The sequence below is a fragment of the Xenopus laevis genome, chromosome 5L (assembly GCF_017654675.1).
Source record: "Xenopus laevis strain J_2021 chromosome 5L, Xenopus_laevis_v10.1, whole genome shotgun sequence".
Lineage (NCBI taxonomy): Eukaryota > Metazoa > Chordata > Amphibia > Anura > Pipidae > Xenopus > Xenopus laevis.
This window is the reverse complement of record NC_054379.1, coordinates 130451086-130595264: the sequence shown is the minus strand read 5'-3', so window position 1 is coordinate 130595264 and position 144179 is coordinate 130451086. Positions and strand designations below refer to the sequence as shown.

General features: G+C 37.8%; 1 protein-coding gene across 3 annotated transcripts; it reads right to left on the bottom strand.

Annotated features, from left to right (window-relative positions):
• Positions 1 to 25544: 25544 nt before the first annotated feature.
• On the bottom strand, positions 25545 to 93091 carry agtr1.L (angiotensin II receptor type 1 L homeolog). Of its 3 annotated transcripts, XM_018261751.2 has the most exons (3): positions 62328 to 62438; positions 27325 to 28482; positions 25545 to 25999 (listed from the first exon to the last, which is right to left on the bottom strand). In XM_018261751.2, the coding sequence occupies exon 2, from the start codon at positions 28419 to 28421 to the stop codon at positions 27333 to 27335; it is 1089 nt and encodes a 362-aa protein (XP_018117240.1). In that variant the 5' UTR covers positions 28422 to 28482; positions 62328 to 62438; the 3' UTR covers positions 25545 to 25999; positions 27325 to 27332.
• Between the last annotated feature and the right edge of the window lie 51088 nt (positions 93092 to 144179).

The following is a 144179-nucleotide window of genomic DNA, read 5'->3' as shown; positions in this document are numbered from 1 at the left end:
TGCTTCTATAGTGAGAGCTGTGACATTATTTGTGGGTTCAGGTCAGCCTGGATGCTAATTTGGGAATATGGAAATTGGGGTTGATTGTTGGACCAGCTCCTCTTGACCCTGGGCAAGATACTTTACTTTCTAGTGAAAAGAAAGTTAGCCTCCTGCCTGAATGATTCAGTATTTATGTGCAGTGCTTTAGTTAATTACACACATTAATATGTGCCATATCCCAATCAATTCCCTCTTTATATTGCTGAAACCAGTTATAAACATATTAGCATGTTTGTAATTACAATGACATAAAACAATTAAGAATCATTGTTTATAGGGGTATTTGTATTGACTCTTTTTTTAAATAAAACATGTAAATATGAAATTTAGTACTTATTATCAAGAATTCCATGAAATTCAACATGTCGTTGTTTAGTCTAACTGCTCATCTAAGCTAATACATTTTCTTTGTTTTTGCTCGATTCCATTGCCTATTCTGTTTCTTTCAAAGAATACAAGTTTTATCGATGGGAAAAAAACAAGGTAGTTGTATGTCAATAGAATTTCTGTTTCTAGGCTCTTTGACCATTATACTAACTGAGCTGTTTGACTTGATGTTTTGGGTGGGGAATGTTGCAGTCAGCCAATAAAACTACTACAGGTATAATATCCATTATCCAGAAACATGTTATCCAAAAGGTTCCGGATTACAGGAAGGCTACCTCACATAGAGTCCATTTAAATCAAATAATTCTAATTTTAAAAATGTTTTTCTTTTTCTTTGTAATAAAAAAAACAGTACCTTGTACTTAATGGTAACTAAGCTGCATGCATCAAAATTGGTGTCATTACACTTCTATTGAGTTTATTTAATGTTTTTTTTTTTTTTAAAGGTATTTATTTATCAACTTTCATGAGGTTACAAGACATAGTGCATATACAAAGAGATTGTTACAGGCATATTGCATTTTGCACCTCTGAAAGCAATTTTCAGACCTTGGGATCCCCAACATGAAGGTAAGTGGTAAGAGTGAAGAAAGAAGGAAGATAGGTAGGAAGGAAAGAGCAGTATGAAGAGAGGGGGGGGGAGATTTATGGCTATTGCCCCTTTTACATGGAACAGGAGAAAGGTGAGCAAAGTCCTTTCTGTTCTTGAAGTTGTTGTATCCTGCAGATAGTTTAGCAGTAGCACCTTAGAGTGGAATTCCACTGGCATTGCCATGAGTTGAGTTAGATAATCAGCTATTTCTGTCTAGAAATGTTGGATTTGGGCGCAGTCCCAGACCATGTGATAAAAATCTGCATTAGGGCTTTTGCATCTGTTGCACTTGTTCGGGAAAACTGGGTAGAGTAGGGGGAGTATAGTAGGCACGATGTAAGTACTTGCATTGGATGAGTCGGTCTCTGGATCTAATTAAAGGAGTAAGAGAGTTAGCTAGTATATATTTCCATTGCTCCATTGTAAGATCCGGAATGTTAACAAATCATTTCTGCAGCATTTCCTGCTTAGTGGTTTGGCAACTGGTGCTTAATAAAGTGTATATTGCTGATAATGGTTTTGTAAGGTGTTCCTTACGTAATAGATTCTCTAGAAGACTCAATCCTAGGGGTGTTGGACTGAAATTGTTGAGTAAGGGCATGTCTCAGCTGTAAGTAACGAAAGAGCATTCCATTTGGCATTCCAAATTTGTCCTTAAGTTGTTGAAAGGAAAAAAGAGTATTAGCCGAATACAAGTCCCCTATATATTTCACATTATATTGCGCCCAGAGGTGTGGATCTGGTACAGTAAAAAGCTGTGACAGATTTACATTAAACCATAATGGGGTATAGGGAGATAGGACCTGTGTACCATTTCCCACTCTCTTACAGCTTAGCTGCCAAGCTTTAACCACATTTTTCATCATTTGGGTGTGATTGGTAGCAAATGAAGCTTTCCTATAAATCAGACTGCACAAACCTTCCTGCGACCCCGTTATTTGAGCTTCTAAAAGAGTTATCGGGTCTTCGGGCATTGGGGTTTGCCACCACCTCAAAGGTGTTAATTGAGCTGCTATAAAGTATTCCAACATGTCAGGGGCTGCTAGTCCACCTTCTTGCAGCAAGGATGTCAGGGCAGTGTATTTAACCCTAGTAGCCCCTGGAGACCAGTAGAGTTTGTTTAGTTGCATTTTAAGTAATTTAAAAAAGAAGCTGGAAGCCATATTGGCGACTGTCTGAATATGTATAAGAACTTGCAATTGAGAGTACAAGTGAAGCTCACCTAATCTCTTGGTCGGATTTTCCCACGGGGTATCCTGTGCGTGATATCCCAATTTGGTCAATCTGTAGAAATATGTGGAGGTGTGGGACAAGTGTGACTTGACAAAGGGCGCTGCCCGAAACTTGTTGTGTACCTCTATCTCCAATAAAGAAGTTTTGCAGTCCAGTTGCTGCCTTGAATTTGTCCCACACCTCCACATATTTCTACAGAATGTATAAGAACTTAGGGAGGTATTTCATTTTAAACAAGTTTATCCTGCCAATTAATGATAGAGGGAGCTTGAGCCATTTTTCAATTGTCTTTTGGAGTGAATCCATTAGGGGGTCAATATTTAGTGATTTAAATTTATCCAGGTTTGGATGTATATTTATTCCCAAGTATTTCAGCGTATCTACCTTTGTTAGTGGGAGGGTGGGGTCAATTACCTCAGAAGCTCCTGGATCTAATGGCAATAAAGAGGATTTAGTCCAGTTAATTTTGAGGCCTGAGAAGAGAGTATGATTGTCAATGAGGGTCAGGGCCTGTTTCAGTGAAGGACCCGGATCATTTAGATAAAGTAAGGTGTCGTCGGCAAATAGGGATATTTTTTCCCGGAGATTGCCCAATTCAAACCCCCTGACTTCTTTACTATCTCTAATAAGGCATGCTAGAGGTTCCATGGTTAGTGCAAATAGGCCTGGTGATAAAGGGCAACCCTGTCTGGTTCCTCTAGTTAAAGGGATACTGTCATGGGAAAAAAACATTTTTTCAAAATGAATCAGTTAATAGTGCTGCTCCAGCAGAATTCTGCACTGAAATCCATTTCTCAAAAGAGCAAACAGATTTTTTTATATTCAATTTTGAAATCTGACATGGGGCTAGACTTATTGTCAATTTCCCAGCTGCCCCAAGTCATGTGACTTGTGCTCTGATAAACTTCAATTACTCTTTACTGCTGTATTGCAAGTTTGAGTGATATCACCCCCCTCCCATTTCCCACACAGCAGCCAAACAAAAGAACAATGGGAAGGTAACCAGATAACAGCTCCCTAACACAGGATAACAGCTGCCTGGCAGATCTAAGAACAGCACTCAATAGTAAAAACCCATGTCTCACTGAGACACATTCAGTTACATTGAGAAGGAAAAACAGCAGCCTGCCAGAAAGCATTTCTCTCCTAAAGTGCAGGCACAAGTCACATGACCAGGGGCAGCTGGGAAATTGACAAAATGCCTAGCCCCATGTCAGATTTCAAAATTGACTATAAAAAAATCTGTTTGCTCTTTTGAGAAATGGATTCCAGTGCAGAATTCTGCTGGAGCAGCACTATTAACTGATTCATTTTGAATTTTTTTTTTTCCTCATGACAGTATCCCTTTAATGTTATTGGGTTAGAGAGTTCGGGATTTGACAGTATTCTAGCACTAGGATTATTATATATTGCTTGCAACCATGTTAGAAAGTTTTTGCGAAAGCCAAACATTTTCAGAATCTCCCATAAGTAAACCCACTCAACCGAGTCGAATGCCTTCTCGTTGTCGAGGGAGGCAATGACTCTGGTGCCTGGATTATCATGTGTCACAACCATGTTAGTGTACAGCCTTCTAATATTAAGTTCGGCCGCTTTGTGTGGTATAAAACCCACTTGATCTGGAGCAACTAGGGATTTTATGACAAGGTTGAGACGTCTGGCTAACACCTTTGCAAAGATTTTAGAATCTGAATTAATAAGCGATATGGGACGTTAGGAAGAGTGAGACAGTGGGTTTTTGCCAGGTTTTAGAATTAGAACTATTGTGGCTTCTGCAAAAGAGGGTGGAAGTGTTCTTGAAATCAGAGAGTGATTAAATAACTGTGTGAGATAAGGAGCTAGAGTGGCAGCATATGATGCATACCAGGTGTTGGGTAATCCATCGGGGCATGGGGTTTTGCCAGATGGGAGTGTAGCAATGGACTCTTGTTCTTGTATTGGAAGATCCAGGAACTCCCTATATTCTAGAGGAAGATTGGGAAGATCTAGCTGTTGAAGATAATTTATGACTTCTGTGGGGTGTTTATTAATTCTAGACGTATATAAGGCTTGGTAGTAATCTGCTAAGCTTTGGTTGATTTGAGTTGGGATAGTGATAATTGTGTCATCGTCTTGTTGTATTGCATGGATAGCTGTCCTAGTTTAGTCTTCTCTTGCTAACAGTGCTAACATTTTACAATTTTTTTCACCTTTTTCATAAAGAGAAAATCTATAGTGTAGGTGTTTTTTATGTGCGCTTTTCCATTGTGCTTGAGCATATAACCTCTAGGCCACAACATATTGACCCTTGTTTTGCTCAATAGGGTTTTGAATGTATCTCGCCTCTGCCTCCCGCAGTCATCACTCCACTTCAGTCAATTCATGAGCTGATTTCTTTCTTGTAAAAGCTATGGCTGATATATACTCCTCCCTAATAAAGGCTTTCATAGCATCCCAGACCAGAGGCAGGGAGGCTGTGTTAATATTTTCTTGAAAGTAGTTAGTGAGTGAATTTTATTGTTTTTTGTATATCTGGATGGGTAATCCAGTGCGGACTAAGCCGCCACATTTTGTAAAGTCCAAGAGACTAGCCACATTTTGTAAAGTCCAAGAGACTAGCAGTGGAGCATGATCAGAGATCCCCCTTGGAAGCAACTCTGCTTTGGTAATTTTGGAAGATAAGGAGAGAGCAATTCTTGACATTGCTCCTCTAGAGTAGTATGAAAACATTTTTTTGGTGGGATTGCACTCCCTCCATATATCTAGAAACCCTGAGGTTTGTGCCCAGCTTCTCAAGCCACCAGGATCAGCCCTGCCTAAATTAGATAGGGATAGGCGGTCCTGTTCCCCATTCATTACTGCATTGAAATCCCCCAGTATCAGAGTTGGGCCAGGGGGCAGATCTGCAATGTGTTGGAGTAGATCGTATAGAAGCATATCTTGGAAAGGAGGAGGGATATATATACTAACCAGAATGTATGGTATACCAGCTAAGGAGGCTTGTATAAGAGTAAATCTTCCCTCCGAGTCATTTTTAACATGTAGGAGTTGGAAGGGGAGTGACTTATTTATCAGTATGGAAGTACCTCTGGAGTAGTTAGAATATGCAGTGTTATAGGCTTGTGCGATCCAGGGTTTTCTGAGAAAGTTAGGATTAGTGGTTTGAGATATGTGAGTCTCCTGGAGACATATAATATGGGGGTTGTGTTTACGTAAAAAGCTGAATACCAAGGATCGTTTTAATGGAGAGCTTAACCCCCTAACATTCCAAGATATAGCAGTAATCTCCGTCATTGTGATAACATATACCAATATACCATCTCCCCCCCAAAGAGAGATGTAGATCATGAAAGAAGTAGTAAGAAAAAAGGAAGAGGAGAAAAGAGATAGTGAGAAGGGACAGCATAGACATAATATAGCCAACATAACCCACCCTACTTCTCCTGGAAGTGGAGAAGTTTTGTACCCTTAACATATTGTAAGCAAGGAGGGTGTACCGAAATCATACAACAAGTTAGATTAACCAGCAAATCAACAGTGAGTAGTATAAGTAAGCATCAATGCATTTAAACTTGTTAAACAGCAAAAGTTATGCTATAGCACTGTGTATTTAGCTGGGATTTTATTCCTTTATAGCTCCTTGGGCCCACTTAAGTCAGGAGTTTTTGAGTGGCAGTCCATGTGGGTTTTTTCGTAAAATTTGTGTGAAAAATGAAACAAATACGTTACCAAACCAAAACTTTTTGCAGGGCTGCAATATTATTTGAACATGAGGGCTTTAAGGCTGTCTGTGAGACTGTGGTTGTTGATCCAGCCATTTGGATACTTCTGTGGGAGAAGTGAAGAAGTGGCTGCGCCCACCTGCTGAGATGAGTTTGGCTGGGTACAGCATACCATACTGAAGGCCTGATTCTCTGAGGCGCCTGTTAACGGCTGTGAATTGTTGCCGTTGCTTGCGTAGGTCATTACAGAAATCAGGGTACAAGGAAATAATTGCATTCTCAAACCTTAGTTCCCCTTTGTGACGGGCAGCTGCAAGCGCGACATCCCTGTCTCTGAAATTCAGGAACCGTGCAATGATAGGCCGTGGAGGGGCCCCCAGGAGGTGGTGGTTTACCTGGGATGCGTTATGCCCGTTCTATAATGAAGGCATTGGAGAAGGCCTCCGGGCCAAACTCCTCTTTGAGCCATGTTTCCAAAAACATAGTAGCGTCCGGGCCTTCAGCCCTTTCTGCAAAGCCCACTATCCTGATATTGTTCCTCCGGAGTCGATTCTCCAGATCATCAGATTTGGCTTCCGCAGTGTCGAGCCTGTGACGCAGTTGTTCAATGTGATCAGGCATAGGGATGTAGCGAACGTCGGAAAAAATGTTCGCGAACATGTTCGCGAACTTCCGGACAAAAATTCGAACGGTTCGCGAACGTCGCGAACCCCATAGACTTCAATGGGAAGGCGAATTTTAAAAGCTAGAAAAGACATTTCTGGCCAGAAAAATGATTTTAAAGTTGTTTAAAGGGTGCAACGACCTGGACAGTGGCATGCCAGAGGGGGATCAAGGGCAAAAATGTTTCTGAAAAATACATTGTTGACACAGCGCTGCGTTTTGTGCTGTAAAGGGCAGAAATCACACTACGTCACTCAGGTGATGTTTCTGGACACGGAATGTGAAAAAGCTCACACAGCTAGGTGGCACTTGGTTAAAGACTGGGCAAACAATGCCTGCAAGGTCAACGTATACACTACAGCAGTGGATACGGAATATATTATTGCTGCTTGAAAAACGTCACTCAGGTGGTGTTTCTGGAGACGGTATTATTATTGATATTTAGACAGAATGTGAACAAGCTCACACAGCTAGCTGGCAGTTGTTTGAAGAACACTGGGCAAATAATGCCTGCAAGTGCACTACTATTGGTGCACTACTATGAAGAACAGCAAACAGCACTGGACACGTTAAAGAACAGTGAGATAAGTAAAATAAAAAAATATATATATATATTAAAAAAAAAAATTACTCTTGTTGGTGCTGAACTACTAGGAGCAGCACACCAGTCCCACTCCCCAACACAGCTAGACTCATAGCACTGGGCTCTTATAGTAGCAAAGTAAAAAAACAAAAAAGAAAATAAAAGCAGTCCTTACAAGGACTATTGGGTTACAGGCAGCAGTCAGCAGATGAGAGATCAGCAGCAGTGCCCACAGCAGCTACATACAGAGCACTGCAGTAGAAGGTAGATTACTAGCCAGCAAAGCTACCTAACCTAAAATGTCCCTCAAATCCCTGCAGAGTTCTGTCCCTACAATACAGAGCAGTATCAAGTAGATTACTAGCCAGCAAAGTTACTATCAACTGTCCCTCAAATCACTAACAGCTCTCTCCCTACACTAGCTCTTCCAAGCACACACAGGCAGAATGAAAAAACGCTGCAGGGCTTCAGTTTATATATGGAAGGGGAGTGGTCCAGGGGGTGTGGGGGTGGTCCAGGAGGGAGAGCTTCCTGATTGGCTGCCATGTATCTGCTGGTCTGGGGTGAGAGGGCAAAAATAAGCGCCAGCTAAGGCGAACCCAAATTGGCGAACGTCGCGCGACGTTCGCGAACATTCGGCGGAAGCGAACACCCGATGTTCGCGCGAACTAGTTCGCGGGCAAACAGTCCGCGACATCCCTAATCAGGCATAGGGTTACAGAGATCCTCTAATTCGCTTATCCTCCTCTATCACTTTTTGTACATCTTGTCGAAGTATCGCAAAGTCCACTCTCAATTCCTCAACCTTTGCCATTGTGGCCATATGGCAGGTTTGTATAATAGTTTTGAGGACTGTAACTACCTCCGCCAGGGTTAGATCGTCAGGTTGAGGTAGTTCTGCTGCATTCAGGGGATCAGCTACTTGCGACGAATTGAAGTTTGAGGATGATGTTGCCCCCAACTCCGTTTCATCAGCAGTCAAGTGTCCCCTTGAAGCACCAATAGGTAGCTGAGAGGAGGTAGCATGTAGTTCCTTCACTGTGTAGTTCCGCCATCTTGGCGGGCCTCGCGGCGGTGCGGTGATGTGCTCTGATATCTGAAGATTCAGCGGCTAATTGCTTTTTCTTGCCCATCTGCTGAGTTCTGTAGAGGTAGGTGAGTCAAACGGTGGGTTGCATGCCACCCAAGTCAGGATATCTTGCCGGATTTAGTGGGCTGTTTGCGGAGCTAAGCAAAAAGACGTCTGCTCACATTGCTAGTTAACCACGCCCCCCGTTTATTTAATGTTTAAATGTTTTTTAACAGACTTAAGATGCGGCTAACCAAATTACGCAAAGACCCAATGGCCACACTGGTGATTGGAAGGACTTCATGTTGCTCAGGAGTCCCTTTTGGGGAAATGTTTAGATGGAAAGCGTTATTTAAAAGATGACTACCACTGAAGCGTCAGCCAAACAATGCTTTTTCTATGGCAAATGTATCAGTAATGCTGTAAGCATCAGCAAGTTTGCTGTACCAAAGAAACATTGTTTGATGGGAATTTGGGTCCTTCAGCTATTTCTCTTGATTAAAAAACACGAACCTGAACATTTGGCACATCCAAACCTCACCCATGTCCTTGATCTACTAAAACAGATTATTGGAGCCCCCTAATAGAACATTACTGTAAATACCTATTGCAACTTTATAAGAAAAATAATTAATTTTATTTCTTTTTTTTTTTTTTGTATTTATTATAATTATTTTAGGGCTTTAATCAGTTCTCCAGTAAGATTTAGCTAATTAAGTTTTTTAATCGGTTCTCCATTAAGAACTCCCCCAAGTTCTGTATTCTGTCATACCATTATGGAGAATGATGCAGGCTAAAGGGCACATTTACTAATGACAGAATGTTGAATTTTGGCATATTTTCTCAAAGAATGATAATTCGCTACAACATAAGCAATTTACTAAAAGACAAATAAGACACATTTTGGTGAATGAACTTTGCATTGGTGAACGTTTTATTTGCATTAGCAAAAATTCACAAAAATTCATTTATTTTTCCTACTACAATTGTATAGGGAAAAATCACTGATTAATTATCACAGATAATTTATGGCAGGCGAAAATAAATATATAAATATGTTATACATGCATTAGCTACAGCAACAATGTACAGAGTAAGGGGTACAGATACTGTATAGGGGTACAGGTATATGATGCAAGCTTTTAATGCAATCTGCACCAGATACCCAAAAACGGGGAAAAACAAATTGCCATGACTGTGAAAGAAGTTCATTACAGCTGGTTTCCTTACAGTTCATGAGTATAAAATGATACCCAGTAATTAAACCGTATGATAAAAACATTTTCCATGCTGGGATCTGTACAAACATGTATAGTGGGTTTATTTGCCATTATTTCATCATACATGAACATTTACATCATTGTGCAACCAATTATTGAGTTGGGAAATTGAGTGATTTATTGAGATGGGAAAAACATCTGCTGTTTCTAACATTTTACTCTTAACCCTGGTGGCATAACTACTGTATTTGCATTATTAACAGAAATTTTGGGGCCCCTGTACAAGTTATTTTATGCCCCCCATGAACACAAGCTCACAACTCCTAAACCTACCCACCTATGTGCCCCTGTCATGCTGCTCTGTGTTGTCATTACTTGATATGTAAGTTACATGAGTTTCTCACGTAAAGTACATTTCTGCATATGTAAGGTAAGTCTTTGCATAAGTTAAGTAAATTGTGGAAATCTACGGGGCCGGATGATATTGCTGTGGGGCCCAACAACTAGTACTTCTGCTTAAAAGCTGATATTGTGCATAAGCAGTGTATATATAAATAGTATAATAAATATTAACAATTTATAAAAATATAAAATCATGATATAAAATACTGAATTAATTTGCTGGTAAGTCAATCAGTTCATTGTAGGTTATGGAAGCTTTTATGTAAGTTACATTAAAGGGAATGTCAAGCCAAAAAATGTATATATATATATATATATATATATATATATATATATATATATATATATATATATATATATATATATATATATATTTGTTTAATAAAAGAAAACATAATTCTAAGCTACTTTGCAATATACATGCATTAAAATTTTTCTATGGATTATAAGTGTCTCAGACTGTTTATACCATGTAAAACAAGGCAGCTGATTAACAGACCTGTCTTTGCTGGGGAACTAAGACTTTGTTTAAACAGTAACAACCAGGAGTTTTACATTTTAAAAGCACTGACATTTTTTGATAAATGTATATTGGAAAGTTGCTTAGAATTAGTGATGGGCGAATTTGCTCTGTTTCGGTTCGCCGAAAAATTTGCGAATTTCGCGCTGGCGTCTCGTTTCGCGGGCGTTTCACGAATTTATTTGCTGGCGGCGAATCGCGCAAATTCGCCACGAATTCACGCCTGGCGAATAAATTCGCCCATCACTACTTAGAATTATAGTATGCTCTCTTTTATTAGGTAAATTGTTATTTTGGGGTTGACTTGTCCTTTAAAGGAAAACTATTCCCCCAAACAATGTAGGTCTCTATAAAAAGATATTGCATAAAACAGCTCATATGTAAAACCCTGCTTCATGTAAATAAACCATTTTCATAATAATATACTTTTCTAGTAGTATGTGCCATTGAATAATCATAAATAGAAAATTGCCATTTTAAAAGATAAGGGCCGCCCCCTGGGATCGTACAATTCACTGTGCACACAAACACACCAAAAAAACATACTTGTTAGGTCACATGAGCCAATTAACAGACAGAGTTCTGTCTTTTGCTTCAACACTTCTTCCTGTTATAGTTAGAGCTGCAGTATTTCTGGTCAGGTGATCTCTGAGGCAGCACACAGACCATCACGAAATGGTGGTTTGAGGCAAGAGATGTAAAAGGGCAATATTTACTTAAATATATACCAGTTTGGTAAGATTCTTTAATATGTCACTGAATATAATGTAAACTATCTGTTGCTTAAGTGTTAATTTCGGGGGTATAGTTTTCCTTTCAGTTTCTAGGCAAGTCTGGGTAGTATTTAGGTAAATCGCATAAGGGAAGATTGTATCATACTTAAGTGATCTTCCTTTTATGGACAACTCCATGTCATAATTACCGGGATAGCCCCCGCCCCAGTGCTCCCATCAGAAGGACTCTCCCCAAAGCTTTAAAAGCCCAACTCCCAATCCAGTGTCTCGTAATAAGCTTCTAGAAACTACTGAAAAAGGGATGGGAACTATGACATTGAGTTGTCACGGTAGATCACGGAAGATCACGGTAAGTATGATACAATCTTCCCTTTTCACTGGACAACTCCATGTCATACTTACCGGGACTTAGCAAGCTAATATTCCCAATGGAAGGGTAATTGTTCCACATAAGGAAAACTGGCCGAGTGTAATCTATACCAGAGAAAACTCAGAAGAATGAAACCTCCACAGGTGGACCAAAATTACCTTTTAGAAAACATGTGAACTCTATTTCTTGAGAGGAAATGGACTGCCAGAGAAAGAAAAAGAAATAGCACTCTTAAGAGGCAGAACCCACACCAAAGTAATGATACAGAGTGTGAAGCCAGCATGACAAATGCCACCTAAAAGGAGAAAACTAACCACTTAAAGAGAAGCAGATAGTAACCCAGAATAACACTCCCACTACTTACCAGAACAGCTGTTCCAACTATGTACCAACCACAAGAGCACTCTTAGAAATAGCTCAAAAGCATGGTACCTGCAAAAGATGATCCCATCACTAGTATACTACATGCCCCAGCTAGTGTAGTCCCCTGTCTCTTTAATACTAAGGAACTTGTATTTATCCTGGACCATAACCAGTACACCTTATCAATGAAAGGTCTATAGAATGACTACTGGAGATGGACTGCTGCCACTGCGGGCATACCTTACCTGCCCTGTGATGTATCCAGGAGCATACTGCAGCCTGTACGGGTTTAAATTGTTCTTATCATTAGCTCAAAAAAATGTTTCTAATATAGTTAGTTAGCCAAAAATGTAATGTTTAAAGTCTAGAGTGACTGGATGTGTGACATAATAGACAGAACACAACTTCCTGCTTTTCAGCTCTATAACTCTGAGCTAGTCAGCGACTTGAAGGGGGACCACATGGGACATTTCTGTTCAGTGAGTTTGCAATTGATTCTCAGCATTAAGCTCAGATTCAAAAGCAACAGATATGACCCATGTGGTCCCCCCTCAAGTCTCTGATTAGTTACTGCCTAGTTACCAGGGTAACCAGTCTGTGTAAACCAAGAGAGCTGAAAAGTAGTGTTCTGGCTATTATGTTAGACATCCAGTTACTCCAGCCTTTATACATTACATTTTTGGCTAACCAACTTTATTAGAAACATTTTTTATTTTGCACAGCCTATCTATTTATCCAGTTTTTATTTTTACACTGAACAATTCCTTTAAATGTTGCTCTCAGTGGCCTCAAAGCAGGTGCTTATTTTCAGGTCTAGAGGCAAGTTTTGGTGCATAAAATCTAGATGAACTGCCAAACAGAGCCTTCTGTAGGTTGCCAGTCCACAGCGGGGCTACCAAATAGCCAATCACAGCCCGTATTTGATATCCTCAGGGACATTTTTCATGCTTACGTTGATCCTCTGCATATTTTACAATTGCGGCTCATGGGTAAAAAAGGTTGGGGACCCAAAAAGCTCAGAAGTTAAAAACTGCCCCCTAATAAAGAGTTGTCATTGAACCCAAATGTCCATACTGGGATTTGTATATACATGCAGAGCGAGTTTATTTGCCATTATTTCATCATATGTGAACATTCACCTCATTGTGCAAGAACAGATTACTGAGATGGGAGAAACAACTGGCGTTTCAAGTCTGGTGTTAAAGGGGTTGTTCACCTTTGAATTAACTTTTAGTATGATGCAGAGAGTGATATTCTGAGACAATCTGCAATTGTTTTTTTTATTATTTGTGGTTTTTGAGTTATTTATCTTTTTATTCAGCAGCTCTCCAGTTTGGATTTTCAGCAAATTACCCTAGCAACCATGCACTGATTTAAATAAGAGACTGGAATATGAATAGGAGAGGCCTGAATAGAAACTAATATAAATTAGCAGTAACAATGCATTTGTAGCCTTACAGAACATTTGTTTTTTTTATGGGGTCAGTGACCCCTATTTGAAAGCTGGAAAAAGTCAGAAGAAGGCAAACAATTCAAAAAATAATGAAGACCAATTGAAAAGTTTTTTTTGTTTTTTTTGTTATAGCATACTAAAAGTTAACTGAAAGGAGAACCTCCCCTTTAAGTCTAAATATTTTATTTCTTATTAAAAGGCCAACATCTTAGCAATCCAAAAACAAAAATGATAAATACTGTACAGACATGTATGCTGTATATATATGACTTGCTGAATTATCTACAAGCCAAGGTGCATAGTTTTTTCTTTTGTGCCTGTCTACTGTTGAACATGGCTCTTTGCAGTCCAGTGTGGTCTGTTATATATAATTGTTGTGGACAATTTTGGTCCATTCATTTAGCTTAAATTTAACAGAAGTAATATTTGAGTATTACATTGAGTAGTATTACTGTTTAACTGGGTGTTTTTTTTTATATTATCTCTTTCCTTTTTGAGCACCTTGGTCTTCGGAGCACTGACCTGCCATGGCTATATTTGTTATTACCATAGAGAATAAACAAGCCTCAACACCACAGCAATATGGCTTCACTCACAAAACGCTTCGATGTTCATAACAATGATTTGAAATAAACAGACCTCACCCACGATCGTTATACATGCCACATAAAACATTTACCTTGGACTATTCCCAGCTCAGATAAAAAAATTAATGATGGCTGTTAGTTTTGTTTTTGTTGATAGTGTTGTTTCCCAGGAAGTCCATTCTCATGGGTGCCATGGTTTCTGAAGAGAAATGACACTTCTGTAGCAAAGTGTTTATTTTGGGTGCTCTGTTTTGTCCATTATGACTGGTACCATCTATAAAAAGCATTTAATGCGTCTGTGTTCCATGCTGAAGGTCATGCTTTGCCCGTGGTTTGAAGTCTGAGACGTCACTGTGATATTTTCTTTGTGACGGATAGAAGGTAGGATTACTATTAGTAGATTGTTTATAAACATTGGCTCCGTATCTGCCCAGTGTAATGATCCTGGCATGTACCTTCATTTCTCACAGGAACATTTTCATGCAGGTCATTGGAAAAGAAATGCTCTCTTGCAAGATGTAGTTTCCTTATTTAGAGAAAGATTTATGAATTGAGATCTGGACTAAATTAGTTCAGTGGTGGTTAAGTCCTGAAGTAGGCACATGTTGGCCATGTTTGCGCAGACAAACTGCCGAATATGATTGTAATAATATATATTTTTATTTTATTTTACTGGGCAGCATCTTAAAAAATACTAAATAGTATTAGAATCATCAAATATATACCTATACCTATATATGTCTATGTCTTAAATATATTGATAATGGGTTGAGTGCAGAGGACTCTTGTATTTGTCTATACCTATATATATATACCTATACCATATAAATATACTTTATCTAATACTTCTATTACAGCCATCCTGATGTCATCATTTGGCTAGCAATGACATTTCTAATCTATTTCCCCATATATGGACTGATCTGATTGGTTGACAGGGGGCTGAGTGTGAGTTCTGTGAGCCACAGAGGAATCCTGCAGGAAAAGGAAAGCCAGTAAAATATTGCAACAATGCATAACCTGTAGCAACCAAAACTTGTAGCAGACCATTCAGAGCTATTTGCTGCTTGGGTTGCTATGGGGTACTGCACAGGGGAAAGTTGCCCAGTGTTCTCTGACCCCCAGCTTTCAAATGGGGGTCACCGACCCCAACTAAAAACAAATGATCTGCAAAGATACAAGTTTATTGTTATTGCTCCTTGTTATTATGCATTTTTTATTCCTGCCCTCCTGTTCATGTCCCATTTTGGACCCTAGCAACCAGATCAAATAGCGATCTGCACAGCCGTTGAATAAAAAGTTTACACAAAAATCCCAAAAATGAAAACCAATTGCACATGGTCTCAGAACATCATTCTCTAAATCATATGAAAAGTTAACTCAAAGGTGAACAAACTCTTTCATACTCGGTCCTGACATTAAGAAATTCCATTACCTCTACTTGCCAGTCACACTTGAACAGCTGCTAGTTTTCATCTGTTATTCACAGTGAGTCGCCCGACAGAACTTGTTTTTTTCACAGCTGGGTCAACATGAGCAAAGCAAAGCAGATAAGCAAACATCTTAGGGGACTCATTTCTTACACAACAGGCCCCACACTACTTTGTATAAATGTTTCCTATGGAAAAATGTTATTTATGGATATGGATATTTCTCCATATTGAATAATTTACATAAGGTGAGCAATTAGTTAACCTGAGTTAAGACTCATTATTATAGTATATGACCCCTTTTCCAAATCATGTATAGTATGCCTCTTTACTGTCACCATATATCATAAAATGTATCTTTAGAATGACATACAATGAAGGGAACTTGCTAAACCTGTACATTAGGGATGGCATCTTTATTTGTGTACTCTCCTAATTATATTTCTACTTTAAAAATATTAGTTGGTTGTTTTGGGAAAAAACACAAACATCCTTGTTGGTAGCTCTTTAGAATTGTACTAAGCCTGAATGGACAAGGATGTATATCTTTTCTGCTATTCTTATCACTAAGAAATAAAGCACCCCAGATTGGGCAAACATATCCTTACTAGACACAAGCATTTAGGAGGGACAGCATTACCAGACCTACATAAATACTATAAGGCATCCACTCTGAAAAGAATTTTAGATTGGTCACATCACCTAGACAAATAGAGCAGCAGGCTACCTCAACGCAAATATTGCATCTTCCATGGATTGATACAATTAATAGAAGACTTCTGACCAGGGGACATCCACTTCTAACTAATACTTTAGAGGTATGGGACAATCTTGATAAAAAATCAAGTATTACTATGCATCCCTCCTTACTAACTCCCGTCACGAACATCCCAGCCTTTCTACCTGCCTTAGATAAAGACCAATATAAACATTGGCTGGTAGATGACCATCTACAGATTATAGATATATTGCTAGACAAGGTTAAAATGGTCTTGAAAGAGAAACTTGAGGAGCGGCGGGCCTTCACCCCGCTCCTGCACTCCCAGTACAGCCAACTTAAACACTTTTATAACAAATTGGGAGGAGATAGAACATTTAACAGAAAAATGACAGACTTCGAAAAGTTATGCAATAGTAACGAGCCACCCAAACATACTCTCTCAGCAATCTATAAAAGTCTGACAGGAGAATGTAAGTTAGAAGAGCTACTATTCATAAAAAAATGGACCAGAGAATTAAATTAAACGTTAATAGAGGAAGAAGCTGCTGATATGGTTCACACATTAATGAGAAGCTCCAGATGTAGCAGAATGCAGGAACTCAATTATAAAATTCTAACCAATTGGTATTATACACCTTCCAGGCTACACAAAATGTTCCCAAATGCTACACGTCTGTGCTGGAGATGCAGGGGTGGGGAGGGAAATATGCTACATATCTTTTGGTCATGCCCATTGATAGAGCAATTCTGGAAACAGGTGCTCCAGATGTTCTCTCATATTGCAGAGATCTTAACGATCCATCATTTACCCTGTTATTTCACATGTCCCCTGAAGACAGATTACAATTTAAAGGGATACTGTCATGGGAAATTTTTTTTTTAAAAAAATGAATCAGTTAATAGCGTTGTTTCAGCAGAATTCTGCGCTGAAATCCATTTCTCAAAAGAGCAAACAGATCTTTTTATATTTAATTTTAAAATCTGACATAAGGCTAGACATTTTGTCAATTTCCCAGCTGCCCCAAGTCATGTGACGTGTGCCTGCACTTCAGGAGAGAAATGCTTTCTGGCAGGCTGCTGTTTTTCCTTCTCAATGTAACTTATTGTGTCTCAGTGTTACATGGGTTTTTACTATTGAGTGTTGTTCTTAGATCTACCAGGCAGCTGTTATCTTGTGTTAGGGAGCTGTTATCTGGTTACCTTCCCATTGTTCTTTTGTTTGGCTGCTGGGGGGAAAAAGGGAGGGGGGTGATATCACTCTAACTTGCAGTATAGCAGTAAAGAGTGAATGAAGTTTATCAGAGCATAAGTCACATGACTTGGGGCAGCTGGGAAATTGACAATATGTCTAGCCCCATGTCAGATTTCAAAATTGAATATAAAAAAATTTGTTTGCTCTTTTGAGAAATGGATTTCAGTGCAGAATTCTGCTGGAGCAGCACTATTAACTGATTCATTTTGAAAATTTTTTTTCCCATGACAGTATCCCTTTAACAACTCAGCGCTTCCTCACTTGTTGAATGCAGCCAAACTCTTAATCCCTAGACACTGGAATACACAGCAGGTACCGACAATAAAGTGGAAGAGATTCAACAATCTGAGGAACGATCTGCTCGCACTGAAAAACAATTTAGAGAGTATTCTGCCCAATGATTGACATAAATTTTATTCAAAGGTGAACAAGAGTATACACAAGATTTAATGTGAATTAGCATGAACATGATTCGTGTTATTATTCATGATGTAAACTTCGTAAGCTACCACTACCCATAGAGCTAACTTTATCCACTTACCACTTCCTTTTCCCCTTCCCTTTTCCCCTTGTACCGTAACCCCTTTCTGTGATAAGGTTTTCAATGTTATATTTACTTAAACTGTCACTAATTGTAAGTAAATTGTTCACAATTGTATTTGACAATGATGTAATGTGACATTGTGTGACATCTTGTGCAACAAATAAACATATATTTGAAAGAAATAAAGGAAGAGCGGGGCACTCAAGTATGAAATGAACCAAAAGTTATTTATTTACATATACCCAACGCCTTTTGCCACTCCCATCCGGAAAAAAGCAAGCAATATGTCCCCTCCATTTTTTTGGAGGGGGGTTGAAACACATTGTGCATTATGTAAATAACGTCATACTTATATATACTCATAATTTCACATTTAAGTAACCTGATCTTCCTTTACATCTATGACAATTGGGGATCTTACAGGGGACCCCTGCAGAGTGCACCATGATCATATTAATGCATTGAGATGTGCACCACTAATAACTATAATTATCACTTAGGTCATTGGAAAAATTGTAAAGGCATTCCAGAGCAAACAAATGTTGCAAGCCCTCTTATGACAAAGCTATGTCTTGTTAGGTACTTAAATATAATGTATTTCTACTTGCAGAGAAGCATATCTTTGTTTGATTTCAGTATTCAGTCAGAACCCCACTTTATTTATTGCAGTGGTGAGCACAGCTTCCTCTTTTCTTGCAACTTTATTTATAACTATGCCCACTGCCCCCACACTGTAGTGGAGCCAGTACTCCTCAATAGGAGGAAACATTGGCCTAGAGTTTAAGAGATTGGACTTTAATGTGAGATCTAATACTAGAGACCCTGGCTTGATGCTGTGTGGCAACTCCTTGTGATCCTGGACTAGTTGCTTAAAGGGGTTGTTTACCTATGAGCTAACTTTTAGTATGATGTAGAGAGTGACATTCTGAGATTGCAATTGGTTTTCATTTTTTTTTTCTTACTTTTGCTTTTCATTAGCTTTTTATTCAGTGGCTCTCCAGTTTACAATTTCAGCAACATTATCCTAGCAATTATGCATTGATTTGAATAGGAGACTGGAATATAAATAGAATAGAGCGACTGATAGAAAGTTGAGTAGTAAAAAAATAGCAAAAACAATACATTTGTAGCCTTACAGAACATTTGTTTTAGATGGTGTCTGTGACCCCCATATGAAAGCTGGAAAGAGTCACAATAAGGTGGCAAATAATTTAAAATAACTATAAAAAAATAAATATTGAAGGCCAATTGAAAAGTTGCTTAGGATTGGCCATTCTATAACAAAACAAACATTCATGTAAAGGTGAACCACCCCTTTAAGTTTCTGGTATCCCAGCATACATAGGGGCAAATTTACTAAAGGGCGAAGTGACTAACGATGGCGAAAATTCGCCAGCGTGACGTAATTTCGGTACTTCACCGATTTACTAATGATCGCTGGCGTAACTTCGCTAGCAAAGGAGATAGACTCTAGCACTACTTCGCTCCCTTACACCTGGTGAATTTGCGCTCTGGTCAAATGGACGTAACTTTGCAAATTCACTAAGATGCGGATTTTACTGAACTCTTGCACCAGACCAGGCGAAGTACAATAGAGCAGATAGGAGTTCCTGTAAAAATAGTTGAACGTTTTTCTAAGTCCCAAAAAGCACAGTGTCGTCTTTTACTTTTTACAGGGTGATAGGTTGAAAAATAGCGTAACATTTTTTTGGGGTAACCGGCTTCCCCCCTACATTTCCTAACATATGGCACATAAACTATGCACTGGGCTCATGTGTAGGGCAATATAACAACTTTATTTTATTATATTAAGGTTTCCTTGTGCAGTGCAATGTATTTGATATAACATATACGTCCATTTAAAGTAGCTTTGCTTGGCGCAGTAACGCTAGCACAACTTCACTAGCGTTTGGCACCCTGGACGCTACTTCGGATTTTAGTGAATTAGTGATGTCCTGGCGAATCTACTTCTGCCGAAGTGTTGCGATGTGATCGAAGCTGGCGCTGGCGCATTTTCAGAGGTTAGTGAATTTGCCATATAGCGAGTCTATAATGACTGCCTTGCTTGCTGTAAAGAACTTGGAGTCCCATAGGAGAAAAGCACTATACAAAAATAATTTCCCTTTCCCTTATATGAAGAGTCAAAAGGTTGATTAAAACTGGCATCTCTATGAGGCCTAGGTTTCTGCAATGAATCTACAGAAAGAACGGTATTACTACCGCTATATATCATCTAATAACATTTTTAAATGCTTATTTCCTGGAAATTATTACTTGGCTTTTTTTCTGGTGTTTTAAATCATGTTTTGTTGCGGTTTTCCATCTACACAGAAGCGCATTTTTGGCACTTCCAATGGAGAAAATATCACAATCCATTTATATTCCCATTCCAAAATGACATTCTCATTTTGTATGCAAATCATTAGGGAACACATATTGCAATAAGAATCCCACAGGCCTCACAGCATTCTAGCTTTGATCTATGTGCAGCTGGAGTTGGCTCTAAACGCTTTAACCCCACTGTGATTTCCCTGATGTGTTGTGTTCAAAAGCTGTGGGGTTAACTTCAGATATTAATGTATAGGATTATACAGATAGGCAGCCCATAGGTGGGACTGGTGAAATGTTGCAGCAAGGTACACAAAAAGAGTCAGTTGTAACCCATTTTGTTTTTTTTTTGCTTTTTGTTTGGCTTCTTTCTCTCTCTTTTATATGTTCTACTCTTTCCATTGATTGAAGGGTAACATTCCATTGATTGAAGGGTAACATTACATTTATTTTTTGAGACTACATATATGAAACATTTTTATTTTTGGTGGTCCTTTAAGCATAGAGCTCATATTTTAATTTTGCTATATCATCAGTAGCAAATAAAGCAACAAAGTTTACCTGCTTTTATTTCGGAGGGCTGCTCCCCACAAGCAGTAGTTATATGCCCTTTAATACAAAATGTATCTTTCTGTCCCCCACTTCTTACTGCCCTTCTCCTTTATTCCTGAAGCAAAGGGCATGTAGGCAGTGCCATCCTGGAGTGCAAACTATTTGTGTGTTTCAAGTCACTGCACTCATCTAGTACATGTTAAAGTAAATGCTAGCAGATCAGGGGGCTTTATCTTATGTAGCATTTTGCTATTGGTCATGGAAAGAAGCACATCCAATTGCCCAATTAATTCCATCCAGGATGTGGCACCTTGCAACAGGATCTTGACAAACTGGCAATCTGGGCAGCTAATTGGCAAATGAGATTCAATGTTGATAAATGTAAAGTCATGCACCTGGGATGTAAAAATATACAAGCCACTTATACCCTTAGTGGGACTGCACTAGGCAAATCCATCATGGAAAATGGCCTTGGAGTCCTTGTAGATGAAAGATAATGTTGATAATTTTGGCTTTAAGTAGATAGCTTTAAGAAGGGGTTGGATGGCTTTTTAGCTAATGAGGGAATACAGGGTTATGGAAGATAGCTCATAGTACAAGTTGATCCAGGGACTAGTCCGATTGCCATCTTGGAGTCAGGAAGGAATTGTTTTCCCCTCTGAGGCAAATTGGAGAGGCATCAAATTGAGTTTTTGACCTTCCTCTGGATCAACTAGAAGTTAGTCAGGTGAAAAAAGTTAAAAAAACTTGATGGGCGTGTGTCTTTTTTCAACCTAACTTTCTATGTTACATCAGTCTTGCCATAAAAGGAGGGTATGGGATCCCTGATCCAGAATATGGGATGGCCATCTCTCATATGGGGCAAATTTACTTACCTTCGAAGTTGCACCAGCGTTGGCTTCGCCGAACTTCGCCAGGGCGCCGCTAATTCACTAAAATCCGAAGTTGCGCTCAGGGAGGCAAAAGGTAGTGAAGTTGCGCAAGCGTTACTTTCGTCAAGCTAAGCGAAGTTACGCTAGCGATGCCTAATTTGCATATGGCGCCAAGTTAAAGTACAATGGACGTATATGTAGCAGCAAATACATTACACTACACAAGCCTGGGAAAGCTTCATAAAATAAAATAGAGTTGTTATTTTGCCCTACACATGTGCCCACTGTATAGTTAAGGTGCCATATGTTAGGAAATGTAGGGGGGAAGGAGGGTACCCCCAAATAAATTTATGATATTTTTCAGCCTATCACCCTTAAAAAAGTATTTTTTTGGGACTTAGTATTTTTTTGGGACAGATAAAATGTCAACTTTTTTTGAAAACCTATCTACTCTATTGCACTTTGTCTGGTCTGAGGGGGCGAAGGCAAGTCTGGCGCAACAGGTAACATTCAGTAAAATGCGCAAGTTAGTAAATTAGTGTAGTTGTGTCCCTTCGCCATAGCGCAACTTCGTCTGGCGTTAGGGTGCGAAGTAGCGCTAGAGTAGGTCCACTTCGCTAGCGAATTTACGCCAGCACCCGTTAGTAAATCAGTGAAGTAACGAAATGATGTCACGTTGGTGAATTTTCGCTTGCGTTTGCCACTTCGCCCTTTAGTAAATTTGCCCCATAGCCTCCATTTTAAGCAAAAAAGACTGATTGTTAAAAATGCTTACCCCTTTCTGTATAAAAATAAAACAATACCTCATACTTGATGGTAACTACTCTGCATGAATTGGTGGCAAGATCATTCTATTGTGTTTATTTAATGTTTAAATAATGGTGATTTTTAGTAGACTTAAGGCATGTTGATTAAAATTATGGAAAGATCTATTATCTGGAAAACACTAGATCCCAAGCATCCTGGAAAATAGATCCTATATCCGTATTACTTTATTTTCTCCAGTTGGAGTTAATATGAGCCTGTTTTCCCAGGCTCCAGTAAAGTCCAGCTCTACATTAGTATTGTGCTTTAAAGTAGAACACAATCCTGTATGCCCAAGTCAATACGGTATGACACGGGAAACTCAAGCCTCCCAGAATCCCATTGCTTAATAACCACTCATTTTGCTTTTTTTTTAGCTTAAAATTAACTTTTATTATAATAAAGACAATAGTATTCTAATTTGGAAATTATCTCTTTACTTTTTATATTTTTTAATTACAGTTTAATGAATGCACTGTCTGTAGCTGTGAAATTTAAACTGTTGTTTGTTTGTCTAATGTATTCTGGAAACGAGACAGTGGTGTTAGGGAGAGAGTGAATTATTAATAAGAGAAGGCCTGCATAGAAAGATAATAAACATATTAACAATAAAGAAACAAGCTCAGAATGACATTTCTGGATACAGTTGCTGGACGTTCTGACTCTGGCAGCCAACATAGCATTATAAACTTCAGATTAGCCAAATTAAAAGCAAAAAAAAAACAAAACCAAGAAAAAAGAATGAGAAAACAATGGCAATTGCAGAGGGATATTCTGATATCTTTAAGTTAAACTGCCCCTTTAACGTGTGGTTTGAGCTTCTGCTGTGCGATCTATAGGGTCTAGTGGTGAAACTCCCTTTGTTACAGACCCTCCAACTTTTTAGACCTGCATCAATGTGGAACACCAGTAGATAGATTTGTGCCCTCTTTTCTAGCAGTTAGTTAGGTAGTGTTTGGATTTTTAGGTTGCTGTAGTGCCATTTTTCTTTTCAATAAAGCAAGCAGAAATGCAAAATTAGAATAGTTATCTCTTTAAATGAAAGGCAAACACAAGGTATGATTATGTTTTGCAATGAGACTTTAACTTAAACTGGGTCAGTTCCATGAAATGTCTGTGTAGTACTTTTAATGTGCCTATTTAATGCACAGTATATAGAATAAATATATGTACAGGTATAGGATCTGTTATCCAGAATGCTCAGGACCTGGGGTTTTCCGGATAATGGATCTTTCCGTAATTTGGATCTACATAACTTATGTCTACTAGAAACTGGGGCGGACCCCCCCACCTCTCTCCCCAAATCTACCACTCCAATCTTATTATTTTCGCTGACCTTCCAAGAATGGCCACTAGGGGGTATCAAAAAACTCACAGATGTGCTGATGGACGTCACTTTTGCGTCTTACACAACCCTCAGAGACAACATGGCATCATGCAACCTGAGACTACATACCTTTTTTAGCATTTTCAGCTAAGAGAAGCCTTTACCAGGCAATTCGATCTCAGTCACAAATATTCGAGGACTACCCACTATTGGGACTTGTAAGCTCTGAGACGCCAGTGAAGCTCACATCCCAAATTTACTGGCTGCTGGTCCGAGCCCCAACAACCCCGTTCTACCATACCTACCTTAAATGGTGGGACACACTAGGAGACCTGGGGGAGGACCAAAGGGAGGAGGTGACTGACAATTTATACCAGTTCCTAATATCCTCCCGGGACAGACTGATACAATACAAATTTTTGTACCAGGTCTACCTGACACCCACCAAACTGCATGGATTTAGTAGAAGAGACAACAGTAACTGCCACAGGTGTCAGATTGACAAAACACACTGTGTTGTTGAATAAAGGCACTTTGCTGCAGAATTCCTGCGCCTATTGGTTTCATTATCCAATTACTGGATTTATAGATTGACCAGGCAGACTTCCACCACATGACCTGGCAATGCCCTCATATACAGCACTTTTGGAGAGCAGTTACAACGTATCTTTCAACACAACTGGCCCTTTTTCCGCTGCTGTCCCCTTATTGCTGCTTGTTGGGGGTGCTGGATGGAGCCGTCATGGGTAAGCACATGAACCTCCTTACTAGAGCACTATTATACTATGCAAAAAATTATGTTATTCTAAGATGGATGGGGCCCAGAGCTCCCACACTAAAAGTGCGGCAAAACAAGTCAACAATATGCTCTCTATGATCAAACTCACATACCTAGCATGGGGTTGTCCCAATAAATTCGATAACATTTGGCAGCCATGGACTGAGGCTCAAGGACTTACTCTCGTAGGTGACTGAACTTCACCAATTAGGCAAAACCGGAAATGTATGGGATGTGGCTCCCATACCTATACTTCCACTCTTCTATAATTTAATGATGAAAGAAACAGAAATTATGTTAACATACAGGCAGTGTAGGTTAAGCTGGTACTTCTTGTGGGGCTCAAGTTGTCTTTGCTAGTTACTTGTTAGTTACTTTGCCACGGTCCCTATGTGAAAGACCAGTAGCAACTTGGAGACTCTAAGGGTACTGCCACACCAGCCCTTACGATATGCTCAGCTTTCCTATGTGCTTACACTTGGAGCTAATGCGTTGGCCTAGATTGGGGCACACAAGGAGGATTTTGGCACTGAAACGTGCGAGTATGCATTTTGGGGTGGAAATATGCTCTGTGTGTGATGCAGTGATGCGAGTGCAGGAACATCAGAAGCTAAGCAGAACATAGGGGCTGATTCTTATCTGAGTTTATCCACAGGGTAAGAATCATCCTGATGTGGCAGTCCTATGTTAAAAAAGATGTAAAGGACCAAGATCATCACTAGAGGCAGTGGCATACATACCCAGCAATGCCCCCCACCAAAAAAACGTTGAAGGGCACAGAGCACACTGGAACCTGTACCTGCCGTTTCGAATCCACTCACGTCTTACCTGAGAATTGAATGGAGGCAATGATCTTCACTGTGATAGGCCTATAGACTGATATAGTGAGCTCTATGCACAGGGTGCTCATTTAGTTTAATATTTTCTCTGTCTTAAGTTCTCCTAAAATATTAGATCTTAAGGTATAAATGATTAACTAGCAATAAATCTACTTTAAAAAAGAAGGATAGGATCACATTACATGTGCATTAGCCTTTATTTTGTTTTTTTGCCATTAAGAATTATACCACATAATCAGTAACAAACATATTATCTCCCTTGAAATTTTACAGAGATAGAAGTAACATTTTATCACACAATATATATCAAGTAGTATTACAAACACAATGATCACAAACAATGATCAAAGCTCATCCCCCTATGGACATATCTGCATTCAGACCACATTTAATATCTAATATGAAGATTAATAACAACCCTGGAATCAACACAACAGCGGGTGAAGTAGAATACCAGCAAGCATGTTATAATAATATTTCAGGCCAGTGCTTGAAGTACCAGAGATGATCTTCATGTTTGCCCATTTAGGAGGTCTTGCTGACCAATGCCATCATACCACTTTCCCGAGTGTGCTCATTCACGACCCTTTCTGTCTTTCTCTCCTTTAAAAGGTTTCAAGCAGAATAAAAGGACTAAAGGAGCAAATAAAGACATTTATAGCCATATTAGACATGATTTAAACTGCAAACTTAGTTAGTAATACCTGCATCAAAACAAAAGGGAAAATAAATACACTGAAGGCAAATATGGGGTTCCCCCAGACTTTTCATGACCTTGTACTCTCCATCTTGTACTGGAAACCCAAGCTAGGGGACATTCCATGGGACACCTAAATGCTGACCACCTCCCAACCCTTCTATGAAAAGCAGACAGGGCTGCATACACAGTGAGGCACCAATCTTTTTGCTTTAATATTGGAACACAAAGAGGTGCTCCTCAAGAAGTAAGGCGAAGAAAAGTTCAGAAAGCTGACTGCTTTTGCACCATTTAGTTTTTACTTTGTGCCTTTCCCTGCCTCGGTAAATAAGCTTAAATATGTATATTTTGAAATAAATGAATCAGTAATTATCCAACTATTCAAACTCTAACCTCTTATAACCCCACAAATGTGCTTTCTTTTGTTTCCGATTGCCCTACTATCACTCAAATCTCCAATGAGATTCTGCAGTGCTTGGAATGTGATGATTCAAAATTGTTAATATCCCACATATGAACATATATCTAAATGCCTCCACTTCTAAGAATTTCCAGAGCAATACAAATTGCATAACCCAATTTTTTCATTACTTTTCATCTGTTTGGAATAATATAATCTAAAGCATGATTTCAGTTGATATGTGGACCTGATTAGATTACAGCAGGGTTTTCATGATTTGTGAATTTTACAAAATGCCTTAAAATTGCAGGAACCTTTCGGTGGATCTAGCAGCTTTAAGTACAAACAACTGAATCAGTGAATGCTATGAATATTTTTTGTGTGTGCCATTTTTGCAAAATACACTGTGGATCTGACTAAAGTGTATATATACAATAAATTAAATGAGTTAATATACAAAAAGACATATACAGATGAATACTGACTCACAAATAAATTAATGAGGTATGCATACAGTATGATGGCACATTCAAAATTGATATTTACACACCAGTTTCCTTCAGCTGAAACACAAAACTACCCCATGCATGGTATTATCATCATTATCAGTTAATTGGTTACAAGGCCAATGACTGCTGTTTTGGAACACGCCTCTACATTATAGATGAATGCACAAGGATTACAGAGCAAATGTGTTATATGCACCATTATCCTTGCTTTTAGGCTGTGAAATGCTCTTGATTTTCTTCTGCTTTAGCAATATATAAGTATCTGGAAAGCTGCCAGTTGCAGAAGGTTATATTTAATAAAGTGGAGTTTCTCCACTTTGAGTATTTATATGTTTAGTTAGAAATACAATACCTTCTAAGCTATTTGCAATGTTCTTCATTGTCAGTCATCTGCAAGGCAATCTTTTTTGATGCACGCTTGGTGTCTGACAGACTGCTTGAAACTAAACTCGATTTGGTGTTAACGCTTGCATGGGTTCTCATTTTTGGTGGTATATATTTAATGAGTTGCAGAAAATGTTTCCTGAAGTTCTTTCCGAAAAAACCATACAAGAAGGGGTTCAGGCAGCTGTTAAAGTAAGCAATGCATATTGTAATGGGCATGCCTGTGTCCACAATATCATACATTTTGCAGTTTTGGATCACATCCATCTGGATTAAAACATCCAGAAACGTAAACACTTGATAAGGAATCCAACAGAAAAAGAACAGTAGAACAACAGCTACAATCATCTTAAAAATATCATCATTCCTGGCCCTTTGAGCTCTGTAGACTTCTTTTAGCGTCTTCCCAATCAATGTGTAACTTGTTAAAATGATCAAAAAAGGAATAAGGAAACCAACAATATTCTTGGCTAAACTCATGCCAACCATGAAATATATATGTCCAGAGTCATATACTATGGCACACACTGTTTGATTCGTATCATGAAATAAATATATTTGACGATATATTATGCTAGGCATGCTTGCCAAAAAAGCTACAAGCCATATACCGACACATGTTAGCCTAGCTACCATTGCAGTGCGCCAAATACGAGATTTCATGGGATGGACAATGGCAGAGTAGCGGTCAATGCTGAGGCATGTCAGTAAGAACACAGTGGTATATAGATTTAAGGTTATGGCAGTTGATGCTACCTTGCACAAGAAGTTACCAAATGGCCAATGATAGTGCATTGCTGTGTAAGCTGCCCATAAGGGTAAAGTGATCACAAAACATAAATCAGACAGAGCTAAATTCATCAAAAAAATGCTGGCCACTGTCTTCATCTTCATGTAGGAATAAATCACAATTACCACCATGCTGTTACCAAATACTCCTACAACAAATATGGTGCTATAAATGATTGGAATGGCGATGAAGATGTAATTGTGCATTCCTGACTTGGAGCAATTAACTGCAATTCTTTCCACATCACTGGTTTCTACTGTAGATGCGTTGGACATCTTTATGGTTCCACCTCAGTGCAGTTCTGAATGAAGACAATTCCTTGAATATTGAATTTACCTGTAAAACACAAGCATATTTCAATGAATAATCAATTTATGTTCATCACATTGATTGTATCAGATGATGTAAATGTCAACATTTGTAAAACAACCAATTCATTTTCTGTCTTTTGATAATGAGGATAAAGACTGTCTAACTGTCTAACTTTACTTTCTAGCCAATAAGTGAAACATTGTTATTTGTTGCAGATTCTCCACAGTCAAGACTGACTTTAACTTTATAGAAAGGTTAGAAGATGTATCCAAACTGTAGTGATTAATGCAAAACTGAAAACTAAAAGTGACAATGTGCAATGTACAGTAGGAATTGTGAAGGTATATTGTGAATCATATACTGTATAAAGTAATCTCTAACTCCTGACAGCTCTCTAAGCCTGCCTACTCATCCAGTTTTCACCTGATCTAGCCTGACTATGGGGCCTATTTATTAAAGGAAAACTATACCCCCAAAATGAACACTTAAGTGGCATATTAAAGAATCTTACCAAACTGGAATATATATTTAAGTAAATCTTGCCCTTTTACATCTCTTGCCTTGAGCCACCATTTCGTGAGGGTCTCTGTCCTGTCTCAGAGATCACCTGACCAGAAATACTACAACTCTAACTGTAACAGGAAGAAGTGTGGAAGCAAAAGACAGAACTCTGTCTGTTAATTGGCTCATGTGACCTAAAATGTATGGTTCGTTGGTATGTTTGAGAGTACAGTGAATCCTACGATCCCAGGGGGCGGCCCTTATTTTTTAAGATGGCAATTTTCTATTTATGATTACCCAATGGCACATACTACAGTACTAGAAAAGTATATTATTATGAAAATGGTTTATTTACAAATACCTGGGTTTTACATATGAGCTGTTTTATGCAATATCTTTTTATAGAGACCTACATTGTTTGTGGGGTATAGTTTTCCTTTAACATTCACATTTCCATTTTTTTCATGAATCTAATTTATTTCTCTAAAAATTTGTTGTTTTTTATTTCTCTAAAACTCAAAAAATTCTAGATTCATAAAATGAAAAAAATAAATAAATAAAAAAACTCATATAAATCGTTGCCATGTAAAAGCTGTCCAGGTCCTATACGGGTCCATAGGAGCTGCACTTATCCTCTTTGTCCATTTTTAATCAATTCAGACTTTTAGATGTTTTCTGTTTTAGTATTTGCCCTAAAAACTTAAATAATAAGAGGTTTTTGAGTTTTCTTGTACTTTTTAAGTTTTAAGTTGCATTCATGGTTTTAGAGAAAATGTTTATGGTTTTGTAAACCTCCAAAACCACTAAAAAAGGAATGTTGATCAATGGGCTTCAAATCTTAGCCCCATCCCTTATATGTCCCTTCCTATCCCTAGCCCTTATGTCATCCCTCACTCAGCCCCTTCTCTCAAAAAGCTGGTATTGTTACTATCAAAAGTGGCAGCCCTAGTCTGTATTGTTGTATTTTTAAAAAACAGGAAGAAAATAGCCACACACGCAGGTAAAGGGGAAATAAACTTCCTGTTATGCATAAAGCTTCTTTGAAAATTTCAGTCAACCTTTTTTTCCCCAACACTGATTTATTCTACTGTAGATTACATATGGTTCTCAGATGAAAATATTATATATTAATATTTAATTCTTTTAAACTTGGTTGATCATGCTGTCCATTTCACATTACTGGCCAATTAATTATGATGCCCCTTTCCCTGTTCATTTTCCAAATGATAATATCAAGCTAAGCAGTGTCTCATGCAGATTAGGCAATGAAGACATTATTCATTGTCGCTCTTTATCTTATCAGCTCTGTATTTGAGGATTCTAAATAAAGCAACGCTAAAAATACAAGTTCCACCATTGCTGTATGGGAAAAAAATCACTTGAAAGCAGCTGGATAAACTGGGCATTAGTGCAGTAAGTGTAATGCACACAAACATTATATTAGAGGGAAATTGTGGAAGCACTCAAGGCTAAATCAAAATATATTTAAATATAATGGAAGTGCTACTTACAATGCACTTCCCTGGGCCCCTGTCTCATAAATAATTCAGTATAAATGCAAGTGCATGTTTACAAAACAGGGGTTTTTAGTTACCAAAGTTATGATCATAAAATTGAAAAGCCACCATACCACGTCAAGGTAAACCCCATATGGCGGTCCCTAACTTACTTATTAAAAAGAAACATTTCTCTGCATAATAGCATTACCTGTGTTCAGTGTATGTTGAGCATTGGTTTCAATTTGAAGGCTGAATCCTCCCCCGTCAGTAAAGGCTTTTAAGAGAGAGTGATTGCCCAAACCAACGCCCACATTTAAAAGCGTAGGACCACCATTAGTTTTAAGGGGTGGGTATGGGGTGCTATTGAAAAACCACATGAAGCTATGCCACAGCTTCAGGCCAATATACTATATTAGAGGGAAATTGTGGAAGCACTCAAGGCTAAATCAAAATATATTTAAATACCTAAATATGGTATATTTAGCATGGCCTAAATAAGAATAAAATATTTAACGTTTTGTAATAACATGTAAGATTGTAAAGACATATCTTCATAACACGAGTCTTACACAGAAACATTATGATAAGATAATTACAACTGAATTTTGATTAATCCACTTAATGGATTAGTGTTAAAAATGCAACTTAACAAGAGGCCTTGTTTACAAATAGGCAGGGAGCAAAAACAGGCATACACCCCATTTATTTTCTACTTTTGCACCCTGCCCTGCAGTAGGAGAATATATATATCCATGCATATGTATAGTAAGTATGTGGGTGGCCTATAGCCCCATTCATGTATTTTACTTGCACTGTTGCTGCAGGTACAATGCACATAAAAGACTCCATTAAGCACTGCACTCTAAACATCTGATTTATATACTGGGATTATTCTTTGTTTGCAAGTTGGCATCTCATGATGGTGCCACAATGAAAGGGACTTGATGATGTGTAGATTGATAAGACCGTTTCTTTAATGAGTTGGGGGAGCCAGAATACGTTTGGCAATGTATTATACAGTATCTATCTCTCTTTAGAGAGAGTGAGAGAAAGAGAAAAATATATGCACCATATTGTAATATTATAGGAGTTCCATGACCATATAAAGTAGTTACGCACGGGTTGGATATTCCAACAAGACAATGAGCCTAACAACACTTCGAAATCTACAAAGGCATTTATGTAGAGGGAGAAGTACAATATTCTGAAATGACCATCCCAGTTCCCCGACTTGAATATCATTAAAAAGCTATAGGATGATTGGAGGCAGGCTGTCCATGCTCGGCAGCCGTCAAATTTAACTTAACTGGAGAGATTTTGTATGGACGAATGGTCAAAAATAACCACAGTCAGAATCCAGACACTCATCAAAGGCTATAGGAGGCGTCTAGAGGCTATTACATTTGCAAAAGGAGGTTGTCATGATCAGCACCCTAAATCCAGAACCAATGCTAAGCACCCTGTTCACTGCTCTTGCTTCAGCCTTTAACATCTGCCTTTCACCTCGGGAGGAGCCCATGGCTAATCGGCTGCCATCAGGTCTTATTAAGAGAGGTGCCAAGCTAAGGGTTCTGGACGAGCAAAGGGGCACGAACGTAAGGCAAAGTCTTTTGGGCAGAAGGTTACAGTACAAAGCGTAGACAGAAAGCATAGTCAAATCTGGCCGGGTCGGTGCAGGCAGAGTACAAGTGGAATCAGACAGGCAAGGATCAAACCAGGAGATCAATCAGGAGGGATACAGATATAGAAGAGTCAGTTACCAGGCAGGGTCAGGATTTCAGAAGTCAGGATTGTCACAAAGGGTCACAACAGGGTATCAGATATCAGAAAACAGAACCTTTAAACAGCACAGAGTCATCAGGAACTCACTAGGAAGAAACCTATAATGGGCATCGAGAAATACAATCTGTGACTTTAAATACTTTAACCTCCGCGCCATTGCGCGCTGGCGTCCTCATGCGCCAATAAATAAGGAAGTTGCGCGCCGCGTGCACCCTAAGAAACTAGACCTTAGAGGAAGAGGAGTGGCAGCATGGCGGGCATCCCCAACGAGGGGGCAGCAGGCGTCCCAGCCCTCGAACCGCTAGACCACCAGGATGAGTAGCTGTTGTTACAGAGGCTCACCTAAATATTGATGTAATATCTCTGTTGGGGTGCCCAAATTTATGCACCTGTCTAATTTTGTTATGATGCATATTGCATATTTTCTGTTAATTCAATAAACTTTATGTCACTGCTGAAATACTACTGTTTCCTTAAGACATGTTATATATTAAAAGGAAGTTGCTACTTGCCTACAAAACTCCAAAGAATTAAGAGGGGGTTCTCATACTTTTTCATATGCATATTGGAAAAAGTTGTATAAATGTATACAGTATGTCAGTGATGTTCAAATTGAAGCCAGCGTTACTTCTAAGATGATGACAGGTGAGGTATGTCTAATTTATCTAATTTCTCCTAAGATGGGACACAGGCTTCCTCCAGGCTTTTTCCAGGCCGCCTGCTTGACCACCGGTCCTGTTTATTGTCTCTTGGTAACAAAAAAAAGCAATATAATATATTACGGAAACCCTCTTCTCTACAGTGTACCAAGTGACCTCACATCTATATTTTACAATGGGAAAGTTCTGAGTACAGAAAAACCCCAGAGAATATCCAGCTGATGGCCAGTTCCCACATAATGTTCCACATCATGGTGATTAAACTGAAAAGTGTTTACACTCATTTAAATCAAAAGTTCACAAAGGACAATGGACATCTAAAAGGACCAGTCATACTAAATTTAAATAATTTGTAACTAAGGGAGCAGTATATATTTATATATAATTAGCCAGCACATTAGTACTGTACAACTAGTCTTCTTTAAGACAAACAAAGTACAATTATGATATGTTATACAGTATGTGGCTCTTCAAAAAGCATGAGTTGTTTCCAGAATGTACTCTTCATTAAGGGAAATATAAATGATAAGTAATCTGAACTCATATTATGCTTTGTGTAATGGTTATTTTTATGAATATTCTGCAGTCATTTTTTGATATTTAGGGGTGTAAAATTTGCAAAGGTTAAACTGTGATTGGCCAGTGCTAAATCTCTGGGAAAAGACATTTTCGGTTGTGCAAAAGGTACTTGCATGAAAATGCTCTCTTTGTACTTCTGTATGCAGTAGAAGTTTTACATATCCGGAATTGATGCCATTTTTTTCACGGCCTCATACAGGCATGGTATATATTTTTTCCCCCAAATGTTAATTTTTCCCACAATTTACACCATTTTGACATCATCCACTGGGAAATGTAAAATCAGAGTTCTAGTGTAGTTGTTCTTGGTGCAGCTCAGTCCTTCCTTCTTCCTCTTGTGAATGGAGCTCAGTTGCTCCTATTGACCATCTGCCACCTGGTCTGGAGTTGGCAGTAGCTCCAGGATTCCCTCAGCTCTCTGCATCAAAATGTGCATTGCACTTGTATTTGAAGAATTTGACATCACTCTTTAGTAGAACACTAGAAAAAAGAATCTGACCAGACTTGGCATACTTCAAGCACTATTCCGATTTATGGTGAAGTGTAAGCTCAATGTTCCCTTGCAACTGCAACATCACTGGAATTCTGTGAAAAACACATTTATGGGAAAAACCATGGCAATTCTTCTTGAGCTTGTACTTCTGTTTAATTTTCTAATTCCAGTTCAAGTGATGTAGCATGACAGCAAAATAATTTGTAATAAATACGATTTAAAAAAGATGAAATTGGAAATGGACAGTCCCCCCCCCACTAGAACTCATCAGTGAACAAAACAGAAAACAACTAAACATTCATTGTTCCCTTAGAACAAGTACTAATCTAATTCCTGTATCTGCATGTTCCCCCTCAAGTGAGAGCAATTCTCAATTTATAAAGGACTCCGATAATTGAAGACATTCTGATTGGCCTTGCAGCCCTTAAACAAATGAAATTACCGCTTGAAAAATAACGAGTTGATAATTAAAATGATATACTGCTTCAAATCCTCATAGGCAACAAGCTTTGTCCCAGCTATCATTGTCACATATAACAAATAAAGATGTATCCCAGAAATTCATTTACCTTACATTCCAATTAAAAACATTGGAACAAATGGGAAGCTTCTGTTTCTTGGATACATTTGATTTCATCATTTATTTTTTAAATGTATTTAGAAGAACAAAAGCAAAAGCACAAAAGTCAGCTCTTTTCTAATGTTCGGTATATTGGAGAGAAATTGTATATATGTAGGTGTATTTATTTTTATAGTGCTACTTAGTATGTAGAGCTGCACAGCAGAACAATAAATTAATTGAAACAGGAAATCATTACAATAATAAATAGAATACAAAGAACAGTTAAAATAAAGATTAAGAGATTATAAAGAGACAAGAGAATGGAGGGCCCTACCCCATAGAGCTTGCAATCTAAGTGGGTGGGTAACAGACTCAAATAGGAGGATATTAAGTTCTGTAGGTTACAGTGGATGACATTGCAATATAACTGCCACTTCCCAGTTCAGGTGTTATGCAAGTGCTCCAAGAGGTAATCTTTGAGTTTAGTTCTGAAGAGACTGAGGAAGGATTCTCTCCAGAGGAATTTAAGAATGACATTCCAAATTTAAGGAGCAGCGAGGCACAAAAGTTTAAGGTGGAAAATAGCAGTATTAGTACAACCAAGCATTTGCTTTGAGAGTTGCAGAGGAGATGGACAGGAACATATAGGGGCACATTTACTTAAACTCAAATTAATCTCATTTTTAAAAACAAATTCAAGCAAACTCCCATCCATCCATGACTTCTACATGACCTTGACAGGTTTGAGATGGCGTATTTTTTATATATTTTCAGGTTCTAAAAAAATCAAGGTTTTTTTACCACAAAAAAAAGGTGTTTTCGACAAGAAAAAAAAATTGAGTTTTATTAAATGGGCCCCATAGAGGCACTAGGGAAGAGATGTAGTGAGGTCCAGAGGAATGAAGGGCTTTGAAGATTATACTTTTTTACTGTTTGATTGATTATGTGATATAAAAGTTTAGTTAGTTGGATTAGTGTAAAATTTTATGATGTCTTACAAAGTCTTACAATGAGCCACTGTGCCTTCATACTTAATTTCCTATGGATTTTACAAAAACTGTAGTTAAATATATGATTATCTTTTTTATTTACTATTTTATCTTGTAGCTTTAGTCTTGCCTAAGCAGCTATTGCTGCTTAGGAAGAATGTGCATGAAGCTCAGAGACCAGTATTCAGGCACATAAGGCAGAACGTACTGGGTATACACAGTGTCGGACTGGGATGCCAGGGGCCCACCAGAAAGCCTTAGACCTTGGGCCCACCAGAAAACCTAAAACTGTGGGCCACCAGAAAACATTAGACAGTGGACCTTTCCAAACTATTATTCCTCCTCAGCCTCACTCAACCTCTTTATTCTCCTAGTCTTTTTATATATACTTACAATATTCTCCCATTATTAAGCATTTTTCCCCATAAAGAAATAGGGAATGATCATGAAATAGGCCACATGTTTAGAAACAAGAGGGCCCACTAACACCTGGGCCCACCGGGAGTTTTTCTGGTATCCTGGTGGGCCAGTCCAACACTGGGTATACATACCAAACCATTCTCCTAAGTGTCTTGAAGAAGGTGCAGACACTTAAGTCAAGTTACAGAAAAATAGTACCTAGAGAGTAGGGATGCACCGAATCCAGGATTCGGTTCGGCCAGGATTCGGCCATTTTCAGCAGGATTTGGATTCGGCTGAATCCTTGTGCCTGGCCGAACCAAATCGGAATCTTTAAAATCATGTGACTTTTTGTCACAAAACAAGGAAGTAAAAAAATTTTTTGCCACGCACTTCTTTTTCCCTCTCCCTCACTGATTTGCAAATGCAAATTAGGGTTTGGATTCGGTTTGGTATTTGGCCAAATCTTTCACAATTTAGGGGTTCGGCCGAATCCGAAAAAGTGGATTCGGTCCATCCCTACTAGAAAGGCATCCTGCAGCAGTTTAATAATATTGCTTCTGTTGAGCTGGGAGACCTAAATGTAACTCCCTGCACAGAAACAGGTCTTGAAATGTGGTCTGCTTGTCTTGTCTTGCCATCTCATTTCAAATTCATCCCTGCTTCCAATTCACTTATAAATGTGCACACAAGTCTTCTCAGCTCATCGGAATGGACCAACCAGACCCACAATTATACGTGAGATTAAAAAATGCCATAACACTGCTGTACATGGGAAGTAGAACAAAAGTCCTGTACTAAAACATCCAAATGTAATTAAAGAGAACTTGTTCTGACACTTTAGTTTGTTTTTACGTAACCACTACTCCATTCCTAGGAATTTTGCCTAAAAAGAACAGAGCACCCAGAGACGACTTTTTGGCTCGCTTTCGAGCCAACAAGTCAGGTCAGGAATACAGAAACAGAATTACAGAAACAGAATTATTTCATATGATAGATAGCTCTGTGCAAAGAAAATTATTTTCTGATCACTGTTCTCTTGGTTGATTTGTTTCTGTGTGAGAAACAGGATGTTTTTGTTGTCTTTTGTTCCAGCTCAGCTCATCTGTTTAGTATCTTCATGTAGCCTTGAAACTGAAGTACATGCAAGAATCATATTAAAAAAAAGATGCTGCATGTATGTATTTTTGACTTATTAATGAATAAGGTACTAGAGTCCTGCATGGGCCTAATTGGAAGGACCCCTGCCTGACCCGAAACCCACTGACCCTTAACCCTACCTGCACCCGCCACCCAATACATCCCCCTACCCAGAACCACTACCCAACCAACTTACTTTCTGACTCGGTAACCTGCAAAACATGAAGTGATGTCTCCATAAACTGGAAGTAACATCACTCCAGCACAGATTCAGCATAACAAAGACAGACCACTGTGGAGGGGACCAGTCCTGCACCTTAGCTGAGTACCCAGACGAGTTATCTGCGGACTAACCACACAGGCAGGGAATCTGGGATTTTCTGCCCAAAACCTGTTTTGTGGGTATTTTGCATGTACCCGTCTCGTTGCAGGACTTTAGTTCATGCTGAGGATTATTTTTCTCAGTATTTTGCTACTTTTCACAGAGTTGATAAGATGCAGTAGTAAAAATTATTCATATCACATTTCAGCACTTTGCAAGACACAAGCAAGCGAGAGGCAGTTTCCACCCCAGTGGGACAATGTATCCACAATGTGGAATTCAAAGTCTCCCTGGACCATAGGAACTTTGAAATGGCTTGGAACAACTTTTTTTTACACCACCTGTTGGGTGTGATCTTTTTTGTATACCCTGTAAAAGAAAAGTAGGTAAAACTAGTTGCCTTATATATCTGGTTCCTCAAAGAAGAAGCGCCCCCTTTAAGTATTTTTCTGCCAGAGGACATTGGAAACTTCCTCTCACCACCTGTGACATGTAGTTTTAGCCTCAAAATACACATTTGAGTGTTTTCAAGCTCAAAACTACTCATCACCAACATATGTATTTCAGTAACAGGAGGCTTCAGGGTGTGGGTCATTTCTCCTTTGGCTGAAACACTCCAGGGAAAAAAGGCTACGTGTGCCATTAGCCTTCAATATCACACATCAAATCTGCAATCACTTAGTCTGCTGAGTAAATACACACAACAGAACACTTTCTAGATCATATCAGATTTGCTTAGCAGAACAGAACATAGAAATGTGCACAGCATACGTAAAAGAGATAATGAAACAAATGGACATACTGCTAATGTGTTTACAAACTGAGTGATATATGAGAACCTCAACAGAGTCAACACATGAAACACAGTCAAAGGTTCTTGGTGAGTGTAAAGGTGGCCATAGACGTTACAATTGCGATCTTTTCTGGAAAAGATCTTTCCAGGAAAAATCCTTTGTTTCAATACACACGTGTAGAGCTGAATTGTCAGATATACAGGTAGAAACAATAGAATTCTACCTGTACGTGACGTTTTAGCACTAAAAATGGGTGATGTTCAGGTGCCTTCAAAGGAGCCCAATCAAAATTTATCAAACAGCCCGATCAACGTGGCGACCGATATCCAAGTTTACTGCTGCTATTGGTCTGCTTGTCCCACCATATATGCACTGAATATCGTACAACAATTAGTTTCATAAGATATTATGGCCACCTTTAGATGTATGACATACTGTACAATTAACTGATATAATGTATTAACAGTGGATACATAGAACTGCATGTAAATTCAAATAACTGACCCCATCTAAAAAACAAACGCTCTGTAAAGCTACAGATTTATTGATATTGTTAATCCTGTCTCTTATTCAAATCAGTGCATGGTTGCTTGGGTAAGTTGAACCCTAGCAACCAGATTGCTGAAATAGCAAATCAGAGAGCTGCTGAATAAAAAAAAGCTAAATAACTAAAAAAAACATAAATAATTAAAAATGAAAATCACATGTAAATTGTCTCAGAATATAACTCTCTACATCATAGTAAAAGCTAATTTAAAGGTGAACAACCCATTTAAATATGTTTTGGTCAATGTAGTCTGCAGTGAAGCAATCTGCAACTATTAATTCTGCCGACAATGTGATTTTCCACCTATGAGCATGCAAGTCAAAATGGAACATAGAGCAACACACTGATCCACTGCTGAGTGGTTTGACCCATGTGGGATGCCAGTAGTGACCTGAAAATCCAGTAAAAACACAGTTTTGTATGCAAAGACTACACATGCAATAAATGTATAATATGGGGAAAGATGTAAAAGTTGCAGAAACACAGGAGAGATGTTTATGGTGCTTACCCCATTATGAATAATTGCCAGGCTAAAAACTGTGATTTAAATGTAATACAGGTATAGAACCTATTATCCAGAATGCTCTGGACCTGGGGTTTTCCGGATATGGGATCTTTTCATGATTTGGATCCCCTTGCTTTTAGGGGCAGATTTATCAAAGGTCGAAGTGAATCTTCGAAGTTAAAAACTTTGAATTTCGAGCTATTTTTTTGCGTACTTCTACTAGGGAATAGTCATACTTCGATTCGAATTTGAAAAAACTTTGAAATTCGAAGGTCGAATTTTTTTGAAGTACTGTCTCTTTAAAACTTCGACTTTGACCATTCGCCACCTAAAAGCTGCCGAAGTGCTGTTTTAGAATATGGGGGACCACCTAGAACTTGTATGGAGGCAATTGGGGGAGTTTGATAGATCGAAGGTCGAAGTTAAAAAAAAAAATTGAATCGAAGTAGATGGAAGTAGGCTCACTTCGACCCCAAAATACTTCGACCACCATTTGGTTGGTCTTTTTGAATTCGAAGTTCGAAGTTTTTTTAACTTTAAAAAATTCGATAGTCAAAAAACTTTTTTTGTTTGAATTTAGCGGTTTTCGATCAAATTCAAATCGTTCGATCGATCGTAGAAATCGTTCGAATCGAACGATTTAACCGATCAAACGATTTTCCAAAAAAACTTCGACTTCTAAAAACGTAGCCAAATATTGGCTATAGGTTCTAGGTGGTCCCCATAGGCTAACATAGCAATTTGGCAGGTTTAAGGTGGCGAAGTGTCAAATTCAACGTTTTTTAAAGAGACAGTACTTCGAATGGTCAAATATTCAAAGTTTTTTCAATTCAAAACAAATTTTGGCCTACTCAATGGTCGAAGTACCCAAACATTACTTCGAAATTCAACGTTTTTGAATTCGAAAATTCACTTTGAATTCACTTCGACCCTTAGTAAATGTGCCCCCTGGTGTGCCATTGCCCTTACAATTTCTTTGCATATTTCACAGAAGGAGCAACATAAAATATTGCCTTGTACAGATCATGAATTAGAGATATATTTCCTAAACACATAACAGAGGACCAATAGGACCAATAATAACCATGCCTTATTTGATGCCTACAATCAATATAGGATAACATTTAAAATAGTTCATATTCTCATAATCATACTGATTTTCATGTGGATTTCATTTTTGAAACATATGGTTTTTTAGTGAATGTGTGTACTGTATGAAGGTGATGGAGGTGCGCTAGAGAGCTTCCCATGCCAAATATCGATGGCCCTGTCAGTTGTGTGCTGCTGAATAAAAAACAAAATAACTCAAAAAACCACAAATAATAAAAAAAAATGCAAATCTTCTCCGAATATCGCTCTCTACATCATACAAAAAGAAATCATACATCATACTAAAACTGGGCTGGTATGGAAATTGTTGGAAATGTTTTTATTCTGTTTTACATGTATTCTTGTTGTTTATATAGACTCTAATAAGCTAAATAGAACATACACAATGTATATATGGACATATTGTGTTTATAATGCATCATGTAAGAACAAAGTTAGTTTATAGCTACGATTATGCATTCATTTTCCACAAATGAATGGAAGGTGGATCCAACCTAATTAATACGGGCAGAGTTGAGTTTTTGGGTGCTAGTGCTACTATTTTCAGTGCACGAGAAAGACAGGCAGCGGATATATTTTCGGATGCAGGGGGGGATGACCTTTTTGCCTTTTCTAACACTGATGACACCACGGATCTATGTCTCCGTTTGGAACATGATAAAAGAGATGCGTCTCTGGTGGGACATATCTACATTAGAAAATTATCTTAAAGTGGGACGCATCCCGAGAGGGCTGCGGATTAAAAAGTTTCCAGCATTTTCAGACATTTCCAAAGACTTTGTCGAATCCTGGAATAATACTCTCTCAGCATGTTCTTCTAAACTTATGGAACTAATTATTGATTTTCATACTAAACGACACCATGTAGTACAGTCAGATATTAAGCAAGTACAATTGGAGCTTCTGAAACATGAGGCCCAGACCGATACGGCGGAACTTCTGAGTGAGATTAAATATCGGGTCAATAAGCATGAGACGGACGTTAAGCGTGTTAAGAGGAAAAAATTTTTGAGAGATAAAAGAGATTACGAACTGAATAGAGTATATGACTGGAATATCAAAAATTCTTTTTCCTCTATACGCCCTAAACATTATACACATAAAACCAGTAAGAATAAGAACAAAGTGATATCAGATAAAAAAGTTCGCTTTACTAATGCGGATGACTATGCTTCGGACGGTGCAGCCTCTTCGTCCTCTTTTTTTATTCACAGAAGCAGAATTGTCGCACAGCGATTCGGAAGAGGACATCAGACGGGGGGACAAACGCGACTATGGAAGGACCGCTATGGACAAAGACAAAGATCGAGTGAAGACAAGGAGTCAACCGGGAATCGTCGACCCCAGGGGAGTGGAGGGCCACAAGAAGAAACATGGCAACAAACGGAACTAGGTATAATGGAAGGGAGACCTTTGGACATTAACTTCTCCAATTGTAATGTTTTAAATTTATCTAGCTATACACTAACTGAAGCTGAAGTGAGAGTCTTGAATTATGGTCTTAATTATGTACCGGATCACGATATAGAACCGTTTGATACCCTACTTGAGATTAACAGATTTATACGTAGGTTAACTTTGATGAGACACTTCAATACCGCCCTTTCTGATACAGAATTACCTCCGGATTATTCATCCACAACTGATCCCCCAAACTCTGCAGCTGAAGTTGAACCCCAGCATGTTTCTAATAGTTTGGATAGGCATAATATTTTCACCTTCGGTGATCTTTGTGCTCTTAATACTATGACAGATCTACTTATAGAGTCTGATAACCCAATGAATCATGAGAGCCCGATAATACACTCAGATCTAGGAGAGAGATCAAGTTTCTATCCAGTGCAGAGTAGGGGGGTCTTTATCGATACATTCCAGAAGTTGGTTTTTAGAGACCTCTCTAAACTCAGATATAGACCGTGTTCAAAGAAGCACCCTACGAATTTAAGTAAGGCAGAAAGAGACGCCATTAGCTCCCTTAGATCCAATAAAACCATAGTCATAAAGAATGCGGACAAGGGGGGCTCTGTATTAGTGCTAGATGCCTTATATTACAAAATGGAAGCCCAGAGACAGCTAAATGATTTGGCAACCTATGAGCTCTTAGAAAGAGATCCCACGGACAATATGATGTTTAAGCTATTTACTCTTCTGGATGAGGCTAAGTCAGCAGGTATATTGACGGATAAGGAGTACAAATTTTTGAAATGTAATTCTCCCCGTATACCAATCTTTCATTGGCTTCCTAAAGTCCATAAATCCATAGTTGATGTTAGGGGGAGACCCATTGTTTCAGGGATCGGCTCTTTGAATGAGCACCTCTCTGAATATGTTGATATCCTCCTACTTCCCATGGTCTTTGAATTACCTAGTTATCTACGAGATAGCTCCGACTGTATTAATAAAATTCATACAACTGTTTGGAAGCCCACGTATTTGTGGGTCACCATGGACGTAGCCTCACTGTATTCATCCATTGAACACACACGAGGGATAAAGGCAGTCGAATTTTGGCTAGCTTATTTCAACATCTATTCGGTAACACAAAATGATTTTTTATTACAAGCCCTTGGTTATCTCTTGAATAATAATTATTTTATGTTCAATGGTGTTTATTATCTTCAAAGGAGAGGGGCGGCGATAGGAGCACGTTTTGCCCCATCGTACGCCAACCTCTTCATGGGCCATTGGGAAAGAATCTTTATCTATGGTGACCGAAATCCTTTCAAGTCGCATATTGTGACCTACTATAGATACATCGATGATATTATCTGCATATGGGATGGTGATGAAACATCAGTGGGAAGCTTCATTGAATATTGTAATGCCTCTAATTGGGGCATCTCCTTTACCAGCGAGTGTAATAACACCGCTATGTCATTTCTTGACATTGAGTTTTCAATACATCAGGGCGAGATTTTTACGGATTTGTTCCGCAAACCCATTACCAGAAATACTTTACTACATGCCACTAGCTGTCATCCAACCAGTGTAATACGAGGGGTCCCGGTGGGACAGTTCTTACGTTTACGCAGGATCTGCACCACTTGGGACTCATTCAACTCCCAAGCTATGTTGCTTTGGGATAGATTTATAGAACGGGGTTATGCCTTTTGGGATGTCAAGAATGCGTATGAGAGGGCGGTCAGTACTGATCGCCGGGATCTCTTGATCTCAGACAAACATAATCAATCACGTAGATTCAGACATAATAACATGGATCATTCTGTTCGATCCAAACGTGATTGCCCACGTATCATTACCACCTATTCACGAAATAGCGATTTTTTAAGGAGAGTTGTACAGAAACATTGGAAGGTTTTAACCCTTGATCCCAAACTGAATGATTTGTTACCTAGACAGCCCCTTTTTGCCTTCAAAAAGGGTCCCAGTTTGGGTTCCGTCCTCTCCCCGAGTCTGTTTATGGAATCTAGTATTCCAGCCCATAAACATTGGTTAAGTACTAAAGGCAGTTACAGATGTGGAGTCACCCGGTGTGGTGCCTGTCGATATATGTTGCCATCCAAAACATTCAAGAGTACACATGATTCTAGATCTTATAATATTCAATTTTACGCTAACTGTGGTACTAATCTTGTTGTTTATCTACTTACTTGTGTCTGTGGGCTCCAGTATGTTGGCAAGACGATCCGACCGTTTAGAAAACGATTATCGGAACACTTGAATTGTGTAGCCCGCCATGATATGCGTTCGGCAGTGGCAAAACATCTTATTGAGTGTCACAATGGCAATCTATGCATCAAAGCTCAGATTATTGATAGAGTGAGAATAGGTCCACGTAGAGGCAATATGGAACTACCACTTCTGAGACTAGAAGCTTCTTGGATCTATAGATTAGATACAATAGCCCCCGATGGACTTAATAGGGAGTGGGAATTGAATTGTTTCATTGATATTTAGATTTATTCCCCGGTTTCGTGCATGGGTCTTTCACTCATGTTTTTCTTCCCTCCTGGATTTTTCCTTTTTCCTTTGTAGACATCAGCAATTGAATTAATTTAAATTAAATTAAAGTAAATTAAATTTTGTTAGACATATGTTTTGCATATTTTGTATACATATTTATTTATTTGAATTGCTATCTGCCTGTTCTTTCTTAGATGCAACTGAATCTATTGAATGTCATGAAAGAACTAGTGTGTAGAGACTTTATATATCTTTAGATGTTTTGATATTTTTCTAACATTTCAGGATGTTTTGATACAGTTTTGTAATATTGTTGATATTTTTTGATACATCTTTACAACTAGACTCTGGTACATGACTACACAGATGCCATTCTATTATATATTTATTTAAGGTTCAGAATCTTGCATCTCAAGTGCTTGCGCTTGTTTACGTGATTTTTAACACACATGCTTTCAATGGTTTTAATGGTGTGGGTTATTTCTGTGGTTCTCCAGTAGAGGCACTCTATGCTTCTGAGGAAGTGACACTTATGTCACGAAACGCGTTAAGCACAGCTCCTCTGCCCGTTCTACTTAACTATATTTTAACTTACTTCAATAAAGCATTCGATGATTTTAAGATTTGACATCGCCTTCCTTTCAACTTACAACGGTGAAGTTCGTTCCTCCTTCTGCTTTACAATTGTTTGCCGGCCGCAGCCAGAGCGGCTCCATTGAACTCACCGATCTGCGGTTTCTCCACACGTGGGACGCCACTTATGGGATTGTCGGCTTCCAAGATATATTGAAAACCGAACCTCCCTCGCCTTTCCTATGGCAAATCCTGCTAGATGGTGCAAAAACTCTCTAGACGGTCGGCACACGTCAATCATAGTAGTCACAGTTGAGTAGAAGAGAGCAGCACAACACCAATATAATGCAGGTGGGGAGCATCCCCATTTATTTTCACCACCAAAAAATCAACGTTTCGGGGGGGTTTTCACCCTGATTGGGTGAAAACCCCCCCGAAACGTTGATTTTTTGGTGGTGAAAATAAATGGGGATGCTCCCCACCTGCATTATATTGGTGTTGTGCTGCTCTCTTCTACTCAACTGTGACTACTATGATTGTCGGCTTCCAAGCAACTCCTCATTTTCCACAAGGCGACTGCTAATCATATTAATATTACATTAAATGTCCTCTGCTGAGCTTTTTCCCACTTCTGAAAACATATTCCCCATTTACCCTCATTACTGGCGACCTTACATCTCATTAATGGCTTCATCATTCCATAAATTCTGAGCTAATAAACACATTTGAAATGAATGTGTAGACTTGCACCCCCCCCAACAGCTCAACCTTGCTTTGTGTTTGTGATCCTGCGATCACGAATCAAGTTACAGCAGACAGTAGACGCTAAATACTATAATTATACTTAAATAACTATGGTAACCAACATTTATTTTCCGATTCTGCCTGGGACTGCTGCATAAGTCATTTAATTAAATGTGTTCATTCAAAGCCATGTTCCTATAATTCCTAGAAAAAAAAATCATCCTTTATTCTTCTGTATTTACATTTCTCTTTGGTCTTTCTATTCTGCTGGGAAGACATTGTAAATTCTTTGTTTACTGGGTGCGTTAAATTAGCAGGTTAGAGTAGCTACAAGAGAGTGGCAACCATAACTAGCATAAACAACTGGAATAAACAATGCGGTATAGGACTTTTTAATTACATTTATATTACATAAAAAGTAATGGGTGCATCCATAGCATATTCGCATGATGGCCAGCGGATGCCCTTGAGTGATTAACAGCTAGCTATGAATTTGGCACTATTATTAATGCATTTTCTGATTAGCTGTACTTTTTGTGGTGCATACGAAAATGATGGTAATTATGGCAAAAAGATTATGTTGTGACAGTTTTTCAGATCTTCAGACTTTTCCCCTAGTACATAGTACAGGGCAAGAACAACGTGTAAAAATTGGCCGCAATCCACCATGTTTTTTTACTTTGCACCTACTATGAAGCAAGTGAACAATTGCCTTGGCCAGGCAGACTGGAAGGCTGAAGCCAGACATACAAGGGCCAATAAAAGCTGCCTACTCAGTCCCTCACAGACTAAATTGGCAGATCATTGACATATGTATGGGGCACACTCACTAACCCGGCCAACTGATATGTTTTTGAAAACTGACCAGATATCTACCAGTCAAATTTTAAAATCCCATTGGTCAAGGACAGCATGTTCCTCTGGTGCTTTTCAGTGCATGTATGAATTGACAGGAATGGTATCCGCCTTTCACCGCACAATCTGGTCAGATTTTGACCAGAAAAACACTTGGAAAGATTGCAGCAGTGATAAATAAAGACATTATCAGTGCCATTCAGCACCAACACAATTAAGGGCAATGACAGGCGGCATGTCTTGGCTTCCACATTTTGTCACGGTCTCAAAGTGCAACAAAAATCAGAAGTTGGGAGTTTTTCTTCAAGAGAAATGACCAAACATATAATTAAAAGTTCAAACCATTTATTAGGACATACAGGTGAAAGCCTGATGCGTTTCGAGCCTGTTTGGGTACTTACTCATAGGCTAATGAACCCACCCCCAAACATCCCTTTTAAAGGGGCCATAACCAATCAGAACAGTGTGTATCTCAGTGTGTATTACAACTGTGGAGACAATCAACAATTTCAAGTGTCTATTTGCATACAGACTGATCCAATTTCACAGATAGAAACACAAATGCCACTTTAAATATCAGTTTACATATGAGTGCTAACAATAAAATAATTTTTTTCCATAGTGGATAGTGAGAATCCCTTAAACACTTAAATCTCTTGAGCATGCAAAAGTGTAAGAGAAGGAAATTTCATGTGATTATGAAATATAAATGTTATACATCTGGTGATATATACTTTACACTATGCAAAGCAATTTTCAGCTGTTTGTCAGTATCACAATCTGTGGGCCACAAAATGTGGTTGCTCTGCTGAAGGATGAATATTAGCGTGCCTAGGTTTGGATATGTTCAAGAACAATCAGCCTGTTTGCCCAAAGAGTATAAGAAGTGGTAACATAAAAATAATGTAACTTCTGGAAATATGATGGAAAAGAATCTACAATTTATAGGAAACTAAGGCTTGAAACAAATATAATAGTAACATTTACAAAGGCTCTTTAAAATAAGTTACTAATTAAAAATTTGATTGCCCAGTGCAAGAAAGGATTCTTGTATCAGCCATCTATGTTTTTATCATATTTCACATGTATTTTATCTTACTCACTTTCTGTATGTAAATATTTCTCATAACGTGTGCCTGTTAGACATTTCCTGCTCTCCAGGATGTATGTGTCAGAATTTATCAGTGCGGTTAGGACACAGTTTTAGGCTTCACTGATAAAAAGAATTATAGAATTAAGCACATGCCAGAACATGCTGATATATAGAGGAAAATGCTCAGTATCATTATCATCATCAAACCTTGGTATAAACAAGCATTACGTTATAGAATAAGGGAGTCAAAGCTGTTGGTCAAAAAGGGTGCTACTTTGAATCCTTGCAGAGTTTTGGAGAATACTTCAGAAAAGATGTTTGAGTGCAGAGGGCTTCACTTTTATCCCTGGCACTGATTTACTGACTTTGGTTTGTTTTGTCTCCACTTCTGTCATGTCAAGTCAAGAATCAAGAGTGAGTTTATGGTCATTTCATCCATATATGTTGTACAGTACACAATGAAACTAAACAACGTTCCTCTAGGACCATGGTGCTACACACAACATAGATGTACCGGACAACAGACAAAAAGTGCAAGTGCAAAAATATGCAACTCCTGCAAAACAGGACAGTATAGTGCAGGGACAGGACAAGACAGTGCACACTCAGCAGATGTAATATGTTAAGTAAATAATGCTAAACGTCAGACATAATGAGTGTATCATTGAGACATGATTGTAGTAAGAACATGATAAAGTGCAGATGGCTCAGATCATTATATGTGCATTAGAAACATAGCCTAGGGGGAGAAAATTAACCAGATGAATAGGAGGGAAAAATTAAACATTGGAGACTAGGGCCCAGATGTTCTGCTGCATATGGACTCTGTACTTGAGAAGCAGCACAGCAGACTGTGACAGTTGCTGTTAACGTAGTTCTGGGCCTTTGTAGAAAATACAGGTATGGGATCTGTTATCTTGAAACCTGTTATCCAAAAAGCTCCGAATTATGGAAAGGCCATCTCCCATCGACTATGTTATCCAAATAATGTTCCAAGCAACTTTGTTAGAAACCTTGCGCTTTTTACTTCCCAGGGTAAGGTTTTCCCAGGCAATATTCCCATTGCAGCATGAGTGCTTTAATGTCACAATACATTGGGACCCCACAGAATCAAGGATGCAAATACACATAACAAGGGTCACAATATAGAGGAAGCAAAACACTAGGTTTGCTTAGTTAGAAAACAACACGCTGCAAAGCAATAACTCATGTTGAACACAAGGCCCCCTTGAGCAGCTTTAATTAATTTAACTCTTGCCTCTTGTTGTGATAATCCTGCTAGTCATTAGCTGCTCTGTCACGTCTTGACTCCCACTGTATTGCAAAAGTCCCCGAAGCATTGCAGCTTATGAGCGGAGACAGCTTTACAGATAAATATATTATGTACAGTATGAATGAACTAGGTGTGTTTTAGGATAGAACTATACGTGCACTTTCATGCTTTCCGACGCAATGAGAGGAAATGCAGGGGTCACCTCAGATGTGCCGATTCTAATGTAAGTAATACAAATGACGCACGTAGAAGCTGTCGCATGAAGACGCAACATGCAGCATTTGCATCTAACAGTTGTGTTGGATGCAATAAGCTTCTTCGTGCGACATTTGTATTACTCACATTAGATTCGGCTCATCCGACGTGATGCCTGCGATTCCTCTCATCGCCTCAGAATGCACGGACACATATAGTTGTGTCTATATCAGAACACACAGACACATATAGATGTGTCTATATGTGTGTATTTAAATTGAAGCAAAAACACATGCTTTCAGATTAAATAAAAAACGATTTTTTACTTATTTGGAAAAGGTGCATAAACGCTATCTGTCAAAAATAAATACTAGTATTCAGGTATCCAGAAAGATGTGAATAGATAGACTCCATTTTAAGCAAATAATTTTCATTTTTAAAATGATTTCCTTTTTTCACTGTAATGATGAAAAAACAGTGTACTTGTACTTGATGGTAACTAAGACGCAGGAATCCATATTGGTGGTAAAACAATCCTATTGGATTAATTTAACGTTTAAATTATTTTTTTCAAGATATGGTAATCCAAATTATGTAAAGATCCCTTATCTGGAAAACCCCAGGTCCCAAGCATTCCTGGATAATACCCGTATATATTTACCTTTTTTTTCTACAGATTTAAAGGATGATATCTTGTGACTCATAGGAATCCTTTCCCAACCCTCCTTAAGATGGCCATAGACGCAAAGATCCGATCGTACGAATCGAGGAGTCGTATGATTTTCGGACCGTGTGGGGTCGAGTCCCGACATTTTCGGTCGTTTGATCAATTGGACAGGTTAGAAAATTTGGCTGTCGATAATATCTCTGTGTATATTGCCGATCCTACGATTTTCAGTGGGAGACTGTCACTAGCTTTTGTCGGACATAACTTTCGTACGATTGCTGTCAGGGGCAGAATATCGGCTGACATGAATGGTTAGTAGCAGGTCGGGAGATGAGAAAGTCAGATCGTACGTTGATTCATACGATCGGATCTTTGCGTCTGTGGCCAGCTTTAGACTCACAGAGTCGTTTAACATCTTGTTTGATTATAATGTGAAGGATTCTGGCTCTTGAAGTCCCTCTGTTTGCAAATCAAATGGTTTTGGGGATAGGTGTTGTTCGTTTACATACATAGTACATGTTTCCTTATAGTGAATTGCAGGGAACTGTTATCCTGAAATCCATTATCCAGAAAGATCCGAATTTCAGAATGCCCATCTCCCATAGACTCATTTTATCCAAATTTTTAAAAATGATTTCCTTTTTTACTGTAATAATAAAACAGGACCTTGTACTTGATCCTAACTAAGATATAATTAATCCTTATTCGAAGTGAAACCACCCTATTGGGTTTAATGTTTAAATGATTTTCTATTAAAGTATATGTAAAGTTCCAAATTACAGAAAGATCCATTATCTGGAAAGCCCCAGGTCCCGAGCATTCTGGATAACAGGTCAATGCTTTTTCCTTGATTTTGCCTAGGGCTCCCCATAATCTATTTGTGAGAGGAGTATATAAAATAACTGAATGAGCTTTATAGATAAACACATCAGCAGTAACATACTACTAGCCTTTGAAGATGCCGTCTAAATATAAATATTTATCAGTCGTTTTATGTTATGTTATTTGAGCATTGATGGAATTGACTATTATTATTCATTTCTGTGGCTACTTCTCTTTTGTCTTCCCCATTAAACTCATTATGATCCAATTGTAGCTCTATATTCCTGTTGCTTTTTAATTAGTTTAGAGAAATTCATCCTTTTTATTTATTTTTTTATCCGATTAAGCTGGTCTCTTTTCCGATACCAACAGCCTCACTGACCATAAGTATATTAGTGTAAAATCAATGTTTATCTTTTCTGTGCATTAGTGAATATGGGGAAGATATTCTATATTCTTTGGATACTGAGAAGCCTTATTGGAATTGCAGTGCTTATAAGGTAAAGTTACATCTTCATGAGGTTTCATATAATTAAATTTGAGTTGATGTGCTTGTATTTTTTGCTGAAAATGGTTTTGTCATGTCATGTACATTCATTGGTGATTATGGGCAGGTATCCTGCAGACAGCAAGTGAACCAATCTGTTTTAGTTATAGAGGAATGGACATTGATTTGCTTGGTTTATATGTAATGTATGTTAAAACATACATTATGGAGGAAAAAAACCCTGGTGTGAATAAAACACACCTGTTTAATGTGACCCTGCGTGTTGCTGTATTCACTTTGCAAAAGATATTACCACATCTGCCATTTCAGGGAATTCCCCCGATATTCATTGGGTCATGAGACAAAAATTACACCACTAAGCAGTGTTTATAATGGATGACATTACTGAGCATCGATTACATTACAGGATATATATATAAAATAATAGGGGCTGATCAATTCTGCTTGAACACTAATGGGGGAATTTAATATTGGTCGCTAACGGAAAAATTGTTCGCAATTCATTGCAACGTTTGCAATAGTGTGCAGTGTATGCAATAAAACTTAATGAAATGTTGTTATGTTTGCTCCAAAAGTTTACGCCACCCTTAAGCAAGTTTAAATTTCGAGTTTGCAATGCATAAATAAGATTTGCAATGCAATAAAAGCCTAATGGAGAATATTACATTGCGATATGCTCATTTTTGTTCTTATTTGTGCGCAAATGTGTTCCCTTTGCAAATTTATTACATTTTCCCCAAAGGGATTGCTGTGCCTTGTGGCAAATTAAAAATCCATGGGGGTGCCAAATGTTAGGACACCCAGCAAGGACTGTAATCATTTACCTGATACCATGGGCCAGTTTTTCTGTTAGCAGAAAACTGTACTGGCCTTGGGGTCCTTGGAAGTGAGCGATCCTCTTGCTTCATTCTTCTTTCTTCAAAATACAGAGGCCGATGCATGCTCAGTAGAGCGAAAAAGCTGGCTTTTTTTAAATTCTACTGTGACTGCATGATGAAAGGAGGAAAAGAGAACCCCAGGCCAGTGCAATTTTCTGCTAACAGGAGCACCAACAATCTTTGGAGATGTCCTTACCTTTGGAATACCTCGTGCATTGGACATTTCTTTCATCTTTAACACCTGCCTTAGGCAGTTTCAAACTTTATGCATTCAGCAGAGCTACAGTATATGGGCAGAGGGAAGCATGTAGGTATCGCCCACCACTCCCCCCATTAATACAGAGTTGCCAAATGCAAGTGTAACAGGTGGATGGGTCATGGTATTCCCAAACCTTCCCTTGGGTTACTATCCACTGGTTTTGGTACCCGGCACGGGGTCCAACTCCCAGCAACTCCCAGTAGGTATGATTTAAGGAAAAAAGAAAGAGAAAGAACTGGCCCATGTATTTGCACCCTCCTATCTCAGTCCAAGTCCAGTCCAAAAAAACACCAGATCATCTATGTACCGAAAACAGTGTGTTACATGTTGGGTGTATAGAGACATCTGGTCCCCAAACACCCAGTTTGCCTCCCACAGCCCATGAAAATGTTGGCATAGGTTGGAGCAAACGCCGCACCCATTGCTACCCCTCGCACTTGTTGGTAAAAATTTTCATGAATGGGATTGATATAACGCTTTACAATAGCTCCTTGGTGCCGGAGGACAGATTTATCTAAGCGTTTTTTAATTACACTTACCCAAGCTGCACATTTGAACGGCTCTTGACGCAAACATAGACGCGGATATTCAGAACCTGACCTATTTAGTTCTGCCGACCCTTGGGGTATGTGAATCCATGTGGGTGAATGGGGTGGTGATTCAAGGAATTGCGAGATTGTAATACCCCTACCACCCTTTATTGGATTATGCCTATGATAGTAATATAATATAACAGGTTTTTTTGGGCTAATTTCCCAGACAAAATACTCTTTGGTGAATAAAAGTTACGTTTTATCAAGTGTATATACATGAGTTTCTGGACACGTTCAGATGGGAAAGTGCAAATACATGGGTCAGTTCTTTCTCTTTCTTTTTTCCCTATGATTCATTACTTGACCCTGCACAACATTTACTGTTTTTCACATTTAATGGGAGGTGCTCCCCAACACTCTATTTACATACATAGGTATGATATAATTAGACTCTTTATCCTCAGGTGGGGCCTCGGCTTGGTATGGAGGAAGGGATTACCACTTGGTATAAAAACACCCACAGTATTCACTCTTGATCAAATAAGCAAATAGCGGCAGCAGGTCATTTACACACAATTGTATTACTCACGGATATGGTCTGATCTTTTGTTAGTCAGCTTTGTGAATTTCCTGCCTTTGGTGCACAATCCCCGTTGATGGTGAATCTCAAAGCTGGTTCTACACTCCAAGGATCTCTCTATCCCTGAGCTTATCCACTTGAGTCCCTAACCTGGCAACATTGTCACTCCGCAGGGTGCTAACCCTTCACTTAACTCCTTGTTGGAGCCTTGGCTGCTCACTAACTTTCCTGAACCTATCTGTCACCTGTTACATTTTCTGGCCTGACACTTGCTTCACTTATTCTGAAGCCTACCTCCACCTCAGGCCCTAGCAGCAACACCCCACTTCCAATGGGTGCAGTGGAAAGAGACAGAACACATGGCAACATCCCTTTTTATAACCTCTGGGGAACTACTCCCCCTCCCCAACCTAGCTGGCTAATACATTTCCTGGGGGAAAACCTTACAATCCTACACAAGCATCACTGTATACACAGAGGAAATCTCCAGATGGAAACCAGAATACCCAGAGATTACCCACACAAGCACAGGGAGAACATAAAGTTTATCTGCAGATCATGCCCAAGCTAGAATTGAAACATGCAGTCATTCCATACCAAATACTATCTGTGGTGCTGGACAACAAGACTCTCTTAACAGCATTAAGGCAATCTGCATTTTCAACATCTCATGGTAGTGAAGAACCATTTGCATTCCTTCAAGTTGTTTGTTCTGTGGGTGGGCAGCATAATATCATTATATTTTAGTTGGAAGTACTTTCCTCTTGGTATTAGGAGATTTTGGAGATATTAGGATGGATGCCAAAGCCCATGACTGCAGAAGGACACTGGGATATGTATGCCAGAAATAGACAGGTTAAATATTAAATAAATAAATAATAATTAGTTATTAGTCTTTTATTCCTTATAATATGTCGAAGAGGACAAATCATTGCTGTTACTGGCACTCTGTGATCTGAACAATATTATTGTGTGCAAAAACCACTGGAAAGAAGAATACTACTTTGGACAGCAATAAGGGAATGTAAAAAATATTTAAGCAATTTTTCTTCATATGATTTCAATATAGCTTTTGCAGACATGGAAAGTGAAAGAATGATTGTGCTTTTGATTGCAGCTCTTTATGTACTGAGCACAAATTAAAGCCATAATTAAATAATTGTCTCATGAAGGATATTACACTGTGAAATATAAACTTATGAATATGTTTCCCATTTATGACCAATATTTATATAATATATTTATGCTCAAGATCGGTGGAGCAGGAGTGGTCTTTTATAACAGCATTTTTATAATTGTTAATAACCGCCATTTTTTGTCATACTATACTGTATTATTCTTGGACATTTTATATATTTTTGTTGGATAAGCTTATCTTTCGTACATGCGCTTGCAATCAAACAAATAAACGAAAGTTTACTGTATTTTTTAGACCTTCGTTATGGACAACATCTTGAATTTCTATAACTTTTGAACTTTTCTCATATTTGTAGTGTTTCTTGAAATGTTTATGGGGGTAACCAGTAAATGTTACCTGCTCTGGGTTACAAGATATGCTGTAAATTCTGTGACTTTTGAAACATTACCCCCCAATATCTCTTTTTATATAATAAAACAAATGGGATCTATTATCCAGAATGCTCGGGACCTGGGGCATTCTGGCTAATGGATCTTTCTGTAATTTGGAACTTCATACCTAAGTTTACTAGAAAATCATTTAAACATTAAATAAATCAAATAGGCTGGTCTTGCTTCCAATAAGGATTAATTATATCTTAGTTTGGACCAATTATGTGATCTAAAGCATTTGATACAGAACAGGTTACTGGTTAAATTAAGGAATGTTGGCCTGGAACATAGTATTTGTACCTGGATAGAGAACTGGCTAAAAGATAGACTACAAAGAGTGGTGGTAAATGGAACATTTTCTAATTGGACCAGTGTTGTTAGAGGAGTACCGCAGGGCTCTGTACTAGGTCCCTTGCTTTTCAACTTGTTTATTAATGACCAGGAGGTGGGCATTGAAAGTATTGTTTCTATTTTTGCAGATGATACTAAATTGTGCAGAACTATAGGTTTCATGCAGGATGCTGCCACTTTGCAGAGTGATTTGTCTAAGTTGGAATACTGGGCAGCAAACTGGAAAATGAGGTTCAATGTTGATAAATACAAGGTTATGCACTTTGGCAAAAATAATATAACATTCAAAGTCGGAGGATTTTATTCATCGTACGATCGTATTCCGATCGTACTTCGAACCGTACGATTCGAACGATTTTCCTTCAATACCCAAAAACTTAGAAATATGCTCTGGCAGGTCCCCATAGGCTAACAGAGCACTTCGGCAGGTTTCCGTAGGCAAAGTATTGAAGTCGAAGTTTTTTTAAAGAGACAGTACTTCGACTATCGAATGGTCGAGTATTCAAACGATTTTTACTTAGAGACGAAGTAAATTCAAAGTCGTAGTATCCTAATCGATGGTCGAAGTATCCAAAAAATTACTTCGAAATTCGAACTTTTTGTACTTCGAAAATTCACTCGAACCTTTGCAAATCTTCCCCTAAGAGTGGCTTGGATGATTTCTTGGACAGACATAATATCAAAGGCTATTGTGAGACTAAACTCTATAGTTAGTATAGATATGGGTATATATAATTTATGTGAAAGTATGGAGGGGTGTATGGATACTGGGTTTTTTATTTGGAGGGGTTGAACTTGATGGACTTTGTCTTTTTTCAACCCAATTTAACTATGTAACTAACTATGTAACTATTACGTACAAGGTACTGTTTTAGTATCACAGAGAACAAGGAAATACCGTATATACTCGAGTATAAGCCGAGTTTTTCAGCACCCAAAATATGCTCAAAAAGTCTACCTCGGCTTATAGTTGAGTCAGTGCTGAAAAACTAGGCTTAGACTCGAGTTTGGAATCTACAAAGAACTGGGAAAGACAGCAGGGTTCACGCCACCCACTCCTCTCCTCTAGAGCCGCGGTTTACTTACCGCTGTGATCTCTGGTGGGCCCAGAGGGGGAACAGGCCACTGTTTCATTGATCAGGCTTGGGCCTTTGTTGCGGTGCTGCCGGGGTCATGTTCTTGGGCGGTGCCACCTGTGGTGGGGGGCACTTCGGCACACTCTGCGTGGTGCGGGCATGGCCCCTCCTTTGGTCTGGTGTGGCCTGTTTCGCTGTGGGACTGGAGGTGGCTGTGTGTGGGGTGGGTTGGCCGGCAGATCATGGGGGGACTCCCTGCCGTGCTCTGTGCTGCTGGGCATCGTGTTGTGCATGTTGGCGGTTGGGGGCTGTTCTTTGCAATTACGCTACCAATTACCCAACGTTCCAGCGTCGATCACATCCACAATAACGTCACAGCCTCAAACTCAATCTGAGTTGCTGCTCTTAAAAGGGCAACAGTAGTTCTCAAAGAGGAAATGCCGCCAGGGCTAGTCAAGAAGCTTGTACAGTGAGTTTTAGGTTTGGACGTTGGTAGAGTAATTCTAAAAATGTAGCAGGCTATTGATTTTCTTTTCTTGTCTTCAGAAAGGAAATCAACTCATATAGCTGAATCAAAAATAGCTTAACCCTTGGCCCTTTTCCCATAACCTCTAAACATAACTGGCTATAATAATTATTTAGAATAAAAAAATGCCTGTTATTACAGCATTGAAAAATCTCAATTTACCTGGTGCATTTCTCACCCTAGGCTTATACTCGAGTCAATAAGATTTCCCAGTTTTTGTAGGTAAAATTAGGTACCTCGGCTTATACTCGGGTCGGTTTATACTCTAGTATATATGGTAATTTTATAATTATGGATTATTTGGATAAAATTGAGTCTATGCGAGATGACCTTTACGTAATTCGGAGCTTTCTGGATAGTGGGTTTCCTGGATAACGAGTCCCATACCTCTACCTCCATTTTACAGAAGAGAAACATATATGGTGATTGCGGAATGGAAAAGCTGGTAAGCCTTAGAATTTTTACTACATTACCCCAAAAGCGCTTAAGTCTATCTAGAAGGAAGTTCACAGAGCATTCTATATATACAGTATAACATGTAATTCTCTGCCACTTTCAATAAACAGTCAATAAACTATCAGCTTTGAACTCAAAGGAGGGACAGCCTTATTTCCCTAAACTTTCCCATATGCCAGTGAGAACAGCATTAGGCTCTTAGAAGAAAAACTTTGTGGAATTCAGAGAAAATGGCCAATTAATTCCAATGGGATGTGACCACAATGTTCTCTGGGACTACATCTAAAGCCAAACAAACATGGACATATCGCTTTCTGTAAAAATATTCACACACAGTCACTGTAGAAAAGCTCTCTGTGGTCTGTTTAATATGGAGACAAACATGACATAAGCCTTAAGCAAACAATCATTTGACGTTAGGTCTTCTCGTATACATTCATCAGGGCGGTTTGGTATTTTAACCCTTTTGTACAAGTCTTCCTAGTTGGATTGAATTTTAGCTATGACTGCTCTAATTTTTCAAATAATTATTTTCAATTAATTTAGAAATCTAAATAAATTATTAATGTTATATATATTTACACACAGTATAAAACACAAGAGACAGGAATAGGGATTTTGCCGCAAAAATGGCACCCATAGACTCTAATAAATGAAAAAAAATTGTCACACGTCAAAAAAAAATTGTTGCCTTTAGACTACAATGCATTTTGGCGAATTTTCGCCATTTCACCAATGGTCAGTGAAGCGAAATGGGTTAAATTCACCCATCACTAGACACGAATATCCTGTAAATGATGCTTATGATTCTAAGCAGTGTTATCAGTTATAATTGGCGCTTGGAGGTGTCATTTGTGTCACATGACTCACTAGGTTTTATATTTATAGGCTATGTTATGGGTCTAAAACTTTGATAATAAATCTTTCTTATCATATTGTAGGAGCCATGGGTGCATGTTTACTGAAAATAAACATAGTATTGGGGTATAAATCCATGCAGTTTTGCTGTCGATGCAGTGTAATATAGATATCGGGTAATGTAGCAACATTTACAGAGTTTATATCAGGTCAAGTAACAATAGGAACCAATCAGCAAGTAGCATTTTACTGGTCTACTGTTTCAAAGCAAATATCTAAAAGTGGTTGTTCACCTTTATATTAACTTTTAGTATGATGTAGAGAGTATTTAATTAATCCTTATTGGAAGCAAAACCAGCGTATTGGGTTTATTTAATGTTTAAATGATTTTCTAGTAGACTTAAGGTATGAAGATCCAAATTATGGAAAGATGCATTAACGCGGAAAACCCAAGGTCCCGAGCATTCTGGATAATAAGTCCAATACTTGTACTGCTTACCCTACTACTTTAAGTTTAGGGGCAGATTTACTAAAGGGCGAAGTGACTAATGTTAGCAAAAATTCGCCAGCATGACATCATTTTGTTACTTTGCCGATTTACTAATGGGCGCAGGCGTAACTTCGCTAGCGAAGGTGATAGACTCTAGCGATAATTTACGCCTGGCGAATTTTCGCTCTGGCGAATGGACGTAACTATACAAATTCACTAAAATGCAGATTTTAATTTTAATGTGCTAGACTTGCCTTCGCCACCTCAGACCAGGCAAAGTGCAATAGAGTAGATAGGAGTTCCTCAAAAAATAGTTGAAGCCCCAAAAAACACTAGCGAGTTTTCAGTTTTTCAGGGTGATAGGCTGCAAAAGATCGTAAATCTTTTCTGGGGTAACCGCTTCCCCCCTACATTCCCCAACATATGGCACATAAACTATACACTATAACAAATCTATTTTATTTTATTAAGGTTTCCCGGGCTTGTGTAGTGTAATGTATTGGCTGCAACATATACGTCTTTTAACTTCCTGCTGTATGCAAATTAGCCAACGCTAGTGCAACTTCGGTTCACTTGCCGCAATAATGCTAGAGCAACTTCGCCAGCGTTCGGCGTCCTGGATGCCACGTCAGATTTAAGTGAATTAGCGTTGTCCTGGTGAATCTACGCCTGGCGAAGTGTTGCGATGTGAGCAAAGCAGACACTAGCGCAAATTCGTTGCATAGTGAATCTGCCCCTTAGAATGATGTAGAGAGTGATATTCAATGTGCAATTCATTGCAGTTTTTTGAGTTATTTAGCTTTTTATTCAGCAGCTCTCCAATTTGCAATTTCATCAATCTGGTTGCTAAAGTCCCAATTACCCTAGCAACCATGCACTGATTTTTATAAGAAACTAGAATATGAATGGGGCCTGAATAGAAAAATGAGTAATAAAAAGCAGCAATAAAAATATGTAGCCTTACAGAGCATTTGTTTTTTTTAAATGGGGTCAGGGACCCCTATTTGAAAGGTGGAAACAGTCAGAAGAAGTAGGGAAATAAGTCAAAAACGATAAAAAATAAAAAATGAAGGCCAGTTGAAAAGTTGCTTAGAATTAGTTTCATATACATACTAAAAGTCATATAAAATAACTGACATTGTTCTGACTACAAGAACAAGCATGTGCTGCCAAAGCGTGAGTTCTGCTTGCACATGCTGTATGGAATGCTGCTGCAGGATAATAACCCCACTCTCTGATAGAAATGTACAGTGACAGAGCTCCTCCAGTAAAGTTCTATTAAGTGCTTAAGCACTGATTAGTCAAAGTGTCAGAGACAGTTGGGAACATGTTATCTTATCATACAGAGTTCTGGAACGATAATGATAAATTCATTTTGCTGGGGACTCATAAACATGCTGGGATAATAATACAAGCATACTATTCATGGAGAAACATTAAACCATCATTAAGGGGCTGTTCACCTTTGAGTTAACTTTCAGTATGATGTAGAGAGCAATATTCTGAGACAACTTGCATTTGGTTTTCATTTTTTATTATTTGTGGTTATTTAGCTTTTTATTCAGCAGCTCCCCAGTTTGCAATTTCAACAATCTGGTTGCTAGGGTTTATATCACCCTAGCAACCATGCATTGATTGAATAAAAAAACTGGAATGTGAATAGGAGAGGCCTGAATAGAAAGATGGGTAAGAAAAAGTAGCAGTAACAGTACATTTGTGGCATTACAGAGCATTTGTTTTCGGATCAGTGACCCCCAATCAGAAGAAAAGGGCAAATAATTAAAAAAACTTTTAAAAAATTGGCCATTCTACAATATACTAAAAGTTAACTGAACGGTGAACCACCCCTTTAATATCAGTTTTGAACTTTACAACTGCATGCAAAAATCTGAAAATATCTATACAGAACCCTCACTTATCACTGTACCACAATTATTATTATTATTATTGTTTACAGTGTTATAGTATTATTATTGATACTTTTTATAACGTATAAAGTATATATACACAATATATTCAGGTCCTATTTTAGATACCAGTTTATCATTCAAACCACTCCCTGGTTGCTAAGGTAATTTGTACCCTAGCTACCAGATGAAACTCCCAAATGGGGAGCTTCTGAACAAAAAGGGAAATAATTATAAAACTACAAAGACTAAAAAATAAAGACCAATTGCATATTGTCTCAGAATTATATACTACGTTTTAACTCAAACACAGGCCTTTTAATGTCTTAATCATTATGGAAATCACATTGTTTCATAGCAGTATTATCTAAAATCACTACAAAGAAATCGAATTTTAACAAATCAGCCCAAATGGTTGAAATGAGAACTATTAGGCTGCATTTTCCTAGTAGATAACTTCTATTCTACAGGGTGTTTTTGCTATTACAGGTATGGGACCTGTTATCCAGAATGCTTGGGACCTGGGGTTTTCCAGATAAAGGATCTTTCCATAATTTGGATCTCCATACATTAAGAGGGTTATTTATCAAAGGTCGAGTTTTAGAGGTTTGTGAGGTTTTTTTTTACCTCAAATAAACGCACAACAGTTTGTTTCTAACAAGAATAAACTGAAATGGAAAAAGCTTGAATCAGTGAATTCGGGGTTAAAAATCCGAGTGCTCAAATGAATAGTGTTTTCCGCCGAAAAAACCTGATCATCATAAAGGCTATTAACATCTTCAAATGTTTTACAGGTTTTAGCTGGAGTATTTTCAGATTCAAGCTATTTCCAGCTTTGGGATATAATAAATCTTGAGATTTTTTACAGTTTTTTTATGAAACCCCAAAAAATTCGAGTTTTTTTTTTAATCCAAAAATTAGAGTTTTTGACTGAAAACTTTCTTTGAAAAACTAAAATTTTTCAGAAAAAAAACCTCGACCTTTGATAAATCTGCCCCTAAGTCTGCTTACAATAAATGTAAACATTAAATAAACCCAACAGGGTTGTTTTATCTCCAATAAGGATTCATTATATCTAAGCTTGGATCAAGTACAAGGTACAGTTTATTTTATTACAGAGGAAAAGGCAATCAATTTAAAAAAAATCTGAATTATGTAATTAAAATGGAGTCTATTGGAGATTGCCTTCCATATATGGAGCTTTCTAGATAACGGTTTTCCGGATAAGAGATCCCATACCTGTACATTATTTTCCTGTATTGAACAAAACAATAAGTTATTGATAATATACCAAATGCCATCCTACAATTCAAAAGCTGTCTGTGGATTCTGTGATCCAGGGGGGGGGAATAGATTTGGTGTAAACTTAAAGCAAAAGTTATAGTCAAAGTAAGCAGTTTTCTAAGCCATATAAAGAGATTGTAACATTTATATCAGTATTCCAGCCACAGCCACATATACATTGTACCTGCACATTCAACTGCTAAACTATTTAATAAATGTCTCTTAATGATCATGTCATAAAGACAGTTTTGCTGATATAGGCACCCAAACAACAATCCACTAGTGTCCCTCTAGGCTGGCACACAAGGCAGTTCTCAGAATTAAACAGTTAAGATAATGTTCAGACAATTACATGTCTCAAAACTTGTATAGAATTTTATGGCAGGAAATAGAACTGTGGGAAAGGAATTATGACTTACTCTGTAATAGCTTTAGAAAACACCCCGGCAACTTTGTCATTTGTAACTTGAGATTTCAGTTAATTTATTACATTTTGATAATAGCCGTGGCAGAAGGCATCATTAAAGAATGTGCATTGCTCAGATGGATGTGAGAAGAGATCCTTACCTCTGCAAGTTACCTTCCCCCTGCACTATGAGTTTATAGTGTGTTGTCAGATGGTGTAGCAAAGAGAGGCGCAGCAGCAGCCGGCACTGTAGAGTTCAGTAAGTTCCGTTCAGTGACTAGCAGCTGTACTCAGATGGAGAGAAGCATTGTGCTTTATCCTCCAAATCAACTGCTGGGCACGCCTCTCCTCATCTGATTTAATAGCCTTGAGGAATACACACACTGGGTGTATGTAGGTTATAAAAATAGATGTGTTTGGTGTGAAATTAAAACCTGAAAGGCTTATCGATTGCTGTCTACTTATAACACTTAACATCAAATGTCTTTGTTAGGTGGACTAAATGGAATCCAGAGCAATCACAGGTAACAGTAGTTTACAGCAGATTGTTTACATTTAAATCCCCTGCCCTGATTCTTGAAGGTTCAGTCAGGGGGGCTTCACCAATGAGGCGACCTGGGAATCTCGCCTCAGGCGGCAGCGCCCCACTAGGTACCAGGGGCAGCAAAAATGCCGCTCCTGGTACTTTAAGAGCTGAATTTCTGGTTTTCATACCAGAAATTTGGCTTTTCTAACGCAGAGTGCACAATTATGCTCTCTGCACGAGCATCCTGGCCCTCAGGCGGTGGAGGCACCAGGATCGCCCCTGGGTTCAGTGTAGATGTTATTACCTACAAACATCATTAGAATGCACTTTGCATAATATATATTAACTGCCTTCAACTAAGATTATAACTCCCAAATGCAGTACTTGGGATCAAGCACAGTACTATAACAGATGTGGCCCTATTATATAATAGGCAACTGAGGGCTTGTACATAGGGCATCAGATTTAGGGAGGCATGCCTATATGGTAAATGAAAATGTATGGGAAAATCCTACACCACCATATACTTACCAGCGCATATAGCAGGTCCTTCTGTACATTGATGGCTTCGGGAACGTGCTAAAGTCCTAGGATGGCACAGGTCAAAAATAAAGCCCTGATAACAGAGGATCTTAAACATGTCTATACCATAAGCTAGTATTTATTTATTATTAAGTAGTAGTAAAAGTATTTATATAGAAATATCTTCTCCCACGGGGTGTTACACAGTAAAGCAGTAAAGCATACCTCCCAACTGTCCCATTTTTAGAGGGACAGTCCGTCAACCCGCAGTCCCTCATTTGTATTGAAAAGTCCAGTTTTTTTCTGCACTGAACAACCAGAATAAGAAACAACGTTTCTAACTAGATTGGCTTTTGGCAGAGAGTCCAGAACAGCCACGGCTCTAGATAGATACTGTTGTAACAATTGTAGCAAATAAGTAATTGTAACAATATAAGATAACAGGTCCCTTGGGAGAAGTTAGAATTACAGCCTAAAGGGCAATTCACCTTAGCAAAACTGTAATACCTGAAAAAAAAACACAGAAATATGTTTAAACTTTCATAACCTGACAAAATTTGTAAAATGAATATGGTAATTAGGGTGTGTGGCCACAACAATGGGCATGTCAAGTCAAAAAAAAATTGTCCCTCTTTTTATTTCCAAAATGTTGGGACTTGGGAAGTATGGTAAAGGGGTACAAATGCAAGGAATAACAGTTTACACATACAGTTTACATATACAGATAAACATTTCACCAGAATAGAGGCACAGTTACATTTGCATGCAAGTCCCCTAATGAATTGGCCTAATTTTTGTGCTTTATACCCTGATCCTTCGGCTAATGCCACACATGGAAGGAAAAGCCTGTCATTCAGAACAGACCTTACAAAGAAATAGTAAGCGCCTTGGGTGTAGTACATTTGATTTCTAGCTTTTAATTCCTGGCCAGGCTAAATGACCTTTCCCTGAATACTGACTATTCCGTTGTCAGTATTGTTCTTTTTCTATTCGGACATAGTTACATAGTTAAATTGGGATGAAAAAAGACAAAGTCCATCAAGTTCAACCCCTCCAAATGAAAACCCAGCATCCATACCCGGCATCTACAACTAAGGGTCACCATTGGAACACTTTACTGGCCGAAGGCAAGTACTGGAGAACATCTTCTGAAGGGAAAAGTTAAGTTATACAGGTGGGTTTTTTGACTAACCCCCAAGTTTCAGTAGTAACTATTGATGGGCAAATTTGGGGCATTTTGCTGAAAAATTTGCGAATTTCCCACGAAATGGTGAAAAAATTGTGAAACGGCACAGGCGTCTAGTTTTTTTGGATGCCGCCGTCCATTTTTTTTTTACGCCGGCAAATTTTCGCAGTGATTTCACACCTGGCGAATAAATTCGCCCTTCACTAGTAATAACATGTCTGGATTGTATAGTGTCAAGAAATCAGACATTCAATGGATCCCTTAGAAATTCAAGACCAAACTATCCTGATGTAGATCTCAATATGTCATGACTGCTAAACCCTCAATTAGACTTGCTGTGTTTATTCAAACTTTCCTATTTCCAAATGTGGCTATTATTCTTTTTATGTCCATTTAATCAGAGGCACCTCTTTGAGTTTGAATTGTACTGAATTGAAACAAGTTCAATATAATTAGAGGTTGATTAAACACAATTAAACTAGTGAAATTTGCTCACATCCGTTTTCAGTAAGTTTAAATTGAACCCCACAGAAAATCAAAATGGCAATTTAATATTTGTGTTAATTTATCAGCTGATTATAAAATAATTGGCCCCATTACCCTTATGTTTGCACTACGGAGAGGAAATGTCACAGTAGGGCCTGTCATTATTAATGATGCTTTATACTCTTCTTTTTTTTTTTAGTTATCACAAGTGATGCTCACTGAGTTATCAAATCTGATTGTTTTGAGTATGATGAGCATTCTTAAGCCCCTGTTTCCCAGCTTCAATTATTAACAAGCAGCTGACGACAGTAGAGTCATTACTGAACATGTAGATTAGGAATTAGCAATGATTCACGCATAAAATCTTACAAACAGAACAGCTAATAAACATCCTGTACTTTTTCACAATTACTTGTGTTCTTATTAGCTTGGAAAAAGAGGATCAACAACATTCTGCATAAAATTAGCACTTGGATAAATGGAAGGATGAGCTATTTGTAAAAAAAAAAAGCAATGTCTAAATAAAGATGAAAATACATATAAATAGTGAATAAAGTACCCCCTCTTGTAAATTATAAGGATATTATAAGTTACCGAGGAGTTTCATGACCATATAAAAACACGAGGCTGAAGGCCGAGGGTTTTTATACAGGTCATGGAACTCCGAGGTAACTTCTAATATCCTCATAATTTGCAACTGGGGGTACTTTATTTATTATAATACACAAATTTCAGCGAGTCATGTGACAGAAATTACATCAGAACTCACCGTTTATAACTGATGACATCAGAACTCACCGTTTATAAGGATATAATTTACAAGATATTCATAGCTTTTGTGTATTATATTATAATAAAAATAAACATGTGTGATCCCTTATCCAGATATCCAGACGTTTTTTGCATTTTACATGCTTTGTAATATTTGCTTTTTCTGGTTCCGTTAACTACACATTCAATCACCTTCTATTATCTTAGACTATTCTGAGCAAAAATATTTTCTCTATAGAGTATGGGATTTATTGTTCAAAATGCTAGGGACCTGTGGATATTTTTATGGAATTTGGATGACCATGCAGTACTTAAAATCTGATTATTTACATTAAACATTAAGTAAACCCTATAGGATGGTTTTGCCACTAATTTGGATTCATTTAGCTTAATTGCCATTATGTTTAAGATCTGGTTTTATTATCACAGAGAAAAAATTAAATGATTTGATTAAAGTGGACTCTAAGGAGATTGCCTTACTGCAATTTGGAGCTTTCTGGAAAACAGATTTCATATTTGTACCTTATATTTTCTAATGAATTCTGAGTTTTAGGAAATCTACATCTACACTTTAATGGAAAATGTTACCCCCATATTAAGTGGCAGTAATTTCTAAGGATAAGTGGAGATAATTAGGAGACACATTTTGATGTAGTTTCAAAAGGACTAAATTTGGTTCAACTGGGAATACTCTCTGTTAAACAGAATGTAGTGTAGAAGACAACTGACAAAATTCCTGATAATCGTCTAGCATGAACAGACATGAATTTTAATAGCAGCAGAAAGAAATGCTGTGCATCTGTGACTTCTTGAAAGAGCAAACATCTAAGATTTCAAAACAATTGAAACAATAATAATACTTTGACCACAATTTTTAGTTTACATCTTTCAAATCAAAGTCGTAGTCGAAGGTCGTAGTAGCCTATTCGATGGTCGAAGTACCCCAAAAAATACTTCGAAATTCAAGCTTTTTTTACTCTGAATCCTTCACTCGAGCTTAGTAAATGTGCCCCTTGGTGTTTGGTTAATAATCTAGATAAAGAAAAGGGAGCTTACACCTCATTAAATGAGCAATTAGTAATCAGCAACTGGTTAAAATAGATTTTTTTTAAAACTATTGAATAAACCCAGTCTCTACTTAGGAAAGCTTGGCAAGGCTAACCGTGAAATAATTTTAATATGCAATTAAAACATTTACTTAGACTTTGCTAAAGCATTTAATGCAATACCACCCAGAGGCCCAGATACAATTCCATGAGAATGTTATAGTGATGGTTAATTACTTGAAATTGAATTTATAGGGCAATGTGGAATTGGATTAGAAGATAAGCTTTTCTAATCAAATTGAATCTGGTCCAATATTTGCACTTGGATAGACAACTGGCTGAAACATAAATACATTATAATGCACCCATATACTAGATTGCACATGTACTGGAATTATAAGATACTCCACCACTATTTTATGCACTAGTGTTAAAAGTATTTGTGTGGATTACTAACTAATATCATATATCCTCTTTATTTGGTGTTATATTCCTTGCATCTGATATATCCATCACCATTTAGAAGTATATTGTACATTGACAATTATGATCTCTTACTTTGCTATAAAGCAAGGAATGTTAAGTACTGTATGCCATAGGCAATAGTGATAAAACGGTGATATACGCATTGCGTCAGGATTGTATGGCTGCATAGATACTGACTGTATGATAATACAAGATTCTCAGTCTACCCAGGTAACCACATTCTTCTTAAGCGAGGAGCAAACAATGAATGCACCATTTCCCTGCAGAAACTAATGTTGTTTGACAGGTTGGTCGAACCCCATTAACTAAAAAGAGACTTTAAAACCCATTTCAAATATCATTATAATTTGTATTCTTTTGAGTAAGTCAATTGTATTGTCTACTAAATTTAAACTACCCCTTTATCACACATGAGTGTTTCTTTACGAATTTTTCAATTCAAATCTGAATTGCTTTGTATTCCATAGGCACAAAGCTGATGGTACGGTCTATAATTCAACATTAGGTAAAGAAGCACATAAAATTGTCCCTGTAGCTTCTTTTGAAGCATCTGATAACGTCTGCAGTAGTCATTTTTGGACTGAAAGTGCCAGTACCATAACATGAAAAAAAACAGGACCAGAATTAGCAGAGTTTTTTTCCACCCGGAATTGAATTTCATCTGAAATGACAAATCTGTTCCTATAATTATTGAAAAAAAACCACTTGTCTGTTGAGTTCAAACATATATGACTAAGCGATACCTGCCTATCTGCTGGTTGATCCAGAGAGCCTCTACAATTTGCTTTTTGATCAGATCAGTAACTTGCAGTCACTTGCGTGCCTGTGCATGTGTTGAGGAGACTCAGAGATGTAGCAGTACCATTCTGTTGAGGAAATCAGGCCTGAAGGTGCCGACACAGGTAAGTAACCTGACATTTCATAACTTCACAGCTCTCCCTTTTAAAAACACCTTACAAATATTAAGATGGGATCTCCTTTCTTTTAAATTGGCATTGATGCCCTTGTGTCAGTTGTATTGTCCCCTTATATATTAAAGCATAGTTATTATATCCCCCCTTAAGTACTTCTTCTCCAATGTAAACAACCCCAACTTGGCCAGTCTTATATCATAACTGAGAGTTTCCATGCCCTGTACCAGCTTAGTTGTCCTTCTGGGAACTCTCTTCAACTCAATTATATCCTGTTTGAGCACTAGAGACCTAAACTGCATTACTTATTCTAGGTGGTGCTTTACCGGTGCTGTGTAAAGGGTAAGAATGGCCCTCTCCTCCCCATCAATACCCTTTTTAATGCAGCTTAAAACTTTTTGAGCCCTTGCAGATGCTGACTAGCATTGCTTGCTACAGCTAAATTTCTACAATCTACAAAGAGCTCCATCATGGATTTGCCTAAAACAGTCACATTAAGGGTGTGAGTGGATTGCATTTTTATATATCCAAGATGCATAAGCATGTATTTATTTTTGGCTGGTTTGTCAAGATGCTGCGAGGATGCCACATCTGCAAATACTGTTACAGTACATACAATACCTTCTCCTGAATCATTAATGACCAAATTAAATAAAGTTAAATACAATACAGAACCTTTTGGGCCCCCACTAAGAACTCTACTCCACTGACCACTGACAAAAATCCTCTGTACATATCTATGTACAAAAAGCATTACTAATACCAGCAGTTTTTATTGGTCCCAAACACCATTTAATAGTAATGAAACTGTACATCAAATGTTTTGGTTAGTAAATAGAAAGGGATGTGGTACTGATTACCAGACAACACTATACCCGGGTGGGGCAAATAAACCCAACTCCATTAGATATTTCTGATAAAATAATGATTCATGGCAAGTAAGGAAGAAAGTGGCAACAGATAGTAATATTTCTTGCAATGTTTTTAGCTGTTGCATGATACATAATTCTAGTACTTAAATGCATCAACTTTATAAAAATTTTACAATGTGTTTTGAATTTATAGCCTGAGGCTTTTTCCTTTGGGGGTGGATGTCAGAGAACAAGGAAAAAGCGTTAACTATATAAATAATATTCATATGCACAAACATGCATCTACTTTGACTGAATGAGTGTGAATTACATGGCAATACTATATTTAGTGCAGTTGAAGATGAAAACATTGGATACACACTAACATCCACTCCCATGGGTTTGCAAGAAATTCTGAAGTTGACAAAAGTTCTCACAGATTGTTCATAGACATGTGTAATACGCAGTACAACTCACATATGGTTCACACATGGGCTTCTTTGTGCCAAAATAGTGATTAAACTAATGTTGTTTCCTGGGAATAAAATACTCTCTCAGTCTTTACAGTAAAGAGGTCAGCTCTTACAAACATGTATGTGTAACTGTGTTTAGGGTGGTGGTGGATTTAAATTAGGAAATGTAAAATAGTTTGTGCAATATGTAATATGAAACAAGAGATACTACACGGTTTTCCAATAAACAGACTTGGACCAAACCATATGGGATGGGCCTTTCTCTTCAGAGGGAAAAAGTTATGCTTACAAATACAGTATTTGAGTCTTTGATTTGCTGCTGGGTCCCAGTGAAGGCCTCTGTCACAGACATGGTGCTAGGAGCCTTAGCTCAGATCTGCTTAAAAAAAGTGAGTAATGCATGTTTTTGCTCATTTCTCCCGTCCAGTCTATTAAAAGTAGGAACATGTATAACAAGCATATCCATTTTGTTCTATGAAGCAACAGTGCTCACAGCAGTGCTGAGAACATTTAGGTCTGATGCAAATCACATCCGAAGACATAGGATTCTTGGAAATTATCTAAAATTATCTTTATTGCCCTTAAAATGTATCAACATGATAATTGTCCCCAAAGTACTTCATATGAAAGTCCTGCTGTAGCAATCATTCTAGACAGTAAGCTGGGATCAACGATTGTTGTAAGAAAGCTTCAGGCCATATTTGAAGATCATGGTACAAATGTTAATAAGTGCGAATTATGCAGTGTAAGCATTGACTTCTATTTGCCTAGTTTTCTAAACATGCTCCTCTTTAGTATTCTATGGATTTCTGTATCTGTGTCATTCTAAAAAGATAATAGCATCACTTCTGTTCAAAAGTGCTTTGCACTGTATTATATTAGATAACATTTCTCTGTCTTTTAGTTTTAACCTGCTTATATTGGTACTCAGTTCTAGGCTAGATACAGGGACCAGGTGACATTGTGGCTCATCCTTGCCAACGGCATAAAATATACCATCACCAGTACATCACTTGCACATGAGAACTAACTTATGAGCCCAGTGCAATGAGCAAATGACAGAATTCTGATGTACAGTGTAACTATATTTTTCCCAAGACATCAGATTGATCAATACACATTCCCTGGCCCCATATTTTATTATGCATTTATTCTGTTAAAGTGTATAATTTTCCAGGGTTCCAAAGGCTTTTGTTGCAAGCAAACCCCATATGGTGGCCCTAATTATTTACCTCCAGTGATATTTTTCATAGCCTGACACCTCCCTACATAGTTGTAGTTCTTGGAAAAAGGGTCTCCTGACCAAACTATTGGTTTGCCAGGCTCATCCGACTCCTCTGTAGCTTTTCAAATGCTTTTACAAGATCACCATCTGTATAACATCTTTATAAAGACACGAGACCATCATTAAAGGATGGGTGTGGAGTGTTAGAACCACCTATAAGATCTGGTTTCATGTAGAATAACTATGCTAAAATTCAAAAGAGAGTTGTTGGTACATTTCACAGCCCTCTAAGTTGTTATCTTCAACTTAAACTAGGGTACAGTATCTGTCTCCCAGACATAAAAAGCTCTATAATAAAAGTCGTTTTCATGAAGCCTATTTTGTTTAATTAAAACACCCATACCTGTTTTAAACTTGTTTGAATTACATTCACTTTCCATTCTGCACTTCTTAGATGCCACTCCCCTCCTCATATTCCTCACCATCTTATGGTGTAGCCAGTGCGTGGGCATTAGGTGCTCCATTCTGGTGCATAAACAAGATTTTGGCATGATGCAAAGCTTGCCCAAATAACAGTGTCCACAAAATGGCACCTACTTGCTGTATTCCAAGGAGTAAAAGCAACAATATTTAAATTAGATCTTCGCTATTTGTATATCGTAGGTGATGATTATTTTGCATGACTAACATCATTAAATAGGATTTGGAATTATTTCTTAGGGTCCTCTTTAATGTTCCAGTAGGGGTACAAGTTAGCATATCACTTGATAAATTGTTTTGCAAGTTGTAACAGATTTTTCTTACTGCATTTGTGTATCATATCCAGCCTGTGGAGTCAATAATGACATAAGACTATGGCTCACTTTGTGTGAGAAAGTTGTGGCTATGGACACCAGCCTTTATTGACACCACAAACATTGGTGTGCTGGAAACGACAGCATTCATGCACAAACAGACTAAAAACTTGTGTGGCATGCAAGTTGCAGGGCACAATATTTTCATAACATTCTGGTTTCATGGGTGAACCTGATGTTTAGCATTTTGTCCAATGTAGCTTTTTGGTAAATGAGCCATGTTGTGTCTTGGTGGTTCATGATCCACAATAGTAACTGATGCCATATTGTCAGGTGGAAATTTAAGAATGCTTTTTGTGCCAACATGTCATTGGTCTTTTAACTTTCTACTAATTGGTCACATTTGGTGTAATGGCTTTTCTTTAAATGCACAAATTGGAAATGATGAAATCCCTGTCTATTTCTTCCTTTTCATCATATTGGAATCTCTATGAATATATAATTCAGGAAGCAATAAACTTATGGTTTGTAAGTGCAGAAAATGTTTCTCCTGGGGAACCAATTTATGGCTTGCTTTCATTTTGCCAACTAGATAATAACCAGTGCTTCAGCCTGTAGTCAGGTTTGGCTTTGATCCAGTTATACTGCTATTTAACAGCTTAAAAGAAATTCAACAGGCCTTCTTAAAATTGATTTACATCATACATGTGAGATACTGAGATAAAGAGCAATTTAAGAAGGCTGTTGATTAAATTAAGGAATATTGACCATGTCCATACTATATTAACATCGACAGAGAACTGGCTGAAAGATAGGTTATAAAGAAGGGTGATATATCACTAGATGGGCCAATGTATTTAATGGAGTTCCTCAGGGTTCCCTCTTTGGAACATTACTTTATAATTTACTGTATTCATAAATCACCTTGAGGTTGGTATTGTAAGTAATGTTTCTCTGTTTGCTGATCTATTGTGCAACACATTAGGTTCCATGCTGAATGTTTCCACTGTTTACAACTGATGACATCACTAAGCACTGTTTATAATGGTATATTTTACAGAATATTCATGGCTCTTGTCTATTATATAGAATACCATGTACCCTCTGTTGTAAAATCTAACCTTTATACCGGTCGTTGACATCTAGGGGATTATTTATCAAAGGTCGAGTTTTTATACCTCGAATAAACGGACTCGAAACTCGAATGTTTTTTTAAATTTATGAAAAACTTGAATGGAAAAAACTCGGATCAGTGAATTTGGGGTGAAAAATTCAAATGCTCGAATTTATCGCTTTTTCTGCAATAAAAAACTCAAATTCAAATTAAACTCAAATTAACCTACCAAAAAAACCCAGAACTTCAATAAGGCTACAGACATCTTCAAATGGTTCAAGGAACCTCTGCTATTGAATTCTATGTGTCCTCGACAAGTATTTTCAGATTCAAGCTTTGGGGCATAATAAATCTAAATTTTTTTTAGAAACCCAAAAAAATGTAGTTAGGAAACTACCCTCGAAAACTCGACTTTTTCGGGAAAAAACAACTCGATCTTTGATAAATAGCCCCCTAATATCCACATATTGTACAGTGGCAGTGTGTTTTTTTTTTTTCATGACAATAATGTACAATTTTCAGCGAATCATGTTAAACAAATTACATCTCTAAGCACCATTTATAAGCATATAATTTACAGGATATTCTTGTCTTATATACCTATGAATGTTAACCTTCAATTACATGTGTACCGTGTACTTTTATATGGCAGACTTTCCAGGACCAGCAGTTTTACTTTAAACTAGTGGTGAGTTTTGGTTAATAGACTTAAAGGAACAGTAACAAAAAAAATGTAAAAAAAAAATTCGTTAGAATACAAAGAAAAAAAAACACCAAGGCAAATTAAAATTTTAAATTGCAAAGCCTTTATTAAGAAATAACTTATCGAAACTCCACTTCCACTCCTCTTCAGAAAAGGCAATATGGCGACCATCCATAGTGCAGCACTGGATTTCTCCTCCTCGGCTATCTCTCCTATTGTACTGACAGCAGGAAAAGCGGCCCGGCTGGATGAAGAGCTGTAGTGCCCGGTGTGCGGCTCCTTCTCCATTATCCTCCCTTGCTCCCACAGCCTGTGCCTATCCCGTGTGCCTGGAACATCCTTGTGCAGAGCCGGCTCACCTCGGGGGAGATTGTGCAGGGACTCAGCCCCCAATCCCCTGTCAGCCCAGGAAGCCCACGCTCATCACTGAACACATTGGATTTTGGTCTGAGTCTCACAGGACTCCAGCGTATCCAGAAGACAGGTTGTTATGGATAATCTGAGTCCTAAATCTGATCTTATTGAGTCTTGGCTTGCCCTTTACCCCAGAGCCCTTCCTATACATATGTGTTCTACTGCCTCCGCCACCGGGTCCCTCCACCTGCTGATCCTCCGGCAGCCGAGAGAGTCGCTGTACAATGAGTTGGGAGGTTTAACTGGTTTGTGGTGTTCTCTTGGGTACAGGCACCAGAACAGGCTGATTTGCCTTAATATTCACTGACTGAGTTAATAGGTGAATATCACTCTTATAATAACACTAAACCCCACCCAAGCAGTTCATTTTAAGTCACTCATCATTAGTTCTCTGAGAATTCAGCTTAACCTTTTGACTTTCCTCTCTGCTGATGCATTGTGGGCCATATGTAATGGCTCACTACAACAAGTTAGGAACAATTTATTGTACATTTTCAAAAAATAACGAAATAATGTACAGTATACAGGTCTCTACTACCCATTCTTGATATAGCTAAATACCCTGCTCTCTGGATGTGTCATTGATAAATGATGTCTGTGCACCTCCAATAATACTTGTGTTAAAGAATAGTTTGAACTCTGCTCCAACAATTCCTGAAGACTTGCATTTAGTGAAATTGTATCCGACATCTAACAAGCAGTACAAAATACATTGCTCTTACTCTGTTGTAAAATATGAGGATATTAGAAGTCACTGAGGAGTTCCATGGCCACCTAAAGCCACAAGACTGAAGTCCAGGAGCTTTTATACAGATCATGGAACATGAAATAGAAACCAAAGACCTGCGTTCGATGCCCGAATGCAGGTCTTTGTGAAGTTAATTGGTGCGTCTAAATTCCTATTTTGGCTTGATTTCCAGGTTCCTGACTGCTTGGATTCTGACTACATTCATTGCTGCCTGCCTGTGCCTTTTGCCTAAATACTGCTTTGAGCTCTCTTAACCCCTTTGATACAGTTAATTGGACTTTCTGATTTCTGCTTCCTTTTTGGTCTAGACCTCAACCCATTAATGGCCATCTGGCCTTTATAATGACAACACTAAGGGGCATATTTATCAAGGGTTGAATTTCGAATTGAAAAAAACTTCGAAATTCGAATTCAAAAAGACCAACTGAAATTAAGTTGAAGTTTTTTTTGGTCGAATAGGTCTGTTTAGTGCATTCTATCGAATTCGATTTGAAGTTTTCCCCCAAAAAACTTTGATTTTTCAAAGTCCACCAATTGACTCCAAATAGGTTCTAGGAGGTCCCCCATAGGCTAAAACAACAATTCAGCAGGTTTTAGATGGCAAATGATAGAAGTCAAATTTTTAAAGAGACAGTACATGATAAATTTCGATAGTCACATTTTTTTCAAATTCAAATCGAATTTGAATTAAGTACACAAAAAATAGCTTGAAATTTGAATTTTTTTCATTCGAAAATTCACCTCAAACTTTGAAAAATCTGCCCCTAAATTATGTTTATATAGGGAATAATGATATAGTTTATAGGATATAAATAGCTCTTGTGTGTTATATGGATATTATTTACAACAGATTCATGTTTTTTATTTATTATAAATAGTAGAAGAAATCATCCAGAATTCAGTAGGTCTTGTGTGCATCATGAGGCAAACTGTGCAATGTTTTGTCTCACATTAGAGCCTTCATCAGGATTCTAAATTCTACTATATTTAAGTATCTATAGCTCCCAGGCTTTGCTGGTGCATCTGCCTATCTATTGTACATACTGTCTGTTCACAATAATGTTATAGAACATGCTTCTATGCTTTCAAATAATTGTGATCTAAAAGATGCCTTTTGAGAAGCATATGAGTAGTCAAAACAAAATGAACAGATGTACGTCCTGGCAGGGATCAGATTATTTTCCGCATGCAACAAGATGTATTGTGTAGGTCAAGACTGTTCCCATGCTCCAACCTGCACTTGATCAGAGTTGGCTTCTTTGGCTGAGACGATAACATGCACAGCTGTAGTGCTCTGGGACCTAAAACTGTTGTTAATTGTCATGCAAACAAACACACAAACGGGTGCCAATTCAAAATCCCGCCAGTTTCCTTCATTTGATAAAATGAAAAAACATATGAAAAAGAGACCAAATATTTGAATTTCACACAGGAATCAATAATATAACTCAGCCAGTCTTGGCTACGGGAAATAAGGAAACTCGGAGAGCAAGTTTGTAGACTGCAGATCACCTGGGCAAAGCAGGTTGTCACGTCTCATGTTTCTCATGAATTAATTATTTTGTTTTCACTGATGTGTTAGCTTTGGCTACACGTCAATTCATGACTTTTCACTGAACAGCTAATTATGTTTTATTTGTTGAATGGTGTAGCTCTGTCTATGAAGTAAACAACAAATAAATAAATAAATTAAGTGTGTTCTTCTTGTTTCCTTCTGCACAATACATATTTATAGCAGTCCCAAAATGTAGAAGCCAACGTGTAAAAGAAACGGATCCGCACACACACCGATTAGTGCAGTCGGGGATTATCCCCTTTTATTCAGCCACCAAACATCAACGTTTCGAAACATTGATGTTTGGTGGCTGAATAAAAGGGGATAATCCCCGACTGCACTAATCGGTGTGTGTGCGGATCCGTTTCTTTTACACGTTGGTTGCTAAGGGACCCGGCCGGGTCAACGGAAGGAATGCACCACCAGCTTGCAGGATTGGTGAACTACAGGTGTGCGGTAGGAGAATTACATTGTAACCAAAATGTAGAAGGTCACTATGTTTCCCAGTTCAGATGTTAACCCTTGATGGGGATAAGATAGTATGCACTACCTTGGCTCACACCCATAAAGATAGCCCACAAGAACCCTGATTAGTTGCTACAGTACTTTTGGTCGGAATTGCAGAAAACACAAGTGGGGTATAGGGCTTGAATTTGATTAATAGTATTTGTGGGCTGTGGTCTAGTACCCATTATTATGAATTTTTAAGGGCTAATCATGGGTGACCCCCAGTATCTATAATTCAAATGACTAGGAAAAAAAAACTAATTTCTCTGTGGGTACTAGAGTTTTTAAAAACATGGCGCACTGCTGTTCGTAAAGCCATAATAGTATATGAAGGACAAACTAGAGATGCCTCAGTGCAGCTGCTGTAGAGACAATTGCATAGGTTGTGAGGTCACTTCCCATTCAAAAGAACATTGATAAAGGCCTCATGGCAGAAGGCATCCAATGTCGCCCTCCCACTACACTAACAGGTGATCAATGTAGCGCCACCACTGTATATTTGGTTAAATAACACATGACCATACACAAACTGTTCCTCAAATCTGTTCATAAAGATGAAGAGAGAAGAGAAGTTTTGGATACACTACAAACTTTGTACCTCAAAGCGTTGAATCACAAGTACGCTTTGCTGTAGGCGGGCTGGTAGTAGTAGTATCCACCCAGCTGCAGATGGTATATACTGGACTGGTATACTGGTATGTGCATATGATATAACTGTTGGCAGAGGTGGTCTTTATAATGATCACGCAGGGAACACTCAGCACAGCAACTTGGGAAAGGATTTACTCAGGGATTACAGAGCACATTTAACAATGTGGAAGATCAAGGAGAATATGGTGGAGACACAAAAAGGAAACTGAAACAACAGAGTTCAGTAATACAACAGCATAGATCATTGAAATCACACATTAACAATATTCACAGCGCCACCTTGTGACAATTTTAATACTCCAGTGTTTAAGCATGAATGCTGTGGCATGTATTACACCACTTCTCAACAGAAAAAGGCTTAAGCTGATAATCCACTCTTCTTTAATAGTTCCAAGTGTCTTTTTGCATGTAGAGGCTTGGTAAGCATATCTGCAACCATGTCCTCAGTTAGACAATATTTTAAGTTAAGCTGTCTTTGCTCTTGCAAGTCCCTTAGGAAATGATCTCAATAATTTCTCCAAGACATGCTATTCAATAAAAAATATATATTTTATTCACATCAGTAGTTAAAAAACATGTATAGTATTCCCTCTAACGCCTAAGGCGTTAGAGGGAATACTATACATGTTTTTTAACTACTGATGTGAATAAAATATATATTTTTTATTGAATAGCATGTCTTGGAGAAATTATTGAGATTGTGGTTTTACCTCTGTTTGGTCACTAGAGGTCTCCGACATGCTCATTAATAGTATTTACTGATTCTGCTCCCAATTTGATTTAAATAGTTGTTCCTTAGGAAATGATACCTTACATCAATATGTTTGGTTCTTGGGTTGACTTGTTCTGTACTGTGCAAGTGCAATGCACCCTTGGTTATTATGCAGATATTTAATCTATTTTTCTGCAGACTTTATCCACTCATTGGCTTCCCATTCTGGAAGTTGTGATATGTCTTTCCAACATGTAGGTTCACATATGCAGGCTGTATTTGCTTTGTATAAAAGTCGAGCAGATGGCTTGCCCTTATTCTCTCTTATTGAACGCCTTGGTTCATTGTCAGTGCTTGGTTGTGTCTGCTCATCTGTGGTGTCAAATTCAGTGCCAACTTCAACTATTTGTTTTGGAGAAGTACATGTTACTTGTTCAGTATTGTTCACCTTTTCTGGTCTTTGTTCTAGTGAAGTCATTACACCATCTCTTAGGTCTTCATTAAATGTTACAATGTTACTGATCACCACCTTGTCAATTTTTGGATCCAGAATTCTGTATCCTTTGAAATTTTCTGCATATCCAACAAGGATACCTTCCACTGCCCGATTTTGCAGTTAGCTGTATTTCTCTTCTGGAATGTATGCAAATGCTTTGCACCCAAAAACCCTGATGTGTTTAACTATGTCACAGTTCATATGGTGTTTTCATGGCAGTTTTGGAGTACAATCTGTTTTGCAGGTAAGTAGCTGTCATTGCTGCCTCACCCCAGTATTTTTCAGATAGTCCGGAATCAGTCAGCATACATCTGATCATTTCTGTTAGGGTTCTATTTTTCCTTTCAGCTTCCCTATTCAGTTCTGGTGTATATGGGACAGTCTTTTGATGCTTTATCCCAAGCTGTTTTAAGAAATTCTCTACTTTGTGTCCAGTGAATTCTCCTCCATTGTCACTTCTGAACACAAGTGGTTTTCTCTGAAATTTGTTCCTTGCCTTTGTCACATAATCTTGCAGTTTTTCAAACACTTCTGATTTGTTTTTCATTAGATATGTGACTGTGTATCTTGAATGGTTATCTGTAAAAGTCACTATGTATCTATTACCTCCTGGTGTCGGCACTCTCATAGGACCACACACACACATCACTGTGTATAAGGTCAAGCATTTTTGAAGCTCTGTTCTGGTTTACCTTTGGAGGAGTTGCTCTTGTACCTTTGGCTTTGATACACTCACATCTCACGATAGTTGGGCAGGCTGAAAATACTAGATCTTTTGTCAGGTTCTGCCTAATCAGTTCTTGTATGCCATCTGAATGTCTGTGACCTAGACGTCTATGCCACATGTGAATGCAGTTGTTGTGCCCCCGTGTGCAGAGTCTTGCTTGCTCCTTGATTGTGTCCAGTCGATATAGATGCTTATCCACTATGGCTGTTGTGATTACCTTTTCTCCATTCTGGATTGTACACTTGTCACCTTGGAATTTTGTGATAAGTCCTTTGGATCCCAGTTGCCTTACGGATAAGAGCCCACCTTCTAGTTTTGGAACAAATAGCACATCCTTTATTGGTATCGGCAATCTGTGTCCGTCAGCATTGTGACATATAAGAATTACATGCCCAATTCCTTCAGCTGTAGTGCTACTTCCATCTGCAAGGTAAATAGTGTCTTTGTTATTTGGATCAAACTCTGTAAAGAAGTTTCTGTCGCTTGTCATGTGACTTGTTGCTCCTGAATTTATATACCAGTTCTGGTTTGAAAGGGTGTTTGTTGCTTTAAAAGTTCCATTCCACTGATTTCTGTCATTCACTGTAGTTCTGACTGTTTGTTTAGAACTTCTTGGAAATGTTGCCCTTTGCTCTGCCTTCCATATTGAGCAGTCTTTCTTAAAGTGTCCTGGTTTCTTGCAGCTGAAGCAAACTTTGCTCTCTTTCTTATTTAGGGGGTGATATCACTCCAACTTGCAGTACAGCAGTAAAGAGTGATTGAAGTTTATCAGAGCACAAGTCACATGACTTGGGGCAGCTGGGAAATTGACAATATGTCTAGCCCCATGTCAGATTTCAAAATTGAATATAAAAAAAATCTGTTTGCTCTTTTGAGAAATGGATTTCAGTGCAGAATTCTGCTGGAGCAGCACTATTAACTGATCCCATGACAGTATCCCTTTAAGTTCTGAGCTGCTAGCCATGTCTGCCTCACTTCCTTGTATAAAGCTGTGATTCTTACTTGTGCTTTGTAGTTCACAGTACCTCTGGAAGATTCCTTGTGCCAGTCTGTTCACTGAGTTGGATTGTGCCTGGGACCAAAACCTGTTGGCAGAGGTGGTCTTTATGATGATCACGCAGGGATCCCTCAGCACAGCAACTTGGGAAAGGATTTACTTGTGAATCACTCAGGGATGATACAGAGCACATTTAACAGTGTGGAAGATCAAGGAGAATATGGTGGAGACACAAAAAGGAAACAGAAACAACAGAGTGCAGTAATACAACAGCATAGATCATTGCAATCACACATTAACAATATTCACAGTGCCACCTTGTGACCATTTTAATACTCCAGTGTTTAAGCATGAATGCTGTTGCATGTATTACAACAATAACCTGTGATGTGTATAGAACATAATGGTTGCACAGGCTTCTATTATACATTGCTTAGCCATATGAAGCCAAAAGAGCGAGAGATGTTTTGAATACACACATTTGAAAATATGTGCCCCAAAGAGTTAAATTGAACTGTGTGTCCCAGGGGATTGAATAGCGAGTACTATTTGCATGCATTTATTTGATTCTGTAGCTGAGCTGGTGGTAGCATTGTCCATCCACCCTAGGATGGTATATACTTGATTCAGCATGATTAGAACATTGAAAACAGAAAGGCCATCTCTCATAGACTCCATTTTAAGTTAATTCTTATTTTAAAAATCGATTTCCTTTTTCTCTGTAGAAATGAAACAGTAAGTACCTTGTACTTGAACCAAACTAAGTTACATGAAGCCATATTTGGGCATAACTACTCTACCAGGTTTATTTAATGTTTAAATAATTTTTAGCAGACTTTACTTGGGGGTGCCAAAAGTTAGGCACCCCCAAGTGATTGTATATATTTACCTCACACCCTGGGCCGGTGCTCCTATCAGCAGAAAACTGCACCTGCCCGGGGTTCTTCCAGCAAGCACCGCGATCGGCTTCCAGCTTCTTCTTTCTTCACCCGGGTGTGCATGCGCAGTAATGCGAAAAGCCGAACTTTAACAAAGGAGTCAACTATTTCTTTCTACTGCACATGCATCTCCCCCGGGAAATTTGAAGAACGAAGAAAGAATCCAATCGATCCGTGGTTCTCACTGGAAGTACCGGCCCAGGGTGTGCGGTAATTATAAATAATCACTTGGGGGTGCCTTACTTTTGCCACCCCCAATTAAATATGACTTTGCTTCTCTTTTAAGGTATGAAGATCCAAATTAAGTACATTTTCCTTATCTGGACTACCCTAGGTTCCCGAGCATTCTCGATAATGGATCCTAACCTGTACAATTTACTGTAGTGACTCACATTCTGTGGGCTCTAGAGGTGCGTTGCCCAGACATATCTGTTTTGCATTGCTAGTTCTCTCAACAAGAGCGCCATTTGTTGTGCAATTCCTCAGTTCTTTGTTGTTGCACAACACTCACTGATTTATTTCATGTAACATTTGCTGTGCTTTCCTTTTTCTGTTAGGAAGACATTTACTAGCATGCGAGTATACTATATCTATTGTGTGCGTGTTTTAACATCCTGCTAGCAGTGTTGGACTGGGATGCCTTGGGCCCACCAGAAAGCCATTGGTCACAGGCCCACTCTCCAAACTAGTTTTCCTTCTTTTATCATTCACTTTCTTTATTCTTTTAATCACTTCTCCTCAAATATTATCATCAGTATCTCCCTCTATTTTGTTTCTTTATTCTTATATAGAAATGAGGTAATTGCTGTTGTAAAGGCAAAGTTGGGTGAGCAGAAAGGCCCACTGAAACCTTGGCCCACCGGGAATTTTCCTGGTATCCTGGTGGGCCAGTCCGACACTGCCTGCTAGTGGTTTAGCATGAACCAATACAAGATAAGTTTGAAATGTGTTGTTGATTAATATCAAGATCTTTTTTTTTTTTAAATTTACACTTCTTCAATTAATCTTTTCAGCCTCATCTCTAAACAAGCTTATGTTCTTGTTACTTTTTTCATCACTTATTCTCTTTGGAAATGATTAAAAGCACTTGTTAATCAAAGTCAAGAATCCAATTGTGTACCAAAACACAAGGGGGGTATTTGCTAATTTTTATGTTAAAACATAGTCAACCTAATTCCCATCCACAAATGTATTTCATTTATCAAAAAAGCAGCTCAAAAAAGTTGATGCTGGAAAATTATCGCCAAAATCATGGGGTAGTTCAAATAATAGGAATTTTCCGAGTTTAACCTCCAAATAGCTTGATTTTTCTGAGTTGTCGTCTGACTTTTTTTGATTATTGTACCAAAACCACAATGTCAAGAAACTACAGGGACATCTGCCATTCATTTCTACATTACAAAGACAGGTTTTAGATGGAATATTTTCGGATTCGGATTTTTAGCAGCTTTGGGGTTTAAATAAACAGTTCAGTGTAAAAATAAAAACTGGGTAAATAGATAGGCTGTGCAAAATAAAACATGTTTCTAATATAGTTAGTTAGCCAAAAATTTAATGTATAAAGGCTGGAGTGACTGGATGTCTAATATAACAGAACAGAATACAACTTCCTGCTTTTCAGCTCTCTAACTCTGAGTTAAGGTGGCCATAAATGCACAGATAATATCATACTAAAAATTTTCGTACAATATTTGGTGCGTGTATGGTGGTAAAAGAGCCAACCAATATCAGCAGAAGACTTGGATATTGGTCAACTTGTTGATCGGGCTGGACGGAAAATTGTGATCGGGTGTCTTAGAAGGCACTCAAACATTGGCCATTGTTAGTGCTGAATCGTCAGAAACAGGTAGAATTCTATTGTTTGTACCTGTATATCTGATGATACAGCTCACATGTGTATGGAAATGAATGATCTTTCTTAAAAAGATCTTTTTCAAGAAAGATCGTAGTTGTTACGTCTATGGCTACCTTTAAAGGAAGGCCACATGGGACATAACTGTTCAGTGAGTTTGCAATTGATCCTTAGCATGCAGCTCAGATTCAAAAACAACAGTTATGACCCATGTGCCCCCCCTCAAGTCACTGATTGGTTACGGCTTGGTAACCAATTAGTGGAAACCAAGATAGATGAAAAGCAGGAAGTAGTGTTCTGGTTATTATATTAGACAACCAGCCACTCCAGCCTTTATACATTACATTTTGGCTAACTATATTAGAAACATGTTTTATTTTGCATCACCTATCTACAGTATTTACCCAGTTTTTCTTTTTACACTAAACAATTCCTTTAATAAATCTCAAAAAATAAATAAATAAATACATTTTCCCCTTTAAAAACCCATCCAGAAAAAAATTGAGGTTTAATAAATAAGCCCTCTTGTTTTTTTTTTTATTTATCCTTTTTTTGTGGATTGTAAGAGGCTCCAGTTCTGGGTTTATATCAGTCTGCATTTTCAAAGAATTGTTACTACAGTATATACAGTTCATTATTACTGCTCTCTGTCTGTGGCATATCATTAGTGGTTACATTTACCTTCCCACAAATGTAGTTTAATAATGGTGTTAAGTATTGTTTAGACCAGCATTTTATTGCATGGAAGCATTTTGGAATACATTTGTGAACAGAAATGAGCACTTTTGAAAAAAAAAAAAAAAAAACTATAAGAACTATAGCAGCATTTTCCATCTATTAGAAAGTTCTGCAGAATAATGACAGCTTTTGTACGTGACTAAAAGCAACAGCACGCAAGCAGCTCTGCAGTGATGCCCATCTACAAGTACAGTATAGCCATTAATCTTAGTGAGTGTTCCACATGGCAGGTGCACAGGCAAAACATTTGTCTGTTTGCCGCTAATGACAGGAACTGAAAAAAAAAATGAACAGATTATTTTTCGGAACAACACTATTTTTAAATCACTGTCTAGAAGCCTGTTAATGGAGAAACAGTTTCCAGTAATATTGATTATAATTGTAATCATCTAAAATTTATCCATATCCAATTATCCTTTATTCATGCAGATTTTTTTTAAATTGTGCTTTTTTTTTAGAAATTAAAAAACATGGGTCAATACGAAGTAGACTTTTTCTATAAACTCACATTCTAGAGTCAAAGGACCCAAAGGGATTTATATGGAATATGGGGCTCAGCAAGTGTCACCAAAATTTTCAATCAAACTTCAATAGAATCCTACCTCCATGGGTTAAATACTGTGGTGCTCTATCTGGGAACTTTGCTGCTCTTCAGTTCCATACATGTAGCAATAACAAAGAGAAATCAGATGGCACTCACCAAGCAAAATGTGCTGAATTTTTATGATTTATTCAGATCTCTGCACAACGTTTCAGAGATCTGAATAGATCATAAAAAATTAGCACATTTTGCTTGGTGAGTGCCATCTGATTTCTCTTTATTATCACCAAAATTGTCTTCTACTTTTCACAGTCCAGACCTGCATCTGGTGCTTTGATTGGCCACAGCGATATGAGTACATTCTAGAAACAGGAAATTGATTAGAAGCAAAGAGGTCTAGGGGCTATTTAGTGATGCAGGATAGGGATAACTCATAGGGTTGACATATGTTTTTTGTAGAATTTGCAGATGAGAAGCCAGAAAATAACCAAGAAGTGGCAGGATGTTGACAAGCACCATGTATGTATTCCTAAATCTCTTTATTTTTCACTCTGGCAATTAAGTCAAAAAGATCACTTCATAGACCCACCGGTGTGTTAATATGATTGTGTGTGTGTGTTAATATGATTGTGTGTGTGTGTGTTAATATGATTGTGTGTGTGTGTGTGTGTTAATATGATTGTGTGTGTGTATGTGTGTTCTTACCAAAATAAACAATTTTTGTTCTCACATTGGGGCAGATTCACTAAACGGTATATTGTCGCCAGTGACCGTTTTGCATCATTGCTACACCAGGCGCAAATGCGCTCAGACTATGCTAATTCACTAAAATGTGGAGTTTCATCGTGGGTGCTGAACGCTGGCGACTTTTTGCTAGCTTTACTTCTGCAATGCGAGCATTTTCTGCCTTTGGGAACTTCGCTATGGATCTTGTGCTCAGGTCAATTTGTATAGGTCGGGAAATTTAAAGTTGTATGGATGTCTTTATGTTAAATTTTGGTGCATATACTAAATTACACTTTATAAAACACATGTTCAGCGAACTTTAACAATGCCCTATACATTTGCCCACTGTAAAATGAATGTTCCATATGTTTGCAAATGTATGGGGAAAACCAGTTACCCAATAAAAGTTTCAGTTGGGTCTTTTGCAGTCTATCATGCTGAAAAATGAAAAGACACCAGTGTTTTTTGGATGTATTTTCGGCTCACAGAATATAATGTAAGTAACAGAAGAAGGAAATTCTAGCTACTATAATGCACTTCGCCTGATCTGAGGTGGCGAAGGCAACTCTGGCGAAAAAAAATCGCACTTAAGTGAATTTGCTGAGTAAGGACCGAGCAGAGTGAAAAGTCGCCTGCCGATAGAGTGTGAATGACCGCTAGCGACAGTTTCTTTCGCTAGCAAATTGGTGACTGCGCCCATTAGTAAATTGTCTATGTCCCTGCGGGTGGTAACGCCACTTCACCCTTTAGTAAATCCGCCCCTTTAAGAGAAGTGATACAAAGAATTCCCACACTGCACAGGAAGCAGCTCTTCTCTGGATCAACTATTTTTATTTGCATCTGTGGCATCTTTTTCTAGTATCTGGAGTCATTTAGCAACGACCAGTTGATGAACTGCTTCCTGATTATAAGTTTTCCATCCATGCTAAGTATTTAAGGTCAAAACTATAGCTTAGGGATGTGTACAGATATAGATCTAAATACAGAGTTCAATGGGGAAATATGTATGCTCTGTAAATAAACACACAGAATTACTATTAAAAACTTAATGAAGCTGGAACATAGGACAGCTAATCCAGATGAATTGCATTGCAACATACTAGCCTGTTGGGAGTTCAAGTGCACATTTTATTGTGTTACAGCAAATTATTTATATTCACATTCGTATTCTTGCTCTTTATTGTATAGTTGCATTGTTTATTGTGGAAGAAAACTGATAGGCATAAAAACTAGCAAATACAATTAGAATGTCAAATATGAGTATCCTAGCTTTATATCATATATATATATATATATATATATATATATATATATATATATATATATATATATATATATATATATATATATATATATATATATATATATATATATATATATATATATATATATATATATATATATATATATATATATATATAAATAATCCAGTAAATGGACCCACACTCGATCATATTAGTGAAATAAATGTGTCTTTATTCACAGGTTCATTTCCTTTCCATGAACCTGTGAATAAAGACACATTTATTTCACTAATATGAACGAGTGCGGGTCCATTTACTGGATTGTATTATCAAACTTTGACCAACGCACCACCATCGACAGAAATATATCCGGGAGGAGTGTGTTCACTGTACCGACATAATATAAATATATATATATATATATATATATATATATATATATATATATATATTTTTATTGTGAGATTCAGGCTAGTAGGGATCATAAGCACAGCACTGTTTTAGCACAGAAACTTGAGTAGAAGGCCACCTTGAACAGTTTTATATAGCTTGGGTGGTTGAACAGGTTCAGCACACTTGCTTCAATATAGGAATAGCATTCCTGCTTTAACACCCAAAATGGTGTACAAAGAAAAGAAAATATGTCCAGCACTTACAGTATTAAGATTACAAAGTCCCTGTTAGATTTTCAGCACCCAGCCGAGGGATTTTTTCCTGTTCCTCTTTCCAGACACCTGGTGCTATTTCATCAACCTGCAGCTCAGCACACTCACAGTCTCCTTCACAGTTCTCACACACTGGGAAATAACTAGCCCACCTGAGTGCAAGAAAACCTGGACCGGCTACATGGCCTGGAACCATTCTGAGAGAAACCTGGGACAACATAAACTGCATCCAGGACTTTGCCAGGTATTCTGTTATTTATTATATATACACACACACACACACACACACACACACACACACACACACACAGGGACCAATTTGTTATCCATGTGAAACCAACATTACTAAGAGACATAACCAACAGTCCTTAATTTAGAGAGCTGGCGTTTATCACATTTTTAAAAAAAAAAATGGGGGTTGGTTTGGGCAGTCTCCCTTTTAAAAGCCATATATGCAGGTGGCGGGGGAGGATCTGGTCCACAGATTGAAACCAAGCTTCAGGAGACTTTTACTCCAAGTAATACTGTTAAGCAGAAAGGTATATGACCTTTTATATTTTGATCACAGGTAAACAAGTTAGGGGCCGCCGTATGGGGTTAACCTTGACGTGGTATGATGGCTTATCAACTTTATGATCATAATTTTGTAACAAAAAACCCTGTTTTTCTTTTTTTAAATACATGCACTTGCATATTCATTAAATTATTTAGACAGGGGAATATTGTGCACCCACAACCCTCCTTTTTTGTACCTACAATGTTAGACTAATAGTAAAAACAAGTAAATAAATTGCAGTTGGGAATCTGCTATAAATAAACACTTAGAGAACCAGAGGCATACAAATACCCAATAGATATCTTTATAAATGGTATTTACCTTGTCCAGGCTTTATTAAAACATTGTTATAATTTATTCATTAAGATCATTCACAATTTCTTCCACTTGTTAGGAACTTGAACCTACATCTGAAAGAAAAGGTACTCAGGTTGAATGGAAGGTTGGTAGTCTGGGCAACAGATAAAGGTTGTGGGTCATTAAGGAGCAACAAACAAAGACTGCAATTAAAATCAGGATGTTGATTCTACAGATATTGGGCAGATACATTTTGCCTGAGAATGAAATGTATTCTTTTTTTTAGTGTTTTTGGTCATTTAAATGCAATTCATCTTTAATAAATAAATACTTTGACATATTTTCAGTGTTCTGAAATGCAGTTTCTAAAATGGGATGTGTTATTAGTTTTTTACATTGTTCATGGAGTCATAGCTAAGTTATCACTCAAGATCACAGAATGTAACCTCATCCTCAGACAAGATAGAAAAACACCCTTGAGCTACAGTAGTTGATAGAATCATGATTGAATTATCTGAGAAGCATCATTCTCTGCAAATTGCATAAATAAATATAATCCTCAGATTCCTTGGAGGTCTCAATTCTAGAAAACTGGTTTATAGAATGGGGAGCAAAGCATTGGTCATTTGAAAGGACATAATATGCGACTGATTTGTTTATGCATGAATGTGAAGCATGTATATCCAATAGCAGGGCATAACCAAAACAGATTTATTTCAACTTTTTTATAGTAGTATCTTTTGTATGTGAGATTTGTTTAGTATGAGTGGTTTGGACTAACCTCTGTTTCTGGTTTACATGCTAGTAAATTTCATACTAAAAACATTCTAGTAAATTCCATACTAACTCTGTCAATGATTGAATTGATTAGGTGATTTTAGAAATTCTGTTTAATTTGGTAACATAGTATATTGGCTTAATGTTTTTCTAAAATTCAAAGTTTCACATAATGTGAAAACTGACCTGGTATTTCCCAATAATTAATCATAATTGGACAATTGGAAGAATGACTGGGGAAATGTAATAAAAGTCTTAAAAGAAATTCTCATAAATAGCAAATATACACATTCCCCCCATTGTAATATTGTTCATTAGACTGTACGCGATCAATTGTAAATGTGTATTAGCTTTTAAAACCTACTTGAAGTGGACATTTTTTGTGGGCTCTTATTACATTTCCCCATTGTGATTTCCTTAATTTTTGCGAAATCTCCAATAAATCTGACACATGGTTTAAGAGAGCTGAGGCTTAGATTAACTTGAAAACAGAAGACAAAAAACATCAGTATTTTTTTTTTTTACAAAAGAGCTTTCACCCCCATCACATGTAAACCAGAAGGTAGCTAGCAGTATTAATAAGGTGAGTTGCAAAAGCTAAGCTACAAGCTAAGAAACAATTTCTATAAAAACATATCTTAGCTGAATTAAACTTCAAGTCCTTCAGTGCCATTGTCATCTTTGCAAGACTAAAAGTTTACTAAGACCTAAATCCAGCAGACAATGTTGCTCAAAATAGATATATTTCATATCTTAATAAATGTTTTTCAAGCCGAATCACTTGATGTGACTGGGTCACTCAGCAAATTAAATTGAGGACCATGGTAAATTGACCTATTCTACCAATTGTTGATTATTTAGGGCCTTACTGTGTCCTCTCTACTCCTGCTACCCCCTGCAACCTCTGTAGTTACGCCACTGCCTCTAAAGATATTCATGTGATCTCCAGCTACATAAGGAAGTAACATTCTTTCAGGGATAAGCACTACTGTATTCATACTACAGAATATACAATATAAATTCAATGCAAAGTGACATCAGAACAACACACTTTTTATGTCAACCCACATTAATGTTCTAGGGGAGTGAAGGAAGGCCAAAAATAACTCAAATTGGATCGAAATACAGGGCTAATATTTTTAATTCTAATGTTCCTGTGTTAGCCACAGTTGTGCATTACATGTCAGTTACTGGACATGCTAAACCTTGGGTAAGAAATGTTTGCTTGGGAATATAATTGATATGGAAGATACAAGGAAAATGTGTAGAAAATTTTGAGGAAAAACATGAAAGGAAAGTTGAAAAGGCAGAAAAATTAGAAACAAAATCAAGTCAATGTGTTTCTCGTTATCCTGATTAGGACACCACTCAATTTTCATTTAATGATGCACATACAACTTAGTTTTTAGCTATAAGTATATGTTCCTAAAACATTGTTGCCCAATGGTGATGTGCAGATCTGTCCAAAAACCATGGGTCACAAGACTGCCAGAAGTATCTTTCTATGGCACCTTCATTTAATAAAATCAAGACAACCAACATGTGGTAACATGAGAGAATTTGCCCTTGACTAAGACATTTACTCTGATGTGCCGTAGACAGTAATGAGTTATGTTAATTACAAAGAATGATGCGCTGGTGTGTAATAACTCCTGGGGCCATTGTATTGGCACTATAATATTCTCAATCTGCTATATTTTATGAAATATGAACGGCAAACTGCTGCTGGCAATTCCACATTTAATCTAAGATAGTTTATACTTGTATTATTAATAAGTGCTGTCAAGTCAATTTTAAATCCTGGTAATGATATTGATAGTGTCTAGAATGTTTGGTCTCCTGTTTGGTCTTATGCACTTTTTATATTTACTAACCATAGTAAGGTTAAACAAATGTAAACGTGTTTGGGGTCTGCTTAGGATAAATTTGGCACCAAGGGACATTTCTAAGCATTTCAACAATGTATGGATTTATTTCTCATATTCTAATGTTAAACATATGAGTACATGCTAGGGAAAGTGAGCTCATCAAACACACATTTATGATGAAAATATATGGCTTATTGTAAACCAGTCAACGCTTCTTTTTAAGTTTTATTACCCAAGAGTTTTGTGTCAATAGGTTCTCATCTACTCTTTCTTTAACAAAGAGGATTATTTTTGCTGGTGACTTTTTGTATTTCTTTTTATTAGAAAACAAAATATTATGTATACCAGGGGACACATTATGAGGCTTCGTCCTTATCATGTTAAGTTTACCATTATAGTAATAAATGATGTCTGTTTCCATTTAGAAGTAAATTATTTTGCAACATTTCAGTTCTAGGACATACAGAAGAAAACTGAAACGTGCAGAATACATGAAGCAGTCTGGTTTTGCTCTGATAAACATGCCCTCATATTTTATACATTTTTGCATTGCACACCTTTTCAGTGGGATTCTCCTCATTTTATAGGTAGATAGCTTGAATGTTAACATTTCAAGGTCAGGAAAATAATTCAAGATTGCATTTTTACCTCATGATTTTCTTTAATCACTGAAGAAATGCAACCCACAAATTTCAATAAATAGGTTCCCAAGTTATAGTCCTGCATGGGTTCAGTCAGACAGACCCTTGCCCAACCCAAACCTGCCAAACCATCAGCTGTCACCCAAAATTTTTCCCTACCCAAAACCGTTACCTAAACTGGACCACATAGAGTTAAACTCAACTTCTGACCCAAGACCTACGACAGCGTCAACCAGAAGTGATGGACTTGACCACTGATTCAGCAAGAAAACCTTGCCCAAACCACAGGGGAGGGACCAGGCCGGTACCAAGGCGGGTTACCCACAAACTGCAACGTCAAGGAATTGGGGATTTTTTGCCCAAAACATGAATGATTTGCGGGTCTTCCCCTGGTACCTGTGGGGACCTGACCTGGTGCATGACTCCAAAGTGTCATCACCAAAAACAGAAAAAGTACATACTGTACAATGCAAAACTCAAGGTCATGTAATACTAATAAACAAAGAATCAAACAGATTCAAATTTGAAAATATCCCATTTATTACCAAACATTATACTCTACCTTTCAGCCAGTTCTCTATCTAAGTACATATTGTACATGCCTTAATTTAATAACCTTTTGTGGTACTGTGGTATCAGTTTCAGTAGCACATTGACAATATGGCAGGCCCCATCCCTCTTTTCACTGTTCCAGCTGTGTGATTGCTGCTTTAGGAGCCCAATATGATCATTTTTGACAGATTCCCAACAGACAGCATCTGCTTTAAATCTGATAGGAAATCTTTTACTTCTTCATAATTAATAGACAGTTCCATAACACGGTGGGATAAAGTAGCCACTGCACTATACATTAACCTGTGCAGTTGAAGAGCTTCTAAAACCGTACATTTCTCTCTGGTGTCAATTTAGTTATCAATTTTTAAAGGTTACCACTATGTTAAATATCATTATTTCATATTTAACAATCACTTGTCCACACAAATTGTTTAAGTGCAGAAAATAATTATAGAATCATTAATACACAATTGCAATTAGCACCAGGGTTTAATGATTCCAATGAATGGTAGCACTCAGTGATGCACCACACTAAAGAATAATGAAGTAGACAGTTTAAAATAATAATAATAAATTAGACACAAGGATAATGACAACATGCATAGACAGGGGGTTGGGACCCTTGGTATCTAAGGGAGGAAAACTGGTCGATGAGGCAGGAAAAAGGCAGAGATTTTGAACTGTTATTTTTTCCTCTGGTTACACTGCTTAAAAACCATTTAATGGATGTTTTCTTTGTATAGACCCAGTTTTAATAATTTATGTAATGAAGGCTGGTTGATTTAGGAGGAAGTTCCAAAAACAAAAGTTCACCACAGAGTACTAGAAGATCTCAGCTCTTTGATTGGTAAAGCACTTAAAGTAATATTCCAGTATTCTTTGAGGTCTGGCATGGTCCTGCAAGATTTTTTTTTTACCAGTGTTAAAGCTGGTATACAATTAGCTTCAGTGGAAATGTCTGGTATTGCAGAATGTTCAAAAGTGTTACCCTGGCAACACAAAATTCATGGCAAAAATATTCATGTAGAAAAGAACAAAGCCACCCCTTTAGAGGACAGATTTTTTACTTGAAGCAACACAAATGGTTGTTCATGGTGAGGGCAGTGAGATTGTGGGTAACCCTGCAGGTTGCCATCACAGATCTCGAAAAAGGACTTGGATGACTTCTTGGACGAGCATAATATCCATGGACACAGATATCTCAAGAGCTACAGTTTATAGTTATGTACATGTATAATTATATATATATATATAGTGAGCTTCAGGTAGCGAAACTCAAGGCCCTGGCACAGTTTTCAGCATATAGAATGGAGACTGACACCGCACAAACACAAATCTTCAGCCCACTGGCTTCACATAGGGGATAACATTTGCTTCACATAAGCATTAACAGTCCCAATTCACACCATCATTGGTGTTAACTGTAACTCACGGTTTCCTTAGCCCTCGCTGGCTTTTGGTGGACCGCAAATCCCAGAATCCTCCCTGGGCACACTCAAGACACACTTGTCTCCTGGGAGGGGTTTCTATTTTCCTCTCCAGTCCTTGAGAGCTCTCTCTCCAACTCAGCAGAGAATCACTCTCCTTCCCAGCTACACACAGGCACCTTCCTTAACTCAAGAAGGTCCTCACATGGCCCCTCACCCTCCTTCAGATCCAGGGGAAGAAGCCCTGAGGTGTTGCTCCACACCTCCTTTTAACTACAGCTCACCTGTAGCTATTTGTTTACTGCCTCTAGCTTGGCAGCTGAAAACCCTTACTGAATCAAGGAATGGAAGCCCACCCTGCTCTCTTCCATTCACTCCAGGGACCCACTATCCATCTTTTCCTAAGCCAGAATAGAATTAAACAGCATTACTTGCTGCAGCCACACAGACTTTTCCCCGGAGTTTATACTTCACCAGCCTAATGCTGGTAAAATACACACAATATTGGGCCCCGTTGACACACATATCCTACAATATGTATATATTATAAAATATATATATCTATATTAAATCTTATATATCCATTTAATTAAATCTGAGAAAATACTACTAACACATGTTCAAGAAAGGTTGTGCAAACAATTCCAGCATAATTGCAGCAGATGTAACTCCCCATGCCTGCTGCATCACAATTGTACCATTATTGAATGTTGTTAATAAGCACCATATTTGCATCAATTTTAGAGCAACTGTATCAGCATATTATTATAATTATGAACACGTATTTATAAAGCGCCAACATATAAAATGAAAAATGCAAGGTCAGGAAAAAACCCGGCGGGTCCCAGGCTCTTGTAGGCCCCGCTGGGCTAGATCCGCACCCTGAGCTTTCTTTTCCTGCAGCCGATGACTGTCCCAACACATTGCGCTCGTGCACTTACACGCATGCAGGGGTGGTCCGGCAGCAGTGGAGGAGAGTCTGGCGGTGGCGAAGGGGGGCCGTGGTGGCAGACAGGAGCCCTGCAACAGCAGCCCCGATGGGGCCTGGCCCCCCAGTCCGAACCTGAATAAATGGGTATAAATTTGTATAACAACCAATATCATATGTATGCAGCCATCAGTCAAAAGGAGAACATAGTTCACCTACAGGATATGGTTATTACTGTAACTGATAACTGCTTATGGGTCTGTATTGCAAATACAGTTTGTGTACCCTAACTAGTCTCTGAGCATAAACTAAATTACAAGCACAGTGCTATGTGCACAGTGCAATGTTTGGACAAAAATAACCTGTTTTTTACCCACAATGCAGTAGTTTCATCCAGATTCCAGTATAATTGTGCCTATGTGGGGAGTTGCACCCAAAGCATCAAAATGAAAGTAATTGCTTCTGCAAGTGTTCATAAATCAAACCCAAGTCTCAGCTAATACTTTTAGAGTGGAGGTTACTTTTATTCTGGTATGTGGCATTAAAATGGCATTAGTATGAGTTTTTTTTGCCACAAGTCTGCCTGACTTTTGATGCAACACAGTGTGGGAACCTTGAAACCTCTACCTCATTCATGGGGGCGGGTGCTCTAGAGTTCCCCAACATCAATAGACAAAGTTGCCTATTATATTATATATATTATATAATATAATAGCTTAATAATAATAAGGCCCCGCACAACCACATGAAATATATATCAAAGATGGGATCATCTTTGATATACTTTTTATTTCATTGAGCAGAGCTTTTTTATTAGATTATAACCCCTCATTCATCCCACAAATCTGAAAAATGCAGAGCAAGAAATGCAAAATGCTAAACTAGAAATATCACAGCGCGGTCTACAGAGCTTAGTGCTCTACACTATGAGAATGTCACCATCTAGTGTTGGTTTGAGAATAAGCTTTTCGTTCATCTATCTACAGTATACAGAGGCTTTTGTGTGGATTTCTATGCTGCTGTAAAATTCATATATTTTAACAAGGTTAATTAGAAGAGCAAAATTCACATTTATTAATTTGGTTATAGTAAAGGAGATCAAAGTGATCAGAAGTGTCTTTCTGCACATTGTGATAGGAAAAGCAAAAAGCAAAAAACAAAAATGAAACTGAATTTGTTTCTGTCCTGTACAAGCAAGATGTTACTATACATCATATGTGAAATCATTCTCTTTGCAATATTTTGTGTTGAGTGAATTTTTTTTCTGTTGCATAGTAACACAGTAAGTAAGGTTGAAAAAAGACACACGTCTATCAAGTTCAACATCTTAACTTTTTTTAACCTGCCTAACTGCCAGTTGATCCAGAGGAAGGCAAAACCCCCCATCTGAAGCCTCTCCAATTTGCCTCAGAGGGGGAAAAAATTCCTTCCTGACTCCAAAATGGCAATCGGACCAGTCCCTGGATCAACTTGTACTATGAGCTATCGCCCATAACCCTGTATTCTCTCACTTGCTAAAAAGCCATCCAACCCCTTCTTAAAGCTATCTAATGTATCAGCCTGTACAACTGATTCAGGGAGAGAATTCCACATCTTCACAGCTCTCACTGTAAAAAACCCCTTCCGAATATTTAGACGGAACCTCTTTTCTTCTAATCGGAATGGGTGACCTCGTGTCAGCTGGAAAGACCTACTGGTAATTAAAGCATTAGAGAGATTATTATATGATCCCCTTATATATTTATACATAGTTATCACATCACCCCTTAAGCCCCTCTTCTCCAGTGTGAACATCCCCAATTTGGCCAGTCTTTCCTCATAGCTAAGATTTTCAATACCTTTTACCAGCTTAGTTGCCCTTCTCTGTACCCTCTCTAATACAATAATGTCCTGTTTGAGTGATGGAGCCCAAAACTGTACGGCATATTTAAGAAGGGGCCTTACAAGTGCTCTTATACAGTGGAAGAATGACCCCCTCCTCTCGTGACTCTATGCCCCTTTTAATACAGCTCAAGACCTTATTTGCCCTTGATGCTGCTGACTTGCTTGCTACAGCCAAGTTTATCATCTACAAAGACTCCAATGTCCTTTTCCATAATGCAGTTTAGGGTATAATTGGCTTGCCTTAATAAAACACCCCCCCCCCCAATCTGTTATTGTAGCCTTAGATGTATTATATTCATGACCTGCCCCCCATAAGCCCTTCCAAAGAAAATCTGTTTATTTTATTATTATTTATTTAAATGTCATGCTTTCTAGAGATTATGATTAGTATGACTTTTTATGTGTGTAACTGCATTAAGGACCTTTTTAGGCTCATTTAAATATGGGGCAAAGTGCAAAAAACAAACTTAAAGTGCCATGATTTTGTCATTTTGATCTTTTACTGTTCCAGCATTACCTTCCACAGTCACAGCTCCAGCCACAACGTTGCCAAGCTCGTCCCAAAGCAACTATCTGTTCTCTTGTCCAGTTTTAACTGGAGGCAACAAGAGGGGTCAGACCAAAGGTTTCTTTTCAGCACAGGTCATACAAAAAAACTCTCTGGCAAGACTTTATCACCCTTGTACAGGCCCAGATTTCCACTTCGCAATAAACACGCAAGGCAGCTTGCTTGCAATTATCCTGCTGGACTGTTTGGGAGGCGGCCGATCCTCTACCTTCGTGCACCAGGTGTCGTTACTCTAATTTACTAAGGGTGTGCGAGAGCCATAGTTGATCTACCAGATTTCCACCTTCCACCCTCGCGAGTGCCCTATCCCACCCCTTGCACAAGCGCACTTGTGCATGTGCCGGAGCACTGGGGAATACACATACAGCTGTAAAAGAGCTGCGTGCCCCCAGGGCTCCTTAGAAAACGGCCGGGTGGCATGCTGATTCTAAACTCTTGCCTTGCCACAAATCTGGGCCTGCTATCCATTAACTGCCTGGCAACTGTTTTTGCACCCATTAAGGCTCATGCACCAGCTGTCTCTGGGACAATGGCATTTAGCAGTCTGTGCACCTTGCACCAGATTAAAAATTCAGCTCAAGGTGCAAAGCAAAGCAGTCATACACAAGGGAGCTCTGGCATAAACATAATATGCACATTGAGACCATTGGTGTTCAGTAGTTTTGGGGTGTGAATGTTGCACAGCTAGGGTGCTCAAGGGTATATTCCTGTTTCACCCTTCCAGCCGGTCACTCACAAATACAATTCTGCTAAACACAGGCAGATATTTCAAAGTTATGATTGTGGAGAGCTCCCCCTTACAAAAGCTACTGCAGGGGAGGACCAGCCTGTGATACCAATGGTTTTGCCAGGAGGCACTTTTCCCAATAATTGCAACCAAGCAGGGTTACACAGTTAGAACCACCATAAGGGGGTTGTCTTAACATGGTATTGTGGGCTTGCAACTTAAATTCCTGTTTTTGAAAATACAGGTATGGGTCTGTTATCCAGAATGCTCGGGACCTGGGGTTTTCTGGATAATGGATCTTTCTGTAATTTGGATCTTCATACCTTAAGAAAATAATTTAAGGTTAAATAAAGCCAATAGGCTTGTTGTTGGGTTTCCAGATAACAGATCCCATACCTGTATATGAATTTGCAGATACTAAATCCCTCACAATCCCCCTTATTCAATTCCACAGCAATCTCCTTGTCACTTGAAAAGCAAACTGCTACATTTGCAAGTGACAATTGCCTGCTAATGCACTGATATTGCAGATTGTGCAGAAGTTAATTGGGGGGTGATTTTTGACTGTGTTTAGCATATAAAAAGAATGAAAATGTAAAAATCAAAATTGCGTCATCTAAAATGCCAAATAAGTTGATGGGAAGTGTCTTCTGCACTTAACTGATTATATGCCAGTTATGCTTTCTCATCTTGCTTGAACAACAAAACACCCCTTTTTTCCCATGACTTGACATGATTGCAATTAACGCATTGAATATTTTAACATATACTCACAAACGTTTTCCAAACAATCAATTTGGATAAATGTATTCCGTAGTGAAACAGGGAGAATCATGCATAGTTAATATGGTAATAATGAGAATCTTTGGGCATCAACAAACAAAATGGGCACAGTAAATCTTTAGATTGTGTGGAACAATGATTTGCAATCTGCAAGAAAAACTGAAATGGTGTCATAGCATTACCTCTACAACTAAACTAGGGATGGACCAAATCCACTATTTTGGCAAAGATTTGTATCCCAAACCTTTCACAAAGTATTCAGCTGAAACCCAAACTGAATATGAACCCAAATTAGGGCAAGAAAGGATTAAGAGAGCTTCTTCATAAAAAGCTTAATAACTCAAAAACTATAAATAATAAAAAAGTAAAAGCAATTGCAAATTGTCTCTGGAATATGAATAGGAGAGGCCATAATCAGTAATAGAATGTAGCAATAACAATAAGTAGGTTATTTACTAAAATCCAAATTTATCTCATTAAAATAAAAAAAGCTCAAACTCCCTTGCCTGATTTTGCCTTATTTGTTAATAAAATAACTTACATAAATCGGATTGGAAAAAAAACTGATAAAATTGAGAGAAAAACCAAATTGTGTGATTTTTTTCAGATTTTTTTCCTGAATCGCTCGTTTTTTTTTCCGGATTATCGGGCTAAACACAGCTCAAACCACTATATCTTCAAATTGGGATAGGAACATCTTAAATTAAATTATACATGACCTCGACAGGTCTGAGATGGAGTATTTTCGGATTTGGTGAATTCTGCAGCATCTGGTAAAATAAATCACAAAAAAAAATAATTCCCACAAAATTTTTTAGTTTTTACCCCAAAAAAGCCTGACCAAAGAAATTTGAGGTTCAGTAAATAACCCTCTAAATGTATAGCCTTACAAAGCATTTGTTTTTTAAATGGGGTCAGTGACCCCCATTTGAAATCTGAAAAGAGCAAGAAGAAGGCAAATAATTAAAAACTATAAATAATGAAGACCAGTTGAAAAGTTACTTAGAATTAGTCATACTATAATATACTGTACTAAAAGTTAATGCAAAGATGAACCACCCCTTTAATACTGTAAATTGTTGTCACATTATTATACGGGACATCTAAGCCCTATGTCTAAATAAAGTTTTCTTTTAGAGTAAATAATGCTGAAAGCCAGAATCTGAAATCCTATTTACAGTGTTGTATGGCAGATCTGTCCTTTCAACCTTAATTTGCAGTGGTACAATCCTACAAAATTAGTTTTTCATTAGTACACCGACAATATTAAGACTTACATCCGAGGGCACAGAGCACTGCAGTATTAAAAGTATTAAAAGTATTAATGGAGTCAAGTATAAGACAGTAAAAGGTCTAAGGATATTAAGATGGTTATTTAACAAAGGTCGAGAAAAACTGATCGAGTTATTGGCGAAAAAAAACCTTGATTAGCTCGAATTGATTGAATTTTCGAACCAATCCACAAGAAACCACCGAAAATTATGAAGGGACCTCTGTCATTGACCATTGACTTCTACATGACCTCGACAGGTTTTAACTGGAGTATTTTCGGCTTTGGGGCATAATAAATCTTGGAAAATTTTAGTTTTTTTTCCCAAACAATTAGGGGGCCGATTCACTAACTTCAAGTGAAGGATTCGAAGGTAAAAAACTTCGAATTTCGAAGTTTTTTTTGGGCTACTTTGACCATCGAATGGGCTACTTCGACCTTCGACTATGGCTACGACTTCGAATCGAAGGATTCGAAGTAAAAATCGTTCGACTATTCGACCATTCGATAGTCGAAGTACTGTCTCTTTAAAAAAAACTTCGACCCCCTAGTTTGCCATCTAAAAGCTACTGAAGTCAATGTTAGGCTTTGGGGAAGGTCCCCATAGGCTTGGCTAACTTTTTTTGATCGAAGGATATTCCTCCGATCGTTGGATTAAAATCCTTCGAATCGTTTGATTCGAAGGATTTTATCGTTCGATCGAAGGAATTGCCCTTCGATCGTTCGATCGAACTATCTGCGCTAAATCCTTCGACTTCGATATTCGAAATCTAAGGATTTTAATTCCCAGTCGAATATCGAGGGTTAATTAACCCTCGATATTTGACCCTTAGTGAATCGGCCCCTTAAAGTTTTTACTGAAACTACCCTCAAATAACTTGAATTTTTGGGAAAAAATAGTCAAGTATAAGACAGTAAAAGGTTTAAGGACATTAAGGGGGTTATTTAACAAAGGTCAAGAAAAACAAATACTAGAACTGATTGAGTTATGAGTGAAAAAAACTCGAATAGCTCGCATTCATTGAGTTTTCAAGCGCAAACCACTGAGAAACCCCCAAAAATCATGAAGTCTAAAAGCATCTTCAAATGGTTCAATGGATCTCTGTCATTGACTTTTACATGACCTCCGCAGGTTTAAACTGGAGTATTTTCTGATTGAAGCTTTTTTCAGCTTTGGGGCATAATACATCTTGGAAAATTTGAGTTTTTTTTATCCCAAACAATTCGAGTTTTTACTGAAACTACCCTCAAATAACTGGAATTGTTGGGAAAAACACAACTCAACTTTGATAAATGACCCCCTAATTGAAAAAAATAAATGAACACATACAGCAATTTTAGTAATAGAAATATGCACAGCATTATTTAAACCTGAGTATTTACATTTTTTATAGGGAAACTATATAGTGAAAGAACCAAGTTGAAGAGAGAAGTTTCAACTATGATTTCAATGTGCAAGAAAAGTAAATGGTGTAATGTTATGAACGTTGTTTGATCGTCATGGGTGAAACAATAGCATGACATTCATTTTGCAGTCACCATGTAATACCCCACGGTATAATGTTAAGGACAGCTGTTAAAATCTAGAAAAGGTCGCCCAAATTGGAAATAAGAAAAGGGAAGATATTCAGGTTTATAAACTAATACGCTACAGCTGCTAACAATACCTCCAATCATGCACTATGCACTGCCTGCGAAATCCTGCTGCTTCCTATTGAAATGATTGGGATACATGCAGGTAAATTACCACCTATCAGACCTGATCGTGGACATTGTTAGCGACGGATCTTCTCAGTATAAAAGTGACTGATCATGATTTGGCCAGGTTCAACAATTTAAGTAGTGCTTTGGGTTTTCTCTCTAATGATAATGTGATAAGTTAAAGGCCACCTGTCTTTATGTAAGCCCTAATTATCAGCCACTTTTAGTGCTGAAAACTGTAAAAATGAAGTAACACACAAAGCACCTTCTTTTGTTTCAATGCATCTTAAAATGTTATCCTTTGTACAATTTCCACCCTTTAACTTATTATTAGTAAATGGCTAATGTTTTGGAAAATGAAACGAGAATCTATTTTTATCATATTTCCCCTTTCACAGGCAGTACAAGGTTTATATAAACTTTGTTTTGAAAGTTGAACAATGTAAAAAAAATGCTGTACCACTTGATCCATAGTTCATGAGTTACAGTGAATAGGGCTTTCATATGTTTCAATGTTAATGAGTGCCTACATATAAAATAGATGCTTCTGGAATATACAATAAGTATTTTAATACCTTGCCCTCATAGACAGCCTAGGCACCTCTGTTCAAAGGAAAATTAAGAGTAGATGCCATTTACCACTAAAAATCACATTAGGGTAGTAACACATTGATACATTTATAGCCAGAGCCTAACTGGTGAGTGAAAAATTGGAAACAGCAATATGCAAAGGGTGCAAATGACAGTGTTAAATGGCTAAAATTTCAAATGCATTACAGAGTTTAGAAGTGGAATATAAATACAAATTCTGAATTCTTTATGTATAAGATTTACCTTAATAGGCTAGGTAAGTATGGCCCCATGAAATAACTAAAAATCTATCAAAACGTTTTAAAAATAAGTTCTAATATAAAGTTAAAAGTGGTTTTAAATGGCTGAATTATATATTTCCAGTGGTGGATCAATGCAGAATGCAGAAAAGCACCTTGCCTGCCTTCTTCTCCCAGCAGGTGTTCCCGTCTTGACTCAGCAGCAAAAATAAAACTAAATATTAAAAGAAAATAGAAATAATAACTGAAAAGGGTAGATGGGCCCCAGATCACACTGGCCTCTAGGCTATAGCCTGTGCATTAATCCACCCATATACATTTCTGAATTAGTCCTTAACTAATAGGGATGCACTGAATCCAGGATTCATTTCGAGATTCGGCTAGGATTTGATCTTTTCAGCAGGATTTGGATTCGGCTGAATTCTCTTGCATGGCGAATCAAACCCAAATGCTAATTTGCACATGCAAATTAGGGGCAGGAAGGGAAATCACGTAACTTTTTGTCACAAAAAATGTTTTTTCCACTTTTTCCCCTTCCCGTCCCTAACTTGCATATGTTAATAAGGATTCAGAATCGGTTCGGTATTTAGCTGAATTTTTCATGAAGGATTTGTGGATTTTGCCTGAATAGTGGATTCGGTGCATCCATATTAACAAATCAGCTCATTTATCCCAGTCATGGACACCATTCAAAAAACTAATCACCGTATCTGTTTGAACACCAGGCATATGAATTTGAAGGCAATGGGATGATTTTTTCCCTAATGTTTGTACTTAGGTACATGTTTACTAAAATTCATTATTTAAAATTCTTAATTTATATGTTTTTGTACATTTTAAAAATAAACTTATCAGGAGTGCAGACAAAAACTACACATAGGGGCCCATTTACTTTGCTCGAGTGAAAGAATAGAATAAAAAAAACTTTGAATTTCGAATGTTTTTTTTGGCTACTTCGACCATCGAATTGGCTACTTCGACCTTCGACTACCACTTCGACTTCGAATCGAACGATTCAAACTAAAAATTGTTCGAATGTTCGACCATTCGATAGTCGAAATACTGTCTCTTTGACCCCCTACTTCGCCACCTAAAACCTACCGAGGTTGGTCGAAGAAAAATCGTTCCATCGATGTATTAAAATCCTTCGAATCGAACGATTCGAAGGATTTAATCGATTTTCATTCGATCAAACTTTTTGCATTAAATCCTTCGACTTCGATATTCGAAGTCGAAGGATTTACATTCGGCAGTCGAATATCGAGGGTTAATTATTCGACCGTTTGTAAATCTGCCCCATAATTTAACATGGTTGAAGTGGCATATTTATACAAAAACCTGTCCAAATGAACTAAGGTTTAGATTTCATTTTGGATAATTGTAAAGAATTTTCTTTTCCCTTTTTCATAAATATGCCTTATAGTGAAACTGAATAGATTTCATCACATACCTTTATAAATATATATTTATATATTGTTGGCATAAAGATACTAATTAAAAGTGGATCATTAGAAGAAGGGTGTGGCCTTCACAGACTGCATCAGGACTGAAAGTGCAACAAGGGTATTCTGTATACAAAAATGTATCTTGCATTGCTGGCTTAGTTTATTCTCATAATGTATAGTTGCATAAAATTCAGTACAGCTTTTCAGGGCTCAGTACAGTTGCACACCCCTGTCGCTCAGATCCCTGCAGCATTGGAAACCGATACAGATTGTTTGGATGGCAGTTATGTTTTTTATACAGTAAGTCCTCAGTTGGCTCTGCAAGTTTATCAGGCTCATACAGATTTTTGGGGGCAAGTGTACATGTAACATATAAAATAATAGCAAGTAACGTCATAAAATATTAAAATATGTATTATATTCACTCATTTGAGATAACTACATACAGTATTTATGCTTCTCACATTCTATGCAATTGCTCTTCACTCATATTATTGTTCTTGACTTAATAGAACCCTTTAATGATTGAAATTGGACCTACAGAATGTGCCTGTCTGTCGCCAAGCTAACCACCTGGTTTTGATCTGAAATATCAGTTTTGTGTTTCTCTTGTCAATGGGAATATGTGTGTGAGGAGATATTTGAATAGCAGGATTTTGCCCAGTAATGTTTTTCATACAACACCTACTGATTCCTAATTATTAGCATTGGAAATGATTCTGAAGGGAGACACATCCTGCTGATCTCATTCATGGAAAGTATTTTTACAACCCTGCACAAATCTATGAGAGAATTAAATAATTGTTTGAGGTATTACAGTTTTGCCTGACCCGAGCAGCTTAGCACATGAAATGGAACATCCATCACCTACTGTAATTTGTCATTCACAATTATAATCACCCTGTGAGACTCCATGACAGCCTGAAAGTCTGCATATTTCTGCTCTGGGTTACATAGAAAAGAAGCCATTTTATTTTCAGAGCAAAACTGTGACAGAACGATTGCAGGTAAATTTACATGACTAATTAATTTGAACATATCTAGTACTGGTCTATAGCACCTTGCAAAAGAATTGGACTTCATTGTTAAGACAAATACAACAACAAAAATTGAATATTCTATAACCAGTGCTCACATTCCAGGTAACAGGTTGGTCAGGTTAAGTCTGATGATATTTGTGCAGGACATTTTTCAAATAATGCCAGAGATTCAAGGCTGGATTTAGATTTGACTGAGAATATTTGACCAAGTTAAAGCAAACTTCAAACAATTTTCTTGCAGAATTTCCTTGTATTATGCATCATATATTTTCTCCTCCGTGTAACAAGATGCCTAGACCTTACTGATGACGTGACACTACTGACACCATATACCAGCCACATCAAAAGCATTGTCATTGTCATGACTTTAGATATAGACACTCCTACTAAAATATTGATAGAATCAAAACAGTCCTATGCTCAATTTTCATCTGATTCATTAAGAATTCTATTGCTTCATTATACATTTTACAAAGGGACTAAGTTTTATCTGCAACTTACTTGCTGCTTTCAAAGTAAAACTCCCAAACTTGGCTGCCCTTTTATTAGACACCAGTGGGATCACCTGACTATAGTTGGGAAGCAGCTAGTAAGTTGCAGGTAAAACTTAGTCCCTTTGTAAAATGTATAATGAAGCAATAGAATTCTTAATGAATCAGATGAAAATTGAGCATAGGACTGGCCAGATATGGGATGACTTTGACGTAGTTGGCCAGCTTAAATGTATTGCAATATATGGACAAACAATCCCTGTTTTGTTTAAAGGGTAAGGCATTTTTCAGTAGCAGTATGCACAAAATGTCTCTGTCTTAAATATATTGATAATGGGTTGAGTGCTGAGGACTCTTGTAATTGTCTATATGTATTTTGTGGTCACAGCCTCATTGCACCCCTGCCTAATGGTTTTAAAAATTAGTGGTGAGCACAACTTTCCCTTGTTTATTATTATATATAGAGTCCTATGGGCGGTGCAGTCCAAATGAAGTTATATCCATATGCCAATTGATGTACTCCAGGACTTCATAATGTGGTGAAAAATAGAACATTTATTGTCAACGTTTCGGTCCTTATTTGGAAATATAATTATAATTTGGAATATAATTATAAATTAGGACCAAAACATATTTTCAACTTTTCACCACAATACGAAGTCCTGGAGTCCTATTGTGTGTGTGGGGGGGCACAGCAGCTGGGATTAGGGGAGCACAAAAGGTAAATCCAGCCCTGCGTTTATCAAGGGTCGAATTTTAAATTCATTAATTTTTTAAAACTCCCATAAACTCGAAATTTGACCAATCAAAATGTATAAAAAAATTCAATTTATAAAACTCAGATGAATAAAATCAACCCGAAAACTTGAATCAAATTCAAATCGAATTAGATTTGAATTTTAAAACCCGATTTCTCCGAAACAAATGTCAGGAAGGCTGCAAACAGTTGTCCTATTGGACGTCTCCCATTGACTTAAACAGCAATTTGGCAGGTTTTAGGTGACGAATAGTCGATTTTGAGTTCTTAGGGCTCTTACACACGGCCGTTCTGACCTGCGCTCCCCTGCGTTCCGTTTTTTGGCGTTCAGCCGCAGGGGAGCACAGGAATAGACGCAAGTCATTATTTGAAATGGGGCTGTACTCACTCAGGCGCATGTAGGCGCCGAACGCAGGAAAAATGCAGCATGTTGCGTCTGAACCTGCGTTCGGCGCCTACACGCGCCTGAGTGAGTACAGCCCTATTTCAAATAATGACTTGCGTCTATTCCTGCGCTCCCCTGCGGCTGAACGCCAAAAAACGGAACGCAGGGGAGCGCAGGTCGGAACGGCCGTGTGTAAGAGCCCTAAACAGATGAGGATGATAAATCTCGAAAATCGAATCCAAATTTTTAGAAAAACTTGAATCTAATTTAAATAACTCCCTAGTGAAATTGGACAGTTTTGACCATAAAAAAACTTGAAAATTCAAATTTCGAATTTTCAATTTGACCCTTGATAAATCTGCCCCTTAATGGGAGATGTATGAATAAAAAATACAATTGAGAGCCACTTAGCACTCAATCATTTGCACCTGTAGCAGTCATAATATAACTATTATCTTTCTCAGTTTGTTGCAATATTCTACTCTCAGTAATTAGAGGGTGGCTCAGGGAAACCTGAAGAGTTCTAGCAGAAGGAGGTCCCCAGTGTCAGCCAGGGGGGCTGATCACTGTTAAGTGATAAAGGAAAGGATGGTTTACCCTAGGTTGATGTAGCCAGGTAAAAAGTATGATGTGAATGGCATATATAAATATACCCCAGAGTAAGTGCTCAAGTGAGAGCTAAGTCTATCCTTACTCCGTTTGGCAAGCTAGTGTAAGGGCACATTATGCAGAGCTTTTCTTATTGGTTCAGAGTTAGGAATAGACAAGCCGGCTGAGCAGTTTGGGCTGCACTAAGGAGATTAGGGGGTGAGCACCTGATGGGAACCTGCATCAAACAAGGGCCTCAGTGACAGGGTCAGGGTAGAAGTAGAGTACCAAAAGGGTGAGGATAGAAGAATAACACTGTGTATGGACTTTTACATTCAGTAGTTACAATATTTGAGGCTGTATATGCATTACAAAAAAGTGTTAAAAATCTGTATTGGGGAAACAGGTTCAAGACTCATTTTAACCACAGTTTATTAAACAACAACTGTTGTGTTGGCAGTGGTTAAGAATGCTCTTTGCACTATACGATTCCTACCATTCCAACAGTCATATCTTATATAGGGCAACAATAAACACTGTCTTTAGGTATGAACATCCTTGAGCCAACACCATGCTTTTATTAGAGATCCTTACATACAAGGGCTCATAAAAAAAATTCAAGCAAGTGCTGCAACACATAGCCATATTTTTTTTACCCACAATGCAGCCTTTCTCCCCAAAATTCAAGCATCATAGAAGATGTCCACTAAATTGCATCCACTGCTTAATATGAACATAATAAAAAATGGGAATATGAGAAATAACATCCCTTAGGATACATGGTGTCATTAACAGTATTAGTCTTATTCACCTGGTACATGTCAGTTTCCCTAAGTACGAGGGAAACCTAAAACCTGAAACAAAAGTTGCTTTAGACAGGTTTAAACTTAGCTCATTATGCATTTCAATTGAAAACACTTTCTTATTTTATATAGAGAGACTGGCAATTGCTGTGAACCCCAAAACATCAGTTTCCAATTCCCTTTATCTTCTAGTAGATTAAAGTAATATGCATTCAATCATCACCTTTCTCTTGTGTTTAATCACACATATTTGGGTGATTACCCCAACAGCGCACAATACAATAATTCTGAAATTTATTACAATGCCTGGTTTATGTGCTCTCATTAAGCATTAATTGGTAGCTGATAGCAATTGCTATTTTTAACACCCTTAGTTCATAGCAATATAATTAGTAACACTAAGTACAGGAGCCATTAATAGCATTACTAATTGTAAATGTGGCGGTATAAGCACATTGTGAGTGGTTCATTTCAAGCCAATATCTCATTGTAATTGGCTGAAGGACATTTGTGCTCCTTAAGAAAGGTAAATAATTTAAAATACTTTTCTACTTTGTTCATTGGCAAGAACACTAATGGTATAAAAACTTGGTAATTGCTAGTGCATTCACAGATTTATAACTACCATTGTTCATAAGTTAAAGTAATTTATACAGGTAGTAGTATACAAAGAACAGACGCATAAGGGGTCAGGCATTATGTTGAAAAAAATAAAATGACTGCAAAAATAAAAATTCTTGGTAACTGTTAATACTATATTCTGACATTCTTGATCATAGGACAGCTTTAACTATTGGAAAACATTGCTGACTGCTACCCCGTGAACTACCTTCTGTAAAGTAGAAAGGTATGGTTGTCACCCTACCTTTTTCAACCTTTTTAATTTTACTTTTTACTAGCCAGGGCCTGTATTACAAATTTATCAGCAAGCTGCCGGCAATGTTCGAGTTTGATATAGGACATAACGCAGAGGAAATTCAAAAAACACTTTATAAAATAATGGAAACACACACACTTGAAAAAACAGCCGCAGAAAATTTTAAGCGAGGATTAGTGATGGGTGAATTTATTCGGCAGGCATGAATTTTCCCGTTTCGCTGCCCACGAATGTTTTTGTAAAACTGAAGCAAAAATTCACCAGTGAAAAATTTGCACTAAATAATTGTTCGCGCATAAACATTGTTGCGCGTCAACATTATACGGATGTCCATTGACAAAATTTGGACAAAATAGCCGCGCGTATAAAAATTGTCAATTGTGTAAAAATTGTTGCTCGTCAAAATAATTTTTTGCATGCACCTGATGAAGGCTGTTGTAGCCGAAACATGTTGTGCAGGATCGTCTGCAAAATAAAAATGAAAACCTTTTAAAACATAAAGGTGTGCTCTCCGGCTATTTTTCGATTTACTTGGAATCCTTGCAGTCTGGCACGGGGACTGCGGCTCAGTTGAGAAGCACTTAACACACGGATGACTACTATAAGGACAATCTCATATTTAATCGGACTGTTATTTTCCCCTATCCATAGATTATAACATTTTTCCGTTGTATAAAGTGTTCTACATTTATAAGTTTGCAAATGAATAGTTAATTTATAATGTAGTACTTTTGTAGCTTGGAGCTTGTTTTTGATCAACAGTTTCTGAAAGGTTGATGGTTATTTATATACTATGATGGGGGGCTGTGGGAAAATGTGTTTCATTTGTCCTGAGTGTGGGTTGTAAGTTTCAATTATGTCTCTCAGTGGTCATAATATGTTATTGAATGTAATCAGAAATGAGATACAATCCATATATTTTTATTTTCTTTCTCTACCTATGCAGGTTATCAGTTGTATTCCCACTCCCTATTTAATTTCATTATTGGCCCATAAGAGAGTTTTCAAATTGATGTGCTGTTCTTGTGCCCATTGATATTCTTAGCATCTGCTCATAATGTCTCCCACTGAAGAAGAAATCACTGTGTTTTTCCGAACTATATGAGGTGCAATTTAATGCTGTCTGAGATCATTGCTGTATCCTCTTTTGTCCTTCAGAAGTTCAGTCAAATACAATCTCACCATGAAGTGTCAATATTTGATTTATTTGATTTGATTTTTTTTATCATGTTAATATATAATGCTTATCTGGCCTTTTCCACTTTCAGGCCACTTTTACCAATTCCTTGTGAAGATGTAAAATGACTTTCAAACCTGTTTTCCAAGCTTTATGGTCATGTCCTACCTCCCCCAATGTGTGCTTAGGCATTCTAACGCACAACTGTAGGCCACAGGCATGAAAGGTTAGAATATAAGCAATAGCAAACAGAACATAAAGGCATAAGTATGTTCATTTATAGCTGTGTTGAGATGAGTTCTCCATCTCCGGGCGGTGTTTGCACCTTCCTTTATCATACACACAATTAAGGGGGTTATTTACTAATTTCCGAATACCCGAAATTCCCGAAGTCCGAAAAATTTGTGTTTTTTTTTTAATAAAATCGGACTTTTAAAAAAATCACAAATTTTTCAAAATTTATTAAACCCCGAGGGCTAAAAATACCGAATATAAAAACACAGCATCTCAAACCTGTCGTGGTTGCATAAAAATCAATGGGAACAGTCCCATTGATTTTTGTTTCTGTCGGGGGGTTTAGGGCAATTTCACAATGTTTTCGGAGCTTTCGGGTGAAAACTCCGAAAAAGTCGGAGATTTCGGGAAAAATTTGCGAAAAATCTTGAAAATCTGAGCTTTTCCCACAAAGCAAATTTTCGGGAAAATGTAATAATAAATAAGCGTTAAAAACCAGATCAGGTTAGATCGGAATTTGTAGCAGCCGATATTGAGATAAATTCGGATCTTGATAAATAACCCCCTTAATGTTCATGATGCACCATGCTAATTCCAGCATACATAGAAGGTTGTGCAAAACTGTGATGAATGATTCAATTGTTTGGCCAACAATCAGATCATAATGGCAACATAATGCCTACAGAGACCCATTGGGAGAGGACTGCATTAATGCTTTGGTGAGGCCCTTCTCTTATGGGATATTTAAATCTGCCTGATAGATTTAAAACCAATATTCAGACAGACATTGCTTGGCCAGGCTGTTGGAAAGGTCATATACACAAATGAATAAACTGCTGACTTGGTCTGGGAGCAGATTTTATGGGCCAAATTAGCCCTGGTCTGCTACATAGTTTACCATAACATAATTTTTGTACATTGTACAGATTAGCATCTATATACATACAAGTATCACTCTTCTTTTAAATATCAGTGTTCATAGAAAATAAATTACTCTAGGGTTGACAATTATTACTGCATATCATAGACATATCCCTTTATGCATGGAGAACTCTCAGACTTTTTTTTTTTTAAATGAAGCAAATAAAGATCAAAATCAGTAATCAGTCTCTTTTCCGAATATAGGTAATTCACCTAGATATTAAACTGCCCATGCTCCCTTATTTATTGATGAATGCACTTCAGCATTAGTGATGGGCGAATTTGGAATCGCGGGAAATTTGAGAATTTTTCAGCGAATCGAAACGCCCCAAATTTTCACTGCGGCGGGATCGTGAGAGTCTGTGATTCACTATTCAGCATCACATTCATAGCGAGTAACAGGTTTTTCACATACACAAGAAAGGCAGAAATTTGACAGCAATACCTAAAAATGTTAACATTTGTTTTACAAAGATTCCTGGTTTATGGGGGGGGGGTTGTATTGCAAACCATTTTTAATGCAGGTTGAATGACAATGTATCTTTATTATCATGCAGGGACATTCTGTTATAATTTTTTATAAATAAGCCATAAGGTATGACCAAATGCAACAAAGCATCACATTTGTTGGGAGGATGGAAATCTCTTCTGACAATACACCTACCTACCAACACTTCTGACCAATAGATTGCACCTTCACATTTAATCAGAGAACTACTCAGCAGTGCATTGTGGACTAAACACATACAAAGGACAAAACAAGGGTTTAAAAATGTGTGAGCTTCAATCTGTGATCCTTTTACCCCAAAATAACAGGCCAATCTATCTGTCTATCTAGAAATCTACCTAGAAACACATTGTGGCAAATGACATTGATCTCTAAGCTTCCACTTACAATCTATTCTCAACCATGAGCTTTCCTGTCTAATCAGTGACATTGCACCATTCCATAGTATCAGAGAACTAGCCAGCAGGACATTGTAGCCACAGTGGAAAGATATGCTTAGGCCACCTACCTATATGAAATTGTGGCATTCAATAATGCCGCAAACACAAAACATGTATCGCAGCTTTAATCAGTACAGAATGATGGCGCTTAGCTTTAGTATAAATGGAGTCATACAACAGTCAATAGTACAAGCTAGGCTTATGTTACTGAAACAACAATCAGAATGTGCCAAAGGAGATGTATCCATACCATGGATTCCCGTGAATGTTTGCTTTTGACTTCAAAACTAAAAACATTATCAATCAGATTAACATTGAAATATGTTTTGCAATACAGTATGGGTTTTTTTTAAAAACATGTTCTATTACAGTGGCCTAAAGATACCCTTTGGTGTGCTTCCTCTATAATTTTAGAGATCCCTCTCCCCGACAGTTTTCCTACCTGAGAGCGAGCGGGCAGGGGCAAGGTACGTTAGGGAGCAGGTAGGTGGGCAAGGGAGGACACATAGGGTTTGTGATGAGCATCTGGCCCCTCCAAAGGTTTTTATGCAGGGGCTGGAGCACTCTTCTGAGTAGTTATGCCACTGTTCTTTTATTTTAAATATGTGACATCAAATTTGCCAGACAATCCGACTTACCTCAGCTACTGTATACAGCATATATTTCTACATGGAGTAATCCGTTTCTTTTACAGTATCTATTGTAAATCACATATACAGTAAATATACAGTAAATAAAACCAAACTGTTGCAAGACTGCTATGTGACATCTATTTAATCAAACATTATTATTTATTATTATTATTATTATTACATCATTTATTATACAAGTTTGACACCTACAGATGCAGCCACTTTGGTTTGTGTGTGACACAGAATAACTAAACACAGATATCCCACTTTTCCCATTTAACACAGAAAATTGCGTCACAGCATCCCATCTACTTAAAGCATTCACCATTGTGAACAATTGTGCTTTGATATGCTAATAAAAAGCTTAAAGTCATTAAATGAGTTAAGATGACTTTAGATAACACAGTTTCTTCAATTAATCCCGAGTCATGGCACATTTAACCCACAAATCCAAGTGGCTTCATCTGTATTATCCAGAATGCTTGAAACCTGGGGTTGATAGGGTCCAAATTACCCTAGCAACCATGCATTGAATTGAATAAGAGAATGGAATATGAAAAGGAGAGGCCTGAATAGAAAGATGAGTACTGCAATTAAAAGTAGCAATAATAATACATTTGTAGCCTTACAGAGCATTTGTTTTATAGTTGGGGTCACTGACACCCATTTAAACATGGAAAGAGTCAGAAGAGGAGGGCACATAATTCAAAATCTATAAAAAGAAAAAATGAAGACCAATTGAAAAGTTACTTACTAAACGTTAACCACCCCTTTAAGTCGGCTAGAAAATCATGTAAACATTAAATACACCCTATAGGCTGGTTTTGCTTCCAATAAGAATTAATTATGTCTTAGTTGGGATCAAGAACAAGGTACTGTTTTATTATTACAGAGAAAAAGGAAATCATTTTAAACATTTGGATTATTTAAGATGGAGTCTATAATATATGGCCTTTCTGTAATTTGGACTTTTCTGGATAATGGGTTTTGGATCAGGGCAGCCATCAGGGGGGGACAGGGGGAGAGTTGTAGGGGGCCCTGAGGGTAAGGGGGGCCCGGCCACGCCACACTTACTTGATTAGCCGGGCCCCCCATCTTTATGAGAGCTGCTGACTTCGGGAAGACATGGACGTTTAAGGGGCCCTGGCCACCAATTTTCTCATAATGTGTGTCGGGGAGGGGGCCTGGCCACCAATTTTGGCCACCATTTTTTTTATGGGGGGCCTGACCACCAATATCTTTTTATTTTTTATTAACATGTGGGAACCCTAGCCACCAATATTTTTTTTGTTTTTTTACTGTGTGGTGGGGAGGGAGGACCTGTGGGGTGGGGCATGCGGTGGGTGCAGCCCAAGGGGCCTAGGAAATTTTCTCATATGGGGCCCATGCGATTTCTGATGGCGGTCCTGTTTTGGATAACGGATCCCATACCTGTATATTAATTATTTACTTTATGGCTGTTAAGGAAAGGCCTGGAGCTATAAGCACAGGGGCTGCATGACAAGGGATCCGAATGACCAGCAGCCAGCCTAGACTAGCGAATAAATTCCCGCCCGCGAAAATTCGCCGGCGTCAAAATTTTTTTTTTGAAAAAACGGGCGCCGGCGTCAAAAACGAGACGCCGGCGCCGTTTCGCGAATTTTTCGGCGCAACGGCGCAAATTCGCCCATCACTAGTGTTTAGGTGAGAAGGAATGAGTTAAAGCAGGAGATGGCCAGGCCCAGGGGCAGAGTAAGAGAGGGACGTGATGTCAGGGGAAGAAGCAGTTTACTTCCTTATCTTCTGAGCAGGTAGATGCTTTTGCATATTTTGTGAAAAGTCAGGAGTTTTCCTCTTTATGTTCTCATATTATCTAGTAATAACTGAATTTGGATGGTTTTTTTTACGGATGTTTCCGATCGCCATAGGAGTCAGGAAGGAATTTTTTCCCTCTTGAAGCATAATTGGCACTGGCTTCGGGATGGGTTTTTTGCCTTCCTCTGGATCAAAACAGTGCACATATGATATTAAATTTTAAGTTTTATTTGTCACAGCAGTGGTAGGACCTTGCCAGAGAACTGCACAGGTACATTTAGAAGAGGGAGAAAGGAGGTTCTCTCCTGTTACTGCACGGTGGATTGATTGATACTGACGCTACTACTGTTTGTGCTAGGGGGCAGCCTACTTGGATTTCCTATTATAGAGACACTGCAGATGCAGGTTCAACAGCAAGGCTGCTGAACGTCTCTCATGTTGGCACACAGCTTTGTCTTGTTAAATTCTGGCTTTAGAATATTGCCTTGGGTTAAGCTGGCAATATCCTATTTATTTGATAAAATGTGAATAAATGCTGTGGCCATTTTACACCAATCTCTGTCTCCTGGTTTCATTAAGGTATATAATAATGGGGTTCAGTGGGTGAAGGGTTAAATTGAGGAGCCCACTTGTCATGTTAGATCACATGCAGGCTTCCAACTTAGGAATTCACAGCCTGGAGACACCTGCTCTGTTGAAAAGCCAGGTATGAGCCATCTCAGACTTCTTATAGCTTGTTGTTTGCGCAACAGTTTATTAATACTGTAAATGCCAGGAGGCTGCTAGTTGAGACAGATAAGGGGATAACCGCTGCCAGCCGGTCAGGATTAAGTAAATTGTTGTGCTGAAGGGAGCTCACTCAAAAGTGTTCAGGCTACTCTGCGTGTCATAGAGTATACTATACATGTTAAACTATTTGATTAGATGTAAACATTAATTTGGTAGAAAAATACATTTCTAATATTAGTGCCAGATGTGTAAATGCAGGACACACGGCAAAAATGTCTGCTAATATATTGCCTTTCAGATTAATAAAAATGTATTAAAGAACAAAGTCTAAATATTTACAAGTGTGAATATACCATTTCTTGTTTTTCCTTTATAAATTTCGATTTCACCAGCAGATGTCTCTACAATACTGTGGCTTTTAATTGAAATGCCCCCCTTTGAGATCGAAGAGACTTAGTAAATTACAAATTTAAATATTCATCAGACATTTACATATTCCTGGAAGTTTTATGACTACAAAGTTGCAAGCTTGTTCCCATCCCATGCTATCTCCATGATTATAATGACATATCTGTTTTCTCTTCCATGATCCCTTTACTTATATAATTAATTAGTATGAAAGACCTAGTGATTGTTGTTTGTAAGGTACAGTAATTGTGCATAAAAAAGGCAGGTCTTTTATATTAAAGATTCTGCTCTGGTTCAATAGCCTTTATTAAACTAATATTGCTGGCCAGTCATATCTACAGTGCTTAGGTGATCGCTTAAATGCATTTTGCGTGCAGAGAAAACAGATAGAATGAAGTGCTTACTAATATATAAAGCTAATTTACAGAAAATGGAAACAAATGTACTAAGTCTACACTGATACCACATTCACATTCGACATCTCACTGAGGGAGTATATCTGAAATGGATTACACATCCAACAGTAATAAATATAGCAGTAGGTAATATACACAGCAACCTATCCCCACTTGGAAACTGAAGATCCTTTGCACCACATGCAGGGGTAGAGCAGATGCTAAACTATTCCCCCAGCTGAATCCACCACAACAATTTCCTGATCCAAATCCTTGGACTGTGGCAATGGATAGATATGGCTTTCACCTTACTTTTCATTTAATGGAGCAGTAGTAGGGGATAGCTACCCTGCAGACTATGCATTTTTGACAGTTTTTTGGGCCAATTTAACAATAATTACTGATGCATGCTGTTCTTAAAAAGATACAAATCTATTTTCCATTTAACAATTTATTTTCTGCACTGGAATGATTTGTTCAATCACTGAAAATAAATGGACTCAATCCTTTCTCCCTGCAACTAGGATTAAGGATTCATAGAGGTGTTAGTGTTTAGCATTGCTACTGTACAGACATCCATACAAAGTGAAAGTGGTGGACTTGATGGCAGATTACCATAATGGCAATTTAGTTTTCAGTTGGTTCAGTGCTTTTTATCAAAGTATGTGAGTATTTGTGGATAACTGTTTAGGGACCTATAGAGTTTAGCATACCCCTATGGCTTTAAATGCCGACACTTCCCTGTTCTCTAGTTGCTGGGCAAAAGCCCATTTATCTACTTTTGCTTATTAGCATGATGTGTATCATTGGCCCAGAGGCTAATGACAAGTTCCTGCCACACTTAACTAAAGTGCTGGGCAGAGGGTGGAGCTTGCTCTTTTCCCTTGCCACTCCAGGAGGGAGTGGACACACTGGGAGCCTGGAGCATTAGGCCCAGTAAAGGGAAGGCCCCAATGGCGATGAGGCCATTGGTGAATTCGGGGATGCAGGGACCCCGTGAATGAGTTGTAGTCAGGACAGGGTTGTTCTCAGTAACAGCACTTTCTAGATACGTGAGTTAAGTGAGGCAGATAGAACTAGTGAGCAAGAGCAGTCTGTGCTCCATCTAGGAGGGTTATAAAGGGGGTAGCTCTCCTCTCAGGCAAGACTGGCCTGTACTGTAGGGATCACAGCCTAATAGAGATTTAGGGTTAGTTGTTTCCCTGATCCAGGTCATGGTACAGAGATTCTGAGGGTGCATCTATCCATGTGGTACTCTATTTTCACATGGATGTCAGAAGATGCTGGCTCTGAAATGCTGTGACATGCATGTGATTAACCTCAAAGGATTGTATAAAAGTATAAAACCCTGAATTGAGCTTTAAGAAAATAAAGCCTGTTGCTATTTGTTTTGTTTAAGAACCTTCTGGCTTTCAATTCTTTTATTTAGTCACACAGCACAAGTGAGGTGTAGTTGTGCAACACCATTCCTTCACCCTTTCATGTAGCAAAGGCCCATCCTGTGGGGAGAGGGTCAAATGTATCCGGTGGTCTGCCTGTTTCCTAGATGGACAAGGTCTAGCCTAGGGCTGCACATTTTTAGGAACGACACCCTGAAGTCTATAGCTCAAAGCAGGGCTCAGCGTTAGCTTGGACAGGCTGGGATGGAGCTTGTTAAGATCTGGTTGGACTGAAGACAGATCCAGGGTCGGAGAAAGAAGCGAAAGGGCACTGTCCAGGGGTGTATTGGAGGTTAATCTGCCCCTAGTTCAACTGATCAAATCGGTCAACAACATTCTTTTAAACTACATATGTATCTGGTTTGATAAATGTTAACACTTTGGGAAACTATTAAATAGGAATTTAGATAAAATTGCTGGGAATCTGCCCCCTGCTTCCTTACTGTCCATCCTATTAGTGGACCAATATGTACAGTAAGGTAAGTGCAGTTTGGTCCTCAGCATGTGTTGCCTAATTGTATTGGCTTACCCTACATTATGCAACTTATTGTAGGCCTCTGCACTCTGTTTCAGAGCACAGAGACCTGTGGTTCCCATTGCTAATATTAGCCATATTGGAGAGGGTTAGGGGAGGCACCTAGGGAGGTCACCCAAGGCAGATGTTAAGGACAGGGCTGAGCTGCCCCTCCTGACTCTGCTCTCTGCACCAAGCACTGAGTGTTAGATTTTGGATATAGTATGCAGAGACCAGCAATCCCAAGGATGCAAGAGTATGTTCCTTAATACTTACTTATAGAGCACGTTCACCCTCCCCCAGCAACCCCAGAGGGCACAAGTGCTCTATAAGTGAGCATTAAAGGGATACTGTCATGGGAAAAAAAATTTTTTTCAAAATGAATCAGTTAATAGTGCTGTTCCAGCAGAATTTTGCGCTGAAATCCATTTCTCAAAAGAGCAAACAGATTTTTTTATATTTAATTTTAAAATCTGACATGGGGCTAGACATTTTGTCAATTTCCCAGCTGCCCCAAGTCATGTGACGTGTGCCTGCACTTCAGGAGAGAACTGCTTTCTGGCAGGCTGCTGTTTTTCCTTCTCAATGTAACTGAATGTGTCTCAGTGGGACATGGGTTTTTACTATTGAGTGTTGTTTTTAGATCTACCAGGCAGCTGTTATCTTGTGTTAGGGAGCTGTTATCTGGTTACCTTCCCATTGTTCTTTTGTTTGGCTGCTGGGGGGAAAAAGGGAGGGGGTGATATCACTCTAACTTGCAGTACAGCAGTAAAGAGTGATTGAAGTTTATCAGAGCACAAGTCACATGACTTGGGGCAGCTGGGAAATTGACAATATGTCTAGCCCCATGTCAGATTTCAAAATTGAATATAAAAAAATCTGTTTGCTCTTTTGAGAAATGGATTTCAGTGCAGAATTCTGCTGGAGCAGCACTATTAACTGATTCATTTTGAAAAAAAAATGTTTTCCCATGACAGTATCCCTTTGAGGAACACACCCTCGCACCTCTTAGCGCTCCCGCATTTCCAACCCCCGGGGTAAGTAACTTTTCAATATGCAATAAATACAAAATGTCAATGATTTTAAAATTGTTATAGGATCAATTATCTGGAAACCCGTTTATCCTGAAAGCTTCGAATTGCAGGATAACCATATCCCATAGACTCCATTTTTATCAAATAATTCACATTTTTAAAAATGATTTCCCTTTTTTCTGTAATAAAACAGTACCATGCCCTTGATCCAAACTTAGATATAAATAATTAGATATAAATAATGCTTATTGGTTGCAAAACAATCTTATTTTGTTTATTTAATGTTTATATGATTTTTATTAGACTTAAGATATGGAGTTCCAAATTATGGAAAACCTCAGGTCCCGAGCTTTCTGGATAACAAGTCCCACATCTGTATTTAAAATCACAATCGAAAGCAGTATTTTTCTACCTTTCTGTACTCTGGTTCTTACAACAGGTTCTGAATTTAGAGCCATCAATGCAAACAATATGAACAGTCCGATAGACACTGCTTTCAATAGCAATTACATTTACAAACCACTTCAAAAAACTTTGAAAATACTTGGGGGTGATTTAAACAAAAGTTGTTAACGGGTTCGATTTGTATTGAATTGCAGGTTTTAACTGTACAAACTATAACATTTGCAGTCTTTTTTTTTCTACTGTTGGAAGTGATCACTAAACAGTTTCCAGGTTTGGAAAAGATATTTTAAATCTGCACAAATGAAAATGTGTTCACACAAATGCATACAATTTTTGCATTGGGAATAGTTTTATGATTACAGACTTTTATAAGATTCTTCTGTGCATTATGCAAAAATAACAGTTTTTGAGTGCAGATCCCTTTAAACATCCAAAAATCAAAGTTTCTATGAATCCAATGCACTTTCGTTATTTCGCTGCTGCATTGTTTTTTTTTATTGTTGTATTCATATTTTAATGTTTTTGTTTTATTCATATTTTAATTTTGCTGTATGCATAAAAACGACATCCCTTTTTCTTAGCAATTGCAACACTTTTATGTTATTCTGTACTATAAAGTATTTTTTTTTAAAAAAATGACTTCAAAAGCTAGTGCAGTCGGTCAGTGGTTGGAATTTCTTCTCAGGTCCAATAGTTTAGCTCTCATGAAAAATTGCATAGACTTGCCAAATATCTTAATGACTTCTCTCCCAGCAGTTGGTAATGGTGAAATGTTATTCTAGTAACCCTAATGCCTCACATAAAACAATTGCAAACAATATGCACTGTCTATTTTAGTGAGCGCTTTTATAAGGATTGTACTGCTACTTTTCATTTCACAGGGAACTGTTTTGCTGGAATTTTCAGGGCAATATTAAAAAGGCAGCAAAGAAATGCGTGATTAAAATGCTCACTGATTGTGGACAATTGAGCACTCACCAAAGCTGCTAGCAGGACTCTAGTCACATATGTAACTCCTTTCAAGTAAATGACATTTATATGTGGTCATTTAATTTTATGTTCTCAATTCTCGCATATATTGCTAACATAAATATTGCGATCTCGTAAAGGAATCTCTACTGGGTATAATAAAACCTGCGAAAGCTCAATGGGTTCAAATGGACATTCCTTATAATTATTGCCATAAAATTTCTTGACAACACATTTTGGTGTCACTGGTAGAAGATGATAATTTTCTGGGAGCAGAAAGCTTAAGTCACAGAGCAACTTAATCAAGAAAACTGATTGGGGACTTGATCTCGCTTAAATCACCTCAATTGCACTTCGTTACAGCACATGCTTGTTTAAGTCAATAACTCTTTGAATTCAAGATTTAGGATTCGGAGAGTTTGTCAGTGTCTTGGTGTTTATGCGCATATGAGATCTTAAATAACAATGTTAGCTGGAAAGTGAATTCCCAGAAGCACAATATTAGTTCTTTCAAAGCAATATTTAAAACGTTACAGCAAAATGTACCAAGAAATACACCTGAATGTGCTCAGCTCAGATAGGCTGGAGATATGTTTTATTTTAAAAAGTATCACATGGATTAAGGATTTATAGCATAAAATGATTTAATACATGTATTGCTACGTGAGTTTGAAAGGGGAGGTTAATATATATTATATATACAGTATATACATATATTGCAATAAAGACCAGCAACTTCAGGAATTTAAATTAGCAACCAGAGAGTATTAAACATATAGCCAACATGGGGGCAAATTCACTAACTTGCTGGAGAATTCACCAGCGACGGCTTCGCTCACATCGCCACACTTCGCCAGGCGAAAATTAGCAGGACAACGCTAATTCACTAAAATGCGAAGTTGCGTCCAAGGCGACGAACGATATCGAAGTTTCACTAGTGTTAATTCGGCAAGCAATTCGAAGTTATGCTAGCGTTGGCTAATTTGCATACGGCGGGAAGTTAAATTTCAATGGACGTATATGTTGCAGCAAATACATTACACTACACAAGCCCAGGGAACCTTAATAAAATAAAATAAAGTTGTTATAATGCCCTACACATAGGGGCCCATTTACTTAGTTCGAGTGAAGGAATAGAATAAAAAAAACTTTGAATTTTGGCTACTTCGACCATCGAATTGGCTACTTCGACCTTCGTCTACGAGTTCGACTACGATTCGAACTAAAATCGTTCGGCTATTCGACCATTCGATAGTCAAAGTACTATCTTTTTAAAAAAAACTTCGACCCCCTAGTTCGCCACCTAAAACCTACCGAGGTCAATGTTAGCCTATGGTCCCCATAGGCTTTGGAACAATTTTTAGGTCGAAGAAAAATCGTTTGATCGTTCAAAAATCGTTCGATCGATGGATTAAAATCCTTCGAAGGAAAACTATTTTTCGTTCAATCAAACTATTTGCGGTAAATCCTTTGACTTTGATATTCAAAGTCGAAGGATTTCCATTCGGCAGTCGAATATCGAGGGTTAATTAACCCTCGATATTCGACCATAAGTAAATTTGCCCCATAGTTTATGTGACATCTGTAAGGAATCTCCTTAGCTAGCGAATTTTCGCTAGCGTTAGTCACTTCATCCTTTAGTAAATTTGCCCCATGATGTTTTGTTCCCCAGTGGGACCTTTCTCAAGGCCCAGTGGAGACTGAAATGTCACATAGGCTATATTTTTTAATGCACAGTGTTTTCTATAATTGAAATATATTTATTCAATTTAGGAAAAGAGTCAGCTACACCTACTACACTAGCTACACCTAACTTCAAGCAGGTCTGTGTCTATACTTATCTACTGTATACTTATGAAACAAAAGAAAGCTTATTCTTTTGAAAACAGAACAGGCTGGTTCCCTGGCAGTCAGGGAAAACTAGGAAACCTAATATTTTCCTTAACAGCTATTAAGATCACTCAATCCATTAACAAATATTTCACTCACATATTTTACCTTTCTTCATTTGCTCACCAAGCTGAACCAACTTGTCTTACTTACACTCCAAGACCGCACTCCTTTTCCCAAGTGGGGACTGATCTCAATATCTTTTCTGGCTTTTCAGCCATAATAAACAAAGACCTTGTTTTTCTTGCCATTTACTCTCTCTTGTAGAGCATTTTAGGTGATAGATATACCTTCCCTCTAGGGTTTATCCAGTTGCTGTGTTGTATTCATTTCCAAAAATACAACTCGGTAAATATGTATTTTTTTTAATAATTAGATGCTCATGTGTCATATTTAATGGAGAACTAAGGAATCTTTGTTTTTTGTTATTTCTGGCACTAAAGAAGAAAATGAAACCAGTTTCACTTTAGTACTTCCTGTCACTTCCTGGTTCTGATATGCAGAGGAGAAGCTGAGTAAACAAATTATCAGTGCACTGAGAAGCCATCTGATAATAAGCTGCTCAAAGGCTGTACCTAAGGCTACAGACACACATGTGGATACTTGCAGCATTTTCGGTGACGTACGCGCCATGGTTTTCGAACAAAAGTGACCGATGTGTAAATATGCTTGCGGTTTCAACTTTCGGCAATGGCATGCTATGCTAGCGCATTTACATTGCTGTCAGCTAGCAGCGCAAACCATGTCGAAAACGTGGCAAGTATCCGCATGTCTGTCCATAGCCTTAGGGAGGGGAGTAGGGTTGTTAACAAAAGACCGGGCAAGTTGCCCAGTTTATAATTATAAAGGAAAGGGAGGAAAACTTTCAATGAAAACCTAATATTGCTTTATATTGGCAAGCACTTAGGAAAACGGGCGGTTGTTTTTTTTTATTAAAAATAGGCAAAATGCATTTTCAACACAAGTTCTATTTATTGTGTTCTTAGCAAAGGGGTTTTCAGGTGTATACTGTCCCTTCAACAAAGAAGTAGGGTGGAAAATCTGCACATTATGTTTTCGGGTTCTGTACCAGCCCAAGGCAACCACAATCCTTTTAAAAAAGAGACAAAAATAATATTATTATAAAGGTTGTTACCTATCTTTTCAAGGATTGGCAGATAATGCTTTCAAATAATTATATAATTTATTAAATAACTCTAACGTCAGTTTTGGTTGATTCACAATAAAATATTTTCACTGACCTGCAAATAACCATTGTTTTCATCTTCTGGTGCAACAATTTGTCACCAACGAGTCCTTCCTGGGACTTCTATATCTCCACCCATTCTGTCTTTTATAAGGGTATTTTAAAATTCTTTTCTTTTACACAGTTTGATTCTAGCATGCAGACTGTTGCAAAGCTTCATGGAACATATGGCTAGTAGTGAGGACTCACCAAAGCCTTTAAAGGGATCCTGTCATCGAAAAACATGTTTTTTTTCAAAACGCATCAGTTAATAGTGCTGCTCCAGCAGAATTCTGCACTGAAATCCATTTCTCAAAAGAGCAAACAGATTTTTTTATATTCAATTTTGAAATCTGACATGGGGCTAGACATTTTGTCAATTTCCCAGCTGCCCCATGTCATGTGACTTGTGCCTGCACTTTAGGAGAGAAATGCTTTCTGGCAGGCTGCTGTTTTTCCTTCTCAATGTAACTGAATGTGTCTCAGTGGGACATGGGTTTTTACTATTGAGTGTTGTTCTTAGATCTGCCAGGCAGCTGTTATCTTGTGTTAGGGAGCTGTTATCTGGTTACCTTCCCATTGTTCTTTTGTTTGGCTGCTGGGGGGAAAGGGAGGGGGGGGTGATATCACTCCAACTTGCAGTACAGCAGTAAAGAGTGATTGAAGTTTATAAGAGCACAAGTCACATGACTTGGGGCAGCTGGAAAATTGACAATATGTCTAGCCCCATGTCAGATTTCAAAATTGAATATAAAAAAATCTGTTTGCTCTTTTGAGAAATGGATTTCAGTGCAGAATTCTGCTGGAGCAGCACTATTAACTGATTCATTTTGAAAATTATTTTTTTTCCCATGACAGTATCCCTGTTCATTTTAATATTCAACTATGGCCTTATCGCATAAACAAATATTGCACTTTTATGAATCAAGGAAGACATTTTTTCAGTAACAGAAAGTATGCATGCTAATACTATTATAGCTACAGTTTGCACTTATTTGTGCAAATTGGCAAACATCCAAATAAAGTTGTATATAAATATGATCTAATTATTACCATTATTACCATTAACTAATTATTATCATTTACACCAGTCCCTGGCCTGGTGGAACTTACAATCTAAAATGCACACAGACACACACTAGCATCAATGTTATGAGGCATCAGTTCACCTACCAGAAGTTTTGTGAAGTATGGGAGTAAATGGGGGAACCCATACAAACATGGAGAGAACTATATAAATATCAGACGTGTTTCTCCTTTCCAATTGTGTTGCAGGGAAAACATTTTAATAAACATTTTTATAAAACATTCATTTTTTCTATTGATGTGTGAATCTGCAAAAACAACAGGAAAATTCACCAAACTCATTTAAGTCTATAGGTGTTTTTTGGCAGTGACTTTTTTTACAGCGACATTTTTTACAATGACTTTTTTTCACTAAGAGTACATTGAAGTCTAGAAGCATTCTTTCACATTTGGGGCCTATGGGTGTTTTGTTGCCCATGCATGGTAACATTTTGCTGTGGTTTCTCAAAAATATTCGGCATCGGGCAAAATGCAAGACTTTTCTGCTAATCCATACCTGTTCCAACATTTTGTTTATCACAAATTTTTTTCATTACTAACACAAACTAGGCTTTGAACAATAACAGCCATAACATCAAACCAAAGGATTTACTTTAATATTGTTCACATTCAACAAAACATAAATGTAAGAGAAATTAACTTAAGGAAACACAATGAAACATCTAGATATGCAGTATATTCCAACTATGTTGATAATGGTATGGCAATTGTTTTTAAATCATTATTAAATATTTTTTAAATATCAAACCACAACCGGCTTTTCAACTCAGAATTTGGGAATGAGCTTGTGAAACAGCTGCCTATGAGTTGGTCCACTGGTTTTGTTCTTCTTTGTCCCAGACAGCTGCACAAGCTGTGCAGTATAGCTTTTCAAAGCTCCAGGGGATCAATGTAAAAAATGGATACAAACCAAGAAGTGACATGCCTATCAGGCTCATCTGTATGTATCCATCCAGAAAGTCTGTAGAAATAGACATTGTATGACGTGATAATGTATCAGTTTTGGGGTGCTGATAAAGGTAATCAGATATTTCCCCCCCAAAAAGCTCAAATCGATTGTAAAAAGTAAATCTGCTTACTTTCACACTAAAGCAATCGCTTTGATGTTTCTACATTTAAAAGATAAACAACACCTACTAAAAAAAAAATGGATAGATTTATTTCTTCGAAACATCTGGTGTAGTTTACTTGCCCCACGGTACATCTCTTCTGCCTACATCCATACATTCATTTGTCAGCATATCAGAAGCCCTTATGGCGTGATGGAAGAATCAGTTTTGTTTCCTAGTGATAACAGTGAAGGTGGTAAGAATGGAAGCAAAGGAGAGTCTGCTGCTTCTCTGTTTAATGTATCCTGCCAGCTATAAAATAGAACACTGCCTGTCTTAGTCATGGATTCTATTCTGCGATGTCGAAGAAGTGGGAATATACAACTAATCGGTTGCTAACTTCCGTTTTTAGCCAAAGAATAAAACAGGTGCACATAATAGGTCTTGCAGGACGGATTCTTAATAAACAATTCTTTCTTGAAATACATCTTGAATGTAAAATCCCATAAAGATTTCATTGTGGGCTGACTGCCATTTAGTTAAACAACATACACTAATAGAAAGAGTTTATGTATTTATAAATGTTGTGTTCTAGGGATTCAACCAATGTTTGTGGAAGAAGCGTTGCTTTAGGGTGAACAACCTCACTTATGCACTGCCAGGGCTCAATCTGTTTTATGACACAACAGATTCATTTATCTCCAAATAAATAAATTACTTTTGTGAACATTTAGGAACATTTGCATAATTAGGCTGTACGATTTTAGCAGCCTTTTTCATAATAATTAAAGTAATCTAATCTTGGACAGGATAAACAGACTTACTTGGATGGAAGCAGCCTTCAGGCAATGAACTTACTACATTCCACAGGAACTGTAACGCTGATGATGTTTGTTAATTATGCAGAGCTTTTACTCCCCAGTAATAGCAGCATTTGTATTGCCTGCAGCTTAGGCAGCTACTCCTAGGCACATAAAATTATGCTCTTCTTTTCTGACTTTCTACTCAAAAACAACAAAGAAGATACTTGATTATGCTTGCAAGCTTTAGACTAGGAGAGTTTAACTGCACCACAAAGTCTTGCTTTGCTGGTTACAATTGGCCTTCTCTGTAATCACATGAATTGGGTCCCACCCATCACCTGCATTTTATACAGTATATATAAATGCAACATTTATTTATTATTTGGAAATATATACTTTTATCACATACCGGTACTTTATGTAAACCTTGCTGCTGAATCTTTTTGATGCTTGTATTTCTTCTGTGTTGAAAGTTCCACTCCTTAGGCTCTAAAAAAGTTGTTCCACCCATAATTATTTTATAACATAAAGTTATTTGAACTGAGGTCTCTATGCATGATACCTAGTTCTCTTTTTAAATCTCTTGATTTGGAGATTGTAACGATAGTTTACCCTGATGGTCTATTGGCCAGCGGGGATGGCTGCCACATGCTTCTCTGTCTCCAGCGCTGGTTTCTCTATGATGCATGTGGTGCGCATTTCCGGGTTTTATGCTCCGCTGTGATGACATCATCGCCCTTGGAGTAAAAAACTCAAAAGGTATTTAAAGGGATTTTGGTATTGAAGTCATTGCCCGTTGTTATATCTAACTTGTTTAGTTCCTGGGTGCTTATTCCTTGTGTATCCTGCTTGTTTATACTGGTATTGACCATTGCCTGCCTGACTATTCTGAACCCTGCAATCCTGATCCTGGCCTGCCTGACTATTCCAAACTCTCTAATCCTGATCCATGCCTGCCTGCCTGACTATTCTGAACTCTCAAATCATGATTCCAGTCTGTCTGATTATCCTGTGAACTCAGCCTGTACCGACCCGGCCTGTCTGATCACCATTCCATTTGGCTCCTTCTGAGTTGTGAGGCCTTCCTTCTAAAATCCATGGTGAAACGATCGTGCCCCTTTGCTTGTCCAGAACCCTTAGAGAGCTCCTCTCTTATTAAGACCTGGCAGCATCCAATTAGCGGAGGGCTCCTCCTGAAATGAAAAGTGGCTGCTACAGACGGAAGCAGAGCCGAGATTTAGGGTGCCGATCGTGACAGAGATATCTTGTTGAGTAAGGCAGATACCATGAATGTAACTATGTCCACATGTGTATGCTGACTTGATGACGAGCACCTATCAATAGTGATGGGCGAATTTATTTGCCAGGCATCGATTTACAATGAATTTCCAGATGCCTACTGCAAATATTTTCGCCAAACTGGTACGAAAATTCTCCATGGAAAAATTTGCTGCAACAAAAAATTGTCGCTCATCAAAATTGTCGCACATCAAAATTATTCAGACACCCATTGACTTTAATGCATTTGGACAAAAGAGTTGCGTGTTTAAAAATTGTCGCACGTCAAAATTATTCGGACGCCTATTGATTTTAATGCATTTCGACAAAAGAGTCACATGTATTAAAATTGAGGCTTGTGTCAAAATTATCATGTTTCAAAATTATTTGCAGTTTTGTGAATTTTTCACAGTTTTGCAAATTTTTCAGAGTTTTGCCAATTTTCTCACCAAAGCCAAACGGGACAGATTCACCCATCACTACCTGTCAAATGTTAATCACATGATTGCTTAACAGATGTTACCTCATGGTGTTCAATAACTGTTTCCCAACCTTTGTTTGATCAATTGTTCCAAAAGATGTTACTGATCATACATCAAAAAGGAATGGGTTCCCCTTAAGTGTATGCTGAGATATCTTCGGCATTATTCAGTGTCTACTACGCATGTCCTTGTTCCGCATACACCAGGCACCTGGCATACACCAGAATTTGTCATATATTTAAAAAAACATTTATACCAAAAATGCTCTAAGGTTAAAGTCTACATTAAGGCCATTTGGAGATAGGGATTTTAGCCTGTGTATTCACCAACTCTCACATTTACAGGTTAAATGGCTTTAATGTAGACTTTAATCTTAGAGCATTTTTGCTATAGATGTTTGTATGTATATATATATATATATATATATATATATATATATATATATATATATATATATATATATATATATATACACTCATTTCTGGTGTATGCTTTCTGCTATATTCTGTGCATTATAGTTTTTTGTCACATTGTAACCAGTATGGATAAAGTTGTTGAGGTAAGCCTGAATGGGAACTTATTCACTATATTTGATGATGTGTATGTATGGATGTTTTTTAACACTGATAAGAGTGAATGTGATTACACTGAAGGTGTAAATTTATCAAAGCACCCTGCACCATATTTTTCTTGTTTTTCCCCATTCCTTTTTGATATATGATCAGTAACATCTTTTGGAACAATTGATTGTCTGGGAGGTTGAAGGGAACCTACGCTTAAAGGAACAGTAACGTCAAAAAATAAAAGTGTTTTCAAGTAATGAAAATATAATGCAGTGTTGCCCTGCACTGGTAAAACTGCTGTGTTTGCTTAAGAAACACTACTATTGTTTATATAAATAAGCTGCTGTGTAGCAATGGGGGCAGCCATTCAAAGGAGAAAAGCTCTCTCTGTCTAATGGTGTTATCTGATTATTTGTTAACCTGTGACATATTACTGTTTTTCAAATTTCACCATTGCTCCACAGCAGTTTGTTTATATGAACTATAGTAGTGTTTCTGAAGCAAATAGATCAGTTTTACCAGTGCCGGGGAACTCTTACATTTTTTGGTGTTACTGTTCCTTTAACTGAACTGGGGACAACACTTGGTTATATTCTTAACTTTGTTTGATCAAGTAAGGCGCTGCATCCACACATACTGTATACATCTATTGTAATTCCCATTGGTTGATTGTAGAGTAGCCATTTAAATATGAAAAATTGATATGATTTCCTCAAGGGAATATAATTAGAGTACCTCTAAGTCCATAATACAGATTCAGCTGGACATTTCAGTCTAGTGCCATGCTATCTCAATATCTCTGTTCCAGTTCTCAGCATGGAGCTTGGCAGGGGATTCTGGAGATTGGATGTGCCCCACTTATTTTGTTAGTCCTCTTCCATTAACAGGGGCTTGGCCAGGGGCAGTGTGGACTCATGTGCAGTGCATGAAGTGATGGTTGTGCAATACTGACACAACAACAGGCATTGTTAACTTCTAGCAAATGTGAGTAAGGGCAATCTTTTTCTAATACCTTGCATTGTTTCCTAGCACGTTTTGATTATAATCAGGTCATTTTTCAAAAAGATAATTTAGTTTCACTATTTCAGGGTTTTTGTGATTTTTTTTCCCAACACATTTGATTTGTTAAGGCCTGGAATGCATCAAAGGAACATTGATCCTAAAATGCAGGCTATTTTATTCAAAGGATAAGATAGTGTAAGAAATTATAAGCTGTGAAATATATTGTGAATGCTAACAAGGATTTTCAGTCAGTAGAAGCAAAGATATGCCTGAAAATATACTCAAGAAACAACACGGAACTATTGTTAAACTAAGGGACAACAAAAACACCCATTGACTTTAATGCATTTGCACAAAAAAGTTGCCATAAGAAAAAATTCCCATTGACGATAATGCATTTGGAGCAGGAAAATTTTTACGTGTAAAAAAAAAAATGTTGGCTCCCATTGCCCTCAAAGCTGTCCGCAAATTTTTCGCAGATTCATGAATTTTTTTGCAGTTTTGTAAATTTTTTGGTGAAGCGAAACAGGACACATTCGCTTGTCACTATGTAGGAAATGTCCGTTTATAAAACTTTAAAACATTTCTGATGAAGTCAGACAATGTCAAAGTTGTTGTCAATATAGTAGTACAAATGTTCTTCTTTTGTTTTGAGTTCTTCAGCCTCCTATAAAAAATAATAATAATAATAAGATTTTGCCAAAGTTGTTTTAGTATATTTTGAGCTAAGTCAGAAAGGAGTTCTTTGTAAATAGTGACAATATTACTATAATAGTATAATAGTGAAATTTTCTTAAATTGTTAAATCTTGAAAAAGTGTTGGACTAACAAATTTATGTTAAGGAAAATGGACAGATCAATTAGTTTTCCCTTGTAAAATGATGTTTTTTCTTTGAAATTTGTTTACATGCTGCATATGTTAATTTTTTACTAATTTTTTAATAAACTGATTCATAGTTAGTGATGAGTAAATCTGTCTCAAAATCTCACAAACACCGAATATCATCAGGAATACGTGTCTGGCAAAATTTTGCTCATCATAATCCAAAATGTGTTTTTGATCATTAATGGGCTTTTGTAATTAAAAACAGTAAGTTTGCCAAGGGGCAGTAACTCCTAGCAGGGACATTTACTGGTCTCCTGTTTAAAAGCAGACATCGTATTGGTTGCTAGGGGTCACTGCTCCTGGGCAAACCTAGTGCCTTTTATTTCATATGGGGTTAAGTACAATAGAAACATTATGGGGCAAATGTATCAAGGGTCAAATTTTGGGGGTTAATTAACCCTCGATATTCGACTGGGGAATTAAAATCCTTTGACTTCGAATATCGAATTCGTCCGATCAAACAATTGAAGGAATAATCGTTCGATCGAACAATTAAATCCTTCGAATCGAATGATTAGAAGGATTTTAATCCATCGATCGAAGGATTATCCTTCGACCAAAAAAAGATAGCCAAGCCTATGGGGACCTTCCCCATAGGCCAACATTAACTTCGGTAGCTTTTAGGTGGCGAACTAGGGGGTCGAAGTTTTTTCTTAAAGAGACAGTACTTCGACTATCAAATGGTCGAATAGTCGAACGATTGTTAGTTTGAATCGTTCGATTCAAAGTCGAAGTCGTAGTCGAAGGTCGAAGTAGCCCATTCGATGGTTGAAGTAGCCAAAAAAAACACTTAGAAATTTTTTCTTCTATTCCTTCACTCGAACTTAATGAATGGGCCCCTATATGAGACTTGTAACAAGATCGTATTGATTGAACTGATAACTGTTTTATTTGCCTATGGCTATGGCTCATGTCTCCTCCCAGCTCAGGATATATGAAAACTGTTTTAGAAGTATAACAATAAAATAATTCTCCCAACAGCCTAGTTAATTGAAATGTTTTAAATTACCCTGTGGCTGTTATTAATTATTCATTTATTTTTTGGATTGATATGGCTAAGGTGCAGGGGAACAACCTGGTTATGAATGTTGTTTTTACTACAAGAGGGAATCCACAGGAACATCTACCCAGAAAAGTATTTTACTTTATCTCATCTGTTAAGGGTAACTTCAAGGCAAGGACTTATTGATTTTGCTCTTGTTTTGGGTGTGTATTGTAACTAAACCATGAATTATGTGCTACATAAACCACAGTAATGTACTTACAGGCCGATCCAATATTAAAAATAGTATAGTATTTTAGTCATTTCGACAGCATAGCTCTTACAGATTCAACATATTTGATAGCAGTTCATTCTTCAAATAGCTTTTGTGTTTTTGGCACAGAAAACAAAAAAGTGATTAGCTGTTCATAAATACCCTTGCATTTTAATAATATCCAGTTTAAAATCTTCCTTTACCATTTCAGGCAGGGTGACTTACAAATTAGAATATACTGTATATAATATTGTATTCTCTATAATTAAAGGAGGCATCATCATAATCTCATTTACTGTGTATACATGCCTGAATTATTTGTAATTGCAGGTAGATAGACATCTTGCATTTGAAAACTATGATTGTTTCCAATATTTTCCAAATGCAATTAAACCCATATCATTGTAATGTTTAATATGAATAATGCTGTAACTTGCCAATGCCGGCAGCAAAATAATACAACTTGTGACAAGAACTGAGAATTACACAAATTACTGACACAGGGAAACATTCTTCATTCTTCAATTTATTTGCTTAGTTATCATAACATTTATAATCACACAAAAGGAGTTGGCCTTAATATGTGGTTTGTGTTTAGAATTCCAAGTCAATCTCTGTTTCTCAAGAGCATGTTTCAGTTTCTGCTGTGCACATCTTGTACATTGTGATGCTTATAAAAATGTGTCTCGCTCTGTGTTTACACTTGGCTGCTTGGATAGAAGAGGATGCTTTACAGATGTGTCCTTTCCCTTGACAAACAATTACCCTTGTTCCTCACAGTAGGGGACCATTAGAACATCATCACCAGTTCTGCTAAGTCATCTAACAGTCTCAATTTGGTGCAGTCATTTCTTGTACCAGGACTATCAAGACAAGGAAACTAGAAGCTACAAACTGCAACCCCTTCAGGCATGTTATTTGTTATTTTGATATAAGAATGTGACAGTTAATGGCCACTATGTTAATTTTCACAGATTCTCATGGGGATCTTTCCCTGGCTCAATATCCTAAACAAACAGAGAAGGCGAGTAGTCTTGATGATAATATAATTACCACGGCTTTCCAATTTAGCAACACATGGCAAGATAAGCAAATCATACTGTGGAAACACTAAAGTTGTTAGCTGTCTTAGGGTGGTGGCACATGTACATTTTGGGGACCCAGCGACAAATCTCCTCTTCTTCAGGCGACTAATCTCCCCGAAATGCCTTCCCGTTGGCTAGAATGTGAATCACCAGCAGGATGGCACTCGGTTTTCTGGTTTTTCAAAGTCACCCGAAGTTTTCTCGTGAGGCAAAACCAAAGTGATCTGAGTGCCGATTTAGATTCTAGCCGACCGGGAAGGCATTTCAGGGAGATTAGTTGCTTGAAGAAGAGAAGATTTGTCGCTGGGTGACTAATCTCCCCAAAACGCCACCCGTAAAAATACAATGTGATTCTTTCTTGATTTTTAACTATAACATCCTCAATCATACCGTCCTTAAATTTGGGTTGATTAGTAAATTTCACTAATACTATGGGTATTCAAATATATGAGTATTATGAAAGCTGCCTTCGTTAACAAATTTTGGAATGCAGATTATTATGTCACGATAAAGCAAAAACATTCTAATAATATTCACCACTGGGGTTAATACATTGTATTATAATTAAATATATAATAAATAGTATAATAAATACAGGTGGGTCTCCTAAGATCTACATACACATAAAAATACGTAGACTTCTCTTCTTTATAAATTCCAATCATCACCAGTCACATGCGTCCTTTCATTATCAATAATGATCAGACTACTCTTGGATAATTATACATAAGTTTTTATAAGTTTGCTTCCTTGTTCTTTATTTTTTAATCATTTTACTAATCACTAGGTAAGGTACTCGGTTGCTCAGAAAATTTGTAGTTAAATCTTTAAAACACTAGAATATTTTTTTCTTAAAAAGCAATTTTAGCCTTATTTTTCCTGTCATGTAGAATAACAATTTTGATCAGATGCAAATGTAAACCAAATATTTCCAGTACTAGTCCCCCAGTCCTTGAATGTGCCCCATAAAGTTGACCATGGCAAAAGTAAGGAGTGTAAGGGGCAAATGTATTAATTTTTACTTTTCTTGAAATTCATGCCATTGAAAGTTAAATTGTTTCTGCAATTATTTTTTTCAAAGAATAAAAATCTTGGCACCTAAAACCAAGCAAGATTTTTTTAATTTTGAAAAATGTAATGAATCTCATTATTCATTAAAAAACTCGATTTTTAAAAAAAAAAACAAAAAACACTTGAATGCTGTAAATGACATTCTACCCATCATTGTCAAATTAAATAATAGCTTAAATTTTGCTAATAAAACTCCCATTAACTTCTATATGAACTTCCAGCTTTTAGATGCAAATTTTTCTATTCAAGTTATATTTTGTGTCACTTTTGGAAACTTAAATTTGAATTTATGATTTATTCTGTAAAAAATCTAAACATGGTAAAAAGTTAAATTTGAATGTTGGTAAATCTGCCCTTAAGAGTCTGCCTTCGAGCTTTGTAGATGTAAACTAATGCTAGATGTGATGGAAATGTTAAATGTTTGAACTAAAAAGGTATATACGTACATGGGAATCATGGGTATCAACTGTAAAAATGTGTCTTTTCCTTTTGCACAGCTTTGTGCTTTATCAATCTATACATAACTAAGGCTATGGACTTGTATTTGCCCTAAATGATGAGAAATGGTGAGAGGTCTCCACAATATGGAATGCTGCAATTGATCAAATAGGTAGGTGTGAGAAGTCCCCCCCCCCCCCAGCTGCATCCAAGAGGACAGTGCCCATATTCCATATGTATCGCCTCATGGAACAGTGACTTCATCCTACTGCTTCAATTTGAAATAAAGGAATGCCAAAGAACCAGGTTTGATGCCAAAATACAGGTTCTTCCTGACTGAGTTCCTAGGTGTTTTATATTTGCTGACTTGATTGATTCTTGGTTCCTGCCCCTTCTGCCTGTTACTGACTATGCTATCTTGCTATTGGACTATTGAATAGTTTGTGCACCAGCTTCCTCCTTGGTCCCAACTCCAACCTACTAGAGTCACTAGGCGCTAACAGTAGATTATTCACAACTAGTATGTATATGCATTTCTCACATTATTGGGCTGAGACAAATATAATATGAGTTACAAGGGATACACTAGTGAGTCTCACTATGAAAACACACTGAAATAACAACAGTAAACATTTTATTTAAAGAAATACAACAGCATCTGATACCAATAACTATACCTGCACATGGGAAGCATATGGGTCAATTTGATCTAAAAAAGCTCAGGCTAATTGAAGGCAGCTTCCTACATCTCTGGACAACCTCTAGTGATGACACCCTATTTTTGGCTGTCAAATCCAGGCTCTTTATGAGTCCTTCTTCTTTTCCAGGTATCCAAGCATCCCCAAAGCACAGCTCTCTTCCCCACTATTGACCAAATAGTTTACATCTCTGTTGGATGAGGTTATATGAAGAAGCTTGATTGGTCAGAGGGTTGCAGACGGGGTTGGTATGTTCCCTCTGACCCCAAACATACGTATGTATATACTGAATTACTATATGAAATTACTACCAGTGTTGAATGCATTGAGGGGAAAGAAATGACAGTAATGTCACCCAAAACTATTTGAAGGGCATAATGACAAAATAAAAGTTTGCCTCCTGCAGCATTTTAGATTTTATTAATGTTCACGCACAGCAATTTGGCAACATGGCCATTTTGTGCAATGTATTGTTTTGCAATATTTTTCTATTCTAGTAATGTATGTAAAAAAAAAAAAAAATCATATTATGGAATAATATAAAGCTTTTAATCAAATTTCCAACCCAAATAACAATTTATGGAAATATATATGTGGCTTAATGTTTTAATACTTTTCCACGTTTATATTTTGCTAATAATTTGCTGTTGCTGGCAACATAGCTGATTGGTATTAAATGGGAACATCCAAAGACATCAAAGCAATTTGACCTTTGTACACCCCTAAGAGTCCTTTCTATGCTATTATCTGGATCTGGTACAAGCTGAGAACATTATGCCAGACCCACCAACTTACTCTTTTCCTCTTAAGAGTTTCTAAAGCATGTATTTCCTGCTCAAATGTTTCATATTTCAGAGTTCATCACAAGTGCAAATATATAAAAGTATCTTTATAGCACTGAAGGAGCCGACTGTAGTTGCTTTTCATTTTTTTTCTATTATAAAGTATTTGGAAAAGAAAAGAAAACTTCCTTCTGTTTAACTTTAACTAGGTTTCCAGATGTTCGGGTCAGGGGTTGAAGATAAAAGTATCAAGTTTTGGCGTATTGAACTAGAATGCAGGTCCACTGAATATGTCTTCCCAAGAGGGGGTTCCTTTGGTACTGGTGCAAAGATTTTTATTTCTGTATTTCCCAGTGAGAGGTCCTATCCCTGACTGCTGAATTATGATACACCACTGCCATACTTTAAACACTCAAATCTTGTATTGACAATTTAGCACTTGGCATAGTTTCAAATGTGTTACATACCACTCTTTTTTCAAGCTTCATTTTCTAAGGCTATTATTTTCAACTTTCACTGGGGATCTGACAAACTGCTATAGGCCATTCATGAGGACATTAAAGGACAGGACCATCAATGCAAACAAAAGTTCCCACGAAGCTGACATGATATCTGTAGCAGTTGTTACGGAAAAATAATTCTATGTGGTGGAGTCATTTATCTTATAAGAATGTAACTTTATATTTCCATTATCTGAATTGTATGTTTGCAGGTGTGAAGATCTTCAAAACAAAGGGAAAAAAATATTATTAATTAATAATGCAATTGTAAATTGTAAAGATAGCTGAAATTTGACTTCATATAGGTGGACATAAGTACTCAAATGCTGAGCTAGGAGTAAATAGCTCAGTGTATGCTTCACAAGTTTTCCATTGGTTATTCAGATTATATACAGCAGATAGTTGCCTGTCCAGTTGGGTTTTTATTTAACCATAAAATATGCCTGTTTTTTTCTTTAGCAACATTGGAATAAAACAGCTGAATGACACTCATTAAATTGTCCACGATTTTAAAAATGTGGAGGCCCATGTTTTGAGGCCTACCTCCATCACCACAGTAATTACATAATTAAGTACTTCAGGTATTAGTTGTGGGGCCAGCCAAGATAGCTGAGAAAAGCAGAGGTTTTTATTATAGAGAAAAAAATCCTTCACAGTTTCATAGTTATGCTGTGTTCAATACCTCCAAACGAACCCCAGTGCACATATATACTGTATACACAAATCTATACAGACCTATCTATACACTGGCATATATACACTATATATACCTATACTAATTGTAGATTATAGTATAACAATAGTCTTTGATATTATGCTTGTTCAAGAAATCATTCAAGCCCCTCTTAAAGACATAAATTGAATCTGCCGCCACAACACCACAAGCAATCTTAAATGGGCAAGTTTAATTGCACATCTTTGCATTCTACTGCTAATTAATATCCTTCTTAAGGACTGAAGCCAGAAATGACAGTTACATACAGTAGTTGCATATTTAAATCGGGTTCATCAAGTTCAACCCCTCCAAATGAAAACCCAGCAGCCATACACACACCCCTCCATACTTTCACATAAATTATATATAACCATATCTATACTAACTATAGAGTTTAGTATCACAATAGCCTTTGATATTATGTTTGTCCAAGAAAGCATCCAAGCCAAGCTCTTAAAATCATTAACAGAATCAGCCATCACTACATCACCCGGCAGTGCATTCCACAACCTCACTGTCCTCACTGTGAAAAATCCCCTACACTGCTTCAAATGAAAGTTCTTTTCTTCTAGTCTACTCTTTTTAATCTACCTTTAAGCCAGTTCTCTATCCAGGTACCAATACTATATTCCAGGCCCACATTCCTTAATTTAACCAGTAACCTTCTGTGTGGTACTGTATTGAATGCTTTAGCAAAGTCTAAGTAAATCACATCCACTGCAATCCCAGAATTAAGGTCCCTGCTCACCGTCTCATGAAAAGAATTTAAGTTAGTCTGGCAAGATCTATTACGCATGAAATCATGCTGGCACAAACTCATAGTATTATGATTTACTATGAAGTCCAGTATCTTATCCTTTATTAACCCTTCCAAAAGCTTTCCTACTACTGACGTCAGACTAACTGGCCTATAGTTTTGAGCAATTTGTCAGTCTCTCTGCACCATGCCAGCCATTAATGAATCCTGAAAAAATAAGTAAAGAGGTTAGGCAATCACAAAGCTAAGCTCGCTAAGTACCCTGGGATGAATAACATCCGGCCCTGGACCTTTATTTTTCTTAACATGTTCTAGTGTCTTTTGAATTTCCTCATGTGTGGACCATGCATCATTAGTTGTATTACTAGAATTAGGACTATTAACTGGTTCATCATTTGTGAAGACAGACGAAAAATAACAGTTCAGAATCAATGGTTATTTCTTTAGTGCATGGCTTTAATTCAGGCTTTACAAACAGACATACTCCCCCACCCTGTATAATCCCTCTGTCCTTCCTAAAAAGGGTGTAACCATTTAAATTCACAGTCCAGTCAGATGTTTCATCCCACCAGGTCTCAGTGATACCAATTATATCATAATTTTTAGAGCATGCTATTGACTTTAGGTCTCCCATTTTACCTGACAAACTCTGTGCATTTGCCAGCATACAGCAGAGGTTACTAATGAGTTAGTATTAGCCTGTTTTCCATGTAACATAGGGACCTCCTTAGCTGGTAAACTGTATGCCTCCTCACTCCTCCCCCATGACCCCTTACTAATCCCACTGCTCCGTCTATCATAGCTTCCCCATAATTCTTTATCTCACCCACCCCCCTTGCCTAGTTTAAACACTTCTCCAACCATTCTTTCCACCAGCACAGTGGACTCCCTTCCATTGAGGTGCAAATCATCACAGCTATATAGGTTGTACCCCAAGGAAAAATCAGCCCAGTGCTCTAGGAACCCAAACCCTTCCTTCCTACACCTAGACTTGAGACACACATTTAGCTCCCTAAGCTTCCACTGTCTTCCTAAACTTGCACGTGGCACAAGCAAAATTTCTGAGAAAATTACATTGGAGACCTTCCCTTAATCTTAGAGCCTAGATTCCTTAACTCACTCTTTAAGGTCTTCAATCTACCATTTACCAATATGTACTGGGCTGGGTTATGCCCAGCCCCTCCCAATAATTTTTCCACCCAATCAACCACATGCTGAACCCTGGCACCAGGAAGACACCAAACTGTTCGGTTGTATGGATTCGGACAACAGATTACCCTATCCACTTTACTAATTGTTGAATCCCCTACAACCACAATCTTCTTAGGCCTAACTATGCTCTCCTCCCCACCACGACTAGAGAAACTGTTCTCCCGGCTGTTAGAGAGATCAGCCCCATTTAGAACTGCCAATCCAGAGTTCACACTCCTATCTTCTTCACACAATCTGGCAGCATCCATTTTCCTTTTGCCCACACTAGATTTTTTTAACTATCGCCCAACTAGCTGCCTCATCATCCTGCTGCTGTTCTGTTCCTCCCAAACTTTCTGACCCAGCTAGGTCCTGCTCAGTGAGCAAGAGACTCCTTTCAAGATTGTCAATCGACCGCAGTGTTGCAATTTGTTGCTCTAGTGCTCTAACTCGAGCCTCTAAAGCGGAAATTACAGAGGTAAGCAGTTTGCACTGGGTCAGACCTTGCTAGCACTCATTATCTCAGTTACAGATCAAAAACAGAAAAAAATAAATTATGATTAGAACAAATGTTTGATCTAGTTAGAACCTCCTTTAGTTTAAAAGTCCTGTAACTCCACTTACAGGGCACTCACTTAAAGAACAAACACTTAAGAGCAGCTAAACACTAGAGCAAGCTCCACTGGAGTCCCAGGGGTTCTATATATACTGTTTGTTCAGGTGCACTAATCAAACCCCACCCACCTCAAACTGAGGGAAAACTAACTGAAAGTAAAGCAGGTTGTGGCAAAATTGCTGTAAGCACAATTGCACACCAAGCTTTGCTATTTAGCACACAAGACTATAACAAAATGACACCACAGTATTCAAATATACAAACCTTACTTTAAAATAACAAATAATTATCCTTTTAAGTTGATTTGTTTGCTTTTAGTTGCTTTTTCCAGTCAAGAGTCTGTTAGTAAGCACTGCATACTCAAGGTGAGGCCTTACCAGGGATCTAAAAGAGGCAAAATTGTGTTTTCATCCCTCAAGTTAATGTCCTTATGCAAATGTAGGGACCAGTAAGGTTAATTCCCCTACGGTCTGAATCACATGGTGGGAATCCCCTGCCTGTGCAGCTACAGGGTCTCCGGTCTGGGAAGGATGTCCCTGTGAAGCATGTCTGGCAGATACCGAAGGATATAGGAGAGCCATGTGCTCACAGCCATTCCTGCTTTCACTTTCACTGAGAGAGGGTGAACAGAGACTGCTGCAAAGATGTAGGGGCAGGAGACACTGGAGGTTGGGGTGCAGCAGCCCCAAGCCTGGGAGCTAGAACAGGAGGGTCTGAAGCTCCTAAATGCAAAACCTGGACTTTGTGTGCTCGCACTATGGAAAGTGCTGGGAGCTATAGTTCAGCTGTGGAGGATAAAGCAAGTTATGTGCTTGGCTAGGAGAGCTTGGAGCCTTTAAGGATGTCATCACGTGGATGCCTGTTCCAGCTCTGTGTGAGTCTGCCAGCTCTGTGTGAGTCCCCAGGTGAGTTTGCCTGTGGGAGGGTAGAGAAAAGGAAAGGATCCAGCTTGTCTCCTGTTGTGATACAGGCTTTGTGTGTGCCTGCCACATGGGAGCAAATACCTTGTCCAGCAGGAAAGGTGTTTGGACAGCTAGCGCTACCTGGGAACAATGGTGCTCTTTGAAAAAATGGGACTGGGACTCTTTTTCTGCCAAAGGAGTAGTGTGGGACTTTGCCTGGCAGGGAAATGCCAGGATGGGACTGTCACAGGTTCCCCAGGGTAGTGGGTCATGCAATTTGAATGCATATGATTAAACTGAATGTTTACTTTGCCTTTAATCTTCCATTAAGTTGATATTGTTATACAGCACTGTCTGTCTATTACTGTTTTCCTAATGGGGCCACCCTCAGGTGTATTTACAGATCCCATTAGGTGGAGGCACTGCCAAGAGAGGAACTTCCTAATACCCTTTCACCTTACAAAGGGGACTCAGGACCTGAATTGGTAAGATGGTACAACCTTGGCATCAGGGGGGGGGTCGCCAAGAGGGTATTACACAAGGTAATACTATATTTGCTTTAGTAGCCACAGAATGACACTGCCTGCAATTAGACAACTTGTTATCTATAAATATCCCCAAATCCTTCTCAATGAATGATACCCCCAACACACAATAATTTAATGTATAACTCACATTTAATATTATCTCTATCAAAGTTCATAACTTTATGCTTATCAACATTGAACCTCATTTTCCAGTTTGCTGCCTATTTTTGCAATTTTGTCAAATCGCTCTGCAAACACATATCGTTTTGCACAATTTAGTATCATCAGCATAAAAAGGAACATTACTTTCAATGCCTCCTTCAAGTCATTAATAATAACTGTAATCTATTCTTCCGCCAGTTTTCTATCCAAGTACAAATATTATATTCAAGGACAATATTCCATAATTTAACCATTAACCTTTTGTGTGGAACTGTATTAAATGGTTTAGCAAAATCAAAGTAGATCATATCCACCGCCATCCCAGAGTCGAGGTTCCCGCTCACCTCCTCATAAAAGCCAATCAAATTGAACAGTAAGATCTGTTACCAATAAAACTATGCTGACACAAACTCATAGTATTGTGAGTTTGAATACAGTCAAGTATCTTATCCTTTATTACCCCTTACAAAAGCTTTCCTACCACTGATATCAGGCAGGCCTATAGTTTTCAGCCTGAAAATGGGTTCCCTTTTGGAATAGTAGCTCCACATTAGCAAATTTCCAGTCTCTCAGCACTATGCCACTGTGACAGAGTTTTGGCAATTACAGAGCTAAGCTTTCTAGTAACCTGGGATGAATTACTTTGTTTACCTTCACATGTTCAAGTCTCTTTTGAATATCCTCATGAGTGATCAAGCTATCAATACTTATATTAGTAGAATTGGGTCTTTTAAATAGGAAGCCCTCATTAGCTGGTTCCGCAAATGTGTAGACAGATGAAACATAACTGCTCACTATTTCTGCTTTTTCCCCGCTCTTGTCAACCAACTGACCTACCTTGATATGGGTCCAACCCTTATTGTTCTTTTTTTATTTTACATGTAGGTCTTAGGGACTAGATAGTTCTCCCCATTGGTTCCCCTTGAAGAGGAGTCCCCAGAGGAAGAAAAGAAATGCCTGGATGGACTGCATGACCTTGCAAGTCTATTGAAGGGTATGTTTTGCCCCTGTTTTGGCTTGTGAATATCTACTAGCTATTCAATAACTGTGCCCTGTATTGTTGCAATATTCTTATTTGTGGAAATCAGTTCTGTTTAATGTTCTAAGAGCCACTGGTGACCATTCTTTGGAAGTATTACAGCTTACAGTTTCATTACACCCTGGCTACACAATGTTGCGAGGGCCCACACCTCAAAATAATAGATCTCCTGCAGATGGCTGCTCCATTTACTGTAGCCTTACACACCAATGATAGTTTTCTTCAGTTGCAGACGTAAAGCCTCTAAAAAAAGGGGGGGAGAAAATGGATTATAAATCAGGGTGGCTTAAAACTGCTGTTCAAGAAATGTGTCATAATGGATTTATACCACTAAAAGTATAGCTAAGTATAGCATTATTCTTACGTACACAGTACTTTCCTTCACTAGAGTTTTGTTGTCATGAGGGATTGGACCCCTGCATGAAAATCAGAATTACTTTTAATTTTGCAATGTGGAGATTTAAATAGCAATTATTATATATATTTCCATGTAGCACTGTTAAGCTAGCCTCATGGCCTAATTCATGTTCTTGACTTGATGTCCAAACCTTCTTTGATTGCTCACTCATTCTGCTACATTCATTTTAGAAATGTTTTTTTCTTATATCTGTTAATCCCTTACCATACATGTTTACTCTGCTTATCTGCTAAGCAACACATTCTTCCCCCTAAGGCTCATCCAAGAGAAACAAACCTGATGCTTCAAACTGAAATGCAAATACAGTCTGCATGACAGTGCTCGGCCATTCTTTGCCAGATAAAAAAAATGCCAGTGGAGACTACACCCCATGTGCCACAAGTTGTTTAATTCAGGTTTTGACTGTCTGTTAAACCCCATTCTCTTATTTCTCCCATCTTTATCTGCAGAATACATTAGCTATAACTGTAATTCTGTCCACAGGGCACCCCTGTCTGCTCACAGAAACGTCTGTTAATTCTTTTGTCCTCTTCTCCAAATCATTTACATTAAGGGGCCTATTTATTATGCTATGTGTAATGAAATGCAATGAAAAAATTGTGTATTTTAGGCCAGATTTACCACCATTGTTTTACACTTCCGACAGAAGTTGCTCAAATAAAAATCACATTAAACATTATGTCATTTTTATGCCGTTTTTTGCACAGCGATGCCTAAAGATGTGAGGCGAATTATTCCGCCGTCTTCTGCACCACATAATAAATATGCCCTTTTATGTAGAATTTGAGGACTACCAGTTGCTATTTTCATTTTTATAAACAAGATTAAAGATGTTTTCAATTCCTCAAGAAGACATTGTTTTTTTCCATTTGCAACTTTTAGTATATTCCCCTCATAGACAAGTCTTTTATTGTTCAGATCATAAATAGAAACGCGTATAGCAGAGAATTAAAAACCCACTGAAATGGTCCTGACCCAGGTATGGAAGATCAGCCTCATTGGACTCCACTTGGGGGGGTGGATACAGTTGATTAATCAATGAGAATAACATGTCAATATATCCATCAATCAGAGCAGAGCTCAGCACTTAGGAGGTCTCTTTGCCTCCTGGATTCAAGAATGACCCCTCTAGTTTCTGTATATTGTGTATGTTTTAGATAAAAGAAAAAACAGGGAAAAATTTGCTTTATGAAAGCATCTGTAATCTGAACAACAATGACAAAACTTCTAAAATGTTGGATGTATGTATTTTCTAAAAAACCTAAAATGTGGTGTGTGAGTGAATATTCCACTTTTAGCTAACATTTACACCAGGTTTACTGAGAGATGTGCTTATCCATTTCTATTTATTTTGAAGTTCTACAGAACTTTTACATTTTCAGGGTGTTTCCTCTTCAAAAAAAGTTTAATATTGCATATGTTCTTTTGCTGTGCTCAGGAGAATCATGGGGGGGAGGTGGACAATATTATTTTTGTCAACATTCAGATTTATTTCATGAAAGAACCCCAAATATTTTTTTATTTTTATTATTTTTCTAATATTACACTTAGGGGTTATTTATTAAAATCTGAATGTTAAAATCTGGAAAATTTTGAGGTTTTTTTTCACTAGAAAACTTGAAATTTTAGAGGAAAAGAAAACTATTATACCCCGATGCTGCAAAGAGCTCAAATCCGAAAATCCACCACGTCAGACCTGTCGAGGTCCTGTATAAGTCAATGGGAGAGGCAACTATCTCAATTTGAAATTTTCTTGGTCTGCACTGTGTTTAGCCCAAAAATCCAACTTTGTCAGGATTTTCAAAAAATTAAAAAGCCTGAAAATTTAGTGTGCTTTGGCTTTTCGGTCGATTGTATCGTAGCTTGTATGTAGCTTTGCCGCAATCCGATTAAATAAAACATTTTTAATGAATAAATAAGCTAAAATCGGGCATTGGGCGTTTGTTCATGTTTTTTTTTTTTTATCAATTATGAGATAAATTCAGATTTTAGTAAATAACCCCCTTAAAGTATTGGTTACAGCTTAAAAACAATTACAAATAAGAGTACATATCTGTCACGATCGCCGCCCGGAGCAGTCCCAGGAGCTCCAGGTGGCGTGTCCTCCTCCGCCGGTGTCGCTCCCAAAATGGAGGCGCCAATGGCCGCCATGTGGGTAGTGTCACCGGCGCAATGACGTCAGCGCGGCGC

Excerpts from the sequence above, each read along its gene's own strand:
- agtr1.L (XM_041562117.1), bottom strand. The coding sequence starts at position 28,421 with ATGTCCAACGCATCTACAGTAGAAACCAGTGATGTGGAAAGAATTGCA.